A 140,847-nucleotide genomic window follows, 5' to 3' on the forward strand; every position below is an offset into this window, starting at 1 on the left:
GGACTTGATGAAACATGGATTTGATGTCTCCACTTATAGCTACTTGATGTTCTCTAAACCGAAGTAAAACTCCAATCAAGGAAGGGCCCAGTACCGGTCCAGGTAACAAATAGGCATTCAAACTCTCACCTCGATACTGATGGGAACAATTAAATACCACACGATGTTTGCCATTATGTTCCACAAGATGGTGAGGAATGTACCAAGATTCATCTCTGAGGTCAATCTCATTTGGTTTCAGTTTCTTAACACATCCAGCTTCAATGAGTTTCTGAATCTCATGCTCATAGATAGCTGCATGATCAGGATCCTTGGCTAGTTGTCTCTCCATTCTACGCAAAGCTGGCATCACTGCCTCCTGAGATGCTTTAAGGAGAGGTGCATTCTTGACACGAAGTAAAGGAGTCGCATATCTTTTGATACCATTGATTTCTTCACGCTTTGTTTTCTGGTCTAGACACTCGATAGCATCCTTATCTTGCTTAGAACGCAGAGCATGCCTAGGATTCTGAGAAAAAGGAAGTACGTCAACTTGCCATAACTTCTCCACATCGTTATGCAATTGGTCCATTGTGCGAGAAGCTTGGAAGAAACACTGAGTCGGGGAATTTGTCTTTTCACCCAAAGAAGTAGGTCCTTGTAATGCCCACCCCATTCGAGTATGCAAAGCTGCTGGACTTCCAGGTGGTCCAAAACGTACTCGCTCTTTGGGGCTAAGAAGGTGAGGATGATCAGCTCCCACTAGTAGCAAAGGTTTAACTTTCTGAAACTCCTCCAGAGGGAGGCCTCTTAGATGTTGGTAGCGTCGCTGTAAGATTTGCACAGGATAAGTCTGTTCGGGTAAATCAATCATTTGAGCAGTAAAGGCATCTTGTATCTGGTATTTACTTTGCTTATGAGAAGCTGGAGATATGGGAAAGGAAACTGTTGCACCTTCAATTTTCTCTGTGTCTTGCCGAATGGTTAGAAGAACCAATGATTCTGCCGCCCCATGAAGACCTAAACTCTCTGCTGCAGAAGACATTAGCATGGATCTTTCTGAACCATCATCTAGGATGGCATATGTCTCCAGAGTATTTCCTTTGTGGCTCAGAACTACCTTCACAATTTTCAGAAGAACAGAGTTAAGGCCACTTGCTCGGCTCAAATAGAATATCCTAGAGTCTGGTTTGCGAGCATTTACTTCATGCAATACTCCTAAGTGACGATCCTGACACAACGGACATTTTCCTCTTAAGTCACACTTGGATGATCTATGGGCCCAACCACATCTCCAACAACGATTGTTGTCAACAATCCATTTCCGTTTGGCTACCATATCAAAGCTCTGAAATTCAGGACAATGACTGAGATGATGATCCTTACTGCCACAGTATGCACATGATGGTTTAAGGCCCTCCTTCTTGCCCTGTCGCTGATTAATTTCATGGTTCGCAGTTTCAGTGTTACTTTGAGTGGGATAAACTTCTTGACTCACACCATGAAGGAAAGTAGCTGTGTGGTATTGGCTCTTGGTAGGCCTTCCTTCTCTTACCTGGAACTTCTTCATACCTTGGTGTTGTTCAAACACTTGGGTTGCTAGATTCTGACAATCTGATTCCTCTTCTAACCAAACTGAGAAATTCACTAAGTCATAGGACTGGTCTGGTCGGGTTGTTTTGGCATATCTTGCAAAACTAGCAACCTGATGTGCTGGAAGTTTACTGAGTAACTGATGGACATGGGATGCACATGATAACTCCTTTGCTCCTTCTTCATGATCCCAGGATTGAAGCATTCCCACAAGAGCTTGAACTCGTACAGCAAATGCGCCAAATCCAGCAGAATCGCCTGAACGTACAGCGGGCAAGTTCTTAATAGTAGCAATCTCTCGGAGCACCAGCTGGGGTTGTTGACCATATCTCTTCTGTAGAGCCTTTAAGGCCATGGTATAAGGCTGCGAATGATGGGCATAAGCTAAGGCAAGAAGTCGAGCTGCATCCAACTTCAAATGATCCAGAAGAATATGGTACTTATATTGCTCAGTTTCCTCTAAGGGTAACAAATTCTTCAGAGCCATATTCAGGATTGGCAAACTCTTGGGGGTCATCACTCTTCAAATTTGGAAATGAAAGTCGCTCAATACGGGCTGACCTGGAAGGAAGTAGAGCTGACATAGCTGGGTGGGGCACATTCACTGCTGAATGAATAGACGTATGCTGATCAGGTACCATCATCTGAATTCCATTTGGGGAGAATGCAGTTATTTGATTCACATCTCTTTGCTGGCCCTGAGGTGCTGATGCCGTAGTAATAACTCTTGGTGTCAAATGATTCTGTGGCAACATAATGGAAGGGTTATCTTGCTGACGTACAGCTGTTCTAGCTGTCTGCTGTTCTAAGGAAGTTTGATGTAAATGTCCAAGAGAAGTATAGGGAAATCCAACTGATAAATCTCTAGGAGGCAACGTGGCAACTCTAGGAGGAACCCAATTAAGTGGAGCATTTTGACTATGAGATGGATATAATACTGGATAAGGGATATCAGGTAGGTACGGTGGGTTTAACAAGCCTCCACTTGGGAAGTAGGTTGGCCAACTTGGAGGCATCCATGGATGACCAGGCATACAAAATGCATTTCCCTGCATTTGACCAGATGGCAATAAGCTTTGATCCCTTCCTACTTGTTGATCACTTGGATAGAAACTGGGATTCATTTGATGACTGACTGAAGATAGCCATGGAGGACCATTACGTTGTGGCTGGATTAAGCTGTCACCCCTTACAATGGGATCCATTAAAGGTTGTGACCTGAGGTTTTCTGGTAAAGGAATTGATGGCCTATTAGGTAGACATGGTTCAGAAAGCTGCTGGTGTTGTCTCTCTGATGGCTCTCTAGTGGTCGCTAATGGGATGGTAGGATGCGCATACTGTGCGGGGGGCAAAGTATTTTGTCCCTGAATCTTTGGTGGTGTAGAAAGCACATTGTCCGGCCTGGTTTGATGTTGTCGCATACATTCACTCAACTCATCCACAATAGAATCTCTAACATTCATCTCTTCTTGCTGCTTTGCTTGCATTGGGATATGAACTGGGGATGCTTGAATAGAACTGCATTCAGAGCTAGTAGAAAATGAAGAATGTCTTTTCCTTTGCAGATCTTTCATAATTTGTCCCACATCCAACAACATTCCTTTCATTTGTTTAATCTCCTCAGATAAAGACTTCACTTCATTTTGAGTTGCGGTAATGGAAGCTCCTTGTGAGGCAACAAAATGGGTCAAATCCTCTGGCTGATTTGACAATTTTCCAATTGGATGAATTGATGGATTTGACTGAGCCATCATATAATCTTGGTGCCATCTTGGAGGTTTTACGATCCTAGATGAACGTTTAGGTCTCACACAGTCATCCTCAGTCTCCATTCCAGCAGCCTCTCCGGCTCGAAGGACCATGTAAAAAACTAGTTGGATATTTAGGCTGATTCAGCTGTTGCTACTGGAACGGTGGGTCCATTAAAACTCATTCAGTCATCAGTTATTGCTCTCAGTTTATTGTACTCAACATGTAGGAGTAGACATTTCTTAGATGGTAATTGTTGGTTTATTGTCAACAACGCAACAATTCCACACAGACCATGTATGAATGGGGGAGACGACTTCTTATATACAAGCAAACTGAGACTGAAGCATGATTAGTTAGTGGCAACAGGTGATCTTATCAGGACTCAATCAGCCAATCAGATCTCAGCAGGATTTTCTACAGTAAGAGTTTGCGATATGTCCTCCCACCAGTGCTCTGTCTGTCTCGATGCACTTCACATACGCGCACTTCAATAATCCCAAAGAACGCGGGTTCTTGTGTTTTAAATGCCGGGGGAAATCAGAGTAAGGGGCAGAAATCTAGCTGAGTCGATCGGTTTATACTTAAACTTATGACTTGACTCCGATAAAGGAAAACAGGTTAATGCGTTTACATGACCACATGCATTGTCAGTTTATTCAGAATAATCGGGTTAAGAACGTGAATGTAGCTAAACGCACTCACTCTCTGAAAGTGAAAGTAGAAACGGACTGAGCTTTCGGCATCTGTCTGTGCATTAACGCCGCATTCTCTCAGAGACGACGATGGATAGGCTAAAACGGTATAGCGACTTAATTTAATCTTAATTTACTGGCTTAATATTTCTCTTGTGGACCTATATGATGACATTGAAAACATTAGAATAATATTTCTTGCACTGTAAAAAAAAATCCTAATTTTACAGAAAATAACTGTGATTTTTTGACGATTATTTTCTTTAATTTTAAATTATACTCAAAACACTGTACAATTACAAATAATATCTGTAAAATAAAAATTCAGCTGTTATTTTAGGTATTGTGACATTAATGACAAATTACAGTAATTCACATTTTTTATACAGAAAATTGATTGTATTTTTCATACAGTATTTTTTCTGTTTTCTTAAATTACATACAAATGTATGTAAAATTACAAATATAATCTGTAATTTAACAGAAACAAAACAGTTAAATGATAAAATGGTCAAATGACTGTCAGCTCCCCAAAAAACTGTAAAACATCCTAAATTAAATAAACTGAAAAACACTGTTATTTTACAGGTATTTCCTGAATAATCAGGATCATATACCTTCATTGTAAAAAAAATCGTAAAAATATGGTCAAATGACTGGCAGCTGCGGCTGCCAAACAAAAAACATAAAATTAAAGTAAAATATGCTAATTTAAATAAAATGACCCTTGAGATTTAACTTATGCTTTTCTCTGGCTGCTTTACCTGTGTATTTGATACACATTTGTCATAAATGCTGGAGAAAATATCAGATTATCTCGATCGTTAATTGATGATGTTATAGTTGTCATATGATGATCTGATTCACTGATGTGACAGTCAAATCTCTGTATGAGATATCTTAGATTACAGGGTATGTAGGTGGAATTTAGCTTTATACAAAAACTTTAATTAATGTCATAATATTTCACATGAACCTTGAATATTGTGGTATCAGTATTATAAAAACCTGCAGTATAGAGACATCAAGAATCAACATGTGAATCTCAACAATGGTGACAACCAAAAAAGTTATGTATATGTATATATATATATGTATATGTATGTATATATATATATATATATATATATATATATATATATATATATATGTATATGTATATATGTATATATATATGTATATATATATATATATATATGTATATGTATATATATATATATATATATATATATATATATATATATATATATATATATATATATATATATATATATATGTATATATCAACAGTATTATAAGTATATACTACTATTTTTAATGTTTTTTAAAGAAGCCTTTTATGCTCACCAAGGCTGCATTTATTTGATCTAAAATACAGAAAAAACAGTAATATTGTGAAATATTACAACAATTTGAAATAATTGTTTTCTATTATAATATACTTTATAGGCTACTATTATAATATACTAACCTTTGATACTTTGTTCAGGATTCTTAGTTCAAAAAGAACAGCATCTTAAAATAGAAATATTTTGTACCGATATACACTACCATTCAATAGCTTGGGGTCAGTCATTTTCTTTCTTTTTTTTATAAAAGAAATTAATACTTTTATTCAGCAAGGATTGCTAAATTTGTATAAAAAAGTGACAATTAAGACTTATAAAAGAATTTATATTTAAATTTTATGTTGTTCTATTTAAAGGCAGGGTAGGTAGAATTTTTTTTTACAAATTTGTTTAAACTGTCTTTATATATCAATGCATAATTAAAATGTAAGTGCTCTGGAAAAGAACTTATACAAATCGAGTGTCTGTAGTCCTCTCAGGACTGCAATAAACACTGCTCATTATTCCATTCGGGACGAAAGAAATGATTGGCTGGGGCGACTGTCACTCTCCCTCACTACCATGGATACCACCTCTGCTGATACAGGAGCAGCCCAAATGCCCGCACCCGTTTGAAGAGGCACGGAAGCTAGTAATAACAATTATGGCAGAGAAAGAACAGTCAAAATTCTCAGTAACGTTACCTGCATATAGAGGCAGCGAAGTCAAACAAGTTAAAAAAAGGAAGACAGTATTTGAAAAGGCTATGAACAAAAAGTCTTTGGATAAATAAAGAAATCATACAAGAGTCAATATCGGCGTGGCTTTCCAGCGGTGGCGACTACTGAGGGATCTCAAGGGGCTGAAAAGTGACTCCATGATGGCGTTATTTCTGCTGCACAGGTAATCTTGCTGATTTCATTTTGATGGCATTTATTTTTTCATGAAGCATGTATCACCAGCACACGCTACCTAATATAGCTACCTAACGTTAAGTAGCATAACAAACGGTACTGGCTTAGCTATGACAGTGTAACTTGGTGTCGACTGGTATAACGTTACTGTTAGTGACCCAGGGTGGAGACGATAAATAAGCAATTTTGTTTAATTTTCGCCAAATTTAGGTTAAAAAGTTTAGGGGATCTATTTTTATACCTAGCTTTACCCTCTACCTAAACTTTGTTCCTATGTTCACCGTGAACTCTACCTGATCCGTTTTTTCACGTTTGGTTTGTTGTTATATGCTCTACATATGTTTACCTATGTCTTTATGTTGTATCTGTATGTGTTATACAATATATGTTGTGTGTGTGTGTTAGATCTTGTGTCTGCAATGCAGTTGTGAGAAGGTGTTTGAGTGTATGTTACTTAGTTCAGTGCTTTAAGTGGCCCAAAAGAGGTGCCGGTACTCTATTATTAAATTTTTTTTTTTTTTTTTTTGCTGACTCCCCTCCTCCCCTGAGGTAACAACAACTATATTGAAGGGGTTTTATATATATATATATATATATATATATATATATATATATATATATATATATATACATCAACAGATGACCTTATAAAAAATAATTTAATTGTGGATGTGCTTGAGCTAGAAAGAGCTAATGAACATAAATAAAATGTGCAAAAGGGTATTGAAAACATTTTGAACAAAATGTAGGCTACATACAATAAATTATAAAACATAATAACCATAGAACAGTAGAACATAAACATGAGTCTTGCTATGGTTCATTCATTTCTTTACCCGTTTCACACACCCTCTGCGGACCATGTTGAGTTGACACCATGATTGACACATGGACACTTATAATCGGATTGACGGCTCGATCGGACTAAAAAACCCTCATGTAAACGCCTTAATCGATTCGATTGAGCTCGATCCGAATGACATATCGATCGGATTGAAAGGGGTGGTTTATCCCTTATGTAATCCGATCGAGAGAACATGTAAACACTTGATTGGAAACCGAAACTGAATGGACTGCACATGTGCAATGACGTTAAATGAACATAATGAGTATAACGCGCGGAACGAGCTGTTTTTCCTGTTGAATAAAGTGTCATATTAATAAGTTTCCCGTCATTCTAAAATTCTCATTTTACTCGCGCGTATGGGAAGTGAAGCAGGACAACGTCCCACCAGTCCTTGTTATGGATTCTCATCCACAGACGCCTGGTTTTGGCGGCGGGGAGGGGCATTTTTACTTCGTGATCAGCACGGCAAAACGGTTAATATGCTCTAAATTATGACCGGAGACGAATTAATATTACGTCTGCTGTTTAAAACAAATAAAGAACCAATAGAGGAGAATATTTATGCGCGAACAGCGAGAAACTCTGTATATTCGTGCAGTTTGTGCATGTCAAAAAATCAGATCCAATTTGAAACTTGTGACATATAAATGCGCACATCAATCCGATTACTTTATTTATCATTCATGTAAACACCTTGTTCAGATTCATCAATCGTATTGATTTCATTCCGATTGTGTCCATGTAAACGTAGCTGCTGACAGCGGCAAAAGCGACGCATGCTCTTTTCACTTGTAAAACTCAAGGGTGTATGGGTAATGTAGTCTCTGCTCTCGGTGGGACGAATTAGGAAGCGTGCATTGTGAAGGGCGCTCTGAAAAGCTACAGCGTAGCCAAAGGATTAAAACAGATGTGCAAATGAGCGTACCGGTACGCTAAAAGTACGTTCTGGGCGCACGGAGAGGTGTCGGTACGCTCAAGCTATATTTGGAAGTGGCGGTACTGAGTACCGGCGCGTACCGGCCCACTTAAAGCACTGGTTTTAGCCTGATTGTTTTCGGTTACAAATAATATAAAAGCAATATATCGAAGAGAAAGAAAGGAAGAGAGAAAGAGAGAGAGAAAGAAAGAGAAAAAAAGAAAGAGAGAAATAAAGAAAGAGTGAGAAAAAGAGAGAGAGAGAGAGAAGAGACAGACAGAGACAGAGAGAGAGACAGAGAGAGAGACAGAGAGAGAGACAGAGGGATAGAGGCAACTCAAGCGAGTATGGGGAGGCTGCAGGCTTTTATTGCTTTAATACTGATGATTTTGGCATACAGCTCATGAAAACCCAAAATTCCTATCTCAAAAAATTATTATATTTCATCCGACCAATAAAATAAGTGTTTTTAATACAAAAAAAAGTCAACCTTCAAATAATTATGTTCAGTTATGCACTCAATACTTGGTCGGGAATCCTTTTGCAGAAATGACTGCTTCAATGCGGCGTGGCATGGAGGCAATCAGCCTGTGGCACTGCTGAGGTGTTATGGAGGCCCAGGATGCTTCGATAGCGGCCTTAAGCTCATCCAGAGTGTTGGGTCTTGCGTCTCTCAACTTTCTCTTCACAATATCCCACAGATTCTCTATGGGGTTCAGGTCAGGAGAGTTGGCAGCCCAATTGAGCACAGTAATACCATGGTCAGTAAACCATTTACCAGTGGTTTTGGCACTGTGAGCAGGTGCCAGGTCGTGCTGAAAAATGAAATCTTCATCTCCATAAAGCTTTTCAGCAGATGGAAGCATGAAGTGCTCCAAAATCTCCTGATAGCTAGCTGCATTGACCCTGCCCTTGATAAAACACAGTGGACCAACACCAGCAGCTGACATGGCACCCCAGACCATCACTGACTGTGGGTACTTGACACTGGACTTCAGGCATTTTGGCATTTCCTTCTCCCCTGTCTTCCTCCAGACTCTGGCACCTTGATTTCCGAATGACATGCAAAACTGAGCAACAGTCCAGTGCTGCTTCTCTGTAGCCCAGGTCAGACGCTTCTGCCGCTGTTTCTGGTTCAAAAGTGGCTTGATCTGGGGAATGCGGCACCTGTAGCCCATTTCCTGCACACGCCTGTGCACGGTGGCTCTGGATGTTTCTACTCCAGACTCAGTCCACTGCTTCCGCTGGTCCCCCAAGGTCTGGAATCGGTCCTTCTCCACAATCTTCCTCAGGGTCCGGTCACCTCTTCTTGTTGTGCAGTGTTTTTTGCCACACTTTTTCCTTCCCACAGACTTCCCACTGAGGTGCCTTGATACAGCACTCTGGGAACAGCCTATTTGTTCAGAAATTTCTTTCTGTGTCTTACCCTCTTGCTTGAGGGTGTCAATGATGGCCTTCTGGACAGTAGTCAGGTCGGCAGTCTTACCCATGATTGCGGTTTTGAGTAATGAAACAGGCTGGGAGTTTTTAAAAGCCTCAGGAATCTTTTGCAGGTGTTTAGAGTTAATTAGTGATTCAGATGATTAGGTTAATAGCTCGTTTAGAGACCCTTTTCATGATATGCTAATTTTTTGAGATAGGAATTTTGGGTTCCCTTTCGTTGTCACTCCGAGTTACGTCGGATGACGACGAATGGGGTTTCGCTTAGAAAGCCTATCAACTTCGAGTATTACAAAACGAGCCAATGGCAAAGAAATGCCATGGGTCTGCGGAATTTGCATGGCGTAACTCCGCCCCACCTCGTGGGTATAAAAGGAGGAAGCCGGCAGCAAGCAGATATGTTTTCGCTTCGGAGCCAAGTGTATTCTTCTCTCCACAAGCCATCTCTGAATTGTCAGCTTTACAAACGAGTACCTCGAGTGTTGGTGTGACGGCGATCTACGGCGAGAGCGTGCTTCCTGCTGATCTGTTGCAGTGGTCTGCCAGTCGGTGCGTTTCTCCCCGGGTGCTTCAACACTTGAGTTTTCTCTCACTAAAAGAGCTTACACGTGGCACGTCTTTTTAAAGATGTCTCGCCCGTGTACTTCTGGTTGCGGCAGATTGGTATCGGACTCTGATGGGCACGAGCGTTGCATAGTATGTTTGGGCATTGATCATGCTAGAGCAGCGCTCGTGGATGACTCATGTTCTCTCTGTGGGAACATGACCATCGCGTCATTACGGTCGAGACTCCGTGAACTCGCAAGAGTGAGAGTCCCCTCATCCACCCCCCGTCCTGCGGCTGGTGGTCAGGGTGATCTGAGGGTTACGGTCTGGAACAAGGCGCCGACTATGTGTCCGCGACCCCAGCCCCCCTCTTCAATGACGGTGCCCGCTAGTGAACTGCTGATTCCCGCGGGTCTACCCTCTGGTGGCCCGCGGGCTTCAGTTGAAGCTACAGAGGAAGATGCCATGTCTGTTGCAGCATCACTAGGCGGGTTTGACTCTTCTGGAAGTGAGGGCTCGTCACAGCTGCCACCTTCCGGTGTGCATACGGCTGTGCTCGAGTCTGATCCGGAGATGACGGCCATGCTTTCCCGGGCAGCCGCGAGCATCGGACTTGAGTGGAGGCCTCCACCCTGTCCTGAGCGCTCGCGGCTGGACGATTGGTTTTTGGGTAAGGCCGCCGACCCTCGTCCTCGGCAAACCCCAATACCTTTCTTCCCGGATGTGCATGATGAGATCTCGAAGTCCTGGAAGACCCCCCTGTCTTCTCGGGACCGCTCGCTGGTCTCATCCGCCTTTCCTCCCCTCGATGAGGCAGCTGCCCGTGGGTACACTGGGCTTCCCCCGGTTGAACGCTCTGTTGCCATGCAACTATGTCCGCAGAGTGCTTCTTCTCGGGGCGAGCCTAAGCACCCATCCAAAGCCTGTAGATTTTCGTCGACCCTGGTGGCGAAGTCTTACAGAGCGGCGGGACAGGCGGCTGCTTCACTGCATGCTATGGCCACTCTGCAGGTCTACCAGGCCCAGATGCTCAGAGACATGCACGAGGGTAGGACAAACCCAGGGCTCTTTGATGAGCTGCGCGCCGCGACCGACCTTGCTCTCCGGGCGACGAAGGTTACCGCGCGCTCCCTGGGTTTGGTGATGTCCACAGCTGTGGTCCAGGAGCGACATCTGTGGCTGAACCTGGCTGACATGCGGGACGCTGAGCGGACCCGTCTGCTTAACGCCCCCTTGTCCCAGGCCGGCCTCTTCGGCGGTGCAGTTGAAGACTTTGCCCAACAGTTTTCAACTGCCCAGAAACAGACCGAGGCCATCAAACACATTCTGCCCCGCCGGCCCGCTGCTGCCTCCACCTTGCCGGCCGGGCAGACGCCTCGACCTGTTTCCCGCCGAGGGCGCCCTCCTGCGGCTCCCGCCCCTCCCGCCCGGACCACGCAGCAGCCTCCACCCAGGGCCGGTCGCGGAGGAAGCCGTAAGAAGGCGCCACAGCCCTCTCCTGCCCCGCCCCCCGCTAAACGCCGGGCCAAGCGGCGCTCCTGAGACGGGCTGCTCAGGGATGATGATTGTTTCTCAGGAGGTGGTAGCAGGACCACTCCTTCCCCCGGTGGAGGGCCGGGGGAGAATCTTTTGTTCTCCACTCCCCGCTGCTCACCCACGGGTGGGCAGCACCCTAATGTGGTTAAAGACAGAAACAATCCCCTCTTCCCTGAGCTCACAGAGTTCTCGGGCGACACAGAGCGCCGCCCACAAGCCGTGCTCTCCTCGCCCCCCTCTGTCCCAGAGGCGGTTGACACGGCGTGCCGTCCACGGACCGCTTCGCCCTTGTCCCCCTCTGTCGCCAGACCCCTGGCAGAGCAGGCCCCCGCGGGACGACCAGCCTGGTCCTCCCCTGGCCCCCTCTGCCAGGGTGCGGTTGCTAACTGTGCCCCCTCTCCGGGCCGCTATGCCGTCCACATCTGGGCCAGTTACTCCGCCTCGCTGCCCCTCCGGGGGGACGCCTGTGGCCCGCATGATCCCGTTGGTTCAGTTCCTGGGAGCCTGGCTAGAGCTTCCCCGTCTGTCCCACTGGATCGCGCGTACCGTCAGGCTCGGCTATGCGATTCAGTTCGCACGGTCTCCTCCCCGCTTCAGGGGAGTCCGCTCCACTTTGGTCGGTGGCAATGCCCCTATCATGAGAGCAGAGATTGCCACCCTGCTGGCGAAGGGTGCAATCGAGACTGTCCCTCCAGCCGAGATGAGGTCCGGCTTCTACAGCCCCTACTTCATTGTCCCCAAGAAAACCGGTGGGTTACGGCCAATCCTGGACTTGCGCGTGCTGAACCGCTCCCTTCATCGGATGCCGTTCAAGATGCTCACCGCCAAACGCGTTTTCGAATGCATACGGCCCCAGGATTGGTTTGCAGCGATCGACCTGAAGGACGCCTACTTTCATGTCTCCATTCTTCCTCGACACAGACCGTTCCTCCGGTTTGCTTTCGAGGGGCAGGCATACCAGTACGCGGTTCTCCCTTTCGGGCTAGCCCTGTCTCCTCGCATCTTCACGAAGGTCGTCGAGGCGGCCCTTGTTCCCCTTCGAGAGCAAGGGGTTCGCATCCTGAGTTATATCGACGACTGGCTGATCCTAGCTCACTCTCGAGATCAGGTTTGCGAACACAGGGACCTAGTGCTCCGGCACCTAGCCCGTCTGGGCCTTCGGGTCAACTGGGAGAAGAGCAAACTTTGCCCCGTGCAGAGGATCTCTTTTCTCGGTATGGACATCGACTCGGTCGCCATGTCCGCGCAGCTTACGAGCGAGCGCGCGCAGTCACTGCTGACTTGCCTAAGACAATTCGAGGGCAAGAGTGCGGTTCCACTGAAACTTTTTCAGAGGCTCCTGGGGCATATGGCATCTGCAGCCGCGGTCACGCCGCTCGGATTGCTTCATATGAGACCGCTTCAGCTTTGGCTTCGCGACCGAGTCCCGAGGTGGGCATGGCAACACGGCACGTTCCGAGTACCAGTTACTCCGACCTGCCGTCAGTTCTTCACCCCGTGGTCGAACCTCGATTTTCTCAGGGCCGGTGTCCCCCTGGCTCGAGCTTCCCGGCATGTTGTTGTCTCAACAGATGCCTCCACCACGGGCTGGGGCGCCATGTGCAATGGACATGCTGCTGCGGGCTCCTGGACAGGACCCCAGCGGCTGTGGCATGTCAATTGCCTCGAGTTGTTGGCAGTACGCCTTGCCCTGCACCGCTTCCGGGCGTTGCTCAGGGGTCAACACGTACTAGTCCGCTCAGACAATACCGCCACTGTAGCGTACATCAACCATCAAGGTGGTCTACGCTCCCGCCGTATGTCACAACTCGCTCGCCACCTCCTCCTATGGAGTCAGAAGCATCTGAGGTCGCTTCGAGCCATCTTCATTCCCGGAGCGCTGAACTGTGCAGCCGACGAGCTCTCACGGCTTCAGCCCCTCCCTGGAGAATGGCGACTCCATCCCCAGTCGGTTCAGCTGATTTGGGACCAGTTCGGGGACGCGCAGATAGATCTGTTTGCCTCTCACGACTCGACCCACTGCGCCCAGTTCTATTCCCTGACCGAGGGCACGCTCGGCACAGATGCTCTGGCGCACAGCTGGCCGCAGGGCCGCAAGTATGCGTTTCCCCCAGTGAGCCTTCTTGCGCACACTTTGCGCAAGGTCAGGGAGGACGAGGAGCAGGTCATTCTGGTTGCCCCTTACTGGCCCAACCGGACCTGGTTCCCCGAACTAGTACTCCTCGCGACAGCACCTCCCTGGCCGATCCCTCTGAGGAAGAACCTTCTTTCTCAGGGACGGGGCACCCTATGGCACCCTCGTCCCGATCTTTGGAACCTCCACGTGTGGCTCCTGGATGGGACGAGGCAGGTTTGAGTACCCTACCACCAGCGGTGGTGGCTACCATCACTTCCGCTAGAGCGTCGTCCACGAGACACGTCTATGCGTTGAAGTGGAACCTCTTCGTCAACTGGTGCTCTTCTCTCCGAGAAGACCCCCGGAGATGCTCGATCAGTGTTTTGCTTTCCTTCCTTCAACAGGGGCTGGAGCGAAGGCTGTCTCCCTCCACCCTGAAGGTCTATGTTGCCGCCATTGCCGCACATCATGACCTCATCGAAGGTAAGTCGGTGGGGAAGCACGACCTGATCATCAGGTTCCTGAGAGGAGCGAGGAGACTGAATCCTCCTCGTCCTCCTCTCGTTCCCTCTTGGGACCTCTCAGTGGTTCTAACTGCCCTGAAGAGTGCTCCCTTTGAGCCCCTGCAATCAGTTGAGCTTAAGTTCCTGTCTATGAAGACAGCGCTCCTGGTTGCACTGGCCTCCATCAAGAGGGTTGGGGACCTGCACGCTTTCTCCGTTGACGAAGCGTGCCTGGAATTTGGGCCGGCTTACTCTCACGTGATCCTGAGACCCCGGCCTGGATATGTGCCCAAGGTTCCTACCACTCCCTTCCGGGACCAGGTGGTGAACCTGCAAGCGCTGCCCTCGGAGGAGGCAGACCCAGCCTTGGCACTGCTCTGTCCAGTACGCGCTCTCCGCGCCTATGTAGACAGAACGCAGTGTTTCAGGACCTCAGACCAGCTCTTTGTCTGTTATGGTGGGAAGCTGAAGGGAAAGGCTCTCTCCAAGCAAAGGTTGTCTCACTGGATAGTGGACACCATTGCCTTGGCTTACCAGCAGCAAGGTCGACCGTGCCCCCTTGGTGTGACTGCCCACTCCACCCGGAGTGTGGCGTCCTCTTGGGCTCTAGCGCATGGCGCCTCGCTAACAGACATCTGCAGAGCTGCAGGCTGGGCGACACCTAACACATTCGCCAGATTCTATAATCTCCGAGTGGAGCCTGTGTCCTCTCGTGTACTCGCTTCAACCAGCTAGTACCGGACCCGCTCAGGTGTCTTCGCTTGCTCGCCATTCCACTCCACGGACTGGATACGTGCGATATTTTCTCAGGTGAGCTTCTCCGAAAGCCCTGAGCTCCTCCAGCACTCCTGACGTCGGCGCCAGTGTCTATTGCCTGTGCGTCGGCTAGGTGCCTCCCGTGTGCATGGTCCCTCCTCTGAGCGACCCCCACATGTGTATTTCCACTGTAAGCCTCTCTGAGCGTGTGTCTTTCCCTTGGCAAGCCACCTTGCCACCCCTGGGGTTGAAATATTCCACCTGCGGCTGGACACCCCAGTGTTTCCCATATGCTTCCTTCGGGTCATATGTGTATTCTCTAAGTCCCCCCCCTCCGGGCTGGCATTAATTGCATACTTCCCCTAGCTTGGGATATGCTTCCCAGTGTACCTTGGTATTCCTGTGTTATATGGAGTCCTTTGTCCAGGCTGACAGGGATCTCGATTACGCAGGGCACTGGAAGACAGCTGAGAAGGTGGCGTGATTAGACTGGTAACCCCATTCGTCGTCATCCGACGTAACTCGGAGTGACAACGAAAGGGAACGTCTACGGTTACGTATGTAACCCTCGTTCCCTGAGTAGGGAACGGAGACGTTACGTCTGCCTGCCACTTTCCGCTGTACCGCGGGGATCGCCTGAGCTCAGTCTTGGCTCCTCAGCGAAGAAACATATCTGCTTGCTGCCGGCTTCCTCCTTTTATACCCACGAGGTGGGGCGGAGTTACGCCATGCAAATTCCGCAGACCCATGGCATTTCTTTGCCATTGGCTCGTTTTGTAATACTCGAAGTTGATAGGCTTTCTAAGCGAAACCCCATTCGTCGTCATCCGACGTAACGTCTCCGTTCCCTACTCAGGGAACGAGGGTTACATACGTAACCGTAGACGTTTTCCCAGCTGTATCCCAAAATCATCAGTATTAAAACAATAAAAGACCTGAAATATTTCAGTTGGTGTGCAATGAATCTAAAATATATGAAAGTTTAATTTGTATCATTACATTATGGAAAATAATGAACTTTATCACTATATGCTAATTTTTTGAGAAGGACTGTACACCCCTGGCAGTTTTACGCCCCTGTTGTTCCTGATGCGTCCAGTAGGTGGAGGCTGTACATTATTAGTAGGCCTATATGAGCCTAGTCCTATATCAACAGACCTCCTAGACACGAATTGAGGTATTTTAAATAATCTGTTAAAATTATTGTTGTTGATTGTATTGTAATGATGCAACATTTATTATTTATAAATGATTAGCTAAGATTCGATATCAATTCAAAAGATGGGTCTATAATTTATTTTGAGAGACAATAAAAGTAGGCTACTTGACGTCAGGTTGATGTTCTGGCTGGCTTAAACTTAGCTAACCACATATAGGTTTAAAAGCTGCCCCTAGTCTTCTCTTTGCCCGCTCTGTCTCACTCCGTTTTAAAATTCATTTAATTTTTATTTTTATCTTGTTGTCTGTCTTTAGCTTGCGTGACATCATGGCATCTTCTTGTAAGACCCTGTTTACTCCTTGCATTTAAACATAGCCTACTCCACGTGGTTTCTGGAGCAACATTAGAGTGGAGAAATGTTTTATTTTTTATTTTATTTATTTTTTTACAGTTTATTATGTTTTCACAAAATACACATTTATAATAGGCATGTATGTATGTATTTGTATGTATGCAAATCTCTCTAAGTAAAGAGTTGAACTGCACATGTAAAAGCCATGAAAAGGGGAATAATTGAGCGAAAGATGCACGGACACAAACTTCATGTGTATAATGACTGAATATCAAAAACCATATGCAACTTCAGTACAGTTTACATATACAAAATAATATTACATGCGTTATACATACAATTCTATCTCTAGTCAGCAGTTATACCTGTAGAAGCATTTCCCACTTTTAACTACATAGTAAATACGGCAATACACAAGAGATACAAAACACAAGTATACTGATAACATACATACATAACTCTTTCCACTATAAATGGTCCTAACTTCACAATGTTCGACTAACTGTGCTACAAACACTCTTCTCCACACATGTACACATTCACATAATACTCTGATAACCCAAAACACATATTATACAAGATTCATACCTGAAAAGGGGAATAATTTAGCGAAAGATGTACGGACACAAACTTTCCTCAGATCATGTGTAACGTGACTGAAGGGATTAAAACGCGAGGTGCACCGTAACATAGCTCAAACGTTCAATAATGTCAAACCGTAACATAGCTCACCGTAACATAGCTGGAGCCCTCTTGTAACTACAACACTCTTGTTCACACTTACTGCTGCTGTCATTAGAATGACATTTGCACATGAAAAATAAAAAAAAAGTACTGTATTGTAACTGCTGCAACTAACAATAACAACTTAACCATAAAATATGATATTCTATGATAATTGCAAAATTACCTTACTATGACCTCAACGGTAGGCTACTGTATGTCTAATGGGATAAATATGGTTAATACCTAAATGTAACTTCACAACAACATATATCATTTAATCTCCTGTATATAAAAACAGTTTAAAAACAATTAATTCTACAGTAGGTCATATATCATTACTTTGTCAATCTGATCCAACTATGTGTATTAATATTTTTTTAATTTACAAAAACAAATAGTCCTCTGTTGAGTGAAGAGTGAAGCCCAACTGAACATCTGGATGTTTAATCCGTAGTGCAGATAATTCCACTGTCTATAACGTTCATTTAAATGAACAAATACATAAAAATTAGTAAAAGTCTATAGACGGGACGGTTATTAATGTGTTCATTTCGAGCATCGATTTAATTGTTATTTCGCCGTATCCTTCTTCCCCTACTGGACGCATCAGGAACAACAGGGGCGTAAAACTGCCAGGGGCGTATATCTACCGGCTCCAGGTCTGCAGCCTCCCTATATAGGAGGGATCTCTTAAGAACACTCTTATAGGACTTTAATAACTCTACGGATCATCTAAATTCACACGACTCTACATGATGAAGAGCGCACTTAAACTTGTTATTTTCCTATTATTCGCGATTGGTAAGTCGTTTTTTTTCTTCAACATAGTTACAGCACTTTTCGGTTTCTTAGCTATTTCTATACTTATTTTTCCTGCCGAGTTTATACATAAAATAACCGTGATCACTTTTATCAAGGTGTACCGCATCTAATATTTATTCAACAACAATGATTAGGCTATATCTTTATGTGGCCTAAGTCACGGTCATATTTACTTTGACCTAGGCCTACTGCATAGGTCACAGTTGTCGAAGCCAGATTTAGACTTAATTTATTTAAGATTTGGGACCATTTATTTGCAACCCTGTTGTTTGCGGTTATTTTTTAATTGTATCATAAACCATTCATTCATTTTAATGAAGTCTACAGCAAATCACAAGAGATTTCCACTCATCAATAAACAAGACTCGTGATTCTCGAGTGTTGTATAAGTTTCACTAACAGTTTCTGTGTATTCTTCTATGTGTGTATGGTGCAGAAGCAGTGAAGTCAGTGTCAGTGAAGGAGGGAAAATCTGTCACTTTAAACTCTGATGTTGCTGAAATACAGCGTAGTGATGAGATGGAGTGGAGGTTAAATGGAAATCTTATATTCAGAATCAGTAGTGACAGCAACAATGAGATCACAGTGTCTAAAACTAAAGGGGCATACGGAGAAAGACTGCAGCTGAACAACCAGACTGGAGATCTCAAGATCACAAACATCAAAACCACAGACTCTGGAGAATATAAACTAAAGATCACCAGTACCAGAGGGTCCTCAGAGAAGATATTCAATGTCAGTGGTGAGTGTTTTTAATAATATTATTTACATAGTTATCACTCTATGAACAATTTAAATTCTCTGAAATTTGCATTTTACAGATGCAAAATCTGTACGGTCAAACTGTGTCATTTCTAGTTTGTCAGCTACATTTACAAAGTATTTCAGTTAAAAATTTGACATTTATCATTAGACATCTGTTTGTCAAGAAAATTGACAAATCGATCAACTGCTTCATTATTGCAGGACAAATCAACAGATTTTAGATTTAAATTCTGTGGAAAAAAAAGATACATGATTTTAGTTTTTTTTGGTAAATGATTCATCAATCAGTGAATGGTGTCCTTCAAAACAACTGTGAGACGTTTGTATTTTGGTGTTGTTGTAATGAATTTAGACATGTGTAGCAGGTCATCCTATATTGAATTTTACCAACATAGACAACTAAGATGATCTGTATTTCATTGGCTCTGTGCTGCACTCTGTATAATACAGTTGAATCTGACTTAAGATGGGGAAAAATCAGGTTTCCTAATAATAGTCATTCAGTTGTTTTTATATATTGAACATGTTAAAGTTCATTTATGAGACCAGCGGCCCAGACAAAGCAGCTTGAATGTAAAAATTGTATAAGACATCTCAGGTGCAGTTTATTTATTAATGAACATCTTAATAATAATCAGTAAACAAAAAAGATTATGTGCATAGTACCAGACTGTTAACTGTAAATAAGCCCCAAAAACCCCAGGGACTCACAAACAGATAAGGTTGACAAAACATGGCCGATTCGTTTAATTTTACATTACATTTTATTTTAAATCTGAAGCAGATTTGTTACGTGACAGCAATAATTAAAGTTTGACAGCACAGCTGCCACAAAATCATTATTGTCCCTGGTTCATTAGCCTACTCTTGTAAGAAAGTAATAATGTCTAGGACAGATTTTAATGTTACATGACCCACCGTTAACTAAACAAAACACAACTCAGGTTCATTAAATAGAAAAAAATCATCAAGGTTTATTTTTGGCTTACACAAAAAGTATATCACACACACAAGGATGCTTTCATCACAAACTACCCGAACAGAAGGAGCCTCTAAACCACCCAGCAAAATAAGAATCAACGCAATCAGAAAAAAAACATAAGTTAAATTCATCAAACAAAACCTTGTGAATCACTCAGTTAATCCAAAATAAATTACATGCAAAAGTAGCTCCTCTGTTCAAACACTAAGCCAGTAGCATCCTCGTGCTGCAGTAATAAATAGTGGAGGAACAAACAATATAAAAAAAACAAAAAAAGAAAGAAAACTAGTCCGCCCCAAAGGCCTTTCCCATTTCTTTTGGGCCCGATTACCAGCTCAATCGCCCGGGCGGACTAGTCAATATACCCAAACCAAATAAACAAACAAAAAACCTACTAACGCACCTACTATCCTCGTTCCTACCACTGAGCTTTATACTAGGCTAACCACACCCCCTTGATTCACAACTTTACTCCCTTGATGTCACCCGCTACATTCAGTACCTCCTCTTAAAAAGATGAAATCTAATCCTGTTTCTGTGAATTAAGCTGCTCCAGAGCAGGTTTGAGTTTACAGACCTGTTTCTATATGACAGCAAATCCAGGATGAGCTTGGAAGAACCCAACAATCCTGGATCATGTCAAATGAAATCTAGTTTATTTAATTATCCAGTTACGAAGAAAGGGCTCCGGGTGATGATAGCCAATGAGAACGCAGAACGTGATCCGTCACCTGACCACATTTGGAAAAACATTTTTCACTCAGAAATTCCTAGTAATTTCAGAACTTAAATGGTGAAATTTTGTGTGTAGAAAATCTGAAATTGTATTTGCTTGTAAAACGCACTCCAGTAATCTTTATTTTATGAAAAAAAAAATGTTTTTTTTTACAGTGTAGAAGCGTCTGATAGAAACCAACAGCTCTGTGATCTCCTTCACTGTGGCTTTACAGTAATGACTCTGTCTTTAGTTAATTCAGGTCTGTCTCCAGGAGCGAAAGCAGGGATAGTTATTACTGTTATTGCGGCGGCGGCTGCAGCTGTTGGTGTTATTGTCTATTGCTACTGGAATAAGGAACAAAAGTGTAAGTATTACAGCTGATGCAGCGTGAGATAAATACTGGGCTGAAGATTGTAAAGCTGTAGCAGGTTTAAACCTTTCTGTGCCTTTGTGATTGTATGTGGTTTTTGATCAGATTGTTCTTTATCCAGCAGCATTATAAATAACTATCATTAATACTCAACTCAAATATTAAAGATGAGATTGATAATGACAGATCACAAAGATTTAATGAACAGAAAACAGGAGGAAGATGTGGAGCAATTTTTTTTTTTATCATTTAAGTTTTTTTTATTGTTCTTGTTATAATTTATCTGTTTCTTACTGTTCTTACTTCATACAGTATGAGCTTTTATGACAGATGTTGACTGTCGGTGGTCACTCAAATATTTTACTTAAAGGGATAGTTCACCCAAAAATGCAAATTAGCCCATGATTTACTCACCCTGAAGCCATCCTAGGTGTATATGACATTCTTCATTCAGATGAATACAATCAGAGTTATATTAAAAAAATGTCCTTGCTCTTCCACGGCTCCGAGGGGTTAATAAAGGCCTTCGGAAGGGAAGCGATGCGTTTGTGTAAGAAAAATATCCATATTTAAACTTTATCGACTAATATAACTAGCTTCCGGCAAATGGAGGTATGCATTAATTTACGCCAAAAGAGTAACACTTGAACTTGACGCACAACGTAATGGAGAACGTGGTTGCCCAGCCCTGTTTGTTTGAATCATGAGAGCCGTCAAAGCTTACGCTCCTCCTACATCCTACGTCACACATCGTCAAGGGTTACTCTTTTGGCGCAAGTCGACTTGCGTAAAAGGTCCGCCGGAAGCTAGTTAGGTTAGTCGATTAAGTTTTAAATATGGATATTTTTCTTACACCAATGCATCGCTTCGCTTCAGAAGGCCTTTATTAACCCCTTGGTGCCTGTGGAGCACTTTTATGATGGATAGATGCACTTTGATGGAGTTCCAAAAAATATACCCATTGCCTCCTATTATAAAGCTTGGAAGAGCAAGGACCTTTTTTTTTTTTATATATAGCTCCGATTCTATTCGTCTGAAAGAAGAATGTCATATACACCAAGGATGACTTGAGGGTCAGTAAATCATGGGCTAATTTAAAATTTTGGGTGAACTATCCCTTTAATACATGCACTTATCATTATTAACACATATTCTTATTTTAGCAATGTGTAAATTGTTTTGATGGATTGTGTGTTATATAAATAAACATGTTTTACTGTAATGAGCTGTTTATGAACATGAGAAAGTGTCTTGAGTGACAGAAATATGATCTTTTATCGTTTCAATCTCAATCCTCATTATGCTGTGAAATCGGTGAATTCTTCATTTGAAGAGATCTGATGTATATTAAATCATCTGCTCATTTAAAATTGTTTTAAATAATCTAAATTAAATTATTTGATCATGAAGATCAAAATCTGTTTCCTAAAAAATACACTAACTTGAGATATTTAGAAAGTGTTCTTAACATAAGTAATATTAAATTGATATGGTATTTATATCTAATATATCCACTGATCTTCCCATTTGAGTGGATTTGTTACTGCTATGAACAAACACTTTTGTGTGACACAAAACAAAACACTGCCCTTTTGTGTCATATATGCATTTGCTTATTGTGTCTGTCTCTTCATATCTTGTTTTTGTCAGGTCCCAAGAAACTCAGAAGACACATACCAGACGAAGCAGAGCCTTTGATAAAGAAAAACTCTCCCAACAGCTTCAGGACGAAACCAATGTGACATTTTCATTATTCAAAATGAATCATATTTCTCTTCATGTGAGCCTCTGACTTCCTCTGTGTGCCGATGCATCTTATCTAAACCTCACATTTCATTCCTGTCACCTGTCACTTAGTGCATATAATGAATACTGGATAAAGCACGGTTTCTGCAATTATTAGACAAAATATCTGATGAGAAATGTCATATACGGACTATATAGGAATGAAGTGTGACGCTTTAGTTGTAACACTTTTTAAAAGTTTCTAGAAACATGTGTTTGTACCACACTGACAGTTCTGCTCTGTGTACGAAATTTGATGTGACGCTTTTATTGCAGGAATAATCTCCACATTTATTTCTATTTGCTCATAATACACTGTGCCTTATTTTTATGCTATACAACACTTTATTTCCCTCAATTTCATCTCTGTTTTGTGTTATCTGAAGTAAATCTGCCCATCTTACTCTCTGATTGTGAATGCAAATTTAAAGTGATTTATCATTGTTGTGTGAGCTTTATTGATTTTATTTTTTTAATTTGATTGGTAATAAAAAAAAATAATGAAGTTTCAGCTTTGGATTTTTTGTATTGCTGCTTTAAGCTTAATACAAAACCTTTGCTTCACTTCACTGAATAAAATAATAATAAATTAACCAAAACTATATTCGTTCTCTTACGAGAGGTTCTCTCGCATTGCGTAAGTTTAGCTTACGCTACGGGAAAGATTCATCTTTTCGAGATATTGAAGCCAAAAAATTATCCTTAATTTTGTATCCACTGTCAACGCAGTGCAGCAGCTAGCAGACCTAGAGCAGGCTGTCTAGCTTGCTCATAGGCTACCCTGCGGGAACTGCAGCAACCTACCACTGAGCCCGACGTGACGTCACGTCCAATGAAGGGCGCTCGCGCCTTCACAGCATCATAGCCCGCCAATATGGGCGTGGCTTAGCGTTTATAAGCAGGGCTTGTAGGCGGTTTCCTCTGATTTTCATCTCTTCAGCGAGCTCTCCGCCTCGCTGGATCTAGAGAGAAGCCGCCGCTGTCGAAAGAGCAATTAGCCAGATTAGGACAGCGCCTGAAGAAGCCGGCCGTCTTCGCCACCTTCAGCCGTCCGTGCGAGCTACGCTATCCAGCGACGTATCCTTTTTTACATATATATTCACTCTAAAAGAGCAGCAAGCGTCTTTTTCAAGATGCCTCGCACTTCCTGCGGCTCGTGTGGAGCCCCGCTCAGCGACGGAGACCGCCACGTTATCTGCGCTCTCTGCCTGGACCAGGATCATGCAGCTCTCGCCCTCTAGTCAGGGGGATGCGAGCTCTGCGAAGCACTTCCGATGTCGACCCTGCGGGCTCGACTCGAAGTGTTCAACCCTCACACTCCGCCCCTTACAGGACCGCGCAAGAAGAAGCGCCGTTCTCTAAGACTGCCGGAGCCTGTGGCCACCGCGACGCGCTCGCCGGAACCTCTCCCTCGAGCCTCGCTCTTTCCTTCTCCGCCTCTCCTCACTGACGCGCAGCTGCCGCCCACGAGCCGTACTGCCGTCATTTCTGATGTCGAGGCCGAGGTACAGGCCACGAAAGACTGCTGTTCCATCATGGCTTCGGACAGCGAGGAGAGATCGGGTTCGCTTCGCTCATTCCCCATCCTCGCTTACACCGCCGCCGGACAGGCCGCTTCCGCCCTGCATTCTATGGCTGTGCTGCAGATTCTACAGGCCAACCTCCTCCGTGAATGGGACGAGAAGGGCCGGGATCCAGCTGCCGTCACTGACCTGAGAAGCGTGACGGACCTTTCTCTCCACGCTACCAGGAATGCAGCCCAAGCCATCGTTAACCGTCACAGAGAGACACTTCTGGTTGACGGTTACTGACATGAGGGAATCTGAGCACGCCACCTTCCTCAACGCGCCTCTTTCCCCTAATGGTCTCTTCGGCCCAGCGGTGAGTGGGATTGTTAACCGCTTCTCCGAGGTTCAAAAGACCACTCAGGCCATGAACCTTTTTCTGCCTCGACGCTCGAGTTCCTCTACAGGCCGGTTACGTGACCAGCCGCCTGCACGAGCCACCACTCAGCGCACATCACAGCCTAACCAGCCTTCGCAGCGACGTCAGGGCAGCCGCCCTAGGTCGCGCTCGGACAGCCGTCACAGACTGCCTGCCGCCCCCCAGAGGGCCTCGGCAAAGGATCGCGCTGAATCCCGAGCACGCGAAGCCTTACTAGCGTCAATAAAAGGAAGGAAGAGACGGTCGAGTCCCGCTGCGGCCGGACCACCGTCAAAGCTCATTTCCCTGTCAGTCCCCTTCAAACAGGCTACTGCAGTGGTTCATTTACCAGCCAACGAGCCGGTAACACTACCCTCTTGCCTGCACACAAACGCTGTTTTCACGGCGACCCAGAGAAATCTAAAAAAGAGTATAATATCTGTTTATCCGGCCCACGCCGATGGTGTTTCAAGTGTAGAGAAAGTGCCCACACCCCAGTGTTCACCCCTACACACAAGCACAACACGTCCCATGTCATTCACAGAGCCCACTCTCATAAAGCGGGCAAAAGCCGCTCGAGTGTTGAATGTAAGAAATGTGTCCACAGGTTTGTGCCCACTATCTGCCCGCTCTGTTACACGGCCCCTAAAGACTCATGTCAGTCAGGTTATGAACGTAAGTCACGTGCCCGCCTACGAGTGCTCACGCTTACTAAAACATGCCTCTCATCTCTTGCCGCGCCCACGCCTCCGGTTCAGTTTCTTGAGCCCGCAGAGCGCAGCGATCAGGACCCGGAGACCATTCGCCCCCTAGGTACACATATAAAAGCATGGGAGGCCATTCCAGGGGTTTCGGAATGGGTGCTGAGCACAATAAGGCAGGGCTATTCGCTAAAGTTCACTCGCCGTCCTCCGCGCTTTCAAGCACGAACCACGACAACTGTGAATGTGGAAGTGGCACATCAACTCCGCGCAGAAATAGCTAAGCTGCTGTGCAAAGGGGCCATAGAATTGGTACCGCCTTCTCTGAGCGAGTCGGGCTTTTACAGCCGCTATTTTCTCGTACCCAAGAAGGACGGAGCCCTCAGACCCATCTTAGATCTGAGACATTTGAACAAAGTGCTTATGAAAAGATTGTTCAAAATGCTTACGACCAGGTCAATCCTCGCGCACGTTCGCCCGAGGGACTGGTTTATCTCTCTCGATCTGAGAGATACCTATTTCCAGATTCAGATAATACCCCATCACAGGCCATTCTTGAGATTCGCCTTCGATGGTCAGGTTTATCAGTACACCGTCCCGACGTTCGGCCTGTCTCTAGCACCCCGTAAATTTATGAAGTGCATGGATGCGGCTCTCGTCCCCTTGAGAAATCAGGGTTTGCGAATCATGAACTATCTGGACGACTGGCTGATTTTGGCGCAATCAGAGATAGAACTGCTATCTCACAGAACTGTGCTCGTCAGTCACCTGGAAAGCTTGGGTCTCACGTCAACTGGACCAAGAGCTCGTTACTGCCCAGTCAGTCAATTTCCTTTCTAGGAATAGAACTGGACTCTGTGGCCATGACAGCTCGTTTATCGACACAGCGCGCCGCCGTGTTAGACACCTAGCCGCGTCTTTTCAGAAGGGCAGCTTCGTTCCTCTGAAGACATTCCAGAGGATCCTGGGCTGTATGGCCTCAGCTGCAGCAGTGCTTCAGCTGGGCTTACTGCAGATGCGCCCGCTTCAACGCTGGCTGAACGCTCACCGAGCTTGGGCCCCTGGCTGTGAACGAATCAGTGTGACTCAGACCTGCATCGCGGCTCTACAGCCCTGGTTAGCAGCCGACTGGTATCAGTGGGGTGTGGTGATGGGAGCTGTCTCATATCGAAAGGTCATCTCGACAGATGCGTCCAACTCGGGTTGGGGCGCTCTCTTCGAGGGCAGACCGGTCTTTGGCCAGTGGTCAGACCACGAGAAGCTCCTTCACATAAACTGTCTGGAAATGTTAGCGGTCGAGAACGTGCTGAAGTGCTTCCTCCCGTTCATACAGAACCAGCATGTTCTTGTCCGCTCGGACAACACATCTGTGGTATCCTATGTAAACCGTCAGGGCGGTGTCAGATCCAGGAAACTCTGCGATCTGACAGAGCGCCTCCTCACTTGATCTCAGCATCACCTGCGCTCGCTGAGAGCTGCACATGTGCCAGGCCACCTGAACGACGGCCCAGACAAACTATCCAGGAACAACGTTCCCCCAGGGGAATGGTCCCTGTACCCCCAAACAGTCCAGGAATTATGGCGCCTATTCGGCAAAGCGGAAGTCGACCTTTTTGCGTCGACAGACAACGCTCACTGCCCGATGTTCTTTTCAAAGAGCGAGGACGCGCTGGCCCAAATTTGGCCCAGCCGCCCGCTGTATGCTTTCCCTCCTATCTCTCTGTTACCACCGGTAATCAAGAGGATCATGGAAACGCGCCACTCGGTGCTCCTCATAGCCCCGCGCTGGGAAAACCAGATTTGGTTCCCGGATCTGACGCGGCGGTCACAAACGGGCTCAGTGGTAGGCCGCTGCAGTTCCCGCAGGGCAGCCTATGAGCACGCTAGACAGCCTGCTCTTGTCTGCTAGCTGTTGCTGCACTGCTTTGACAATGGATACAAAATTAAGGATAATTTTTTGGCTTCAATATCTCGAAAAGATGAATCTTTCCCGTAGCGTAAGCTAAACTTACGCAATACTCGTTCCCTCTTCTAGAGAGAACCGAGGTTACGTTAGGTAACCGATACGTTTGTTGCTATTGTCTGGTTTGTTCAGTCTGTAAAAATGAGACGAGCAGAATCGTCCGAGAGCTTCAGTAATATGAAGTAATGGATGTGGACTTCTGACAAACAGATCAATGTCCAATGCACTGCTATTCAACTCTTGCTTTTTAGAGACACATTTACTAAACAGGACAGATTATCATGAGAGTTCAGTTTCATTAAAGCGCTGATGGAAGTGAAAAGCTCTAGTAATGCTAAAATTAAAGAATACTGCTAATTTTCCACAATGACCAACACATTTTACCAAGAGTTGAGATGTTATTAACGAAACATTAGTAGGTGTGGAGCTCACACTGCTATAATGCTGTTTTAGCTGCTGTTTAAAAAAACAAAACAAAAAACACCAGATGGAGTCATTTATCGGTTAAATCAATATCACACCACTGACGATCAGAGTAGATGTAAATATCAGTACATCAGTAAAATCAATTGTTAGTTTGTCTCTAGTATTAATCTCATGTTTAGTAGTTTGTGTAGGCCTAATTGTATCATCAATCCTGTTCATTTCTTTTTTACCTTTTGTGAATCATAGTGTCTCCTTACATTCAACAATCAACACTGATGCACTAAACTTTCACCTTTATCATGTTATTCAACATTTGAGCTTTACTCGCCTTGACCAGCTGTTACAGTGTGGCCAAAGTACTATTTAGTGTTCTTGTGAGCATTACAACACAGTACACATAGACCACACAATGCAAATAAAAGAAACGCACAACCATAAAACTTAATAAACAGTTATTTAAAAATACTGCAAACAATGTAACAATACTGTTATATTTGTTAGAGGCTGCAGTTGCTGTGGAATTTATATTTCTTATACATTTCTGTCTTGTTATATTAAATGATGCTGTGTTGTGGTGTTTGAAAGGCAGGCACTTAATAATTTTTTTTGTGTGTAAATAAATGTAGTAAGTCAGACAAAACACACTACAGTTACTTTCTGTACTGATGAAAGGGTTTGTTGTTCCGATGTTGTCCTACTATTGTTGTTGTATTTACATGCAATGCAATTATTCTATAAAATGTGTTCTGTAAAATAGTAGTAATTTCAAATATGTATTGCGGTAATATACACTTTAAGAAATTAGCTACTCTCTCTAAGGCATTTATCTCAGTGCATTTCACGCAAGAAATTTCACTTCAAGTCCTCAGCATCACTTTTGGATTTAGTCACATCCAATGCATTCCCTGTTATCTGTAGCCAAGACTGCAGGTTTTTAAAAAGTTTTTCAACATTGGCCCCACAGGATGGACTTGAGAAGACAACTACAGCACTTTAAACCACATGTCATGTAGTTCTTTAAAAGTGCTTGCAGTTGTGAGGGAACCAAAGACATGCATGGCCAGATGGTAATGGTTTGGCGCACTGTGAATGTAATATAATAATTATGTTCAAGAATAAAATGATGTACTGCAAGGTAATATGTAACAGTAACATGATGACATTAAATACAATTTTACAACTTGTGGATTTTATATCCTAATCTACCCTTTATTAAGACTTGCTGCTTTATTAGAAATGTATTGAATGCATCCGTATCCTCAGCTTTTCACAGACAGAGCCGATGTAGGAATTCTGGGGCCGCACTGCTGAGACTTTTTAAGTGTTGCATTTTGGAAAGACCAGTTCACATTTGTCAGTTTGTAACAATAGGTTACATGTATAGGTTGGCAGTGCGTTCTAATGTTTTGGTATAAGGAAAACAGATGTTGTTGTGGTGTTTTTTGTGCTAGCACATTAATAAAAGGTAATTCATCTGTATACAAGTCTGTATGAAGTTCTTCAGACGATTAGCAACTGTCACTAAAAAAGGAATGTCACGAACACTATTTTGTTAATGTACAGTACTCACAACTTTGTGCACATTGGCATTCTTCATCACATGGCTGAGGCAACGATGAAGAATAGCCACCTCAAAATCTTCTTTTGTTCCTTTTCCACTGGCTATGTTGTAGTAGTGGTTAATGGTGTCTTCGATTTTCTTGGCGAATGATAGGCATAAAGCCTGCATTAACACCATCGACCCATCGCAGAGGATCATGGGAGACTGCATACCTTTCCTTCCAAAGCACCTTGCCACATCAGTTTGAAATGCCTCTAGAAAACTAGTAACTGAGGCTGTGGTGTGGTCACAGGTCAGAGACGTGGCAACAGGTAAAGGTGGATGAGTTTTTGTGGGGATTCCTGACCACCAACTCGTAAACATAGAAAGGAGGAGAGCTCTTCTCTTCCCGCATGATGCTGCCATTCGCATCAAGATATACAATGTCCTTCCGGCATTTATAAGTAAGGCTACTTTGTGGCCAAAGTAGAACCCCTATTGGTTGAAGCATGATTTCATGGAAGACCTCATCAGGACTTTTTTCTTTTTGAGTATTATCTAAATACTTATTATTTCATTGCTGTGCTGCCGGCTTCTCTGATGTGCTTCCCACGATCTCGTTTTGAGGACATCGCGACCTTGGAGCCTCATCCCTAGAGCCAGACTCCATTACATCTTCAGGGATTTTGTATAGCTTGATTAGCATCAAACCCAAACCCTTCAGCCTGTGTCTTTTAAAAGCGATGGAACAGATGTATGGTCCTAAGTCCTTTTGCAATTACATTGGTCCATTGTAGTCCTTTAAAGCTTATTTTTCTTTCCCTATGTTGCTTTAGTTTTCCTACTCATTCCTTTCAATAAAAAAGAGTGATGGGTTCTTTGTTAAGCGGATTTTGATAAATCCATCTTCATCAGAGGGATAACTATTGGACCCCTATTGGAAAATTACAATGTTGCAACATCTGTCCTGTAAAGATGTTTTTTACACTAAACTAATTCCATGTTATGTGTGAAATTACACTATACTTGTCAGGGAAACTGACATGTAGACAGATGATTATTTCAAAACAAACAATTCATTTATAGCATTAGTAGCCTAGTAAAATACTTTTTTAATTCTAACATAAAAAAATAACAAGGAATATTTTAAAAATCAATGTATTATTATTGTTTTTCAAATCATTATTATTATTATTAAATGAAACATTTGTGAATACAAACAGTGGTGACTAACTTGCTCTGGAGATTTTTGGTACTTAATTTTGCATTATTGCTTTATTTCAAAGTTTTCTTCGCAAAAAGTGACAGTAGGCCTACAATTTTTTATTTTTTACAAGTTAATGTACTGAACCAAGTCGTGAAACAATTCGTTATACTGTGACTCCATCTGGTGGACAACAGCAACCATCTGTCCAACTTTGCATACAAATATGTAACAGTGTTTTGATTATTAAGCTTAGGTTATAAGCTTAGGCTTTAGGCCTACATTATGCAGTTTAGACAATATTATCCAACACAAAACTGACAGGGAGAAACACGAGAAGCAGAATCACCGTGGACAGCGTCGGTGATTTGTGCAGAGAAGTTTTGAGGCTTCAATGTCATGAGGCATGATCAAGGATAATATGTGCTAATTTGTGAGTAAAAGTAAGATACGTTCTTATAGGGACATGAATAACTAAATGAGGACACATTTGTCAAGGAACAGAGGGGTCCAGAGAGGATTGCAGGAAAATATTTTAATGAAAAATAAGACAAAGCCTCACAGGCTGAATAAACAGAAAAAGTCTCTTTCACAAAAGGTAACTGAGAAGCGTTCCGCTGATAGTTCAAACGAAGACAGATGATCTCAGCCGGAGAACCTGATGGTTCGGGTGCATTGAAGTCGGGACAGCAGGCTAGACGACGGACCCTCTGCTACACTCAACGGAGAAGGCTGGGTACGGCACAGAAGTGGTAAAACACAGCAGTAGATAACTGTAGCGTTCTGACACCAATGACAAGACAGGACAGGACAGGGCAGGACTAGGGAAACAACTACTGACTAGAAGCATTAACAGCGATCTAACGTGCATGAAGGTCAAACAATAATCCGACAAACCAGACGAGAAAGAGAGGGCTAGATGTAGCGTGGAAATAAGGGGAAAATAGAGAACAGGTGTGTAGGAGAGAAGAACATGAGAGTCAGCTGATGGTAATGAGAGGAGAGATAATGGGTGTATACGTGAGAAAAGGGAAAGAGAAGAAATGACGTAGAATGACCAGTAGAGGGAGGCAGAGGAAAGAAAACAGAAGAAACGAACCAGGATCATGACAACATTTTAGAGCAGTGTTACACTGACCATTGACAGAGGCAACATAGGAAATGACAGTACTTTTTATAGTTTAAATAACATAATTTTATATGAATCATAAAGACGTAAATGTATTTACATGTCAGTGTTACATACCACAATAACATTTATATTGCACCAATTAATGTCCACCACAGAGAGATTTGTGTCCAAAAACTTAGAATCGAAAGACACAAGCACAAAGGGAATAGGCATAAAAGTCTCTTCAGGGAATTGTTCACGACTGAGTGGATATAATTGTCCAACTTGTGATCATGACAGATACTTTGACATGGTGCAACATCTGCCATTTCCACTGCCTTGGGCATTGTTGTGGCTAATAAAAAAAATAAAAAAAACAGGGAAATTATTTTTACTATTCATCAATGACAGAAAACATGTGTTGCAACTGAAGTCTTTAAAGGCTGTTTATTTTGTAATACAAACATCAGAATATCCTGAAACGGTGCAGGTGACACTGTAAGAAGGTGTACTCTCCACCTGAGGTGAATCTGGCCTGGTGGGTGATTGATTGATTGATTGATTGATTGATTGATTGATTGATTGATTGATAAGATTTATTTGACAGCGGTTTAAAACGCCGTCAAATACGGCGTTTTAAACCGCATTTGCGGCAGCAGAATATGCCGTTGTAATTACAAAAGCCATAAAAACCGCGCAAAATGCGTCAATGAAGCCGTATTCTATGGCGTTTTAGTGTGCATGAAATGCCAGCTTTTTACGCCATTCATCGAGCTATATGATGGCGTAAAAAAGGCCATTTTGGTTGCACGCAGCGCGCGTTATTTTAAGGCGTTTTGTAAGGCGTTCAATAAAATTATATAAAATCATGTGAAAACTATAAAATATACAAAAAATATTAATGTGAAATATTGCGGCAATTGAACTTCATACAAGTTGAACTTCGCGTAGCTTTGATATCAGGACATGAGGACTTCCATCAGAGATCTCTACAGCCTGCAACTGTGGAAACCACTCAGATGCTCCCTCCAGTGTACCAGAGAATGCAAATTTACCCATATTAGCTGATAATTCTGATTATGTTCAAGATGGACACATATCTAACATAGCTTTGCGATCTGATTATTAAGCTTAAACACCAGCGATCTGATCACCTAGCGATCTGGTGTTTTCAATCTCATCTGAAATGAGTAGTGTTGGGGGTGTTAGATTTTGCTGTATTTGGTTGAGCAGATTTCTCCAATACATAAAATAAGTAAGCTTGACCAGAGTTCTTGTGGGGAGAAGAATTTATTGAAGGAAGTAGTGTAGCACAGTTCTTCAGCGGCGATGTTAGCATGTCACCCTTCAACAATCTTAACCCAAAGTTCTGTCTGTGAGACAGAACTTTATACATGAAGACAAATGGGCTACAAACAATAGAAAACTGTTAGGGCCTCCCACAGGAGATCGATCTACCTTGCAGTCTACTCTGAGCAATGCTGTTTCTTTAGCCCCTTTCACACAGCGCGTTGATCCCGGGAAATTGCCGGGAAATTACCAGAACGCCTTCTGTGTGAACGCAAACACGACCCGGGATTGATGCTGGGATCGATGCCGGGTTGGGGACCTAGTAACATTGCCGGGATCAGTCGCGGAACGCGCGCTTTGTGAACAAAAGCCGTAACCAATGCCGTGTTGTAATGATGATGCTGAAGTCAAGTGAAAGCAGGCTAGTGAAACGGTACGTAATGCGCTAGTTTATGATCAGGGAAAAAAATGCACAAGCGTGGTTTCTCGAGAGAGAAATCGCAGCTCATAAGCAAACTATAGACGCTGCTGAAACATTACATGTCACATCGATGTCACGTGTCTTCACGGGATTTTTACGGCTTGTGTGTGAACGCACTCTCTGATTCCGGAAAATCACTGTCAGTGTGAATGAACCAAAATCAAACGAACCCGGGTCAAATCCCGGGTCACTTTATCCGTGTATTTTCCGGAATCTCTGTGTGAAAGGGGCTTTTGTCATTCAATCCAATCAGTTTCTGTGGCCATAGGCCATACTATTCTAGGCCATACATCTGTATGGGCCATTTGGTTCCCACCTTTACAGACACAGATAGAGTTGGTTACATCTGAGCCACAGTAACTGTAAGTGTAAATGCATCTGACTATAGTTAACTAAAAAAATGCACATAATAGGCATTACAAGTAACATGCATGCATAACACAATCAGATTACTTTTTTGATGTTACAAGTAAAGTAATGCATTACAAGTAACGTGCATAACGTAATCAGATATTTCTTTTAATGTTACGAGAGAAGTAATATATTACAAGTAACATGCATTACGTAATCAGATTACTTTTTGATCTAACAAGTAATTCATTACAAGTAATGTGCATTACGTAATTGTGGTGAGCAGGACGAGGCCGAGTGGTTGAGAGAACGGCACGAGTCCGGTGGCGTGAGTGATAATGAATGAGACCTGTGAAACGCACCGTCTCGCATCTCTCACGGAGGAGTGGAAGCATAAAGGAGGAGCGACGACGCTGAAGATCGAGAGAGGAACAGGCCTGATTTTATGTTGTGTTTTATTTCTGTTTTGGTAGTAGTCGTCCGTGCGGGGCTGCTGGCAGTTCCTTTTGTTTTTGTATTTATTTTATTTTGAAAATTAAAATGTTTGAATGAATAATGTTCGCTGGTTCCCGCCTCCTTCCCGGGTTTCGGCACCAGTGTCACGAGGTTCAATTGTTATGGGAAGAAGGAGGTGGGAACAAGCGAAAGTTTGGTCGTGATCGATGTCATGTCGAACCCATGGGGAGGAGGGCCACAACATCATGGCCACCAACAAAACTAAGAAAAGATTGTTCTTGCTCCGGCTTTAACTTCTTGATATTCGGCAGCGTTGCCACAAAGGACCGAATGGCTTCGCTCGCAACTTTCTCTGCTGCCATTACTGAACTACAACTCAAAATAACGCACAACATCAACGTCATCGCTCTCAGCCACTCCCTCTGTTCGCTGATTGGCCCGGTAAAAAATTGACCGGAGAAAACCAAAGACTACTGCACAATCCCAGACGTAGTACTGAAGGAAAATGAAAATTGAGCGGAAGAACGTAGGAGGGCGGAGCAATCCTACTTTGAAGGACTCTGGAAAGATGTCTAAAACACTGCTGAACAATGCAACACTGAAACAGAGCCAGCTCCAAAAAGAAAGACTAAACAGAGCTCAAAGCTCCATGATTATGTTACAATGTCCCAATTATAGCTGGCCGTTCTGAAAGCACTAAAGACACTTTTCGGACCAGTATATTCTACCCCGTGCTTGACAATATACAGAGTGAGTTAAACAGACGATTCTCAAAACCAAACTTTACTTGTGCAAAATATCCAAGCTCTGAACCCCACAAGTGTGACAGTTTGCCACAAGGAAGAACTTTTTCCATTTGCCTTTATCTATTCATGCAACACAGATGACCTAAGACATGAACTTCACCAAATGAAAATAATTCTGGAGAGAAAAGTGCAAGCTGGCATACAGAAGCCCACTAGTGTTGTAGATTTGACTGTGCTCATTGAGCCATTTAAAGTGGTATTCCACAAGCTCTTTAGATTGTGCAAAATTGCTGTTGCCATTCCTGTGAGTATCTGCATGTGAACGCAGCTTCTCTACTCTCAGTTTTTTTAAATGGATATGATTGCTATCTGTTATATTTGAGTCTGATACTGTCTTGCCACGTCTGTTTATTTTTCATTCTATATTTGAGTCTGATACTGCTTTGCAACCTCTGTTTTACCATTTCATATTTTAGTCTGATACTGTTTTGCTACTCCGGTTTTAAGGTTGCTCTTAGCTTTGCAGCTTTTATTTGTGTTGTATGTGTTGTTATGCAGGTATTATTTTCATATTATTTATCAGGTTGTTCTGTAAAGCACTTTGGTCAGCCTAGTGGCGGTTGTAAATGTGCTATATAAATAAAGTGAACTTGAACATGATTTTCTGGTCCTTTTTAAACTGTTTTTTTTTTTCAGAATAGGGAGATATGTATTCTGTTTTCAAAGTGAATTTCCTAAGTTTTATTTGATTAAATAACTTGAGGGTGAGTAGGCTACAATTATGACGCTGTTATTTGGTTAACTTTAATAAAAATGTAATTGTAGGCTGGCTGTTGTAGCCTACATTATACATCACTGTGATTTGGGCACCTATACTTTAAAAATTACTTTAAAAGTATTTCAAGGTTGGATGAGTGCCATGTTTGTTTGCAAAATAATGTTTTTTGTGCCACCCCAGAGTACCTGCTGGCCCCTGCCCGGGCACCCCTATATTTCACATATCATTCCTGGCTCCGCCGCTGCTGTCTTCCCTCGTTACCCTCATTTGTTTGTTTCCTATTTAGTCTCACTGTGTTTGCAATATGCTAGTTCGTTGTCTATGTTCCCTCGTGTTTCCTGTTTCATGCCATAGTTCTGTTGATCTTTGATGCCTGCCTTGTTCTCTTACAAGGGAACTCTAGCTGCGTTGAGACTTTATGGGAACGCCCCTGCGTGATTGCGTCATGAAGCACCTATGAAATATGTCCAATGGCGTGACGGAACGTTATGTGACGTCATAGACCAGGAAGCTATAAAGCACCCCTGAAAACAGACCGGATTAGCTTCTGTTCCTTCAGCAAGCGTTCTGTGTAAATTTGTCTCTGTCTATTTATTGTTGTTTGTCCACAAGCATATATATATATATAGGCTATTGACAGGAGTACAATGGCGAGCAAACCGCTTTGGATCGTGAGTTCGACCCTGCTCTCGCTTCGTTACGAGTGGGGACACACGCGATTCATGTGTAGTTTGTTTGGGAGTGGAGCATGCACTGTCAGCTCTAGTAAATGGGGGCTGACAGTGTTCATTCATAAATTCCCGACGTGTAACATATGCACCATCGAGAGGAAAGTCAATAAATGTAGATTACGGGTCTGCAAAAAAGATTCTGTGACTGATCTCGGATCTCGCGTGTGATGAGGCAGCGCGTATTACGGGTCTGCATCTCTACAATAAGAATCTAATGGCTCAGATCACGCGTTTGCCGAGGCAACGTTGCCCTTTCTCTTATGATTGTGAAAACTAATTATGTATTCTTATTGTTTGAGATTATAATATGAAAGCTCAGCCTGTCATTAATTTCAGACCATATATTCTTTACTGCTTGTTCTGGCTGCATTTAATTTTGATGAAATTAAATGTTAAATAGTCTTCTTATTTGAAGTAGCCTATATATTAATACACTATAGGCCTATTCAGTCTTTCGCCTAGACCGTTTCTACTTGTCTGGTTGATATTTGGCTGCATTTAATTTGTGAGAAAATTAAATACGTAGCATACTCAACTCATCTGATTTCTTTGAGGAGTAAATGTATGTATTAATATATGACGCAGCATAAGTAAAGTTTGTCTTGTCTTGAGTGAATATTTCATTTTACTCATCTTAAATCGAAGCATGATCTTACTTTTTCTACGGTATAGCTATGATCTATTGCAGGTGTAAGGTGTTTACTTTTCTTGTATCTCCTGACCTATCCTTAATCATTGTGGAAACACACATGGTGAGACCCTTTACTGAGAATATACTATCGGTTATCTACTCAAAAGAAATGTAGAATTTTAAAATGTTAGCGTTTGTTGCTGCGACAGTGTCTTAATTTCAGATGTGTAAATTACAAAACAGCATTTTTCAACCGAGTGAATCTACACATGAGAGATCTTCAGAAGTCATAACTTCAGGGGTCAATGGGTCTCCTGAGAATATTTAATTTCCTTTAAACAAAGATTAAGCTAAATAACACTAGTTTCCAGCGTCAAAAACATATCAAATATTCTATACGATTTATATTACACTTTTTCAAAGGATAATCTTGCTTTAAAAATTGCATTTTCTTAATGTTTGCTGTGTTCTGACAATGCCATGAATTGGTAATTTCCTAGCAATTACAAAGTAAAAAATATGATATGTCTGATGCAATGTTTTTAAGAAATAGGTGTTGCGAAACTCCAAACAGTTGCTCACACAATGACAGCATTAGGTCAACGGCTCAGGGTCATTGGTGAAAACACTGCATGTGAAAGGTAATTTTTCAAATTACCCCAAAATCAAAAACTGTATTAAACTTTTCAAAGGACAATCTAGCTTTAAAGTTAGAATAAAGTTAAAACCAAATATATCTTCAAACCTGATGTGTTCTGACACAATGCCATTAACTGGTATTTTCTTATCAACTTTTCTTATTTCTAAAAGTTCATGCTACTTTTATCAGCCTGATAAATATGGAGTTATTACACGATGAAACAGAGTATCATGCCACCAAATACGTCTGAGACAATGTTTTTAAGAAAAAGCAGTGTTTTAAAATAGAACTAAACCAGATGATTATTCTTTTGACAAACCTACAGAAATGCATGTTCATTACTAAGTGTCAGGCATAGTGCAAACATGCAATGTTCAAGAAAGCTAATATCGGTCTAATCTTTTGTGAGGTCTCACCCACAACCCAAGACTTAGTGTTGGGTAATCCTGACATAGCTTTACTTATGCAAGTCATTTTCAAACTGTAATTTATACCCAACGCATTCGATGAGAACGGGCTGTTATACCATATTTTATTTATTAATATTATGGTTTCACATTGATTTGAAGGTTTGGTTTGTTATTAACTAATATCTTTATTTTTTAACTAACACTTCAACATCCAGCACAAAATTAAAGAGATGAATGAGCTAAGGACGTTCTCTGACCCCAAATAAACAGATAATGAAGTTAGATTTTCTCCTATTACTATGTGTGTAAATAGTTGTGCTTAAATCTTTGGGTGTATTTTTACACGCCAACATATTGTGGTACAAAGTACCACACGCTTGTAAGCCTATGGACTAACTTTAAACATAATCTTTATACAGGAATCACACGTGTCCAAAACATCCATGTAAGATGCAAAAGATCAAATCACCAAGAAAAGAGGATTGAAAAGCAGCATTTATAATAAATACACAAGTTTGCAAATTATGGTTTTATTACTCGACTAGATTTAGTCATTTTGTTCAGATAGCAGATGTCAATGTTTCACATTATATGTGATAGTCTTTCTGTTTGACTAAAATGTTACTTTGTTTAGTGCAACTTTCCCTCTACCTATGATGTGGGATCACACAAAGTATTAACACAAAAAGTTCATTCTGTTTTACACTTAAACTATTACAACATAATCACATCTGACTATTATACTGAGAGAGGCATATTCATTAAAGCTTGAGGCTGTTAAACAAAGTTCCACACTACGGTGAAACCTGCAGATAAATTGCACAAGTAAATTCTAGAGGTCAACTTGAGAAAAAGTAAATACAGCCTGAGACATTTAAAACAAATATAGAAAAGCCACTTGTGGCTTCAGTTTTGAAGGTTTGTAATTGATATTTTAGATAGTCGATAAAGCTGTTTACATATTGTTTCTTTTTGTTTTTTTACAGTTTGCAAAAACTATAGTCTCTGACCGTGGCAAAAATGTTCATGTAGGAATTTATGAAAAACAATATATGAACAAATATAGCATAAAGAGAATTAAATGACAGTCCTTCTACATGAGTGTTTAAGACTAAAAAATATTTCTTTAAGAACATCTTTCTGAGTATTGCTGTTTTTCTATTGCCTATAAAACTATTACACTTAAAGATGTGCATTTCACAGCACATTCATAGAGTTGTGGCTCTGTGTTTGTCTCATTCTGCTTTGTTTTGACAATTCTTTCAGTCTGATCACATATGACAGTCATGAACTATTATGTATTCGGAACACTTCGCAAAACTTCACGGCTTCCGACCACTTTAGAAATGTTACTGAAAACACGAGCAGTATTGGCAATCGAGCCAACGCTTACAGGCACAAGCGGCCTCCAAGGAAGAGAGGCAAACGGGCTGGCGTTTTGGTTCGGCTGAGGCAGAGGGTTCACCGCTCTCGCTCCCCAGCATGTCCCTTTCGAATGTCCGCTCCCTGACTAACAAACAAGATGAGCTGGTTATGCTTATCCATTCAGAGCGGGACGCCGCTGACTGCTCTGTGATTTCCCTGACCGAGACGAGGCTGGATGGCAGCACCCCGGATGAGGGTCGTCTTCTGCTGGGTTCGCAGTAGGACCCACAGAAGTAGTCAGGTGAGGGTGTCTGTTTTTATATCAACCAAAGCTGGTCCACCAACTCTGCTGTCCTCACGCGACACTGTTCACCGGAGCTGGAATGTTTAAATGTTAAATGCAGATCCTTCTATCTCCCGTGAGAGTTTTCCTCCATAATTTTCGCTGCTGTTTACATTCCACCTAAGGCTGGAGCCAAGGAGGCTTGGAGCCAGCGGGCGGCTCATATAACAGTGGTGCTCAATTAACAACTTGTCCCTCAACATCTCCAAAACCAAGGAGATTGTTGTTGATTTCAGGAGCAAGTCGCTCCAGCCCCTGGCCATCAAGGACAAAACTGTAGATTTGCTGGAAAGTTTTAAATTCCTTGGGACCATCAGTGTCCAAGGCAGGAATGCTCCACTTCTACATGGCTGTGATGGAGAGTACACTTACTTTCTCCATCATTGTATGCTGGGGTAACTGCTCAGCGGATGATAAGTCTGCACTGAATAGGGTAGTTTGGACAGCGTAGAGAATAGTTGGGCTGGACCTCCCTAAGAACTGTGACATTTATAACACCCGTCTATTTAAAACTGGACCGAAAATACTCAGATTCATTGCACCCCGCTAATTTCCTTTTTATTAAATTTTATTTAAATAGCACTTACCCGCAAGCTGTGAGGGCCCTCAATTCACACAAACAATCCTTATCTGCCTGCTTACACAACTACGTCCTCTTCCTCAGGGTTACTAAATGCACTTTGTTTGATCTACTTGATTATCAATTATATTTACGCATTGGTAGCAACCCAAGTATCTGTTTTCTTATTTTAGATTTTCTGTTTTTATTGTCTAAGCTATGTTTTATGTGTTTTCATTTTTCAGAGACCCCAATGGGGCTGGTAAGGGTTAGCTACCCTTGTCGGCAGTATCCAGCTCTGTGTTTACAGGATGCTGGAGACACCCGCCCAAGGCTTCTGAAAAATTAAAGAGGAAAATACCCCTAGAGTCTGCGAGAGCAGGCGAAGAAGATGACTCAATGGTGGACAACATGGTTAACGACTTTGGAATGGAAACGGATATGAGTATAGAGAGTACTTCACAAAAGACTAGTTCAGGTTCTGCAGTTAGCAAAGCCATTGAACTCCAAGCTTGTGTCTGTGGCTGGAGCAAGGCGACAACGGTCAGGGGTTTGAAGATTCATCAAGGGAAAATGAAATGCTTGAGGGAGAAGGGACAAGGGCCTCGCATTGATCAGTACTTCTTACGAAGTCAGTCAAGTCAGTCGAATGAAATCCAGCGACAGGAAGCAAACCACAGTTCGCAGGATATCAGCACCCCTGTCATAGAGGAGAGGAGGGTTTGCACAGTTAGTGATGAACACATTGATTCTTGTGAACCCGGTCAGACTAACCAGCATAAGAGAGAAAAGAACCTCAACGGGCATAGGCCTGGAGTTAGATGGCCAAGAGCTTGTGAGAAAACTGTATGGGACACGGTAAACACAGATCTATGCTTTGCATTAGAAAGATTAACTGGTACAGTTGAAAAGAAGCTGGATAAATTTGGGGACATCATTTACGCATATGGAAGTGAGAGGTTTGGTGTGGAAAAAAGGAAGGAAAAAGTACAAACTACTCCTGGATTGTCTAGACGGCAGCAGAAAATTGAAGGGTTAGTTAGAGAAAGGAGACAGCTGAGGAAGCAATGGAAAAGAGCGGAACAAAGTCAGAAGGAGGGACTCAATCTCTTACAAAGGGCCATAAAAGATAAGCTTGCAACATTACGCAGAGCTGAGCGCCTACGGAAACGCTACAAAAAGGAGCGTGCGAGGGCTAATTTCTATAAAGATCCATTCAAATTCGCAAAGAAGTTATTCACCAGTGAGAAGAATGGCACTTTAAAAGCATCTAGGGTTGAGCTAGAGAGATATTTGGAGGAAACACATACAGATGCAAAAAGGCATAAGCCTATGTCTATTCCGTCAGACATCCCACCTGTCAATCCACCAGAATACCAAATGGAGGTCTGTGCACCTAAGTGGAAAGAGATAGAGCAGGTTGTGAGAAAGGCAAGGGCTTCATCATCTCCAGGGCCTAATGGAGTTCCGTACAGAGTGTACAAGAGTGCTTCAGGAGTTCTACGAATTCTGTGGAAATTGATAAAAGTTGCTTGGGAAAAGCAGGTTGTACCTAGAGCATGGCGCAGAGCAGGGGGAGTCTTTATACCCAAAGAAAAAGATGCTACAAGCATCAGTCAGTTTCGCCCTATTTCACTATTAAACGTCGAAGGCAAGATTTTCTTCAGCATTATTGCTCAGAGATTGTCAACCTACCTATTAAAGAATGGCTTCATTGACACTTCAGTTCAAAAAGCGGGCATTCGTGGATTCTCAGGATGCTTAGAACACATCAGTGTTATCTGGCAACGAATTCAATCAGCTAAAAAGGAGAGGAAGGAGCTCCACGTGACTTTCCTGGATTTGGCTAATGCATATGGTTCAGTGCCAAATGAGCTTCTTTGGGCATCATTTGATTTTTTCAGGGTACCGATGTCGATAACAAATTTAGTGAAAGCCTATTTTGGAGATTTGCAATTTAGTTTCTCAACTCCAGAATTCAGCAGTACATGGCAATGCTTAGAGGTTGGAATAATGGCAGGATGCACCATTTCTCCACTGGCTTTTACCATGGCAATGGAAGTAATCATTAGGGCATCAAAATGGGTAGTAGGAGGAGAGCGCTTGGCTTCTGGGATGCGACTACCACCAATCAGAGCATACATGGATGACATGACAACCATGACTACAACGGTAGCCTGCACTAATCGGTTATTGGGGAAGTTAACAGATAATATTGAATGGGCACGAATGCAATTTAAGCCCTCTAAATCAAGGAGCATCTCCATAATTAAAGGCAAGGTAGTAGATAAAACATTCTTCATTAATGGTGAGGCAATACCAACAGTTTCTCAGAAGCCAGTGAAGAGTCTAGGGAGATGGTACGATGGGGATCTAAAGGACACAGTTCGAGTGGGAGAAGTTAGACGACAAGCAGTGGAAGGGTTGAAGAGCATAAACAGCTGTGCTCTACCAGGCAAACTGAAACTCTGGTGCTTTCAGTTTGGTCTACTGCCAAGGTTGCTGTGGCCACTGACTGTGTATGAGGTTTCTTTGACAACAGTGGATAAGCTGGAAGCGTTAATAAGTTCATACATCAGGAAATGGTTGGGAGTTCCACGCTGCCTCAGCAGAGTGGGACTTTATAGTAAAGGAGTATTGCAGCTGCCAGTCTCTGCTTTAACCGAGGAGTTTAAGTGTGCCAAGGTCAGACTGGAAATGACTTTAGCAGAGTCACGCGACAAATGTGTAAGGGAGACAGCCCCTGTGGTAAAAACTGGTAGAAAGTGGTCAGCAAAGAAATCTGTAGTAGAGGCAAAGGCTGACCTTCAAATTGGGGATATCGTGGGACAGGTACAGCATGGAAGAGGGGGTTTTGGGCTCAGTTTAGCTCCTCCTAAATGGCACAAGGCAGGCCCAGCCCAAAGGAGGAAGCTGGTAGTCAACGAGGTGCGAAAGCAGGAGGAGAGGATGCGATGTATAAAGGCCATTTCCCAGGCCAAGCAGGGAGAGTGGATGAGATGGGAGAGTGTGGAACAACGCAAAATGGGCTGGCAAGACCTTTGGTCAATGGAAGAGAGTAGGATCAGTTTCCTTATTAGGTCAACATATGATGTTCTCCCATCACCGCAGAACCTAAACCTCTGGGTAGGAAAGGATCCATCTTGTCCTTTGTGTTCATCACCTGCCACATTAAGGCACATTTTGACAGGATGTAAGGTGGCTCTTAGCCAGGGTCGGTTTACTTGGCGCCATGACCAAGTATTGCGATGTTTGGCTTTAGCATTGGAAGGCAAGCGTAGTATGACCAATAAATTGCCGCCTGTTCTAGCAAAACATTACACGCAGAAGACAATATTCCTCCGCCCAGGCGAGCAACCACCAAGAAAAGGTGCTAACACCAATTCTCGCCCAGGACAACTGGAAGCTGCTAGGGACTGGAAGATGCTGGTTGATCTTGATCAACGGCTTATTTTTCCACCTGAGATTGCCACCACTAACCTACGACCAGATATTGTTTTGTGGTCTGGATCAGCACGCATTGTTCAACTGATAGAGTTAACAGTGCCATGGGAGGATGCGGTAGATGAGGCATATGAGAGGAAGAAACTGCGGTATGCTCATCTGGCCACTGAAGCAGAACAGCGAGGATGGAGAGTCCAGGTTTATCCAGTGGAAGTGGGTTGTCGTGGTTTTGTGGCATACTCTACAAGCCGGTTCCTCAGAGACGTCGGATTCAGTGGCCAAGAGTTGCATCGTACAGTAAAGAACTTATCTGAAGCAGCAGAAAGGAGCAGCAACTGGCTGTGGTTGAGACGGAAAGATTCTAGCTGGCTGTGTACAGGCCGCCATGCTACGGTTTCGTAGAATTCTTGAAAACTTGAAAGGTCTGTTGGTTTATTTGTATAGGTTGTATAGTATTTACAGTCATTACGTTCCTGTGTATATTGCGTGAATGACGGGTGGTTGGGCAGATATTGTGTTTTGCGGTAGGTGGTATGCCATACGGAACCGTTGCCACTGAAACTGCATATTAACGCACCAGTGGGGCTCGACAGCCTTAGTCAAACGGGTTGGCGCGTATGGTTGGGTTGCGGAGAGATTGTGAGATTGTGGTTAGGTCTCAGCAGCAAGAGGGAAGTAGAGGTCAGTAAGCTGGGCTGAGTTGAGTGGGGGACGGAGGGGGGTGACTCTGGGACGCCAGAGTCACTGTCGAGCCCTCTTGAGGTGTCGTGGGCTAGTCGACGAAACACTGAGGACGGAAGGTGCCCACTTGAAGACCCTAGAGATGTTCCCTACTCCGCTCAATCCAGAGGGTTGTTATGGGGGCACCGCACTGTGGTTGCAGCCGTTGTGTGTGCTGACGCGCAATACACTGTATTAACACCAGACAGAAGATTCACGTCACCAGATGGAAAGAAGCGTAAATGGATGGAGAAGCATAGGTTACTGTAAAGCTACGTCTTAGTTGGTGATTATCTTGGCGAAAGCCGAGTACAAATCAGCATGAAGTTTTAACATCTACTCTCGTGTAATGGAAATCATTTGTCCAATACTGTCTTGTATTGTCTTGAGTGAGCCAAATCACTAAAATGAATGATTTGCGTCGTTTTGGCAAAATAAAGACTTCAACTTGACTTCAGACCAGTTGCCTTAGCATCTGTGGTAATGAAAGCATTTGAAAGCATTCTTTGCTGATGGACTCATATCAATTCACCTACCAAGCCAACCGGTCTGTTGAGGATGACATCAGCATAACACTACACCATGCCTTGCAACATCTGGAATCACCAAACACCTACATACGCATCCTGTTCAAAGACTTTAGTTCCGCCTTTAACACTATTAACCCTTAAAATCTTTACCACACACTTGGACATGAACATTGATCCAGCCATATGCCACTGGATAAGGAGCTTCCTGTGGAATAGATCACAGAAGGTGAAGGTTAATAACATAACCTCACACCCTCTCACCCTCAGTAAATGAGCTCCTCAGGGCTATGTTCTCCCCCCTTGGCTTTTTTCCCTTTACACAGTAGTGTTGTCACGATACTAGAATTTCTAACTTCGATACGATACCTTGAAAAATATCGATATTCGATACCATTTTCGATACCACAGAGAAAAAAACTGCCACAATATTAAGGGGGTCTTTTTTTTATTTAAAGCTAAATATTACAAGTCTAGAACATGACAATGAGGTATATTTTACATGAACAAAAATGTCCTGAGTTTTATCTGTTAATATTTTTTCATTGGACCAGAGCTAACATGATCCGTTGTGTTTTTATTACCTACTGTTATCAAAGATTAAAATATACTGTAACAAATGCATTGGTCATCGGTCATAAATGCTGGTTAATACATTAACTTAATTTGATGAACAGATTTAAACGCAAACGTGTGTGCATCACACGCGGAAACAATGCTCACTGGATCAGCATCTAGTCAAGTTACCTTTATTTATATATTGCTTTTAATAATACAGATTGTGTCGAAGCACTTAACTGTATCAAATTGGAGGATAGAGTGTCAGTAATGTATAATAATAAGGTTAAACATTCAATTTTCAGTTAAAGGCATTTCATTATTGAATTCAGAGATGCCATTGTCTAGCTCAGTTTAGTTTAATTAGTATATGTGTAATCAAATTGATGATAATCGCTAATGAAGGCAAATTGCAGAATTAAATAATAATTTTTGAATAAAGTTAAACAGACACAAGTTAATTTACATCTGACCACAGTTACAATATTTACTTGTCTACGATTCCTCAGTCAGATTATGTTAACTTTAAGAATTACAGTGAAAAACGAAACACAGACTCATATCAACAACAATACTAGGCCATCTTGGTTAATGTTTCAGAAAAGTTAAAATGAGAAGAGTTACAGTGTTTTAGGATGTATTTAGCAGTGGTGCAGGTCTGTCCAAAAAACAAACACCCCTGATGCTGAGCATATGCTGCTAAATGGTACCCCTGGAGCCAATTCCTTAAGTCTGTTTTCATCTATAAAATAATTTTACAAAATGAGTGATGAGAGGGATATTGATAGTCAAACAATCTTTTGGGTGCCCGCAGCCCGCTCGCAGTGTGAAGCGCGTGTCCGCGCTATTCTCCGACATGCCCGCTCGCGGTGTGTAGCGCGTGTCCTGTCCACGCCATTCTCCGACTCCGACATGCCCGCTCGCGGTCATGGGCGTAGGTTTGGTCTCAGCTTTGGTGGGGACATGTGTCTAGCAAGGAGGCTACACTCACAAATACATTACATAAACAGAATGTAGAAACGAAAAATGTCTCAGATGATCCATTGTTTATGACTGCAAGATTCTAAGTTAAGGTAGGCTAATTAACATTCAGTGACTTCGTAGCATTCTATCATGATAGCGCAACTTCTATGAGTCTATCCGTGCTGCACACCCCTAATTAATGCTCCTAATCTTGAAAGATTGCAGAAGCTAGGTTTAACTGTAACAATATCCTGGGTAACCAGGATCACCAGTTAATACTATTTTCCACAGTTGAATCTGCATTTGAAAGCCTGGTCAGTCACTGCTACTGCTAGTTATTTGTGTGGCTAGTTATTTTTGCCTACTTACACTCTGCTTTATGAAAAAGCTTCGTATGTCCCCTTTCTTCTTCTTGGGTGACATAGCTGATCTACAAAGTACAAAATGGGGCAAAAAACGTAATATTAAAATGTTTTACTCTGGCCTTTGTATATGGCAGGCAGAGAGACAACCCTGGTAACTTACCATCGGCGTCGTCACGCGCGCACACACGCACACACCACCCGCTCGCTGCCAGTGAGTGCAAGCACAAAAAGTAGTCCCGGCCCGCGCGTGTAGCCTGCCCGTCAGATAACCCGCCGCCAATCAAATTACGGCGTATCTTGTACTGTCGTCGTCCTGGCCGTTGGAATCGATCCAAATAGCAGCGCAAATATCAAACTACCAGTTCAAAGGAGCTTGCTAAATATTGGTGGGGACAAATTTGTCATCTCAAAATATTGATTGGGACTAGTACCCAGCGTCCCCCCCTAAACCTACGCCCTTGCTCGCGGTGTTCTTTATCAATCAACCAAAGCCGGTCGCGGGGACGCCGCACTCGCCATCTTTCCATTGACTTTTGCTATTTAACCAGAGCGAATGAGACGAGTGCGTCACGTGTGGTGTTTGTCAACGCGCCTTTGGAGAGAAGTGAAAGTGACTGCTCGGCTAGTATTGGTGTATCGATACTTCGGGAAATTAGTATTGGTACCGTTCAGATATTTCAGTATCGATATTTATCGAAATATCGATATTTTTGACAACACTATTACACAGCATACTTTGCATCCATGGACACTTCAGTAAAAACAATAAAGTATGCAGACGACAACCATTGTAGGCCTCATCTCAGACAAAGATGAAACCCAGTACCGCATTGTGGTGGACAAAGCTGTAATTTGGTGTTCGAACAATGACCTCCAGCTCAACAAAGCCCAAACCCAGGAACTCATTATGACGTTTAGACGTAGACCATTTCCCAAAACACCCATACAAATAAATGGCAACCCAATCACCATCACTGAATCCTTTAAATTCCTAGGAACGCACATTAGTAATAACCTAAAGTCGACAACTAACACTAAACACTCTATCTCACTAGTCACTCTATCGTCTTTGGGTGGCAGGTCTTTCTCTGTTATAGCCCCTAAGCTAAGGAACTCTCTTCCGTTGGCTCTCAGGACAACAACCACGTTGCACGAATTTAAGTATAAACTCAAAACACATTTGTTTAACCACTATTTCAGTCATGAAAATGTTAATTTGACATAACACAGTCACAATGTTAACTTAGGCTCCAATAATTTTGCATCTTTACTCCAACTGTAATGCGACTTGCAACTGCAATCGCTCATTACTTGGACTGGGCAAATGTCCATTGTCCGTTTATGTGTAAACTGTTTATTTACTGTGATTGTGAAGCGTCCTTGAGCTTGGGAAAGGCGCTATATAAATTAAACTTATTATTATTATTATTATTATTATTAATAATAATAATAAACACATTGCAAAAGCTCAACAAAGACTTTACTTCCTCTTGGCAGCTTAAAAAATACCGGATCAAACATCAGCTCATTGATCTGTTCTACTCTGCTTTTATCAAATCCATCATTACATCACTCACAGTATGGTATGGGAGCACAGACAGCCAAATAAAGAAAAAGCTAAAACAGACTGTCAGCAAAGCATCCAAGATCATAGGAAAACCACTGCCCTCAGTCGATTCCCTCTATACACATCAGACTGTAAAGCGTGCAAAGAAAATGATCTCCGACTCAGATCCTGCTTAGCACCTCTTCCAGCTCCTTCCCTCAGCGAGGCGCTACAGGTCACTCTCTACCAAGACCAGACGCTTCACAAACAGCTTTTTCCCCATAGAAATCAGGACTCTGAACTCCTCTCTTTAGTTTAGTAGTCTTCTCATACACTATGGCCATTTACCCACCGTATCTTGCATTGTTACATGTTGTGAAGTGTATTGTCTATTTGTTGTTTGTAATGTATGATGTGCTTAAACATACTGTGCTTAAACAAACATACAGTGCTTAAACATACTGTACCGGCTAAATAAACAATCTAATCTATTCTAATATCTACATCGATTATGCGGCTGACATGGTCTACGTCTAAAGTCCATAAGGAGTTCCTGGGTTTGGGCTGTGTTGAGCTGGAGGACCCTGAAGTTAGGCACGCCGTGACCTTCTAGTTCTCAGATTTGAGTTGCTGGGCGCCAGCATGTCCAGAAGAACAACTCAGTCAATCTCCAATAATGCCAGTAGTCCCTTAACCTGTAACCAAGAAGACTAAAACACACACACGACACAGCTTTTCCAAGGTTGGATTTGGCCAGGCTCTCACTATAAACAGGATAGTATTCTCAAAACATCAAGATCAGTGGCGTCATGCTCATTCAAAGTGCACGTGCCCCCTCAGATTTTTCCTCCCTGATAATTTTTTTGTCACAACTTTATTCCCATTATGCTCCACAATTACCAGAGCCTATAACGACTCAAATGTATTATCCTGGATGTGTAATAAATCGGTCCGCATCAGCCCGCCCCTTTTTCCTAATGTGGTGTCTGTGTATATCAAATCTAGAGCGCTACGCGCGTAGAATCTTTGCTGTGTATGTTCAAGCAACTCACACTCACTCGTCTCGCACGTTGAGCTGGCAATGTTTTACAGATGGTCTTGAAGTGGTAAGTGGGCAAAGCAACAAATCGGCATTGAATTAGTTATCGGATGATATTAAAAGGTATAGTGGGATTATTTGTGGTTAACCTGGAAATTTTAACTTGATCAAAAAGTTATGGATTTGATATTAGCTGTGAATTCAGAGCATTAACTTAAGTTGTGTCAGTGTAACGTTATCGATAGCTAGCCTAGTCTTACCGTAAACTAGTTGGCTAACGTTACTGCCTGCCATACAAAGCCAATAAACCATAGTAGGTTAAATGTACAAGTAACAAGTTACTAGCTTTTTTGTTGGCTCATAAATTACTCTTTACAAGTTCCTTAAAATATATTAATGAGCAGTGTAACTACAGTATTTCAATGATTTTACTAAATTAATGTTACATATTACATTTGATTTGATTACTTTTTTACGTTTCTGTCAAATACTAACCATTTTCAAATAAACGGGGTAGTCAGACCTCTTTCAAAGTCCTTCATCACATATTAATATTAAAATAACTTAATTTCAGAGCACCACAAAGTCAGACCTCAGCACCCTTATGTACCTTTAATGTAAGATCGTTCTTAGGTCAAATACCAATTTAAAATCATAACATAAAAACTGCAATGGTACTGTTTTTAAAATCATGTGTAGACTTCAAAAGCTTTTGAATTTGAGCTTACACTTCTTTCATCAACCTGTCTTTTACTTAAACTTACAAAATAGATACTTTAACTTAGTCCTCAGATAGAGGAGGGTTGCTGCTAGCTCCATTAAGTTATTTCTGTCCCTCCCAAACTGCATTGAAATGGTATGTTTAGCAACCAGAATTTAAATTTTTTTAGGGGGAGAAACCCCCTGACCCCACCTAACATGATCCATATCACCTGTTACGACCTCTAGGGGTCAGCCGCAACAGAAAAAGGAAGAGAGTCACACTACCAAAGAGATAAAGAGTAATATGATTTTTATTGACCATAAGGGGTTATCGTCAGGGGCAGACAAGGCCAAAATAACAAACAAAACAATTTACTTTTTAGAATCTAAATAACCTTTAACAAAAGAAAGAAGAAATGAAAATACAGTTTAACTTACCTAACTCCCTTACACATAAACAAAGTGAAAAATAGATATAAATAAATTGGCGTCAAACCCCCTACATCCCTTGGTATGGTAATAATTACAAGAATGCTTGCACACATTTAAAATAGTATCAGGTTGACAAGTTAGAATTAGAATCCAAAGAGGTAATCAATCAGGCAATAATCAGATAGAAGAAAACCCGAAATAGTATTACATTCAACAAACACTTACTCAATTTCACTAAACACTAATAATCTCTCTGGCACGACACTCTTACTCAATCAAACAATGGTGACACAAACAAAGCTAACGAGAAGTACCTAAACAGTACAACCACAAAACACAGAAGCACAAAGTCAGCGAGGCTCAAAGGCCTTGATAGAGTGTCAGAGGCGGTCCTTATATCCAGGTCAGGTGCATAGCTGGTCCAATCACAGTCTTCCACAGATTAACAGAGGTAACGCCCATCTGAAACAAGCTTGTTAACATACAGAGAGAAAAAGAGAACAAGACAAACCTTCACACAAGGACAGTTGATACCAACACACAAAATATCTCAAAATCCTAACACCCCCACCCATAAAATAAAACATAATGTTTTACTAGTTGACACGGGACAGTGAGTCAGCAAGTACATTTTCGATACCTCTCTTATGACAGATCTTCATATTGTAGCTTTGACAAATCAGAGACCATCGCATTAACCGATGATTGCTATTAGACATTAGCTGGAGAAACGTAAGAGGATTATGATCAGTGAAAATGGTAATAGGTGATACACTCGAACCAATATACACTTCAAAGTGTTGCAAGGCAAGAATCAAGGCAAGAGCCTCTTTCTCTATCGTACTATAGTTCATTTGATGTTTGAGAAATTTCTTTGAAAAGAAACTGATCGGATGATTCAAATCATCTTCACCGGTCTGCAACAAAACCGCTCCGATACCAGTGCCACTGGCATCAACTTCTAGCAAGAATGGTTTTTCAAACTGAGGGGCAACAAGTACAGGAGCACTACAGAGCAGAGTCTTTAATGCTTCAAAAGCGGACTGACATTCAGAAGTCCACTTGAATGAGACTGCTTTACGCAGTAATTCTGTAAGAGGACTAGCTACAGATGAGAAGTTCTTACAAAAGCATCGATAATAACCCGTCATTCCGAGAAATCGACGGAGATCTCTTCTATTGTTCGGAATGGAAAAATCAAGAACAGCTTGAATTTTTGAATTCAAAGGGCAAATCTGACCGCTACCAACCTCCTTACCCAAATAGGTGACTGTAGCACAACCGAATTCGCACTTTGCTAGATTCAAGGTAAGATTAGCATTTTTAAGGCGTCCAAAGACTTCCTCTAAAACCTTAATATGTACTTCCCAAGTGCTAGCATAACACACAACATCATCTAAATAAACTTCACAATTAGATATGTTGGATAACACAATAGACATTAACCGCTGAAAGGTAGCTCCAGCATTTCGAAGACCGAACGGCATAACCCGGTATTGTAGAAATACCTCAGGGGTGGCGAATGCAGAAATTTCAGCCGCTCGCTCCGTGAGCGGCACCTGCCAATAACCTTTTAGTAGGTCGAGTTTAGTCACAAATTTGGCATTACCCACACGATCTATGCAATCTTCCATTCGCGGAAGTGGAAAGGAATCAGCCTTAGTTAACGCATTAACTTTCCTGTAATCTGTACAGAACCTTGAAGTACCATCGGGCTTAGGGACGAGAAGACATGGTGAACACCATGGACTAGAACTAGGGGCTGCCAAATTGTGTTTAAGTAAATACTGAGTTTCTTGTTTCATCAGTTCCTTCTTAAGTGGATTTACTCGGTAAGCACTTTGCTTAACGGGCGCATGTGAACCAACATCAATGTCGTGTTTTAACACGTGTGTAGTTGTAGGCGAGTCACTGAACAAAGTCGGATACCTCTTTATCAAATTTAAAATGTCAGCCTGGGCCGATGAAGACAAGTGCGACAATCTTGCTGAAAAGTTTAACAAAGTTTCTGAATTAGGCAACCGAGCGGTTGTGAACGCGGCACTGTTCATCTTCAAACCATCGATTTCTGGTGAATATTCTGAGGGTGATACATCTACTGGAGCAACAGTGACAACAGGGATCTTAGTCTCAGAATTAGACCGCGTAACATATGCCTTCAGCATATTGATATGACAGACGCGTGACTTTTTCTTATGATTTGGGGTGTTAACAACATAATCAGTGACACTTAATTTCTCTTTAATATCATAGGGTCCAGTAAATCTAGCCTTAAGCGCTGAACCAGGCATAGGAAGTAAAACGAGAACTTTCTCTCCAATTTGGAATGATCGCTGCACAGCTTTTTGATCATATCGAGTTTTCATTTGGTCTTGAGCAGAATCAAGAGAACGTCTTGCCAACTTCCACACTTTATGAAGTCGCTCACGAAACGAGCTAACGTAATCTAAGACGTTCGTTGCAGGAGTAGGACGATCAGATGAAAGGATCTGCTCCTGCAAAATTTTCAAAGGTCCACGCACAGTATGCCCAAAAATCAATTCAGCAGGGCTGAATCCGAGAGATGCTTGAGTCGTGGTACGAATTGCGAATAACAATAGTGGGATTTCCTCGTCCCATTCTTTCTGTTGATCAACACAAAAAGTTCGAAGCATGGACTTGAGAGTTTGATGAAATCTTTCGATTGCCCCCTGTGACTGAGGGTGATAAGCGCTAGATACTTGATGTTTAATATTTAATTTTTTTATTACTTTGGCGAACACCCTAGACATAAAATTGGTTCCTTGATCGGACTGAATGTATTTCGGTACTCCAAAAGTGGTGCAGAATTTAATGATTGCTTTAACAACTGCATGAGCTTTAAGAGAGCGTAGTGGTATTGCTTCAGGATACCTAGTCGACGTACACATTAATGTCAACAAGTAGGAATTTCCAGATTTTGTTTTGGGTAGTGGCCCAACACAATCAATCAAAATACGCTCGAACGGTTCGCCAAGCACAGGTATCGGCCTCAGCGGTGCTGGAGGAATAACTTGATTGGGTTTACCGGATAACTGACACGCATGACAAGATTTACAGAATTTTGAAACATCTGATTTCATGGAAGGCCAAAAAAAGTGTTTCAACAGATTATCATACGTTTTTCGAACTCCTACATGACCCGACAGTTCATGGTCATGTGCTACACTCAACACTTGTTCTCGATAAGGTTTTGGAACGACAACTTGAATAACAGTGCCCCAGTCCTCCTTGATATGACCTGGAGACCACTTACGCATAAGAACATCGTCTTCAAAGAAGTAAGCCACTGGACACTCTGGCAAAACACTCGGCTCAACAACAGCTTCAGCACAATGACACAGAGTTTGATCGGCACGTTGTGCCTCAATTAACATAGTTCTTCCAAATGGAAAATCAACATTGGGAAGTGCACACATTTTTAACTCAGCTGCATCAACTTTTTCCTCTGTCTCACGAGAATTATCAGCACACAGAAAAGTTTTAGATAAATCCACAGTTTCTTTTAGCTTATGAGCTTGAGCTCGAGTTACTACACACGTACTAAATACTTGGGGAAATTCTTTCTGCAGTGCATCTTCATTATGTACATCAGGAACATCTATCACTTCAGGCAAACAGAAAACTTTATCACCTGCCAAATCATTTCCTAGAATGAGTGATACACCTTTCACAGGTAATTCAGCCCGAACTGCCAGTTTAACGTTCCCTGAAATAATCCCGGAGCGTAAATAAACATTGTGCAAAGGAACTCTAACTACAGTAAGATCAATGCCTTGCACTAGCACACTGGAACCACAGTTTGAAAGTTCTGAAAATGGTAACACACTCTCTAAAATGAAGGATTGCGCAGCACCAGTATCACGGAGTATACAAATAGGTTTCGTTTCCAAATCTGCTTCATTAAATGACACAACACCATCAAAGATAAACGGCTTAAAAGCGGATTCAGCGGTCGTATAATCCAGAGACTCTGGCTCGATGGAAAAGATAGGCCGCTCTACTAACGCAACGCTTTTGAAAGTGTTTACTTTCTTGCCAGTTTTACGTTTCAGAACCGGGCATACAGAAATTAGATGTCCGACGTCATGACAGTAAAAACATTCACGGTTTTCCGTAAAGTCTGCTCTCAAAACGTTCTTAGGTACCACTAAGGAATCCTTAGAACTACGAACACGATCAGGAAGATTACGTTTCGTGGGTGAAAACACTACTCTGTGCGTAAGTACGAACTCATCAGAAAAAACTGCAGCAGCGGAAAGAGCTGAAACCTTCTGCTCATTTAAGTAAACCACAATTTTCTCTGGTAAACAATTCTTGAACTCCTCCAATAATATTAATTCTTTAAGCTGCTCAAACGTGACTATTTTGTTTGCGGCGCACCATTTCTCAAATAAACTTGCTTTGTCTCTAGCGAACTCAACATATGTTTGACTAGGGGTTTTCACATGATTCCGGAACTTCTGCCGATAGGCTTCAGGGACTAATTCATACGCACGCAAAACGGCATTTTTCATTACTTCATAATCCAAACTTTGCTCAAGCGATAACGCTGAACAGACTTCTTGGGCTTTACCCACAAGTTTACATTGTAACAACAGCGGCCAAACATTCCGCGGCCATTTCAACGTGCCAGCGATTCGTTCAAACACGTTGAAATAAGTGTCAACCTCGGTCTCTCGAAAAAGTGGCACTAGTGATATCTGACGACTAATATCAAATTCAGGTTGACTTACTTGTGAGTTGCGTCGAGGTGCAGGAATAGGACTCGGAGTGGAAACAATCATAGGTGACGATACATTCACGTTCATGTCAGGCGCATCAACAGCTGAGGGGAAAACAGATGATTTAATTTTGAGCTCCAGCTCCAGCTCCTTGAGCTTGATATCTCGCTTGGTTTCAAGCTCAACTGTGCGTACATGCAACAGCTGACTCTCATAATGCTGTCTGCTCAGTTCCACCTCTAACTCTTTCAGTCTGATCGCCAGAAAAGGATCTCGCGGAGAAGCTAAATCGACGGGATCTATGCTGGCCAGCTCATTAGGTTTGGGTTGCTCACCCTCACTCGTAGAAACCGGCAACTGAAATGCAACACCCGCCGACTCACTCCGCTCTGGCAAAACTCCACGCTCCATCAAGTGTTTATAAATTACCTCCTTAATCTCCTGTTTAACTGCACCACGAGGAACTGTGATTTGATAAAAATCCGCAATCGTGACCAAATCATCTTTACGACAAATATCTAACTGTTCAGACGTAGGTTGAATCGCAAATTTATCTAGTGCAAACTTTAAAGACATACCAAATTCCCTCCCCCTCAAAGTGAAAACCACTAGCCAAACAACAATATACAAAGCAAATTTCATGAGTTCCTAATTCTCCTTTTTTCTTAACACACAGTGGCGAAACTCCAATTGTTTTTTTTTTTTTGTGTTTTTTTTTTTTCAATAAAACTTATTTTTAAGACGAGCCCCCAATTTCTGGTGTCAGAAGTGGGATACGAACCCACGCCTCCAGGTGAGGTCAAATACCAATTTAAAATCATAACATAAAAACTGCAATGGTACTGTTTTTAAAATCATGTGTAGACTTCAAAAGCTTTTGAATTTGAGCTTACACTTCTTTCATCAACCTGTCTTTTACTTAAACTTACAAAATAGATACTTTAACTTAGTCCTCAGATAGAGGAGGGTTGCTGCTAGCTCCATTAAGTTATTTCTGTCCCTCCCAAACTGCATTGAAATGGTATGTTTAGCAACCAGAATTTAAATTTTTTTAGGGGGAGAAACCCCCTGACCCCTCCTAACATGATCCATATCACCCGTCAGAAAACAATTGCAACGTCTCAGATTGTTTGCTCAGATTTGGCTTGCATGACGCCCCTGATCAAGATAATGTGTTCTTTCTCTCAAGGAGAGCTACACTTTAGTCTTACTGAAAAGTAAGGCTTTAACAAAGAAAAGGTCTCTTAAACTATTGGCTTCAATGACCCCCTATATGTTTTAACACGTTCAATACCTTTCTCAAACACAAAACAAGTCCATATTTCATTTCTGGAAGCCGGAATAAATGAGGAAGCACTGTTACTGCATTCAGATATCAAATACAGACATTAAAGAATACATGAAAAGAACATTTCAGTAATCACACTGGTAACTTCTATAACAGAATAAAATCTCCAGAGAAGTCATTCAACTCATTAAATATTTAGAAGGGAAAATATTATTACCTTGATTATAATCACTCATTACATATAGACCTTATGCACCAGAGAAACGAGTGTGCCGCCATCTTTAGAATATTGTCTTTGAACTTCCGTTTTTGCGTTGGCTCTGTATAGTTCTATGGCATCGCTGTCCAGCAGTAATTACCTGGTGAAGTTGATTTACTTATTGTAGAGTTAACGAAAGTTATCATGAGTATTGTAATGTTTATCATAAGCATTGTAAAGCATATGTCTTAACAAATGGAACTTGGATTTTTTTTTTTAACGAGCCGTTCATTCATAACTACACAAGATCGCTGTGAAAATACAGACCGGAAGTCAAAAGACAACGAGCTCAGCGCTGAAGAGAGGCGTGGCTACATAAGGTCCATACATTGAAGCAGAAGTGGATTCCAATCCTCCCTTCAGTATAAGAATAAGAAAAAAATTTACAATTTGATAAATATTTTGGCCATATTGCCTAGCCCTAAGTCGTTTTTAGTAAACGTTTTTAGTCACAGTAAAAGCAAACCATCCAGGGATGAGAACGGACTGAACACCCCAAAACAGGCAAGAAGAAAACACAGCCAGGTGAACATCGGGGGGAAATGTATAGGATCATATGACAAACGAAACATCCTAAAGTCATGAACATGACCAAGTGTGACTGAAGATGAAGAGGCGGGCAACAGATTAATTTTATATTTAGGGAGAAATGCAAACTCTCAAACAATAAAACTTGTTTAATCAATAATCATGTGCACTCAAATCTGTGAATTTCAGTTATTCAGTCTGGTTTTTTAATTCAGTCCAAGATTATTTTTGTTTGCGCAATAGCACAGCACTTTTTTTTAATGAAAAAAAAAAGATCACGGTTGTGAAACTGAACTGCAGCGTCAACACACTTCACGCATGCACATTTAGTCGAGACACAGAGACAGAAGCAGACTTTACTACAGTTTACTAACAGCTAACTCAAACGCCAGAGCTGACGGAAGAAAATGGTTAAAGAAAAAACATTTGTTTTTTTCTGTCTGTGCTTCTGTCATCTGGTTGGTAAGTCACAAAAGTTTGTTTATGCACTAGTTAGTAAAGATCAATTAAAATCAGATCAGATGTGATCTTGCTTGTATTCCCAGATATTACTATGAAATGTAGTCTGAATTCATGTTTGTGTTTCACATCACATTCACAGATTTAGTGCATTAGTCTCATGAACATACTCATTTATCTAACAATTATATTTGGGTCGTTTTCCTGTTAAATTAGGATACAATACAGAATGTCTGTACTTTCAGGCAGTTATACTCATTTTAAGGAACAAATTGTTTATATTTTCCAGTAAGATGTTATTTTTGTGGAGCTTATTGTTCCACTGTCCTATATACTAGCTCTTAATATTAAACCATAACGTAAAATATATGAAGATAAATTCAGATATCTGTATTTTGCACCCGACCATATATTTTCCACACTGTTGTTTTAAAGTTTGTTATCATTTCAAAACTACTTCAAACTTCAGTTAAATCATTATTAAACCTAACATTCATACGTGTGTCTGAGAGACTGTTTCTGTGTGTTCTTCAGGAGTGTTTGCTGATGAACTGAAGTCAGTGTCAGTGATGGAGAGAGATTCAGTCACTCTAAAGATTAATGTTACTGAAATACAGAGAGGTGAAAAGATACTGTGGAGATTTGGAACTTACAGGAGTCTTATAGCTAAAAGCAATGGAGTGAACAATACGATCCTTGATGTTGCTGATGGGAGATTCAGAGACAGACTGAAGCTGGACAAGAAGACTGGATGTCTGATCATCATGAACATCAGAACTGAAGATGCTGGAGTTTATGAAGTTGAGATCAGCCGCATCAGATCAGAGACTAAACACAGATTCACTGTTACTGTCTATGGTGAGTAAATAATTACAGCTCACTCTTATATATTACAGATTTTGCATATTTATTGACAAAAAAAGTTCTGGTGATTTGTTTCAACCAATTTCACACATTCCTGACACTGTCATTTCATGTCAAAATGCCTGACAATGAGAAAAATCTCTTACTTCTAGAAGTGTCATTAATAATTCCTCACAATTCCTCTTACTTTTTTCATACTGTCATAATTTTTTTTATATCAAACTATTTTTTATATTAAGCTCACTCTAAATTAACACGCAATGCAAGCATGGTGAGGTGCATTTATGATAAACCATCTCCACACAGAGTTTTTGCATACTGAAGCATCTCTTCCATTGACTTCCATTCAAACAGAAAAACTTCTGGTCAGTCTGGAAGATCACCTGACGGGGGGTTATGGTCAGTATTGATCCTTAAAGGGACAATGTGTAGTTTTTTAGGTATTTTATTATCTAAAAATCAATATTTTTATTCATAAATATGTCCTCAATGGTGTACAAAAACCTCTGCCTGACTTATCCTCGTAAACGAAGAATTTATTATCATTATATACATGTGACGGGTAGGTCCACGGAGGCTTCCATGTCATTCTGCCATCTTGAAAAACTATAATAGCAGAGAGGGTCAAAGTACTAGGCCAACGCGTTTCCACAACGTGTTTTCGTTCAGAGCCAGGGTCACGTGACTGAAAGCAGCAGTGAGAGGCGCTTGTCACTGCCCAGGCAAGTCAGTCAGTAATTCACACTGTAGCATTCGTTTGTTCGTTGAGTCAAGTTGCCGTTTGTTTGAAATAACAAACCTGTTCACCCAAAGGAAAACTCAACGAAGTGCTATTAGAACATAATAGCTTTTTGGTACATAACAGGTACTATAGATGCAACACGCATTTGAAAAAGCGAGGTGCTGGAGAGCACAATTCGTTTGAATGCAAAAAAAAAAAAAATTCTCCACTATATGGGAGAAATTCCTACACAATGTCCCTTTAAGGGGGTCATGACAAATCAGATTGTGCTTGATTAAGCAGAAAAAAAGGAAAAGAGAGAAAGAAAGAAATGTTTTCTCACATTCAATTGCTTTTATTTGAAGCAAATTTCTTAACGGATAAATATTTGGATCAACATAACTTAAACAATTGAGACATAAGCTGAATGAATTTCATAATGAGTCCCTGAACAGAGCGGGGGTCAAGATCAAAAGTAGCAGTCAGTATCTTGTGTTTTCATCAGCAGTCCATAACTTTTTTTGTGTATACATTTTATATAATGAGCGAGTACATAATAATAATATTATATTATATTTATAGTCAGACTATTTGAGACCGATCGGGTCTCCACGGCTGCAGAGGAGTGGTTATTTCTGAGAAAAGATTGTGCAGCACATGTTTCTAACAGTTAAACAGGAAGTCCACCCAAACTCAGTGTGAAAATAAAAAAATGAGTGTGAAGCAAATGTTTATCTCTCAATCTTCACCTGATCTGCTGAGATCATCACAACCTTCACCAAGCAGCTGAAGACAAACCTCTTCCACAAACACTTGAGAACAGTTTCTTGTGTGTATACCTTTACTGAGCTCAGGATCTAGTCAATACAATCACAGAAAACCTTTATGATGTCACCTCAAAGTTAACTAAATCAAAAAGCCTAGTTAGAATTCATTTTGCTGCATGTAATATGCAGTTGAGGCAAGTGTAACGCAGGCAAGCTACAGTATAAGAGCTGAGCTTGTAAATCTCAAGATCAGCACTAGCGTCTAATACTAGAGGCTTTAGCATTCTTTTTAGCACGCCCGCTTCCCATGCTGGAAACACCAGTTTGAATCCTGCACTGTAAAAATAAAAGGTGCCTGGAGGAACCTTTTGGGGTTCTTCACTTTGCCACACCGGTAGAACGATCCCTAGATCCGCTAGAAACCGTTTGGGCTGTGCGGTTCTCTGAGGAACTCTTATATTAGGCACTGTGTGGAACCGCTTTGGTTAACCACTTCTATTATAATAAACAAACTTGAACCAAATACAAAATAAGAATTGTTTATTACATATTTTAGATCCATTTTAATACACACACTTCCATGCACTTGGGGAAAAAAGCTAGTAATCTAGACTAGATTAATATCAATGAATACACAAAAACCAACAACAACAGTATAATACATAAGCAACATGAATAATCAACCATGTATATACGGTAAAATAGGCTACACAAGAAAAGACATTTCAACAAAATGCATGGAAACGCATATGTTCCATGTAATAAATCCATGAAAAAAAGAAAATTGACTAATCAAAAATGTCCATCTTCACTTAACTTTAAAACATTTGTGATTTAGTCCGCTTGTTAAGTCTGAAGTCACTGTTTCCAAGTCCAAAAGCTCTATCAGATGCCAAAAACAAACAACAAACGGTGCTAATATACACTCATTGTGCTGTAATATTCCTGAAAATTATGATCCTAACCTTTATCTCTATACTAAAATCTCAGATGGTTAGTTATTCAGCTATGTTGAATTATAAAACGTTGAAGTCTGGGATGCCGGGAGACAGGAGAGTACACTTTGGCTTTAATGTAATATATGTAATGTAAAATAAAAGCTTAAAAGTGTGACTTGAATCAACAGTGCTCATAAATGGTTGAGTATTCTCACTAGAAACAAGACAGAGGAAGTAGAAGTAGAGGCTTCGACCCAGAAACAGTATTCCTTATGTCACAACAAGCAGAAAACAATTTCCGTGGTTCAGTGAATTTTCACTGGTAAATTCCAGTCATTTCCTTAAAGGGGTGGTTTACTGCTTTTTTTCTTTGCATGATTGTGTTTATGGGGTGTGCAATATAACATGTGCAATATAACATGTCTGTGTGTTTTTTAAAAAAAAGCCTTATTTTTCATAAATTTCACCTTTATTGTAAGACGCTTTATCTGTCATTTGAACGACCGGTTGACTTCCTGATTCTATGAAACACTCCCTCAGAAATAGTCAATGGGCTCAGATTGGTTAGTTGGGCCGGTGTGTTGTAATTGGCTAAACTGTTGTTCCGAATGTAGTCGGAAACTTCACGCCCATTACCTTTACAGGCGAAAACTGCATGTGCTCCGGTCAAATGTAAATAGTGTCAATAGCCTACTGCCGTATTAGTTTGAGCCAGAATCAGACCCAGAAAGAGGCAATGAAGAGAGTCAAGCAGAACCTCCCCACGGCTCTTACAAAACGTTTCTGAATGGTACATTTTATTATTATTATTCTATTCTATTCTTTTCTATTCTACTATTATTATAAGAATTTCGATACGCTGTTACTTGAAAATTCTACTGCTGCTTATAGCTTTTGAGATACGTTTTTCCTCCAGATTAAACATTTAATATAACTGAATAAATGACAGAGTAATACTGTTTTTTAAAGTTATTGTTTTATCGATATAATGAACAACCGTTTATCTATTCAAAAAACCTACTTTACTCAGTGTAACCTATTTTCTTTGGTGTACACGTTTGTCTTACACACACAAAATAGCATCGAACTAACTGGCTACTATAAACAAACAGCGTTGGCATTGGTTTACGTTCTTGATCAAATCGAAAAATTACATCATAAAGTATACATGGAAAATGCATTTACAAAATTAGTACATATTTACAAATTCAGGTCCAAAATGTTTGTACGCATTTGTCATAGACACACGAAATAGCATAACTAAGTGGCTACTAAAGCCAGCACTGGCATTTGTTTACGTCCTTGATAAAACTAAAAAATTACGTCTAAAATTATACATTATTATACAAAATTATTAAGTCTTACTTGCAGGTTGTGGCCCAACAACTGCTGCCTCTGGTTTTAAAGTTGGAACTGCTTCATGTTTTAGTAACAGTTGAATCCGGTGTTGCACCGGCATTGAATTCGTGGAGTTTCTGGAAGCTGTCTTCCGTAAAATGCGCAGCACAGAGTGCTAAATTACGATTGTAATTTTCTGGAACATAATCAAACATAAATTGTAGCCATTGTTGACGAACTACAGCGTCCGTAGGAAGCCCGAACACAGAAGACCTGACAGCTGGGTGAAAATAACACACTTTCGACGGCATGGCTACTGCTCTCTACTAGCTATAACTCTTCCTCTTCGACAAAGCACAGAAATATGGCCATGCCCCCTTTTTTGCATATTCCGGAGGGAGGGTTGATTATGGGTTAGTTATGTATAAAACCCGGGAGTATCTCGTTGTTGTCCCATTCGAGTCGTTTTTGTAGGCATTAAACTTCCTGATTTTTAAAAGATGATATCTCTGCTTACGTTTAACTTTCAGCGCAGCAACTTTGCAGAGACTGTTCATGCACCAACAACAACATTACACACTATTTAAATTGAAAAAAGTGAAATCGCAAATCAACCACCCCTTTAAGAATCCACACGATCAGCAATTTCGTGTGTGGTCAAAAATGTCACTATGGGACCAAGTTGGTCATCTGGAATTGGCTGGATTTGACCACCAGAAAGCTGCTTGAAAGTGACTCCAGCGTGAGCTGTGCTTCATACATTTCGTCTCTACACTTTCTTACCAGTGTAATTTCACGAAATTCACAAATGTGACCTCACCTTTACACGCTGCAACATAAAATACAATCAAATATAAAATCTTCACAAGGGACATGTGAGGTACTTAACGAGTTATAAAAGTGTAAAGGTGCAGCAGCTTCGTTTTCAGTTTGTTCTTTCTCTTTTCTGGTGGATGGTCCAGGCACTCTACAGGAGGATTTTTATTCTAGTTCAAACTTGTATTTCAGCCTACCGAGGTCCCTGCAAAGAACAAAAAATACTGTTAGTACTGTTATTAAAGTGATACTTGTGAACTTAAAATAATTTCCTCAGCCTTGTGACATTCCAAACCATTTTGACTTTGTCTGTGGATCGACCCAAAAGCAGATCTCAGGCATAATGCAACCCCAGTCACCGTTCACTTTCAAGCAGAAAAAAATTGTGTAAATCATTCATGAAACCATTCTTATGTACACTTGTCTAGTTCAATTCAATGGATAAATATTCTGTTACGCTCCAAAAAATGTCCCAGAAAAGATGTGTTATGAGTTGTGTTGTAAGTCTTCTGAAGCCATAATAGCTTTTTTGTCTAAAAAGACTAAACTTGAAGTTATAATTCAGAGTTCAAATGTCCTATATTCAAACAAACACTGGGTAACAGGATTGTGTGTCAGAGAAAGGAGAGAGAGTTAGGGAGAGTGAGGGAAGAAAAGACAAAAAGGTGGGAATAGAGAGGGTTGCTGGTGTCTCACTCCTTCCCTTGCAGCCGGCACCTGCATAGTATGGGCTCTGTCCACTATCTACAAAAGATAAGAAAGACAAAAAGTTTAAGTTACTCTGTGGTGGACTGTCTCCCTGTAAAACTTATCCTAAAATGTCTACAATTTAAGTAATTTCAACTATAAAAAAAATCATGTGAATAGAACTATATAAATTAATATTAAATCAACAAACCAGAGGACTCTACTCACTCCTGTCACTTTTATTCAGTCCTGTTATTTTTCATATTAGTAACAGGACTGAAAGTAACATGATTGAGGTTAAGCAAAAATTACAGGACAAATTGCCACATGGCGTACATAGTAATGCAACTCAGTAGCCAGTAATGTGATTAAATTTACACTTAAAAATATTGTAAAGTACTGTAAATTTGACATTTTTATTGTAACTCATCAATAACCTATAACCTTGAAATGTTAAATTCAAATAAACGTAAGAATAATGAATTTTGCAGTCTGTCTAAACTCTCCATTGAACCAGGAGACAATAGAACACATTAAAGGGATAGTTCACCCAAAAACTCACCCTCATCCCAAACCCGTAAGGCCTTCGTTCATCTTTGGAACACAAATTAAGATATTTTAAGAAATCCGAGAGCTTTCTGACTCCTCCATGGACAGCAATTTTATTTCCACTTTCAAGGCCCGGAAAGGTAGTAAAGATTGTTAAAATAGTACATGTGACTACAGTGGTTCAAACTTAAAGCTACACTGATTGTTGTTAGATGTTTTATTAGATTATTCAAAGGTACATCAGCTGGCAAACCATTAAAGCTACACTGTGTAATTTAAGTTGATTCTTAGCAAAAAAAAACACTTTCAAAATGATATGTGCTCATTCATGTGTAATTACTTCCACCAATTAATCAAGTATTCTCGTAAGCGTAGAATCTGCCATTCAGAATACATACGAGCGAGTCGCTAGAATGCCGGCAGATTTGAGAGCCTGTTGAAGATGGAGCATCAAGCCTATTCTCGAGGACATGTAACAGAGTCGCCAAGGAAGCGAAAGAGGGAATTAAAACGACAACGCGGTCACCGTGGGAGTTAAAACGTTCTCGGAATAGGAGGGGGGTAGAAAGTAATATTCAGTTGGTAGTAGGGGTTGAACCGACTAGTCGACCTTAATGCAATGCCGTGATGCTTTAAGCTTGACGTCGGCTAGTTGCGTTGATCCTGTGACACTATGATTGCGCTAATTTTTATTCTAACATGGCCGCGTTGCAGACGACAACAGATGAAGAGCCCAGAGGGTCATTGCAGCAAGAAAGCAGCATTGGTACATCAAGTGTGTGGAAATACTTTACTAATTTAACACTAGATATTGCTGAAAACGAAAGATGCGTGACGCACACTCACTGTTTTACCGGGAAATGTGAGTTCAGTCTCTTTATTAAAATCATTAAAACATCATTTTTTTCATATATTTATTTAAACATATTAATGATGTGTCTCTAATTCACCCGCAATTAATTGGAATATTATTTTGTATTACTTGGATCTGCACATCACTAACGCGCAGATGTCAATTTATAGCTTTTTTTCTTTTCTTTTTTCTTTTCATCCTAAATGATTATGTAAACAGCGGGCTGTTTACACCTGGCCACTTCATGTGTTTCTGTGATCTGATAGCTATCCGATCGTGAAAAGACCATATGTAAATGCCCTCCGAAACGCATTCGAGACAGATTTAAATCTGATCACTCGAACCACTTCAGGAGGAGGTCTGGGCTGCATTGCTGACGAAACTGGACAAGTGTAAAAGCATCTGGTTGTTGAAACTGCATATGTAAATTGGACTCCTCCCAACAATGCTAAAAATAAATGTGTGAGCATGTTAGCCTATATGCTATGTTATATTCATTATATGACGAAGCTATGGCAACACGCATCACCGCAGTTGAGAATCATCAAGCCAACGTGCAACTATCGCAAATCTAAGTGAAAGTAAGTCGCAGACGCTTAACACACAATCATCTTCGTTAAAAGTAAAGAAACAAACTGATCTTACCAGTGCTGTTGCCACTCTCTCTTATTGCGGTCTTTGATTTTGAAATTAGCTGATGATCAATAAAATGCAGCTTATTACTGTTGCTTTCGGTGACGTGAACTTCATTAAATCTGTATATAGCGCGTTGTTTGAAGATCGGATTTATATCAGTTTTGTGAAAACATATTTATGTGACCAGGTCTAAATGGAATCGTTTTGATAAATCAGATCAGTAAAAACGCATGAAGTGACCAGGTGTAAACGGCCCTATTATGAGCTGTCTGTCAGCATCTGTATAATTTGCTGTTAATAAATTGCAAATTGTGGCATGTTGCAAAGCAGTCCCATCTCTTGTGTTTTTATGAATGACGTCAGCGACTAGTCGACGTCGACTCGACTTTGATGTCATAACAGTCAACTTCAAAAAATCTGAAGACGTTCAACCCCTAGTTGGTAGTCATACAATTTCACCGCTAGATGGGAGAAAATCTTACACAGTATGCCAACCAAAGATGACGTTCAAGCACCGTCAAGTTCGCCATGCACCTACGAATCGCCTGGGCGGTTGACTTGGTGGCTCGCAGAGCCAGGTCTGTCGAGGGGGGGAATCGCTTCATACCCTTTTTCCATAGCGCCATCGATGGTCGAGAGCATTGAGGAGAAGGAAGGGTTTAGATGAGCTGAATGCGGCGCTTTCCATGACTTTGTTAGCTCGCCGTGCACTTCTGGAAAGAAGGGGCCTGAGGGGCCTGTCGGCATCCCTGCAGGAACCATTCGTCCAGCCTGCAGCGTGTGAGGTAACAGGAGGCACGCGGGGACTGGGCCGGTGTTTGCTCGCCCGTGTTCATCCGCCCTGGCATCCTCTGTGCGCGGTGCTTTTTCTTGCGCGGCTCGATCAGAGGAAAAGGTGTAGCGGGAGGCACGGGGTCGTCGTGGGCGAAGATAGCCAGACAAGGCCGCAGGGTGGAGAGCGCCATTTCATCACACTCCGGGCAGCCGCCCTTAGCGAGTCCAGCTTCCATGTGTGGTCTCGGCCCAGACAGGAAGCGCAGAAGATTTGACGATCTCTGCCAAAGAGGGGGCCTCTGCATGAGGCGCAGGAGACCTGAGTCATTTGAAACAATGCCTAGAAAAGGCTCTTTTAGAAAGTGAAACTTGCTGAAGGAGAATAAATCTGAATTCTATGGCGAAATGGGGACTTGTATAGCTATAAGCCACGCCCATTCTGGCGGGTTCTGAGCATCCTAGCCAACTCGCCATAGGTTCGTGCAGTTGCCGCAGCACAAGCCAATGGGCAAGCTAAGGCGCTCAGCTGTGTGTTTGTCCTTATTCAATGTGTTTGTCCTTATGTAATACTATCTCTAAAGGAATTTCACAAAATGCCTAATTCTGTTTACTTATAATGAATTCTGTTTAGACTGAGATGCAATATAATAAATTTCTCCACCGATACTGATAGCCGATGCCGATAGTTTTATTTTTTATAAGGAAATACATATCTCCAAATAATGCTGCAAATTGTAATATAAGAGGTTTAAATTAACAAAAGAGCTATATTCAACTGATATTTATTTCCAGCTATAATAGCCTATTTACACTCAAATAAAAGCTAAAATGTTTGAACTCATGTAGTTTATAAACACTTCTTCATGACAAATTAATTCAAACATATCATTAATAGTAAATAAGCTCTTAGTGTTTTTATAGCTAACTAATGAACTGTAAACTTCATGAGATAAATTAAACATTAAGTGATATTGTTCACAAGCTGTTTTATTGATGTAAAAGTGATTACATGAGTCATGATACGGATTTTGGTAAGTTGTACTGTATCTTTCAACATACCTTCTGATATTTGCTCATGTTTTTCGAGATATAACGATACTCGGTTACTAACGTAACCTCGGTTCTCTCTAGAGAGGGAACGAGTATTGCGTAAGTTTAGCTTACGCTACGGGAAAGATTCATCTTCTCGAGATACTGAAGCCAAAAAATTATCCTTCATTTTGTATTCCTTGTCAACGCAGTGCAGCAGCTAGCAGACCTTGAGCAGGCCATCTCGCGTGCTCATTGGCTGCCCTGCGGGCAACTGCTGCAGCCTACCAGTGTGCCCGGCGTGACGTCGCGCCCAATGAAAGGCGCCCGCGCTTTCATAGCGTCACAGCCCGCCAGAATGGGCGTGGCCTAGCGTATAAAAATAGGGGCTGTAGGCTGACTTCCCTGGTTTTTCGTCGACTGAAGCGAAGTCGCTCGTGGCGCGAGCACTGCCGGTTACGCAATACTCGTTCCCTCTCTAGAGAGAACCGAGGTTACGTTAGTAACCGAGTATCGTTCTCTTACGAGAGGTTCTCTCGTATTGCGTAAGTTTAGCTTACGCTACGGGAACACTTTGTCAACGCCGTGCACGCCAAGCATCCACATGAGACCCCGACCTTTAAGGGGAAACCCCATAAATGGAAAAAATAAGGTGGCCAGCCATGCGGGCCATCACTTGTACATAAGCACACGTAGGGAATACAGAGCAGCGCGCCGGTCTGTATAGGCACATGGCACATACCCTACTTAGTGCAGCTCAACCAGGAGAGCTGAGTCATGTGAGAGTGATCTGAGCAGGAGACCTGGGCAGAATACACTTCTCCTTCAGACTGACAACAGTTTAGCCTGCAAGGCAGGAACTTCTAGGTTATAAAACCTGACAAAGGTAGACGGGGAGCTCCAGCCCGCCGCTACACATATGTCATGGATAGAAATTCCACTGGACCATGCCCACGAAGAGGCCACGCCTCTCGTGGAATGAGCCCTGATGCCCAAAGGGCATTGCAGACCTTTTGACGCGTAAGCTGCCGCTATAGCGGCTACTATCCATCTGGACAGGCTCTGTTTCGAGGAGGTGAGAACCTTGGAGCGCCCACCAAACGAAACAAAAAGCTGTTCCGAACGCCTGAAGGAGGCGGAGCGCGTAATGTAAAACCTCAGCGCTCTGACAGGGCAGAGGAGATTCACATCACTTTCGCTGTCAGATGCTGGGAGAGCTGACAACGAAATAACTTGCGCTCTGAATGGAGTGCCCATCACTTTAAGGACATAGCCATGTCTAGGTCTGAGGATGAATTTAGAGTCATTTGCTCCGAACTCAAGACACGACGCGCTGTCTGACAGACAGCGCATGCAGATCCCCTACACGTTTTACTGACGACAGTGCAGTCAGAAGGACGGTTTTCAGTGATAGATATTTCAACCCCGCGGAGTCTAGTGGTTCAAATGGAAAAGCTTTCAGGGCCTCGAGGACCAATGAAAGATCCCACATGACAACCGACGGGGGGCGCAGCGGATTCATCCTTCTAGCTCCTCTAAGGAAGCAGATGACCAACTCATGTCTTCCCAGTGACTGGCCGTGCGTTGATTCTGCGAACGCTGCCACGGCCGCCACGTATACTTTGAGAGTGGATGGGGACCTTCCCTTATCCAACAGCTCTTGTAGGAAGGTGAGCAGATGCGCCACCCCGCATGTCCGCGGGTCCAGACCTCTGTCGGTGCACCATCCAGAGAACACCGACCATTTAGACGCGTAGAGCCTTGTCGTGGAAGGGGCTCTAGACTGCGTGATCGTGTTCATCACTCCTTCTGGCAGGGCAACGAGTACCCGTTGATCAACCATGCATGCAGAGACCAGCGCTCTGGATGGGGATGCCAGATCGTGCCGTGAGCCTGAGAGAGGAGATCTGCCCTCACCGGATTCGGCCACGGAGCTGTATGTGACAGCCGTACTAGTTCCGGGAACCAAATCTGATTCTCCCAACGCGGGGCTATGAGGAGCACCGAGTGGCGCGTTTCACTGATTCTCTTGATCACCTGTGGCAACAGAGAGACCGGAGGGAAAGCATATAGCGGGAGGCTGGGCCAAACCTGGGCCAGCGCGTCCTCGTCCTTCGAGAAGAACGTTGGGCATTGAGCGTTGTCTTTTGACGCAAAAAGGTCGACTTCCGCTCTGCCGAATAGGCGCCACAGTTTCTGGACCGTTTGGGGGTGCAGGGATCATTCCCCTGGGGGAACATTGTCCCTGGACAGTTTGTCTGGGCCGTCGTTCAAATGGCCAGGCACATGCGCCGCCCTCAGCGAGTGCAGGTGCATCTGAGACCAAATAAGGAGGCGTTCCGTCAGATTGCAGAGATTTCTGGATCTGACACCACCCTGACGGTTTACATAGGATACCACAGATGTGTTGTCCGAGCGGACAAGAACATGCTGGTTCTGTATGAACGGGAGGAAGCACTTCAGCGCGTTCTCGACCGCTATCATTTCCAGACAGTTTATGTGAAAACCCTTCTCCTGGTCTGACCACTTGCCAAAGGCCGGTCTGCCCTCGAACAGCGCGCCCCAACCCGAGTTGGACGCGTCTGTCGAGATGACTTTCCGATAAGAGATGGTTCCCATCATTACTCCCTGCTGGTACCAGTCGGCCACTAACCAGGGCTGCAGAGCTGCTATGCAGGTCTGAGTCACTCTGATTTTCTGGCCGCCAGACACCCAGGCTCGGCGGGACACGCGAGCGTTCAACCAGCGTTGGAGCGGGCGCATGCGCAGTAGGCCCGGCTGGAGCACCGCTGCAGCTGATGCCATACAGCCCAACATCCTTTGAAATGTTTTCAAAGGGAGAAAGCTGCCCTTCTGGAAAGATGCGGCTAGGTGGCGAACACGGCGCGTGCGCCGTGTTGATAAACGAGCCGTCATGGTCACCGAGTCCAGTTCTATTCCCTAAAAAGGAAATTGACTGGCTGGGCAGTAATGAGCTCTTGGTCCAGTTGACCGTGAGACCCAAGCTTTCCAGATGACTGAGAAGCACTGTTCTGTGAGATAGTAGTTCTGTCTCTGACTGTGCCAATATCAGCCAATCGTCCAGATAGTTCATTATGCGCAGCCCCTGACTTCTCAGGGGGGGGGAGCGCCACGTCCATGCACTTTGTAAATGTACGGGGTGCCAGGGACAGGCCGAACGGCAGGACGGTGTATTGATATGCCTGACCGTCGAAGGCGAATCTCAAAAATTGCCTGTGACGGGGTACTATCTGAATCTGAAAATAGGCATCCTTCAGATCTAGAGAAATAAACCAGTCCCTCGGGCGAACGTGCGCAAGGATTTTCCTGGTCGTAAGTATTTTGAACGGTCTTTTCGCAAGCACTTTGTTCAAATATCTCAGATCTAGGATAGGTCTGAAGGCTCCGTCCTTCTTGGGTACGAGAAAATATCGTCTGTAAAAGCCTGACTCGCTCAGAGAAGGCGGTACCTTTTCTATAGCCCCTTTGCACAGCAGCTTTGCTATTTCTGCGTGAAGTAGGTGTGCTACTTCCGCATTCACTATCGACGCCGTCCGGGCTTGAAAGCGCGGGGGACGGCGAATGAATTGAAGTGTATAGCCCTGCTTTATTGTGCTCAAAACCCATTCTGAAATCCCTGGGATAGTTTCCCACGCAGCTATGTGAGCCGCTAGGGGGCAAATGGCCTCCGGGTTCAGACCGCCGCCATTTGCGGGCTTGTGAAACTGAACCGGAGCCGAAAGCGCGGCGCGCGCGCTCTCGGTTCTGGGCAACGGCCGCTCGCTGACAGCCGAAACCGGCTGACTTATGTGAGATGTCCCAATCATAAGGGATGGGGAACATACTTTTACCACACTTTGACGCGCGAGCAGCGCTCCGGGCGGAAGAGCTCTCTGTAAGCGTGAGCGGGCACGAGAATTACAACTGTATCTGACGCCCGATCATAATAGATGGGGAGCGTTTTATTAACGCCCTGCGTTTTGTGATAACACTTAAACGCGCAGGCGGGGCCCAGGGGGAGGTTTGTGTTAGCAAGCGTGAGCGCTCTCTGGCGGGCACGAGACTTGCGTTCATTACCTGCTTCTTTGATCGTGTAACAGAGCGGGCAGATAGTGGGCACAGACCTGTGGACACATTTCTTACATTCAACACTCGAGCGGCTTTTCTGCGCTTTATGAGAGTGTGCTCTGTGAGTGACATGGGATTTGGAGTGCTTATGTGTAGGGGTGAACACTGGGGCGTGGGCACTTTCACTACACTGAAAACACTGACGGCGTGAGCCGGACCAGACATTATACTCTTTTTGAGATTTCTCTGGGTTGCCGTGAAAACGGCGTTTGTGTGCAGGCGAGAGGGTGAATAAACCGGCTCGTTGGCTGCTAGTTGAACCACTGCAGTAGCCTGTTCGAAGGGGACTGACAGGGAAATGAACTTTGACGGCGGTCCGGCCGCAGCGGGACACGCGCGTCTTTTCTCTCTCGCTGTTAGGAGGGCTTCGCGTGCTCAGACTTCAGCGTGATTTTTGCCGACGCCCTCTGGGGGGCGGCGGTCTGTGACAGCTGTCTGAGCGCGATCTAGGGCGGCCCCCCTGACGTCGCTGCGAAGGTTGAGGCTGTGCTGGACGCTGGGTGCTGGTTCGCACAGGAGGCTAACTTTGTCTCTCGCGAGAGCGGCCTGTGGCGGAACTCGAGCATCGCGGCAGGAAGAGGTTCATGGCCTGCGTGGCCTTTTGCACCACAGAGAAGCGGTCAACGATCCCGTTCACTGCTGGGCCGAAGAGACCAGTGGGGGAGAGCGGCGCGTTCAGAAAGGTGGCTCGCTCAGTTTCCCTCATATCCCCAAGCGTTAACCAGAGGTGCCTCTCCGTCACGGTTAACGCGGCCATGGCTCGTCCGATGGCTTGGGCTGCGGCTGTGGTGGCGCGGAGAGAGAGATCCGTCGCACTTCTCAAATCCGTAACCGCAGCTGGGTCCCGGCCCTTCTCATCCCATTCGCGGAGGAGGTCGGCTTGCAGGATCTGAAGCACAGCCATCGAGTGTAGAGCAGACGCGGCCTGGCCGGAGGCAGCATAAGCGCGGCCGACCAAGACGGACGTGGCTCTGCAGGCTTTAGACGGGAGGGCTGACCGTGACCGCCATCTCGCAGAGGGCGGGCAAAGGTGCGCTGCGACCGCCTCTTCCACAGGGGGAATAGCTGTGTACCCTTTCTCGGCGGCGCCGTCCACTCGGGAGAGCGACGCGGAGGCCTGTGACTGAAGTCTAGCAGAAAACGGTGTATTCCATGACTTCGTCAGCTCCGCATGAAGTTCCGGCAGGAATGGAGCGGGCCTAGTTTCTGAAGCTGAGCGGCGGCGACTTTGAAGGAAACAGCCGTCGAGCCTGTTCGGCGCGGGTTCCTTCGGCAGCGACCACTCGAGCCCGAGACGGTCAACAGCTTGAGTCAGCAGGCGCCTAAGTTCCGCGTCAGCTCCAGCGCGGGTACAGGTGGATTCCTGGATTGACGAGGTGGCGGAGTGAAGTGACGATTTCTCGCTGTCTGATGCCAGGATAGAGCAGCAGTCTCTCGTGGCGTGTCCCTCGGCCTCATCCTCCGAACAACGGCAGTGAGGCTCGCAAGCGGCAGTTGCGCGTCAGTGAGGAGAGGTGGGGTAGGCGAGAGCGAGGCTCTAGGGAGGTTCTCTGGCGAGCGCTTCGTTGTGGCCACAGGTTTCGGCTGTCTCAGGGAACGGCGCTTCTTCCTGCGCGGTCCCACAGGGGGCGGAGTGACTGCTGTGGTGTTGAAGGCTTCGAGTCGAGCCCGCAGGGTCGACAGCGGAAGCTCCTCACAGAGCTCGCAGCCCCCAGACGCGAGGGCGAGCTCTGCGTGTTCCAGGCAGAGAGCGCAGATTAGGTGGCGGTCTCCGGCGCTGAGCGGGGCTGTACACGAGCCGCAGGAAGTGCGAGGCATCTTTAAAAAGACGCTCGCTGCTCTTTTAGAATAATAGCAAGGCAAAAAAGGATACGTCGCCGGATAGCGTAGCTCGCACGGATGGCTGAAGGTGGCGAAGATGGCCGGCTTTCTCAGCGCTGTCCTAGGCTGGCTGTTCGCTGTTCGACGGCGGCGGTGGCTTCTCTCAGATCTAGCGATGCCAAGAGCTCGCTGAAGAGTCGAAAAATCAGGGAAGTCAGCCCCTATTTTTATACGCTAAGCCACACCCATTCTGGCGGGCTGTGACGCTATGAAGGCGCGGGCGCCCTTCATTGGGCGTGACGTCACGCCAGGCTCACTGGTAGGCTGCAGCAGCTAGCTATTTAGGTGCCCTAAGCACAAATGATTGGTGGTGCCCCCCGCCCCCACTCCCCCCACCCCCAACCACCCACCCACTCACCCAAGGAATAACAACCATTCCGAATTTCTTAGTTAGGTTCTCTTTACTTCCAAAATAACTGCTGAAAATAAATAACTTTACATTAACAATGGCACCAAATATGAAAAGAAATAATATAAAGGTTAAAATTATAAATACCAAGAACCACCACAATTACTAAAAACACAGATTTGGAACTGAACAATGTACAAGAAAGTTAAAAGTGCAAAAAAAGTTTATAACTGTACAAGTATGAATTTTAAAGTGCACATTTTAAACTGCAAATAACCATACATAACTGCACAATAGAATTTACTCAACAGAGGGACTGTCTACATCTCTATAAAGAGACCATTCTGCTATTCTATTGGGCTGGGAAAAGATTAATCGTGATTAATCGCATCCAAAATAAAAGTTTGTGTCTACATGAATGATATATAGTATGTGTGTGTACTGTGTATAATTATTTTGTGTATATATATAAATACACATTTGCATGTATGTATTTAAGAAATATTTGTTATTTATATATAAAATATTTAAATGTTCATATAATATAAATTATATATAAATATATACAGTATATACATGCAAATATTTCTTAAATATATACGTGTATATGTGTGTGTATTTATATATACACAAAATGATTATACACAGTACACACACATATATCATGTAGACACAAACTTTTATTTTGGATGCGATTAATCTTTTCCCAGCCCTAATAATTTGACAACTCTGTGAATATGAAAATATACAAACACTGAGATTGTGGGGAATTTTTTCTAATTGCAGTTTCACCAACAGATGTCGCCCTTGGGCCTGGGCCTATGAACTTCTTGAAAATGACCGCATTAACCGCATAGAACATCAACGAAAAAACGTATCTAAGCGGTCTTGCTTTTCTTCTCAAACAAACTTACTCCATCTTAAACAGCCCAAGTTTTGGACAGCCTCAAAATTTCACGGGGGAGAAACCGGACCCTGGTTAAAATAAAATATTCAAAATGCAGGGCTAAAAAAGCCTGCCCCGGATCATTTGCACTACTAGCGACGCCCCCCTGGACATGCATACACGACGCAAGGGCGCACGCGCTACAAAACTAACATTTTTATTTAAAACATTGTCTTACCTGCAAGCGACGCGAGTATCATCCAGCTGTCTCTTCTTTTTCCTTTTTTCTGCCCCGACTCTTGGTGCCTTTTCGAGGCCATGTCTGAGGTCGGTGTCTGCCACATTTGACATTGATTGAGGCATAATCGAACAGACCACTGGGAGGTGGGGAAGGGGTGGCACCAGAGGGAGACTGGCACAGGAGATTCACCTTTTTCTCGACTAATTTGGTCTAGGCCTATATTACTTTTGATTTGCTTTTGTATATTAACATGCTTTAGACATATTTTATTTGTTATTTATACTAGTAGCCTATTGTGATGATTTTTCACGACCCAGATTTTTTGGTGCCCCCCCAAGCACTTGGTGCCCTACGCGCAGTGCGTGATGTGCGTGTGCGGAGCGCCGGCCCTGTTACTGGATGAGAGGCGCCACAAATTATGTTCGATGTAGGGAAAACTGTAGATCTGGCAACCCTGACCCCAACTCTAACTTCCCCTAAATTCAACACAAGAAATAATTTTTCACAATACCCATTGTTTCAAAATAGATTAGAGAAGCATATGAGTGTGTACTATCATGTAATCAATGTTTGCAGTGTCTTGGACACACACTTAAGCAGTCAAATATACATGAGAGATTTAAATATGAATCAGTTTTGTTTAATGTTTAAATCCATTTACTTGACAACCACACCAAACACTGGCAGAGTGAGTTATGCACAGACGCTACTCATATTTCCTTTAAAAAAATATGATTATCTAGCTTCATAATGATTAAATTAGAATTTCCATAAGTTTTAGAATATTTGATATATTATACAATGTATTATGCGTATATAAAGGATTTAAAGAAGTATCATGATTAGTGAGATTTAGCTATACATACAAAATGGTTGATGAGAGACAAATTACTGAACAAAATATCAAGAAGTCAACAGTGTATTGTCAGTTATTGCCTACTGTGGCGAGGGACGGCCGAGGGACGTGAGAGAACGGCGCCAGGCCGTTGGTGCGATTGCTAATGAGCAACACCTGTGTAGCACACCGGTCCGCATCTCTCGCGGAGGAGCGGAAGCATAAAGGGGGAGCGACGACATTAATGATCGAGAGAGGAACAGGCCTGATTTTAGTTGTGTTCTGGTTTTTGTATTTGTGTTTTATTTTAGCCAGCAGTCGTTCGCGAGGGGCTGCTGGCCGTTATGTTTATTTTAGGTAAGCCAGCAGTCGTCCGGGAGGGGCTGCTGGCGGTATTTTAGTTTGGTTTGTTTTATTTTAATAAGGTTTATAAAACACAAATACAAAAACCAGAACACAACTAAAACCCAGGCCTGTTCCTCTCTCGATCATCAACGTTGTCGCTCCTCCTTTATGCTTCCGCTCCTCCGTGAGAGATGCGAGGCCGGTGTGCTACACAGGTGTTGCTCATTAGCAATCGCACCACCGGCCTCGCGCCGTTCTCTCACGTCCCTAGGCCGTCCCTCGCCACACCTACATATTATTAATTCTCTTTATTTCAGCTCGTCTTCCTGTTCCTGTCATCACCAGTGACTCTTCACAATGTTCTTCTTCATCATCATTTTTATTGGTGTGTATAGTGTTGAATGTGAGTGATGTGACTCTCTCCTGGTACAAAGGAATCGGTGTATTGTCCAGCATCAGTGCATCTAATCTCAGGATCAGTCTCTCTCTACCTCTGGAGGTGGAATATCAGGATAAAAACACCTACAGCTGTGTGCTGAACAATCCCATCAGCAACCAGACCACACATCTGGACATTAACACACTCTGTCACACATTTGCAGGTATGACGAGAAGCGTCTCGCTGCAGCCTGCGGTGGACATCCAACCCAGCCCACATCCAAGTGTGATGTCAGAAGCCACACCCATGTCCATAGCTCATGTCAATCACAGTACTGATTGCCTACTCCACACACTGATCCCTAAACCAACCCATCACTGTAACCTAACGCCTAAAAAAACCTTTTAATCTATAACCTACATACTGAAACCCACCTAAAACCTACCCTACCTATTGGACATGGGAGTGGCTTCTGACATCACACTTGGATGTGGGCGGGGTTGGATGTCCACCGCAGGATGCAGCGAGCCCTACTTGGGTACGACAGCACTAATGATATTATTCACATTCATTCACTAATTTGTGGATTTTATCGAGATTTATAATTTAGATGCCAGCCATGATGAATGGCTACTGTCATCTCATGTTTTTAAGCAGAACATTTGATCTTTTTAAATTCATGAAAGACTAAAGTCAGCTTGTTAAAAATCTAAATTTAATTTATCATTTGTTTCATTACTTTCTCCAGAAGGCCACGCCCCCTGTTGTAAGTCAGTTGAAGCTGTGCTGCGATTGGTCGTCACTGCGCTGATGGGCGTGGCTTCTGCGGCTGCTGTTGTTCTTCTGGTCAATGATGTCAGAGCTGCAAGTAGGAAAATGAAGAAAACAGAAGAGATGTCGTAAATATTGTGGCATATATTGGATTTTTAATTGTAAAGATGAAAATATGTCTGGTCTAATTGTTTAGTGATGGCAAAATTAAGCTTGCTTTCGTATTCTCTCCACCTGAGGCTAACTACGAATATTCTTTAATATTTGATTTTATTCTTTAATGCAATCCATGCATTTTGTTAATTACACTGTTTTTAATTTTTTCTTAATGCTATTTTAATTTCCTTTCATAAATGTATGCAGAAACTCCACAAATACAATTGTAAAAATATTTCAGTGATATATACAATAAAGAGTTTAACCCTTGTGCATCAATTAAAAAAAGTTACACATTGGTTCATTATGGACAAAAATGTCCTTGTCCAAAAACTGTCATAAAAATGAACACTTAAAAGTTAACACTTTAAACGCCGGTTTCTTTACATAATGCCACTGTTGTTTTTTATAAAAATTATAATAATAATAATTTTCTATATACTAAATTCAAAGCAGAATTTTTTTCTTTAATGCCCCGTTTACACGAAGGGAAAACGCAGATATTTCTCTGCGGTTTGGCCTTTCATTTACACGAAAACCCCGTTTTTATCACAGAAAACGATAATTTCTAAAAACTCCGGCCAAAGTGGAGATTTCTGATAACGCCGGTTATGTGTTGCCGTGTCAACTGGGAGAAACGGGGTTTTAGGTTCTCAAACGAACAGGAAGTCGCTCCTGTTATTAGTTGTTGTCGATTCTGATTGGCTTGCATTGCTTTATCCTTCTCCCTACACTGCCGCCCGTAGGTTTGGCATAGTTATGATGCTATGCCTTGGATTTTCTCGTGGTGAAAACAAAGACAAGGTGTTGAAGGGCTTCTGAACTTCTACATCAAATCAAGCTCACCTTTTATCTTTGTACAAAAACAACAACGAATGAAAAAGTGCAAACAAGTAATAAGAAATGTGTTTGAATGAAAAAAAACCTTCAAAGCTCAGTAACTTTTTGACCTTATTCAGTTTTCACATGGCAGGGTCTGAGACTCATTTACATGTGGTGGGATTTGTGATTTCTAGTACAATATCATTTCTTTCTTTCAAACTGTTCACACACACACATAACATTTTCAGTACACACATACAAACCACACTCTGACATCCATACCAACCCCCACACAATTTTAGCTTCATAATGTATCTAATTGGCTCTATAATATGCATGAGCTAAAAACAGCAGAAAACAACAATAAAGCGATGATTTGCTTTAATGCTTTAAAAGCCAGGTTTTTGCTTTGTCCAAAAAGCACTGAGAGGAAGTATTTTGTGTACTTAGTGAAAAGTTTTTCACTTTGCTTTGTTTTAATTGTACAGAACAAAACTGCAAATGCTTTATAAACACAAATGTAAAAAATATCTGTCATGCCAATAAAACACCATCAAATTTAAACTGAGATCTGAGTAGCACCTGATATACATCTATGAATCATAAATGAACCTGTTTTTAATTGAAGGGTTTAATAACAATAAAATATTAATTCAGACTGAATGATTCTGCTAAGTTTTTCTGTACCAACTAATGCAATCCATCATGAATGAAGATGTTTAAAATATAGAACAATTATTACATAATAACTTAATTATTTTAATTATTGAATTAAATAGAAACACACTGAACACAATTCAATAATTAAAACATGAGCAACAAAATGCCACAGTAAATCTGAGGAGTCTTTTTATTATATACATAACAGTTTTTTTTCTCATGAATAAATATAATACAGTGTAAACAGTGACAGTGTAATTTCTGTTTTTTGAAGTATTTGTCACATTCATCTTCATATTTCACAGCAGTCGTCTTCATGAATCACAACATTACAAACTTTGATTTGAAGCAAAAGAAACATTATAGACATTACAATTATTTGGACAAAGCTTATAAAATAATTTCAATCTCTGAGGTACAATGAAAGTAACAGTTCTGAACAGTGACTATGTATTTAATCATAACTTTATGATTAATTATCAGTTAATCGGATTAACTTGATGTGGCTAACTTAATACTGCAATCACTTAATCAGTTCATCCAGCAAACACTTTATTGATTATTTATTAATTCTAAGAAAAGGGTATTTTTCATGGCCTCAGAAAAATAATTATTTCTTAGCATGTACAGCGCTTAGAGCGTGTCACAAGATCAGAAATCATTAAATTGACTTTGCCACAAGCAGAGGATCAGAACCAAATATTTATTGTGCACAAGTTTTATGAACTCAATCACAAACTCATAACTAACCTAAATAAAACGTATACACACAATCACACAGTGACTGAAAAATTGAAACAGAACAGAGGAATGAAGCTAAGGGACATTTAAACATGATTAAAAAAAGCTCCATTTCACAATAAGTATTTTAGAAACTTAAATATGTTATACAGTATATTCAATTCAATGATAATAATGTTGAAGCTGCACACTGATCCTGCTGGGATCCTCTCAGATCACACGATCTGTATATTTTGTTTCTGCAAGGAAAGAAAGAGATGAACGGTGCTGTTTAGAGTTACAGAAACCCAAAGACACAATCATTCGAAAAATCCGACACAATCTGTCATCTACAGTTTAGGTCTGTTTAGGTTACATATACTTAGTGTGTGTGTATAGTGCATTTACTTGCCATATCAATAAAAAAATAAAAATAGCATTAAAATTCAGATAACACTTCAAGCCGTTGTATGAGTCGTTTTTACATTTCAATTCCAATTTTTAAAGAAAAAAAGAGTGTTTAAACAAGACAACATATTTGTGTTAGATTTGTGAAATTACTGAGGGGGAAAAAAATACTTTGAACCCCAAGTAAATTTACACAATCTGAGAAAGTCAGAAAGTGTACGGTTGTGCCCCACTCTCCCTTAGTAGCAAAACATCTACTTTTAAACATTTCTTACCAACAAAACATATGTAAACGTCATATGAAATCTATAACAAAAATGTATGTCATCTACACAACAAAAAATAATTTTGTATTTAACTGAATTCTCCCGCCATCTAGCTTTAAATTGATTTGCCAGGACTCGTCACCCCGGTCACATGACCATAAACGATAAAATGACTTCCATGACCATCACATGTTCCCTTCACTAACAGACTTGTGGAAGGCCCCGTAGTGAAAACCCCTACAAGTGGCGCCCCTTCAACAGAATTCTAGTTATGACGTCATTATCAGGCTGTGGAATGTCCCGACTGACCAATCAGAATCAAGTATTCCGGAGAGCCAGGTAATACTTTTGCATGAAATATTTTCCTATAGGTGATGCTTACCCTTTCTAGAGCTCCTGTGGCGATAATAAATCACACCAACAGCTGAAGCTACACACACCAGCAGAACAGCAACGACTATTCCTGCTACAGCACCTGACGGTAGACCTGGTCCTGGATCAGCTAAAGAGAAACAGATATTAGTGTGAGTGAATCTGACTCTGTTTATAACATATTCATTAGATATATTCTCTCTATGGACAATGTACTGTATGTCTAAATTGGAGGTGCGAAAGGCTAATTCCTCTAAGGTGAAATAATCCTCAACAGTTTATAAAATTTGGGTATATTACCATATACTTTTTCCAAAGGAGAATTAGAGATTAACTTCCCCTGTTTACAACTAAACTATCTGTGCTGCAAATCTACGCATATTAGATCAAGTAGATATTACAGATATTATATTAGAAATGCAGAGAGACGTCGAGAGACACGGTCTGTGACCTCAGCATTTTCCCTCATAATCTCTCATCATGAATTTTAAATCGGTTTCTGTTTAATTTCCAGTGTATTCATGGTTTGTTGAATGAAACTTTTGGAAGGAGCATGTTATGAGCTTCCCAAGGCTACAGCGTTATTATATCTGACATCTTTATGATTCAATTATAAATAGCAAGTGTTTAGGAAAAAGTTTGACATTATTTATATATATATATATTTTAAATTAATATTTTATGTTCAAATGAACAACATCAGAATAATTTAGGTGAATTATAAAGTGAAGTTCCCCATAAGAATAGTGCTTTTATTATAAACTGTAATAAATGTTATGCTATCTATTAATAGATCTTTATAAAAAGTAGAGTATAAAACATACTGAAGTCAGCCGCATGCTTCTCCATATAAGGTTCTTTATCGGTTTCGTCTTGATCAGACCGAGAAGCTGGAAAATACAAACCAATAAAAATAAAGAAATATCAAAGAACACAAGAATTGACGTTTTAATGTAATCTTTTGATTGGATATTATAAAGACACATGGATGCAGGATTGTATGTAGGATCACAGGATTTCAGTAGTAGTTGACTATCTCTTAAATGTGACTCACCAATGATGATCACACTGAATATTTTGATGGTGTCATCATGAGAGCTGCTGATTTTTCTGGTGATTTTTGTGCGGTCACACTTGCGGTTTCTGTTCAAGCTTTGCCTTTTGCCTGAACTTTCGCTTCTTATCAGTTCTGCTTCATAACGTCCAGCGTGTTCAGATCTGATGTTTGTGATGGTCAGAGATCCGGTCTCATAGTCCACCTCCAGTCTGTCTCTGAATCTCCCGTCTTCTCCATCATATAAACAGCTCGTATTGGGATGTCCGTTGATCAGAGCTATGCGAGTGTCATTGAAATACCACAGCATCTTATCATGATGTTTTTTAGTAATATTTGTGTTTAGAGAAACAGAATCTCCCTCCATCACTGACACTGTCATCACTTCATCGCCAAACACACCTGAGGACACAAATAAACAATTACGTGTGTGTGTGTGTGTGTGTGTGTGTGTGTGTGTGTGTGTGTGTGTGTGTGTGTGTGTGTGTGTGTGTGTGTGTGTGTGTGTGTGTGTGTGTGTGTGTGTGTGTGTGTGTGTGTGTGTGTGTGTGTGTGTGTGTGTGTGTGTGTGTGTACAGATTTCACATACATAGGCTATAATAGCCTGAAATCAGATATTGTAGCGACCAGCTAACCGTTCAGGAAAACATATACATAAACATAACAAATAATGGCTAATTAATATCTAAATGCAAAAGTTTAAGATTGAAGGTAGGGTTATATAGGCTCTTATCTAACGCTAAAAGTATTGTGCCTCTAAAAACTGATTTTAACCACCTTTTTTATTTTTTTTATTTTTTTTATTGTCTTAATTATTACAAACTCTCGTGGAGACAACGGCAAAAAACAAAAAAAAACAGACAAGGCATCAACAAAAGGCTTTTTGACAATGAAAAAAATTTATAAAAATAAAATAAAATATAATAAGGCATAGTTCTCAACTAAATAATGTGTTACGGGTTGCAATATCTTCTACAGTTTGTTTAGAATTTTTTACAAGGTTCAAAAAGGATAATGCGAAATTCATTTTTAAAACAGTTTACATTTGGCAATTGTTTTTCCATTTATTTTTGTGAATGTGGTATTTACCCATAATGATGATAAGGTTAATCAAAAGTGAAATGTCCCTCGTTATTTTAGAATTCTGAATAAGAATATCTTCGATTGTAAATTGTTCAATTTCACTCATTTTAATATTCAACCAGCTATGGACATCTTGCCAGAACTTCCTGCTAACTGAGCAAAGGAAGAATAAATGTGCTGTTCGTTCTGGGTGTTCATGACAAAAGTCGCAAAGGTCCACTTCAAAACCAAACCTACCCCTCAGTGTCTAAAACGCAGATGGATAGTAGTTGTTAAGGATTTTAAATTGCATTTCTTTTACTTTGGGTGCAATTGGCCATTTTATAAATTTCCAATGTTTTTCTGTAATTGTTGGATTATCTAATATTTTAAGTTTTGTCTTCCTATCATAATCATGATATATATATATATATATATATATATATATATTCTTTGAAAGCTTTATTTAGATATTTGTTGTCACATTTTTTGTTCGTAATGTTTAATTCTCCTACCATTAAGTGCGGAAGCTTGAGTTGGACATTAGAACAACTAATTGTGTTTTTTATCAGCTGAATCACATTCACTGGGATGGATTTACAGATTTTCCTATATTCTTTAAGAGAACATTGAACATTATTAAATTTGATTTTTAAATCTTGTAACTGTAAAAATTCACTGTTTTATATCTAAAATGTCATGCACAAAGATAATGCCTTGGTCAAACCAAAGCTGGTTGAACAAATACTTTTTGTTTGATACAATTATTCTATTATTCCACAAGGTGGCACAGTGAGGGGTAAAGTTATGGGTAAATACCATCTTCCAATGATGCAAAACCTGTTTGTGAAACTCAGATAATTTAAAAGGTATTTTAGTGATTTCAAATTCACACTTCAAAAAAAAAAAAAAAGTTTAACCAACCGAACATCTTGAAAATACTTTTTGGAGATTTTGACCTTCTTATTGATCTGAATGTGGAAAACACCTAGGTTTTACCACAGACTTGTCCTAGAACGCAACGCAACTGAATGCTTTTTCAAGCGCCTCCATACTTACTTGAGAACCCGGAAATGACGGAATATTTACGTAGGCTACATATTACACCTATGCGCAAGGGATTAGGCTATTACCTGAGGTAATTTTTCCGGACATATTTTCCTGAAGGTAAAAGTCGTCGTAATCTTTTCTGACAAATCCCAGAGATTGCACATTGGGCTGGGACTAAAATCACAGAGAAGCTCTCTACATGACACCACACCTCTACATGTTAAACCAGTTTCGTTCCGAATATGGCTTATTCAAGCCTGTGTTTGTTTGTTTTTGCTGTTTTGGAGAAAGAATTATCAACCAATGATGCTTAAGAAATAAAAGAGATTTGTATGTGTAATAAGAATAAATCGATCATTGTGGTTTGTAGTCGTTCATTGACTTTTCCAGAACAGGAAACACTAAAAAATGTACAACAACATTGTGTGACAGCTATTCCCTAAACTACAACATTATATAAACAGTGACCAATACAACAAGATGCGATGTTAGAGTAGGCTATGTTAAATGAAACGTTGGTTGTAACCATACAATCAAAAACATCTTACCATCAAGGAGCAAAAAAAGAGTAAGCAGAAAACAGCGTCCCATTCTTTCATCAGCTGTGTTTGATTTAAATAGACAGTGTTGCTCCATAGATCTGTTAAATCTCTTCCTGCCTGATCCAGATGAAGTATGTTTAATGTCTTAGCCGGACAAATAAAAAAACGAATGCCTATACCGGGGTTGGTTGCGAATGAAAAAAAAAAACTGAAACCGAAAGTAGCTTAGGGGTAATTCCACGCTTTGAAGTGATATGAAGCGAATTAAAAATCAGGGGCCAGTTGCATAGACATAGCCATTACATTAAGATTGTAGTTTTCGTTATCAAATTAGACCAATCAACGTTTTTTTTTTTTTTTTTTAATTTTTGTTGTTGTAATTGACATAAAAATAAGCTTTCTGGACAAAAAACCCCGCAAACAATTAAGTAAAGCTTCGGGGCTTCAAGGCATTTTGACCCGAGAGGGAAAAAACGTGTTACAAAGTGCGAGGGAAGGATGAGGGTTGAGCAGACCTAAAATACCACCGGGTTTTTCCTTAGCAGAAAATTAATAAGAGTCACTGTGACACAGTTAGATATTGAAACTGTTATAGTCTTAGGCAGGCTTATAGAACTGTACTAACATGAATACAGTAACATTGCAATCTGATTCACTCCACACAAAGCACCTTTTCAAATGAAATAAGGTGAACATTTTGTGGAAAAGATCAAATAAGTCTCAGGCTGGATTCTTACCTTTCATGCATTCACCTATTCATGAACTCTTACGTTTATGGATGTTTCTTTTAAACATTAAACACAAAACAATTCAGTGTAAAATTGTAAATACAGGTAAGACCTTTGAAAAATCTATACAGAAAATTCCTTATATTGTGCCCTATTTTTACAGACTTTTCTTGGAGTGATAATGTTCATAGTTATAGAGAAATATTTCCATTTGCATAAGATTGTTTTCCACCTATAAGAACAGTAAGAACATATTTTGAATATTATGTAATGTGATCACAGCTGTAATGTGCTTGTGTCAGATTGTGTTTGTGGGGGGATATGAGTACACACACACACACACACACACACACACACACACACACACACACACACACACACACACACACACACACATACACACTAGATTAATATCTCACTTCTGCAGTGTCGAAGCAGTCTGTGTTCAGACGTTTCCAGCGTTCACATCTTATAGTGCTCAAAGACAATGTTTCATGTTGTCTTTTTGTTCTGCTTGTGCTTATGCAAACTGGCTGGTAAGTAATAAATGTGGTTTATATGTTTTGTATACTGATTTAGTTCATGCTTTAGTTTTTATACAGAGTAATAACATGGAGATGCATTTGCTATTATTTTGAAATGTTTTTTAAACTGAACTGAATTATTACTTAATTCTGGTTTGGATTCAGGACTATCATCAGAATAAATTCCGAGGACAGATTCAGATTCCCTCGACTTTTCTCATTTTTAGCTTTTTTCATGTGTTCCTTCATTTAGCTTATTTTCTGTCTGTGCTGCTGTCTTGTGTATTCTTCATTTTACTTTTACATAGTACTGATCCTAAGTAAACCAACAAAGTTATTTGGGACACTTAATCTGTGATAAACTCTATAATCTCCAGGACTGTTTGCTGGTACAGATGTGAAGTCAGTGTCAGTGATGGAGAGAGATTCAGTCTCTCTAAACTCTGATACTGAGATAATGGATGAAGATCTGATTCTGTGGAGGTTTGGAACTGAAAACACTTTAATAGCTGAAATCAATGTAATGGACGACAGCATCACTGTATATGATGATGTTCCTGATGGGAGATTCAGAGACAGACTGAAGCTGGATAATCAAACTGGATCTCTGACCATCACAAACACCACAACTGAACATACTGGAGTTTATACAGTAGAGATCAAAGATCGTGTGAGCGAGAGTTTCATTCTCACAGTCTATGGTGAGCTACATCATTTTTACACACTAATTTTTGACTTTCCTTTTCACCCTATTGAAAACTTTCGTTTTGAGCAGTGTATTGTTTGTGAATGACATCACAAACTCTCACTCAACACATTATAACACTGTAAAAAAAAAAAGCTGCCCTTTTATTTACTGATATGATTTATTCTAATCTTTTTCAGCTCGTCTGCCTGTTCCTGTCATCATCAGTGACTCTTCACACTGTTCTTCATCATTATCACACCAGAATTGTTCATTGGTGTGTTCATCAGTGTTGAATGTGTGTGATGCGACTCTCTCCTGGTACGCAGGAATCAGTGTATTGTCCAGCATCAGTGTGTGTGATCTCAGCATCAGTCTCTCTCTACCTCTGGAGGTGGACTATCAAGATATAAACACCTACAGCTGTGTGCTGAACAATCCCATCAGCAACCAGACCATACATCTGGACATCAACACACTCTGTCACACATGTGCAGGTACAGCAGCACTGATGATAAATGTGTGTATTTACTGACCTGATCTCTGTCTTCTTGGGCCTGTTTCAGAAAGGAGGTTAAGTGAAAACCCTGAGTATGTTAACCCTAAAATGAGGGAAACTCTGGGTTTTCTGTTTCAGAATGGGAGGTAAGTCAAACCTGAGAAAGCAGAGTAAGTCAAGCCTGTTTCTGAAAGAGGGGTAACTTATACTCAGAGTCAGTAACCATGGTAACTTACTCTGTGAACCTAACCTGGTCGGGAGCAGGTTTTCTTTTGTAAACCCAGAGTTTTTTGCGCTCTCCTCCCCTTTTTTAAAGAGGAAGCGGTGTTTAAACACCTCATTCATTCTTTCTGTACATTTATTCATTGCTGTTTTTACTGCTGTTTTTTCAATTTTTTTTATAAGATGAAGTCTATATAACTCCTTAACTGGCAACTGAAAAAACAGTAGATTAGAGTTACATCATGTAATCTCCAGGATTATTTGTCATAATTTCTGGTGTATTGAGTAGGCTACTTACAACTGCCTGGGGTTCTGTTGGGACAGGAGGCTCCAAAAGACAGTTATTACCATCAGAATCTGTTGGGACCAACAAAAAACCCAACCCAAAGTAAAATAAATGGAAATATCAAAAATACCCCATATAAAAAATAACACATACAGTATGTAGACCTTTAACATTTTATGAAGGCCCTTGGATCTTCGGCAGTGACTGGCTCTGAAGTCCCTCCAGGAATTCCCTCAGCCAAAAATGCTGCTGCACTGCTAGACACTGGATGCTATTTAGTTATTTAATATGTCAAATGTAAAGTCAGGTAGCCTACACCCATGACATGCTCAAGCCTTACCTGATTGAATTATGTTTTTATATTTCATTTTCAGCTGCTGCCATGTTCTTTTAATGACCTAGCCTACATGAAAATTCAAAACTAGGTTTAATGACATACTGTTCTTCCAGTTTCACCTCTGATATTATAACAGTTGGGTAAGTTACTCTAAAATAGTTATTAATTACTAACTACAAATTACATCTTCAACAGTGTAATTAGATTAATAACTACTATCTCTAGAAAGTGTTTGTCTACTTATTACTAATCACTAAATCCCATATAAACCTCAACCACTTGAACAATACAAGGAGAGACAAGAAACTGCACTTTTAATGATTTCAAATTAACAATATACAATTGCATGAATTATTCTTGAATTGACCAAAGTGTGTAGAGGGAGAAGGTGCCTTTAAAAATACAACTTTTAAAAATTGATGTTAAATCCACTATTGTTTTATACAGAATTGTTCTATAGTCTATGCAGTAGCTTAATGTAATTACATCAGAATTTATTTTAAATTACAGATGAATTAAGATTACAATATTTAGATTACTTGGTAATTAATTACACCCAACACTGTATAACTATAATTACTCTTTTTGTTTGGCACTGTTGCCATGGTTACTCCATATCTGCGCTCCATTGATAATGGCTTTTTATATTTGAGGTGCACGCGCTTAACTCCGAGTCAGACTACTTAGAGTTGATTGAACTAACTAATTTTGTAACCGAAAACTCAGAGTTTCCCATCTCAGGGTAAGTCAACTCAGAGTTGGTTGAACCTCCTTGTTGAAACAGGCCCCTGGTGTAGATCAGACTGATGAGCTCACTTCTTTCTTTATCATTACAGCACTGGACACACTCTCTTCTTCACACTCTCCAGTGTTTCTGATAGTGTTGATCTCTGCTGGATCTCTGATGTTTGTATCTGCAGTCGTGATATTTTGTATTCGCAGGAAATGTAGAAAAACTGCTCAAGAAGGCAAGTGTTTGGCATTTATCTATAACATGACACTGAGCAGCGCTCTTTACTCGTCTCACTCAGAAAAACACTTTCTGCATTTCTCAAACTGCATCAGAACAGTGGAATTACAAACACGAGAATTTCACTTACCGTGACACATGTTAGTGGTGTGACAATGAAACTGATTTGAAGACAGAAATGCAAATCTGCATTAATGTAATGATACATTAACACAATCCTACATGTGTAAAAGATGCAGCACTCAGCTGGTGTTTAAATTAGTTTCTAGAATAGCAGTGACTATAGATAGCCCATGTAACCATCACATCCTTTTCATTTTCCCGCCAAAAAGGATTTTGAGTTCTTCACATACAGGCTTTTATAAAAGGCAATAAAAAAGTTATAAATAGGCCTATATTAAAATTATTTTATATAGCCCCTTTAATGCTGTAATTTTGACAGCCATGATAAATACACACAGTATGTTGTGAAAAAAACATATATAGTTGTTAATGCATATTTTATTATTGTTGAAACAGATCAGACTCTTGAAAAAGAGATCATATACTCTGAGCCAACGTTCATCAAAAGAAATGCACATAAAACGGTAAGATAATTTATTCCTAAGTTATGTTGTACATCTCTGTATAAATTAACCGACAGTCAAATTATGTATGCTTGTACAGTATCATGGTACAAAAGAACACACAATAGCACAAATACATAAATAAATAAATAAATAAAAGATATATGTGTGTGTGTATTTTAGTATTATTATTGTTATTATTATTATTATTATTATTATTATTATTATTATTATTATTATTATTATTTTAACAGAATACAGAAGAGGGAGATCAAGTAGAGTATGCACCAATTACCATGAGAAGATAATTTTTTATTATTTTTACCAAACTGGACCCGGAACCTCCTGCAACCTTTACAACAAATGCTGACAAGTTCTTTAAAACTTGTAGATGAGTTTTGGGATTGTTGACAATCACTACATGTACCTAAAGCCCCATTCACACCAGCAGAGACGCACAGTGACTAAAGCCACCCGCTATCTCCAACAAACAAAACATTTCGGATCTGTTTTGAGCTTCGGGTGCATTGAAACATGTCATTTTATAACTTCAGGCGAGAATAGTGCGAGGCGAGAATTACCAGTATAAATTTTTATTCTTTAAACACTATTTCTGTAAAACGGATGGCTAAAAATGGTTAAATAATTATTTAGAGCCTTATCATGTTTAACTCTTAAAGTCACAAGATCGAGAGATGCGTTTTTTAAAAGTTTAACTTATTTTGTTTTTAGATCCCTGTCTCGTGCGTGAGACCCTGCAGAGACAGGAGCGCAACGGTAAAACACATCCGTCTACAGTGCATTTACATAAAACATGGAAAAGTAGCTCAGTGGAATGGAAAAACGCATTCTGTGTGAACGGCCTCATAAAGAGTAAATATGTATTCGCCCTCACGGGGAGCTGACCGATCGCAGTCTGACTTACAGCAGCGCATGCCGTTCGAATTTTGAGATTTGAGATGCAAGAGCAATTCGTGATTACGGTCTTGTGCACACTGCAAGTGCACATGAAGTGTGCCATTTGGGACAAGGCCACAGTTGTTTCACGATTGGTCGAATTCACCGAAGACAATGATCACATGTGTTTGGTGTTTATTCTGACACATAGGCTGGGTCTGAAATCGCATACTCTCTTTAGTAGCTATACATATTTTGAAGAAGTACTTTGCAACCACTGAAAAAGTACATTTTATAGCCTATAGTTTGAATGTAATCCGGACTTACTACATCCGCAATGTTGTCATTATCATGTGATCTACCAGTGTCAGTTGCGTCGCTTCACTGCCATTCATAAATCCTCTCCCGTGGCCTCATGGGATATTAAAGTGTCCTTCATATGCACACTTCACATTCTCACCGGAACAAGCAAGTCATCCGGGTCCTTTGTGCCTTCTCTTATATGAGTACTGTGAATTCAGACTTACCACTTTTGTCATATACTCATTTTTTGCCTACTATAAAATTGTGAAATATGCGATTTCGGACGCAGACAATATTATATAACAGCAAAAAATCTTTTCATGTAGCCTAATTTAAATGTAATATTGAGTCATGTTTATCAAAATAAAACTCATAAAATATATAGTACCACTTTTTTTTTTTTGTTATTCAAATAGTGTTGAACTTTATTCTTAAGCGCTGTATTAACCAATAAACAAAGTACTGAATGAAAAGTGTCATGAAAAACATCTGAGATGTCTGTGTATTTGACAAACAGGCTTTTGCATCTAATCAAATCCATCTGTGATAAAGTAGCCTACGCAAAACATATCTACAGGAAACAGAAGGTGTTTGACTTCAAATCTCTGTTTTCAATTCCTCCCCAACTCGTGGTTGAATCCAGTTAAAGTTGAACACAACTAATATTGATTTGGCTTAAACAATGAGGAAACTTGTGATTTAGTAGTGTTTAGGTGACACATGGAGTTGACTTTTCTTTGGAAACCCCTGTGAGTTTGAGGCTCTGGCCCACTAACAGCTCAGTTTGAATCACATTGACATTTATTTACTGCTGAGCTGCATACAAATTGTGGTTTGATTTGTTGGGTGGATAAACAGCATGTTCATGAGAATGCGTCTACTGGATTTGTGTGTGTGTGTGTGTGTGTGTGTGTGTATGTGTATGTGTGTGTGTCGGAAGTGTGAACAGCGTGTGGTTGAAGGGCTTTTCCATTCCTGCTCGTATGAAACTCAGTCGACATAAAACAGCTTCACTACAAAATAGTGAACCCATCAGTAAAGTCTGACAGATAAACGATTCTCTTAGACATATGTGACCCTGGATGACAAAACCAGTCTTATGGGTCATTATTTTTTTAAATTGATAAATTGAGATTTATATATCACATGAAAGCTGAATAAATAAGCTTTCCATTGATGTATGGTTTGTTAGGATAGGACAATATTTGGCCGAGATACAACTATTTGAAAATCTGGAATCTGAGGGTGCAGAAAAATCTAAACATTGAGAAAATCGCCTTTAAAGTTGTCCATTTATGTTCGCGATTGTGCTGCATTCACTCACAAAAATAAAAGTTTTATACATTTACGGTAGGAAATTTACAAAATATCTTCATGGAACATGATCTTTACTTAATATCCTAATGATTTTTGGCATAAAAGAAAGTTTGATCATTTTGACCCATACAATGTATTGTTGGCTATTCCCACAAATATACCCGTGTTACTTAAGACTGGTTTTGTGATCCAGGGTCACATATACCCTCCCCTCCATGACCTCACATATAGTCATGGCAGACAAGTAGTGCTAGTTTCAGTGGTTATTTCCCACTCCAGTATATGAGAAACCAAAGTTATTTCAAAGCAGATCTGTTCTTGATATCACACCTTTTTTATAAAGGTCATATCCTGTTTTTTTTCCTGTCAATGTCTGGGGACTTTTCTAAGAATAAACACAATTTATAATTTACTCCTGCAATGTTTAGATTATAATTCTAATGTCAGAGTATTAAATAATTTATTTAGTTTTCATCAGTCTTGGGAGTAACTAATTCGGATAGCAATTCGGCAAACAATTTTCAGTGCTACTGTCCAAAGCCAAAAAACAGTGCAGCTTGAGTCATAAAACTATGTGACTGATCACTCTATTAAAACCTACAGGGAATAAACTAGTCTATTTTAAGAGCCTCCGGGGGGGGGAAATCTGTCACTGCAACATCTTCTAACTTCCATGTGAACAGATGATTCTGCCCACATATTGGTGTATAATAGTTAACAAAAGCGTTAATTGATCATGTTAACCAGACAAACCATGACACCTTTTTTTAAATTATTATTCATTAGAAAGACAGGCTTTCACTGTTAGAGCGCCATCTAAAGTCCAAAATTAGACTTCACATCTGGAACAATAACACCTCCGAATTAACAGAGCTATAAATGCATCTCACAGTTGAGAAGCCAAAGCCCCAATAATACACATGAACGCGTTGTTGTTTTTCATATACTTTATGACTGTGATTTCCAAACACTTAGGAACACTAACAGACAGGACCTCTCTCATGAAACAGGAGCAAAACGGATGTCTTTGTAATTGTCCAAATCATTCAATAATGTTCTCAAAGGGTTCACTCAAAAACGTTATTTATAGATTGTTTGTAGAAGTTTTTTTGTTTTTTTTAAATGATCATCCTTGGAAAGTGTGAAATTTTTGTAGCCTGTCCCATACCGTTCTTAACTTTTCTCTTAAATATATGTAAAGGTTGTGCAAGCGTTATAATTAAACGCTGCCAAAACAATGTTCATGAAATCACTACATATTGTCAGTAGTATTTGATGAACGTTGTATTCGTTTCATAATGTTGGCAAAAACATTCTTCGAACAAGATTCTTCACAATCAAGAATTTCCTTTAAATATTAAAAATCACTAACTTTCTGTCTTAAAGTCAGTTCTTTCATGACAGCTCTCGGACTGATTGGCACGGTAATGGGTATGACAATGTTGTATGTTTGGTCTTGATGAAAAGATCTGCTACGCTGCTGCTGCAGAGCAAGTACGGGACTTGAGACTGCCAATACATGTATACATGACAAGACATGCTGTTGCTGTACAATATAGTGTACATGAATTACCTGTAGCGGATCTATACAGGTGGAGCTGGGGAAGGTGGAGGGTTTCTGAAGCGTGCTGTGCTGCTAAGGCAAATGCTACCCAAGTATTTGAAGGTGAGCAGAGAGCTCATTGGCTGCTGATACGGCAGGAACCAATCAGCTGCACCCTATAGATGTGATTATGAACAGGTGAGTTAAAGGACCTATTAGCCTGCATCATTTAGAGTTTCATGCCAGAACTTTGTATGTTACACAGCAAAATCCCATGTGTCACGTTACGCAGGAATCAGTGTATTGTCCAGCATCAGTGTGTGTGATCTCAGCATCAGTCTCTCTCTACCTCTGGAGGTGGAATATCAGGATAAAAACACCTACAGCTGTGTGCTGAACAATCCCATCAGCAACCAGACCACACATCTGGACATCAACACACTCTATCACACATGTGCAGGTACCACAGCACTGATGATAGAAGTTATTTTGTTTCCATACAATGAAAGTTCATGGTGATTTATTATCAAACTCCCAAATAAGTCCCTCATATTTTTCTGTTTAAAAAAAGGGCCTTAAAAAAAAAAAAAAAAAATTCCAGCCCATATCTGGGTACGTGTGGAATCCACGTGTACCAGATGTGGGCCAGATCTGGGCCAACACTACAGGTATGTTGCTGTCTGGGATTTTTCTGACAATGACACTATCTGTATTTTTTCAATTTTGAGTTCCTGGCTGAGAATAAAGTCAGCTTGTTGAAAATCACTATTTTGTCATTGCCAATTAGTTATTTCAGAAGTCCACATCCACTGTTGTAATACTACGGCAGCTGTGATCTGATTGGTTGTCTCTGCTCTGGTGGGTGTGTCTACAATGTCTCTTCTGGTTTATGAGTCACATCTACACAAAGTTGGAAGAAGAGAGAACAGATAATGCAAATATTGCGGATATTTGTTGAATATTTAAATTCAACAATTTAAAGTATGTTGAAGTTTTAAATTCAAGATATCAATAAAATCAACAAAAGGTTTGATGTGTGGGTGCAAATGTATTAAAAAAATGCTTTTTCATATATGGAAAAGTAAACCACACTCTATGAGGAAAGAAACTTGGCATTCAAAATATAATGTGGTCTGAAGGTAAATGTTAGTAATGCAAAACAAACATTTGCTTACAAATGCTTTCCTCAATACTGTATACGCTGGGGCCATCTGGTGGCCAAAGTATTATTTAATATTAAAACATTTAATATGGTCTTAAATGCATTTTATATTTATTTGTTATAAATATATGTTTTTTTATTTATTTTATGTCACTTTGCACTTATTTCCTTGAGCACCGTTTTAACTGTACGCAGCAAAACTGCATTTGCTTTGGCAACAACAACAAAAACATTTCCCATGATAATAAAACACCTTATAATTCAAACTGAAAATTAAAGCAACTGCTTAACTGATATAAATCTATGAATCATTCGCCCATAATATACGTAGGCCTATATTTATAATTGAAGGGGTGTCACAATAACAAGCTACAAATTCAAATTGAATGATTAATTTGACCTGATGTTACCAGCTGTTTAAAAATTGTTATTATTATTTAACTCAATGAATTATAATAATTATTGAACGATTTCTGTTTTAATTGTGTGTACATCTGTACATCTTACCCCAATGGTCTATTTTAAACTTTCATTACAGAAAAAAAATAATTGTGTGAATTAAAACACATTTACAGCATTTACCATAACAGGCAGTGTAAATAATGTACACATCATAACACAAAAATTTGTTCTAAATATTATTAGATTATTCGTTCTTTATAGTAACCTAAAGAGTGCATCTGTCAAAGAACAATTTTCCAGTGGCTTTTGTAAATATTTTTCCCATTTATTTTGACAATAGAGATTTCACAGAATTAGTTTTAAGCCTGAATCAAATCATCAATCTCAAATATGAATTACACAGCATACATTTTTCTATGGCGAAAATGAATGGGATTGTATCTCCCAGAAAACTGATTTGTTTTTAACAGTAAAAGTGCTGCAATACCAGTTTCAAAGTTATATATCGAGTACAGTCTACAGACATGATAACCCACAACCATTAACAAAAGCATTTACTATTGTTTTTGTGTAATACCATAAACATGTCTAAAATAGAGTTGAAATAATGCCTGACACTCTGAAATACCAGAACATTTGGCACAAAACATGTAGGCCTCCATTAAAAACCTGAGGATGAAGAAGTCAATAAAAGAATGGTTTCAGATTGGGAAGAAGAATGATTTGGAAAGCTAGACCTAAATCCAAGAAAAAAACGTAAAGAGTGTTTTGAAGAGGGCTGTAGACAGACTGAATTAAAAGCAAAAGGTGATTCAACCAAGTTGAGTTAAAGAGTGTGCACACTTCTGCGGTGGCGGAGCCAGGATTTTTTCATAGGGGTGGCCAGGCAAGGGCCAGCAAACAGTCTGGGGTGGCATATAAATCGTAATTATTTTAACATAAAAATTAGTTTAAATAATGTATTGGACTGTTTTAGTGCCTTCCTACACAACTGAATACAGTTCATTTGTACTTAATTGTAATTGAGATAGTAGTGAATTAGGAATCATGGAATACTGAGTGAATTTGATCTTTTTTTATTATTATTAGCTACTTACTACCTCCAGGCATATTATTAAAGAGTACACACACTATAGCTAAAGTTCAACTTGCTCAGTTAGCTTGGTTCTTCTGGTTCTCAAAACCCCCAACATTGTTGCACCTTCATGGATGAGACATGCAGATAACTACTGTAGTTCGAAGATTATTTAACCTTCATTGAATAATTATATTTTATATAATCAATTAACTCTTCAACTTTCTATATTAGTTGTCAAAATAAAGAATCTAAACCGTTCTATCATACCTTAATTAAAAAGGGGGGGAAACATCTCTTTTGAATCCCTATGTGCAAGAATGTGAACAAGGCGGAAGTAAACGGCACATAAATACCAGAATGTAAAATTTGTTATTTTATGGATTTAAAAATGATAGATTTGTGTTTTTCCTTTACAAATTAACGCAAAATTACCGCCTATCTTAGCCTAAAAATGCACAGTGCTCACATTTAATTGAACATTTAAAAAAAATCACATAGCCTATCAGTTTGTGCCTTAAATTGTGATTTCACATGGCAGAATATTTTAGTCGAGACATATGTGACGCATATATAACAAATACATGCATGCATGCAGTTTTGACACAGATTTTATCGCCCTTTTGATTATTTCATGAGTTAGCTAATGCGCGTGATGTGCAAGTACAGCAGGCAACAACGGCTGTCAGGACAGGAAAGTTAGTTTTACTGACATTTGTTGACCTTAGCTATAACATCTTACCGCAGATAGCCTAAGGCCGTGTGTCCACCAAAGCGTTTTTTCACGCAGCTGGCGTAAAATTTTAAGGCCGTGTGTCCACCAAAGCGTTTTTTCACGCAGCTGGCGTAAAATTCCAATTGTTTTCAATGGGAGCACCGCGTTTTTTAAATGCCATGAGCGTAACGAGGCGCTGAGCGTGTATTTAACGCTCAAGCGCTGAGCGCGCGGCGTTTTTTACTGGTCGCCGAGAGTTGAAAAATGTTCAACTTTGGGTAAAACGCTGCGCTCATCACTGTCACTTTTTACACAGCCGTCCAATCACAGTGGAGGAGGGGCGGGACAAATACCACACGATTACTGTCACAACATTCTTTCTGTACAACGACGTCAACCAGCAGAGCTAACCGAACAAAATGGATGAAAAATACATTTTTAGTATGAAACAAAATTATCTGCGAAATCAGTTACAAGTAAACTGTGCTGCGGATATTCTGTATCATAGCAACGAATTGTCTCAACTGAAAAAACGCAGCGCTGCCAAAACGCTCTCAAGCGCCCACAGCTAGGCGTTTTCAGCAGAGCGTCCAGTGTTTTCAGCCGGCTAAAAACGCTTTGGTGGACACACGGCCTAACGTTACTGATTCAGGACAACGCGCTTTTCTCCGCATCTGACAGAAGTGTCACAAGCTTTCACACAGATCTTTCAAAATAAAAGTAGAATCAGAAAAAAAAAGAGAATTACGTTGTTGTTTCTTTGACTGGACATATGTCTCACTCAAAACGGTCTCGCAACCCACCAGTTGAGGTACATCGAATCTATATTTACAATGCTCCGATCACTGCTCAAGCTCATTCGGTACCCGTACATTTCCGCACTCGTTTTGACTTGCGCCTGGCGCTGAGGTGAAGTTGGAGTGCGCGTCTGAAAAATCACACGTTTTTTGTGGTCTTAAAGCGACGGTTCTGTGTTTTAAAAACAAAATTCTTGTAAAAATAAGAGCGAGACAGAAACAGCAGTTATGAGAGGGGTGGCCAAGCTCAAGCCAAGGGTGGCCATGGCCACCCCTGGCCACCCCCTGGCTCCGCCACTGCACTTCTGCAACCAGGCTACTGTGTCTTTTATTTGTAATTTTTTCTTAAAAGTTTCTATTTGTTTGTTACATGAATTTTGTTGGTTTTAATACCACATTAAAGGAGGAAAAAGTTCTGACGTGATTTTACTTGGATTAATTTTTCACATTTTTTTATTAGACTCTAAAATACTGATGTGTATTGTCATCTTCTAAGGATCCGTTCAGTCTATTGTCTCTATTGTTTTGTGGTGCAAACAAGCCACATTCAGTCTCAGTCTCCCCTGCACACATTCACATCTCTCCGGCCTGGTTATGGCTCTAAATATGTTTTCTTTTGTCCGCATTATAATTACTAACGACTGGCTATTCACACAGTTTCAATCCCTAATTTCTTTTTTCAAAGTTCTCACTTCACATTTGCAACTATCAAATGCCCTTCTTGAAAAAAAGAAACATTTCATTAAGCATTCCTATTTCAAATTTTTCCTAAAAATAACAGCTAGGTGGCAGGCGCATCTTAGCTAGCATGTTAGCTGAGCACACCATCAATACATAAGAATTTGTGAAATTAAAACCATGTTTTTGCTCCAAACTCACTTTATAACGCAAGTCAAGTATTTTAAATAACCTTCTGTGATTTGATTTGGCTTCGGATAAAAAAATCAGACAGAAAATATGTTATAGTATTCTGCACAATGATAAAGTCTACATCGATTAGCATTACATTATAAATACAATTTATTATTAAGAAAATATCTGACATGGCTCGAAGAACACATCAATTCTCCGTTCAACTCACCATAGGATACTTACACCATAGGATGCAGCAGTGTCATCTACTCCGCTCTCGCAGGAGCTCCGTCACTCCGTCACTCCGTCCAAACTTGCACCACTACCGCAGCAGCGTTATCTTTTTTGCTCCAGCAGGAGCCCAGTTCTTAGTCCAACTTACTTTGGACAGTTGAGTTCAGGAAACTAGTTTGGTCCTCTGCCGCAGCAGTGTCATCTACTCCGCTCCCGCAGGAGCTCCGTTTCTCCGTCCAAAGGATAGTTGGAAAGCAATTCGAAAGCAAGTATGGTCCTCTGCCGCAGCAGTGTCATCTACCCCGCTCCCGCAGGAGCTCCGTTTCTTCATCCAACTCGCCTTCACTGCCGCAGCTGTGTTTCCTCTTCCATACCCACGACTTTACAATTCTCTATCGATAGTTGGAAAGCAAGTCGAAAAAACACCTTGGTCCACTGCCGCAGCAGTGTCATCTCCTCCAGCAGAAGCTAGTTTCTCCATCAACTTGCTTCCACTGCAGCAGTTATGCTATCCTCTTCCGTTTCCGCAGAAGCTCACCCGTACGACCATCCCCAGCCAACCACTTGCGAGGCCACCCATCTGATGCCACGACAATCAACTCCCTTTTGATGATGCAAGAAGCCCTCCCCATCCAGCGACTAAAATTCCCTCCCTACGATTGGCACCATAATGGCGGCTGTCCCGCATTTATTTCAACTTTTGGGGAAGTACTCTGGGTTTGGGCCAAATATCCGAGCTCAGAGACCTCTCCCCATACAACATGCCAAGTATGCATACTATTTATTCTATCTAACTTATTTGTAAGTGTCAACTAGTGAAAAGTTGTTAGAATTAAAGGGGTCTATTGTGTTCGGTATTTATTTCTTTTTTGTGTTATGTGATTGCTATAGGGTGACCAGACACCCCGAAAAATTTGGGACAGTCCCGAAATCTAAGCTGTTGTCCCGTATCCAGCCCTAATTGTTCCGGAAATTATACTAAAGAAAAATCTTGATTAGTTATTGTTTGATAACCTCCATGGACACTTTTTTTTTATGTTTTGAGTCGTCCTGCATTCAGCCCTCGCCGGCTGGTCATTGGCTGCAGCATCTTTTTTGTAGTTCTACAAAGACACCGTAGGCGGGAATTTAGATATGCATTAATAAGCTAATTTTCATTAATTTGTTGCGTTGACATGGCTGGTGCACCGGAACCCCAACATGCCGCTAAAAAGCAAAAACGTCTCTGCAGGCACCGGGAGGAGTGGGTGGTGAAGTATCCATGTATCCAATAATTGCACTTAACTTATAGCCTACACACAAAAATATATCAGAGATTTAAAATCAAACATTTTAAAAGAGAATACGTCACGGTTGTATAATTGAGCATTTAGCTGTGTTGTCAGCAAGTCGTTTCTCATCGTGCTTTTGATAAGCGAGTCAGTAGAGAGAAACTGCAGAACCAGTATGGGAGACGTGCGCCGTGCCGCCGCGAGTGTTTTGACACGTCAGCATGACATCAGAGCAAGGCGGACCGCACTCGGACACTTCTCTAACCGGCATGCATCTCGCGGTGATCAGTTTTGCGCAGATTTTGCTCATCTCAAACTTGCCATGTTGACGCCAATTATTTGGTTCGTGAACGAACATGTTTTTGAATCCAAGAATCGATTCACTTGCATGTACTAACTCATGTTTGCTCACTGAAATCACCCACATTTCAAAGACAAATTGGCAAAATTATGCAAGTGTAAAATTCTGATGTCCATGTTCAAGTAAAATGATGTTATTAAAACTAGTTGAATCTAAATAGGCCTAAACCAAAGTGCTGCCTCGAAAATACTTTGATGTGGATCTATGAATTAAAATGATTTAACTTTTTAATTGTGATACCATAAAGATCTGTCACTAGAGCCTTTTTGAAATTCACACTGCCCCAGTAAAATATTACTGAAATCCCTCTGATATTGGAGATTACTTCCAACCCTAGAATGTTTTTTTCTGCTCCTGTCCTTTGTCTTTTCTATCAGCCGTTTAGAATCAGAACTAGCAGAATGGTTTTAATTCGCTCAATAGTGATTAATTCACTATTTCGAAAATGATCTGAAATTGTTCGCGATTCAGTTTGATTTGTTCAAACGGTTCACTAAAATCTGATTTGTTTGCAGAAGTTTCTCACTCCAAAATGTTGGGATATTTTTATGTCCTAGAATATTCAGAAAACAAGGGCCTTGGATGACTTCCATATTTGCTTAAAATCCAGGAAACAAACATGCAAAGGTCTTTGCCAATGACGAAAAAAAAATATTTGCCAATAATTAAGCGTGTGCAGTTTAAACCCCACCCCTGATGACATCATTTAATGCCATTCTAATAACTATATCCTCAAACCCTTGCAACACAATATACTTCTATTTTTACATACAGAAATTTGACTGAGAACGCACAATTTGGTTTTCCAATGCTTTATTAATTTGAGTGTTTCAGAGAAGACATTGAAAAGAGATTTGATTTCAGAATAACTTTGTAAATCAAAGTAACTGGAGCAGAATGACGGTCTCACAGGTCCTTGACACAGATATAGGATAATGAGGTTGAACAGCACTCATCGTTCCAGCAACGGTTAGCTGTAAGGTAGAATGAAATAAGCTATTCTGATCATTATAGTGTTTTTAGAAACAAACAAAAAAAACATTCAACTTAAGGCACTTTGTGAAATCCAAATGTGTCCTTCATTTTACTGAGTGTAAAATTGGATTGCAAATCATAACTGAAAGCATAAAAATAAAAAATAAAACTATTCTTACAGGAAAAGTTGATCTCCAAACAGTGCTCGGCGCCCTTGTAATTGTCAGGTTGCCAAGAGCACCAGTTGGTATACGAAAACACAGTTCCATCACTCCACAACCACTCTCCTTCCTAAGAGTGAAGAGAGTGAATACACTTCTGTTAGACATCAGGAAGAAGCAAATTAAGTTCAGATTTGAAGTCAAAACATCTTCATTAGAAACTTTGCCTTTACTGTTTATAGCAGAAATTTTAGTTTAGACAAACAGATAGGTCTCTTTAGGGCACACAATTGAACTTACTTCTACAGCATCATGACCACCAATCCAAGCACGTGTGGAAGGAGAAGGCAATAGACTCCGCAGGAAATCATTTACCGGTTTATTACTCACAGATGCGAGATTCGCACCAAGACTTTGACAGTTTCTCTAAAGAGACAGATGTTTTTATGGTCAATACAAAATCTTTTTTTTTTTGCATAAAACAAAGGTGACAACATTTTAGACATTTGCAAACAAAGTTTGCTCGGTACCAGTTTTCTGTTGGCTACCATTTGCAGAAAAGAAAGTCTTACTATACAAAATAACATTCCCACTTTATAGTAAGTGTCTTTAATATCACAAAAAAAAAAAAAATGACTTGTAGGATTTACCTGTTATCATCAAGTAAAATCTACTTACTATTGGACTTAGTTTGACATTTAATTGAAGTGAAGTATATATTACTTAATTTCACATATAGAATTAAGTAACATCTACTTAATTAACTTTTTCCTAAGACAAAATAACACTGAATTAAACCACACATTTTCAGTGCATGCTTTACTTAGATTACATACTGTATATTAGATGTTTCTATTCAATATCTATAGAACACAAGTAACATGGCATCTGAACACCTCAATACTTGGTACACAATGACTTTAACATTCAATAGATCATTGGAGTGATTGTGTTATTTTGAGTAGAAGATTAATCCAGATGTCACAAAATGGCAGTTACTAAACAAAAGCGATAAAACTAAATACAGCTGGAAAACTGCGAGAAAAAAAAAACCCAATTCTTCATGCCCCAGTGCATGATGGGGACTCCAGTATTATAAAAGTTGAATAGGTTTAACTTAATTTTATATCATTGATACTTAAGAGTATAACTACTACATGATTGAATTAAGTACTAATATATAACTTTTTTAAATTCTTGCCTTAACTAACTTTTCCTTGTAGAAGTTACATTTGTTTCCTTCTGTAGCATTTACTTAACCACAGAACCGTTTTTATCAGTTTAAACGAATCGTTTGACAATTGTGTACATGCATGTCTCTACAGCGGTCTTTTAGATGTAGTTAAAGACACCTAATATAAAGTGTGACCAAATCATCTTGTAACACATTACCTCTGCTGCGATCCAGGTAGTCTGATGACAAACGTGCTTGTAGCATTGAAGTCCAAATTTCCTCCATGTAGCGGGGCATCTTCTGGCAATATTCATGGGACTATGTGCTGAAGACACGGCAAACTTCTTATTAATCGTGCAAATACTAGTCAAATGGAATATTGTACATTTCCAAAATGTTTTAAAGCAAGGGTTTTTACAAATAAATGTATTGTTACCTTCTGTATTCCCCATGAAGAAGATAATGAGAAGCAGAAAACTTTTCAGCATTGCCATGATGAACCTGAAATTAATAAAGCAGGAAAAGTTAAATGTCTGCATGCACTCATATGCTGCACACTTGATTCTCAATGCACTTAAAGACAAAGCACAAAAATACTTCAGGTACAACATTTATTCAGAACTCACTTTGGTTTTTAAATTCTTGCCTTCAGAGTCTCAGAAGAAGATTTTGTGAAGAGCCAGAGCCTGTGTAACACCATAACACTGTCATATCTATTGAATGAAGATGGGTCATATTTATACACATAATATCAGGCAAGAACTGTCAGGAGTCATCAGTAACACCTGCACACCATCAGCTCCCGATCACCCGACTCCACCCATCCACTCGTTATCAGCAGAGTACTGACTCACCACACCTGCACCCGCTCATCACCAGCACCACCACATATAAACCCACACATCCCTTCACTCATGGGCTGCGTTCCAAACCGCATACTTCCCTACTATTTAGTATGGGAAAAAGAGTAGGCGAGCGAAAAAGTATGTACGAATCCAAAAGAGTAGGCGAGAATTACCTGGGTGACGTACTAATTATCGCGAGATTCGGACTTAAGTGCGTTCGAATATGCCTACTTTCCTACTATATAGTAGGCGAAAACAGTACGTGAAGGAAGCAGTACGTTCGAAACATCACTATTGATAAAAGAGTAGGCGAGAAGTTCCCGGATGGCTTACTGCTTCCGGTGTGGTGAAGAGATGAGTCCCACCAAAGAGATGGGTCCCACCTTAGGACCCAAGCAATACGATTGGTTCAAAGCACGTTTTATGGGTAATCGTTTTAGTGCCTGGTTACAAATCAGACACAATCACTTTATTATAGAAGTCGGATGAATTACGTTATAACGAGTCATTAATGTTTTTAACTTATATGTTTCATATACTAGTATATAACCTAAGCTATTGATTGTAAATTTCAACATTTCTCTTTCTTAGTGTTTTTTAGTTAGCTTACATAGTAGCATAGCATACAGCTATCCGATGATCGTGCTAGCTGAGGTTTACCTGAGCTTATACTGCCTTACCGTATTCACAGCGATTCGAAATGCAATTATAATTATGTCACTATTTTTATCGTAATAATCAGCGCAATATGTAGTACAAATTGTGTTATTAATAGAACCATGTAAGTTAATAATGTTAAGTTTGTGTTTATTACAATTTTTCTTATTGACTGTTTATCCATTTAAACAAATGACAGAATGTTAACTTAGGTATGTTTTGTGTGTACTTAGTATAAATATTAATTGGATGTCTAGCCTTGATTACAGAACAGTGTGATAAAATTACGGAATCACAAATCTTAATGTAATCATTATCAAACCCCTTAATTCATATAATAATCTTGTATTTTTATCCTGATTAATGAAAGAAATTGCATTTTCAGGTTTTGCGACGTTAGCATTAAGGCATAATATACTTTTTTTTAATTACATGCATGTCATTTTGTGTACTAATTCATATGATTTATGTCATAATTATTTCTTAAAACAGAACATCATACAATAGAATAACATTCAATGCAATAAAATTAGTGAACCAAAACTTACAGGCTATAAAATATAATATTTTGACTAAATTACACAATACAGTACAAAATGAACAACGGAATTATGAGATATAATGGATTTAATTTTTATTAACACAAAACTACGATTTCCAATACACGAGAGTAGATGTTAAAACTTCATGCTGATTTGTACTCGGCTTTCGCCAAGATAAGCACCAACTAAGACGTAGCTTTACAGTAACATATGCTTCTCCATCCATTTACGCTTCTTTCCATCTGGTGACGTGAATCTCCTTTTGTCTGGTGTTACTAGTGTATTTGCGCGTCAGCACACACAACGGCTGCAACCACAGTGCGGGCCCCCATAACAACCCTCTGGATTGAGCGGAGTAGGGAACATCTCTAGGGTCTTCAAGTGGGCACCTTCCGTCCTCAGTGTTTCGTCGACTAGCCCACGACACCTCAAGAGGGCTCGACAGTGACTCTGGCGTCCCAGAGTCACCCCCCTCCGTCCCCCACTCAACTCAGCCCAGCTTACTGACCTCTACTTCCCTCTTGCTGCTGAGACCTAACCACAATCTCACAATCTCTCCGCAACCCAACCATACGCGCCAACCCGTTTGACTAAGGCTGTCGAGCCCCACTGGTGCGTTAATATGCAGTTTCAGTGGCAACGGTTCCGTATGGCATACCACCTACCGCAAAACACAATATCTGCCCAACCACCCGTCATTCACGCAATATACACAGGAACGTAATGACTGTAAATACTATACAACCTATACAAATAAACCAACAGTGCTGCTGAGACCTAACCACAATCTCACAATCTCTCCGCAACCCAACCATACGCGCCAACCCGTTTGACTAAGGCTGTCGAGCCCCACTGGTGCGTTAATATGCAGTTTCAGTGGCAACGGTTCCGTATGGCATACCACCTACCGCAAAACACAATATCTGCCCAACATCCCGTCATTCACGCAATATACACAGGAACGTAATGACTGTAAATACTATACAACCTATACAAATAAACCAACACCCTTCAAGTTTTCAAGAATTCTACGAAACCGTAGCATGGCGGCCTGTACACAGCCAGCTAGAATCTTTCCGTCTCAACCACAGCCAGTTGCTGCTCCTTTCTGCTGCTTCAGATAAGTTCTTTACTGTGCGGCGCAACTCTTGACCACTGAATCCGACGTCTCTGAGGAACCGGGTTGTAGAGTGTGCCACAAAACCTCGACAACCCACTTCCACTGGATAAACCTGGACTCTCCATCCTCGCTGTCCTGCTTCAGTGGCCAGATGAGCATACCGCAATTTCTTCCTCTCATATGCCTCATCTACCGCATCCTCCCATGGCACTGTTAACTCTATCAGTTGAACAATGCGTGCTGATCCAGACCACAAAACAATATCTGGTCGTAGGTTAGTGGTGGCAATCTCAGGTGGAAAAATAAGCCGTTGATCAAGATCAGCCAGCATCTTCCAGTCCCTAGCAGCTTCCAGTTGTCCTGGGCGAGAATTGGTGTTAGCACCTTTTCTTGGTGGTTGCTCGCCTGGGCGGAGGAATATTGTCTTCTGCGTGTAATGTTTTGCTAGAACAGGCGGCAACTTATTGGTCATACTACGCTTGCCTTCCAATGCAATACTTGGTCATGGCGCCAAGTAAACCGACCTTGGCTAAGAGCCACCTTACATCCTGTCAAAATGTGCCTTAATGTGGCAGGTGATGAACACAAAGGACAAGAGGGATCCTCTCCTACCCAGAGGTTTAGGTTCTGCGGTGATGGGAGAACATCATATGTTGACCTAATAAGGAAACTGATCCTACTCTCTTCCATTGACCAAAGGTCTTGCCAGCCCATTTTTCGTTGTTCCACACTCTCCCATCTCATCCACTCTCCCTGCTTGGCCTGGGAAATTTATACATCTCATCCTCTCCTCCTGCTTTCGCACCTCGTTGACTACCAGCTTCCTCCTTTGAGCTGGGCCTGCCTTGTGCCATTTAGGAGGAGCTAAACTGAGCCCAAAACCCCCTCTTCCATGCTGTACCTGTCCCACGATATCCCCAATTTGAAGGTCAGCCTTTGCCTCTACTACAGATTTCTTTGCTGACCACTTTCTACCAGTTTTTACCAAAGGGGCTGCCTCCCTTACACATTTGTCGCGTGACTCTCCTAAAGTCATTTCCAGTCTGACCTTGGCACACTTAAACTCCTCGGTTAAAGCAGAGACTGGCAGCTGCAATACTCCTTTACTATAAAGTCCCACTCTGCTGAGGCAGCGTGGAACTCCCAACCATTTCCTGATGTATGAACTAATTAACGCTTCCAGCTTATCCACTGTTGTCAAAGAAGTCAAGTCAAGTCAAGTCAAGTCAAATATATTTATATAGCGCTTTTCACAATACAGATTGTATCAAAGCTGCTTCACAGTAAGGAACCGAAAAACTCCATCCAGTGACTTAATGGTGTCCTAACACCCCATCAAATGACTCAATGGAGAAAAAAAACCTTGGGAGAACCCAGGCTCAGTCGGGGGCCAGTTATCCTCTGGCGTTTATGAACTAGAGGCCGAATTTACAGTAACTGTAAGATAAAAATTTATATGAATGCCTGGCTAAATAGATGCGTCTTCAGTCTAGTTTTAAACTGGGAGAGAGAGTCTGAGTTACGAAAAATATCAGGAAGGCTATTCCAGAGCTTCGGAGCTAAATGTGAAAATGCTCTGCCTCCTTTGGTGGATCTGGATATCCTAGGAATGACCAGAAGCCTCGAATCTAGTGATCTTAAAGAGCGCGATGGATTGTAAGGCGATAGAAGATCCGTTAAATAGACTGGAGCTAAACCATTTAGAGCTTTATAAGTCAAAAGCAATATCTTGTATTTAATACGGAACTTTATAGGTAACCAATGAAGTGATGATAAAATCGGTGTTATATGATCATATTTTCTTGATCTAGTAAGAACTCTAGCGGCTGCATTTTGGACTAACTGTAGCTTGTTTATTGAAGATGCAGGACAACCAGCTAATAAAGCATTACAGTAATCTAGTCTCGAGGTCATGAATGCATGAACTAACTTTTCTGCATCAGAGACTGATAGCATATTACGTAGCTTAGCAATGTTTCTAAGGTGGAAAAAGGCTGTTTTTGTAACATATGAAATATGCTTTTCAAAAGACAGGTTGCGGTCTAGTATAACACCCAGGTCTTTTACTGTAGCGGATAAAGTAACAGGGCATCCTACTATGTTAAAGTCGTGCTGTGAAGGGTTTTGTGGACGGTTTTTAGAACCGATAAGTATTACCTCTGTCTTGTCTGGATTTAATAAAAGAAAATTACGCGTCATCCAATCTTTTATATCATTAACACAATCTGTCAATTTGGATAATTTAGCGTATTCATCTGGCCGTGATTAAATATATATTTGAGTGTCATCAGCATAACAATGGAAACTAATTCCATGTTTCCTTAGAATATTACCAAGTGGCAGCATATATATTGAGAACAATAAAGGGCCTAACACAGATCCCTGCGGCACTCCATAGTTTGCCGAAGTTATAATCGATTTTTCTCCATTTAAGTAGACGAAATGGTAGCGGTCAGATAAGTATGACCTGAACCAGCTTAATGCTTGTCCTTGAACACCAGTGTAATTTTGTAGTCGATCTAAGAGTATTGTGTGATCTATAGTATCGAACGCAGCACTAAGATCAAGTAAAACTAGTACTGAGATACAGCCTTGGTCCGAGGCTAAAAGTAAATCATTTGTGATTGTAACATGGGCAGTTTCAGTGCTATGATGTGGCCTGAATCCAGACTGAAACTTTTCATAGATGTCGTTCTCTTGCAAGAAAGAGCCGAGTTGAGCAGCCACAACTTTTTCTAATATTTTTGACATAAATGGAAGATTCGAAATGGGTCTGTAATTTGCTAGGTTATTTGGATCTAATTGTGGTTTCTTAATAAGAGGTTTTATAACTGCCAGCTTGAACGTTCTTGGAACATGACCTAAAGATAAAGATGAGTTAATAATATTGAGAAGAGGCTCTTCCACTATAGGTAACACTTCTTTCAGTAGTTCAGTTGGTATAGGATCTAATAAACATGTTGTTGTTTTAGATGAAGTGATAAGTTTATTTAACTCTTTTTGTTCTATGGTTGTAAAGCATTGTAATTGTTCTTGCGGGGTGATAATTGCGGCTGAATTATAAGGCGCGAGCAGAGATCGAACGTTTACGATTTTGATTCTGATGCTTTCAATTTTCTCAGTGAAGAAGTTCATGAAATCATTACTACTAAACTGTAACGAGGTATTTTGTTCAGACGACGTCTGTTTATTTGTTAGTCTAGCCACGGTATTAAATAAAAACCTTGGATTATTTCGGTTGTTTTCTATTAATTTGCTGAGGTTCTCCGCCCTGGCCGTTTTAAGGGCCTTTTTATAACGTGACATACTGTCTTTCCACGCGATTCTAAAGACCTCTAAATTAGTTTTTTTCCATTTACGCTCTAAATTACGGGTTTCTCTCTTTAAAACATACGTAGTATTATTGTACCATGGTGCTATACTTTTTTCTCTGACCTTTTTTAATCTAATGGGTGCAACAATATCCAATGTTCTAGAGAGAATGGAGCTCATAGTGCTAGTTAGTTCGTCTAGTTCATCTGTTTGTTTGGGTTCAGGCAGCAGCTGGGACAGATCAGATAAGCTATTTGAGAAATGATCTATGGTGGATGGACGAATTGTTCTACCTGGTCGATAACGTGGCGCAGCATGACATATTATAGCAGTGCGTAGTATGCAAGTTACCAAGTAGTGGTCAGTGACATCATCACTTTGCGGTACAATATCTATATCGGTTGGATCGGTTCCATATGATATAATTAAATCGAGTGTATGATTAAGACGATGAGTTTGTCCGGTGACGTTTTGCTTGACCCCGAAGGAGTTTAATAAATCTGTAAACGCAACCCCTAACGCATCATTTAAATTATCTACGTGTATGTTAAAATCTCCAACAATTAATGCTTTATCGACGTTGACCAAAAGATCTGATAGAAAGTCAGCAAACTCTTTTAGGAAATTGGCGTAAGGCCCTGGAGGTCTATATACGGTAGCCAATGCTAGAGATAATGTGTTTTTTTTTATTACATCTAAGAGCGTAACATTTAGCACAAGCTCTTCAAACGAATTAAACCTATGACGAGTTTTATGAGTAACATTAAGGGTATCTCTGTAAATTGTTGCAACACCGCCGCCACGACCGATCAGGCGGGGCTCATGCTTATAACAGTATCCTGGCGGAGTAGACTCATTTAGACCGAAATAATCATTTGGTTTAAGCCAGGTTTCAGTAAGGCACAGAACATCGAAATTATTATCTGTGACCATTTCATTTACAATAACCGCCTTAGGTGTGAGCGATCTAATGTTTAGGAGACCTAGCTTTAAAAATTGTTTTTGTTCACTACTAGCGAGATTTTTTGTTTTAATAACAATTAGATTTTTTCTAGATCCCGCAGTAGATTTATTATTTGATCTTAGTAAACGAGGAATAGACACAGTTTCTATGCAATGTTCTACACTAGTATTAATATCAATTAAATTGGTGCAGTAGAGACTGTGATTTGGATTTTTGGTTACTAGTCAAACGGTATTTAACATCTTGGAGATGTTATCCGACAGAAGATCTGCCCCGATTCTACTTGGGTGTAAGCCATCAGCGCGGAAGAGCCTTGGTCGCTCCCAAAACAGATTCCAATTATTTACAAAAATCAATTTCTGCTCATTGCACCATGACAATAACCATTCATTTAGCACGAATAATCTACTGAACTTTTCATGCCCTCGTCGGTACGTAGGAAGCGGTCCAGACACAATAATCGATGTTTCAGACGATGTGCTGCGTACCGTATCGATAAGGCTCCTGAAGTCTTTCTTCAGAACCTCCGTCTGTCGCAGCCTAATGTCGTTAGCTCCCACGTGCAGCACAACAGCTCCGACGCGCTCGTCACCGTTCAAGATCTCAGTTACCCGCGCAGTGATATCGAGAACACGAGCACCAGGAAAGCAGTGACTGTGCACCTTACTTTTACCTAACGTAGCGTGGACATGTCGGACGGTGGAATCGCCGATGATCACAGCATCGCGTTCCGTTTCACGAAGAGGGGAGAATCGGTTCTGAGTGGAGATCTCGAAAACCGGGAGGGGCGAAAAGATTCTTGTCCTGGCTCGCGGCTTCCGCGGAACCACCCAGGCTTCGTGGTGGTGTGTTGGAGCCGGAGTGAATGAAACCATGGCTGATCGTGACCTGGACGCTCGGGACCAATGCTGAGAAACGCACGGAGTAGACGAGGTCAGCGGGTTACTAACGTTAATCACTGATCCGTGTGCATCAGCGCGTGATGTTTCAAGAGCTAAACGCCGGTCTCTCAGCTCAGCTTGTCTCTCTAGAAGGTCACGGATCTGCTTTTCTACAGCTTCTAATTCAGACTGCACCGCGAGCAATTCAGATTTATTCTCATCTGCACCAAAAGGTAAATAACATACACCTGATATGTTCGCCATTTTAACAGATGGACAGTAAGTTAGCAATGATGCAACCAGTGATGCTATTAATATTTATACTAATTTATGACTCAAGTCTTGGGTAAAAACCGTCTTTTTAGTGGTATGGGTGTAATGTAGACGCACGATAGACGGGAAAACAAACAAACTCACAGCAGGCAACGAGGCTGACAAAAGCAGTCGATCGCAGGGCGAGCAGCAGTGAAGCAGTGTCTTGCTCTACGACCAACAATCAATGTTCAAACCGTATTTGCGGTTCCAGCCGTATAATGGCCAACAGTCGGAGTTGTAACAGTGACGCACGATAGACGGGAAAACAAACAAACTCACAGCAGGCAACGAGGCTGACAAAAGCAGTCGATCGCAGGGCGAGCAGCAGTGAAGCAGTGTCTCGCTCTACGACCAACAATCAATGTTCAAACCGTATTTGCGGTTCCAACCGTATAATGGCCAACAGTCCGATTTGTAACAGTGACGCACGATAGACGGGAAAACAAACAAACTCACAGCAGGCAACGAGGCTGACAAAAGCAGTCGATCGCAGGGCGAGCAGCAGTGAAGCAGTGTCTCGCTCTACGACCAACAATCAATGTTCAAACCGTATTTGCGGTTCCAGCCGTATAATGGCCAACAGTCCGAGTTGTAACAGTGACGCACGATAGACGGGAAAACAAACAAACTCACAGCAGGCAACAAGGCTGACAAAAGCAGTCGATCGCAGGGCGAGCAGCAGTGAAGCAGTGTCTCGCTCTACGACCAACAATCAATGTTCAAACCGTATTTGCGGTTCCAACCGTATAATAGCCAACAGTCTGAGTTGTAATTATGAGTTAAATGATGGTTCAGAACAGAATAAATAGAGAAATACGGAAAAACAGAAGGAAATACGAAGCTAATACGAGGCTTAGACAGCCAAGACGCAAACAAACTCACAGCTCACAGCAGGCAGCGAGGCGGACAAAAGCAATCGAGCAATCGAGCAATCGTGTTCGAGCAATGAAGAAACCTCGTACACAGTCAGTGGCCACAGCAACCTTGGCAGTAGACCAAACTGAAAGCACCAGAGTTTTAGTTTGCCTGGTAGAGCACAGCTGTTTATGCTCTTCAACCCTTCCACTGCTTGTCGTCTAACTTCTCCCACTCGAACTGTGTCCTTTAGATCCCCATCGTACCCCTAGATCTCCCTAGACTCTTCACTGGCTTCTCAGAAACTGTTGGTATTGCCTCACCATTAATGAAGAATATTTTATCTACTACCTTGCCTTTAACTATTGAGATGCTCCTTGATTTAGAGGGCTTAAATTGCATTCGTGCCCATTCAATGTTATCGGTTAACTTACCCAATAACCGATTAGTGCAGGCTACCGTTGTAGTCATGGTTGTCATGTCATCCATGTATGCTCTGATTGGTGGTAGTCGCATCCCAGAAGCCAAGCGCTCTCCTCCTACTACCCATTTTGATGCCCTAATGACTACTTCCATTGCCATGGTAAAAGCCAGTGGAGAAATGGTGCATCCTGCCATTATTCCAACCTCTAAGCATTGCCATGTAGTGCTGAATTCTGGAGTTGAGAAACTAAATTGCAAATCTCCAAAATAGGCTTTAACTAAATTTGTTATCGACATCGGTACCCTGAAAAAATCAAATGATGCCCAAAGAAGCTCATGTGGCACTGAACCATATGCATTAGCCAAATCCAGGAATGTCACGTGGAGCTCCTTCCTCTCCTTTTTAGCTGATTGTATTCGTTGCCAGATAACACTGATATGTTCTAAGCATCCTGAGAATCCTGGAATGCCCGCTTTTTGAACTGAAGTGTCAATGAAGCCATTCTTTAATAGGTAGGTTGACAATCTCTGAGCAATAATGCTGAAGAAAATTTTGCCTTCGACGTTTAATAGTGAAATAGGGCGAAACTGACTGATGCTTGTAGCATCTTTTTCTTTGGGCATAAAGACCCCCCCTGCTCGGCGCCATGATCTAGGTACAACCTGCTTTTCCCAAGCCACTTTTATCAATTTCCACAGAATTTGTAGAACTCCTGAAGCACTCTTGTACACTCTGTACGGAACTCCATTAGGCCCTGGAGATGATGAAGCCCTTGCCTTTCTCACAACCTGCTCTATCTCTTTCCACTTAGGTGCACAGACCTCCACAAGCAGAATGCACATCATTTTTGGACATTTATATAGCTTTTTAAAATACACAATACAAAGCTGCTTTAAACAGACATAATGTAGTGTGTCTTAATTTTTTTTATACTTTTGTGATAGTCCTATGGCTATACATGTGTGAAGATTAAAAAAATAATAATGTTGAGTTAGCTGTGTTAAAAATGTTTAATGAACTGTATGGTTAAAGTTTTTTTTTAGGTCCATCCTGGATTAACTAATGAGACCCAAATAGATACAGTGTCTTTTGCTGTATTTAAAGTCAAATCTGTAGTTTGAAGTCATTCATATTGTATGTGCAGTCAATTCTTTGTGGAACCATCCTGAGGCCTAGATGATGCAGTCTGGTGAGATGTGGCGAGGCACCTGAGACCATGAGGCGACACCATGAGACGAGGAGACTGTGGTACTCTGAAAAAGAGCAGCTTTTTTTTTTGCAAAACACAATAAAATGCTGTAGCACGCGCATTTGTACACACGCAAAGTCTGTTGTGCTTTGTTTTTACTTAGATGGGCAAACTGGGAGGCACAACGCAGCAGACGTAGTTAGCTCGCTAAACCTTGTCGTCATTTCCCCTTGGCATGATTGGGTCGTGACTTGGTGGACGAGGAGGCTGGACCAGCTGAGGAAATCTGAAAAACACACAAACATGCTGTAACGTGCATTTGTACACACGCAAAGTCTGTTGTGCTTTGTAACATCACTCACTGTTTCTACTTAGATGGGCAAACTCCCCGCTCCATGTACTGCCTCACCTCCGCATACAATAAAAACTGTAACATAACTTTAATTCAAAACAAAAGTAATGATATTAGGTTAATTAATTAATATTAGGTCACTTATTAATAGTGCAGTCAGTGGTCCAAAAAATTAACTAGATTAATCACATATTTTTCTGTGATTAATTGCGATTGATCACAATTAAAAACGCTCAAGTTTGTACGCGTTAATATATTTAATCATTTAATAATTTCACATTTAATCTCAAGATTAATGTAAAAACAACATAAAATGACTAAATACAGACAATATATTTTAAGTACTTGTTTAATGACATCTTTTTATGAATGAAGGCCAGTATCACTGATAGTAATACAGCTAGGGATGTCTTGATAAATATGACCCCCCCCCCCCCCACCATAACCCTACCTGTCTAACATGTAGGAAATATACAGAAATTGAATAAAGCGATCAAACACTACACTGCATAATTTATCAATTAAAAATAAATTACTCCTTATTAAAGCTACAAAAGTTATTTAGTTAAGAACAGTGAGTAATTTTATCTGTTCCTTTTGTTCTTTGTTTGACCCTGAGTGTCAGACAGCTTAATTGGGTGCTGTGCCTTTAAGACCTGCCGTTGCCGACTGCCAATTACTGCTGCGCAGTGCGCATCTGTCTCTGCATCGTGTGTGTCAGGACATTGACAGACAGCGCGTTCTCTTCTGTTTTGTCAGACTTGAATGGTCTAAAACCATTTGAAGGAAGAACATGATCAATGTAACACTAGGATGACAGAAAAAAAATACTGCGTTATCTGCGTAAAATATTTTTAACGCGTTAAACTGGACAAAAAGTAATCGCATGCGTTAACTTTGACAGCACTAGTTATAAATATATTTAATTAAGTAAGTTTCATGCAACTGTGCCCAGGTGCTCAAACTCCCAATTTGTGCAAGGTGCCTTAAAAAATATGATATCAGAGTTTTAAAATCAAACATTTTAAAAGAGAACAATACATCACGGTTGTATAAACCAATGAGCATTAAGCTGTGTCGTCAGCAAGTCTTTTCTCATCGTGCTTTTGATCAGCGAGTCGGTGGAGAGAAACAGAATCAGACACGTGCGCCTCACCGTCGCGAGTGTTTTGACACGTCAGCATGACATCAGAGCAAGGCGGACCGCACTCAGAAGCCGTTTCTCAATGTCAAGGATACCTAGGCAGGATTGATCCTTCCAAGTAATTTCCTTCAGAGGCTAGGCGAGGCTCCTCTTTAGCATTCAGAGAACACCTAAATGGAACAGACTAGCAAGTGCACGTCATTACGTCAGTGAAAAGGTCCGCTTTTGGCGCTGCAAAAATTCAAAAAGATCAAAAAGTTGTGATGTACACTACCGTTCAAAAGTTTGGGGCCAGTACGATTTTAAATGTTTTTAAAAGAATTTTCTTCTGCTAATCATTTTAAATTACTTTGTACAACTTAACTAGTTATCTATAAAAGAAATGCCGGTGACGGCAACCCAGCTAAATGACAGGTCCGGTTCAGTTAGCCATCAATAACTTAATTTGTATATATTTGTATAATTTGTAATATCAATACAGTAGTAATTTGTACTGGCATTTAAACGTTAAACTTTACTTATATGTACAACGGTTATAACAAATGTATGGTAACTTACATGTACAAGCATAGTGCCCCGTTATTGCTCCGCTAACGTCTGACATTTTTATTTTTTGAACAAGATAGCGAAGCTGGCGCATAGGATTGTGGGTGATTTGAGAGCGCGAAGGCTACACATATGCATCCTTACCTGTGTATGGGATATTTTTCGAACGAAGGACTCAGTCCTTGGTTAAAATTCTGAGGATCCTCGACACTGGAACAGTCCTTCGACGGATGTCGATGACGTAGCATCCTCGAAATAACGGCTTCCGAGGATCCTTCCTTGACGTGGAGAAACACCTAGTAACTCAGACACTTCTCTAACCGGCATGCATCTCGCGGTGATCACCGGTGATCGGTTCTGCGCAGATTTTGCTCATCTCAAACTTGCCCTGTTGACGCCAATTATTTGGTTCATGAACGAACATGTTTTTGAATCCAAGAATCGATTCACTTGCACTAACTTATATATTTGCTTACTGAAAGATAATTGGCAAAATAATTATACAAGTATAAAATTATCTGATGACCATGTACAAGTAAAATGAAGTATGTTATTAAAACTAGTAGAATCAAATAAAAATAGGCCTAAACCAAAACCAATTTGCGGCCTTGAAAATACTATTTTGATGCGGATCGCTGAATTAAAGGATTTATTTATAAATTGTGATGCCATATAGAGCTGTCACTGGAGCCTTTTTTAGATTCACACTGTGCCGATAAATCCCTCTGATATTGGGGATTACTTTGTTTTCTGCTCATGTCCTTTGTTTTCTATCAGCTGTTTAGAATCAGAAATAGCAATGCCAGAATAATGAAATCACTATTGATCAAATTAAACCAGTTTAGAAAATGGTCTGAAATTGTTCATGATTCAGTTAGAGTTGTTTAAACCGTTCACTCAATCCGATTTGTTTGCAGAGTTCAACAAAAAGGGCCCTGTATGACTTCCATATTTGCTTACAATCCAGGAAACATGCAAATATCTTTGCCAATGATGAAGCATGTGTGCACTTTAAACACGGCCCCTGATGACATCATTTAATGCCACTCTAACATCCTCAAACCCTTGCAACACAATATACTTCCATTTTTACATACAGAAATTTGACTGACAACGCACAATTTGGTTTTTCAATGCTTTTATTAATTTGAGCGTTTCAGAAAAGACATTGAAAAGGGATTTAAAGTTTAGAAGAGATTTGATTTCAGAATAACTTTGTAAATCAAATTAACTGGAGCAGAATGACGGTCTCACAGGTCCTTGACACAGATAAAGGATAATGAGGTTGAACAGCACTCATCGTTCCAGCAACGGTTAGCTGTAGGTGGTAGAAATTCTGATCATTATAGTGTTATTAGAAACAAACCAACAAAAAAAAAAACAGCATTCAACTTAAGGCACTTTGTGAAATCCAAATGGGTCATTTCATTTTACTGTTTGTAAATTGGATTGCAAATCATAACTGAAAGCACTTAAAAAAAGAAAAAGCTGTATTCTTACAGGAAAAGTTGATCTCCAAACAGTGCTCGGCACCCTTGTAATTGTCAGGTTGCCAAGAGCACCAGTTGGTATACGAAAACACAGTTCCATCACTCCACAACCACTCTCCTTCCTAAGAGTGAAGAGAGTGAATACACTTCTGTTAGACATCAGGAAGAAGCATATTAAGTTCAGATTTGAAGTCAAAACATCTTCATTAGAAACTTTACAGCAGAAATTTTAGTTTAGACAAACAAATAGGTCTCTTTAGGACACACAATTGAACTTACTTCTACAGCATCATGACCACCAATCCAAGCACGTGTGGAAGGAGAAGGCAATAGACTCCGCAGGAAATCATTTACCGGTTTATTACTCACAGATGCGAGATTCGCACCAAGACTTTGACAATTTCTCTAAAGAGACAGATGTTTGTCAATACAAAATCTTTTTTTTTTTAGCTAAAACAAAAGGGACAACATTTTAGACATTTGCAAACAGTTTGCTCAGTACCAGTTTTCTGTAGGCTACCATTTGCAGAAAAGAAAGTCTTACTATACAAAATAACATTCCCACTTTATAGTAAGTGTTTTTAATATCACTAAAAAAAATGACTTGTAGGATTTACCTGTTATCAAGTAAAATCTACTTACTATTGGACTTAGTTTGACATTTAATTGAAGTGAAGTATATATTATATAATTTCACATATAGAATTAAGTAACACCTACTTAATTAAAATTTTCCTAAGACAACATAACACTGAATTAAACCACACATTTTCAGTGCATGCTTTACTTAGATTACATACTGCATTTTAGATGTTTGTATTCAATATCTATAGAATACAAGTAACATGGCATCTGAACACCTCAATACTTGGTACACAATGACTTTAACATTCAATAGATCATTTGAGTGATTGTGTTATTTTGAGTAGAAGATTAATCCAGATGTCACAAAATGGCAGTTACTAATCAAAAGCGATAAAACTAAATACAGCTGGAAAACTAAGAAAAAAAAAATCAACCCAATTCTTCATGCCCCAGTGCATGATGGGGACTCCAGTATTATAAAAGTTGAATAGGTTACTTAATTTTATATCATTGATACTTCCGAGTATAACTTCTACATGATTGAATTAAGTACTAATATATAACTTACTTTTTTTTTAAATTCTTGCCTTAACTAACTTTTCCTTGTAGAAGTTACATTTGTTTCTTTCTGTAGCATTTACTTAACCACAGAACCGTTTTTATCAGTTTAAACGAATCGTTTGACAATTGTGTAAATGCATGTCTCTACAGCGGTCTTTTAGATGTAGTTAAAGACACCTAATATAAAGTGACCAAATCATCTTGTTGTAACACATTACCTCTGCTGCGATCCAGGTAGTCTGATGACAAAAGTGCTTGTAGCATTGAAGTCCAAATTTCCTCCATGTAGCGGGGCATCTTCTGGCAATATTCATGGGTCTATGTGCTGAAGACACGGCAAACTTCTTATTAATCGTGCAAATACTAGTCAAATGGAATATTGTACATTTCCAAAATGTTTTTTAAAAAAAACAAGGGTTTTTACAAATAAATGTATTGTTACCTTCTGTATTCCCCATGAAAAAGATAATGAGAAGCAGAAAACTTTTCAGCATTGCCATGATGAACCTGAAATTAATAAGCAGGAAAAGTTAAATGTCTGCATGCACTCATATGCTGCACACTCGATTCTCAATGCACTTAAAGACAAAGCACAAAAATACTTCAGGTACAACATTTATTCAGAACTCACTTTGGTTTTTAAATTCTTGCCTTCAGAGTCTCAGAAGAAGATTTTGTGAAGAGCCAGAGCCTGTGTAACACCATAACACTGTCATATCTATTGAATGAAGATGGGTCATATTTATACACATAATATCAGGCAAGAACTGTCAGGAGTCATCAGTAACACCTGCACACCATCAGCGCCCGGTCACCCGACTCCACCCATCCACTCGTTATCAGCAGAGTACTGACTCACCACACCTGCACCCGCTCATCACCAGCACCACCACATATAAACCCACACATCCCTTCACTCATGGGCTGCGTTCCAAACCGCATACTTCCCTACTATTTAGTATGGGAAAAAGAGTAGGCGAGCGAAAAAGTATGTACGAATCCAAAAGAGTAGGCGAGAATTACCTGGGTGACGTACTAATTATCGCGAGATTCGGACTTAAGTGCGTTCGAATATGCCTACTTTCCTACTATATAGTAGGCGAAAACAGTACGTGAAAGAAGCAGTACGTTCGAAACATCACTATTGATAAAAGAGTAGGCGAGAAGTTCCCGGATGGCTTACTGCTTCCGGTGTGGTGAAGAGATGAGTCCCACCGAAGAGATGGGTCCCACCTTAGGACCCAAGCAATACGATTGGTTCAAAGCACGTTTTATGGGTAATCGTTTTAGTGCCTGGTTACAAATCAGACACAATCACTTTATTATAGAAGTCGGTTGAATTACGTTATAACGAGTCATTAATGTTTTTTTAACTTATGTTTCATATACTAGTATATAACCGAAGCTATTGATTGTAAATTTCAACATTTCTCGTTCTTAGTGTTTTTTAGTTAGCTTACATAGTAGCATAGCATACAGCTATCCGATGATCGTGCTAGCTGAGGTTTACCGGAGCTTATACTGCCTTACCGTATTCACAGCGATTCGAAATGCAATTATAATTATGTCACTATTTTCATCGTAATAATCAGCGCAATATGTAATACAAATTGTGTTATTAATAGAACCATGTAAGTTAATAATGTTAAGTTGTGTTTATTATTTTTCTTATTGACTGTTTATCCATTTAAACAAATGACAGAATGTTAACCTAGCTATGTTTTGTGTGTACTTAGTATAAATATTAATTGGATGTCTAGCCTTGATTACAGAACAGTGTGATAAAATTACGGAATCACAAATCTTAATGTAATCATTATCAAACCCCTGAAAATTTATATAATAATCTTGTATTTTTATCCTGATTAATGAAATAAATTGCATTTTCAGGTTTTGCGACGTTAATTTATTTGTTAGTAAGCATTAAGGCATAATATACATTTTTTTTTAATTATATGCATGTCATTTTGTGTAATAATTCATATGATTTATGTCATAATTATTCAATTATTAACATTCAATGCAATAAAATTAGTGAACCAAAACTTACAGGCTATAAAATATAACATTTTGACTAAATTACACAATACAGTACAACATGAACAACTGAATCATGAGATATAATGGATTTAAATTTTTTTTAACACAAAACTACAAGCAAAATGCACAAAATGCACAAAATACACAACAATACAAAGCAGCTTTAAACAGACATAATGTAGTGTGTCTTAATTCTTTTAATACTTTTGTGATAGTCCTATGGCTATACATGTGTGAAGATTAAAAAAATAATAATGTTGAGTTAGCTGTGTTAAAAATGTTTAATGAACTGTATGGTTAAAGTTTTTTTTTAGGTCCATCCTGGATTAACTAATGAGACCCAAATAGATACAGTGTCTTTTGCTGTATGTAAAGTCAAATCTGTAGTTTGAAGTCATTCATATTGTATGTTCAGTCAATTCTTTGTGGAACCATCCTGAGGCCTAGATGATGCAGTCTGGTGAGATGTGGCGAGGCACCTGAGACCATGAGGCGACACCATGAGACGAGGAGACTGTGGTACTCTGAAAAAGAGCAGCTTTTTTTTTTTGCAAAACACAATATAATGCTGTAGCACGTGCATTTGTACACACGCAAAGTCTGTTGTGCTTTGTAACATCACTCAATGTTTTTACTTAGATGGGCAAACTGGGAGGCACAACGCAGCAGAGGTTGCGTTGTGAACTCGCTGAACTTTGTCGTCATTTCCCCTTGGCATGATTGGGTCGTGACTTGGTGGACGAGGAGGCTGGACCAGCTGAGGAAATCTGAAAAACACACAAACATGCTGTAACGTGCATTTGTACACACGCAAAGTCTGTTGTGCTTTGTAACATCACTCACTGTTTCTACTTAGATGGGCAAACTCCACGCTCCATGTACTGCCTCACCTCCGCAAACAATGAAAACTGTAACATAACTTTAATTCAAAACAAATATAATGATATTAGGTTAATTAATTAATATTAGGTTACTTATTAATAGTGCAGTCAGTGGTCCAAAAAATTAACTAGATTAATCACATATTTTTCTGTTATTAATTGCGATTGATCGCAATTAAAAACGCTCAAGTTTGTATTCGTTAATATATTTAATCATTTAATAATTTCACATTTAATCTCAAGATTAATGTAAAAACAACATAAAATGACTAAATAAAGACAGTATATTTTAAGTACTTGTTTAATGACATCTTTTTATGAATGAAGGCCAGTATCACTGATAGTAATACAGCTAGGGATGTCTTGATAAATATACCCCCCCCCCCCCCCCCCAACCCTACCTGTCTAACATGTAGGAAATATACAGAAATTGAATAAAGCGATCAAACACTGCACTGCATAATTTATCAATTAAAAATAAATTACTCCTTATTAAAGCTACAACAGTTATTTAGTTAAGAACAGTGAGTAATTTTATCTGTTCCTTTTGTTCTTTGTTTGACCCTGAGTGACAGACAGCTTAATTGGGTGCTGTGCCTTTAAGACCTGCCGTTGCCGACTGCCAATTACTGCTGCGCAGTGCGCATCTGTCTCTGCATCGTGTGTGTCAGGACATTGACAGACAGCGCGTTCTCTTCTGTTTTGTCGGACTTGAATGGTATAAAACCATTTGAAGGAATAAGAACATGATCAATGTAACACTAGCTAAAGGATGACAGAAAAAAAAAGTACAAAAAGTAATCGCATGCGTTAACTTTGACAGCACTAGTTATAAATAGAATTAATTAAGTTGTTAGGGCGTTTCATGCAACTGTGCCAGGTGCTCAAACTCCCAATTTGTGCAAGGTGCCTTAAGAAGGCCTTAAATTTTTAATTCTTCATTCAGCCACAACGGCAGAGATTTCAAAGACTTTCGTCCAATATGTATTATAACATTGCAAATAGTTTATTCGGAAAAAAAAAAATATATATATATATATATGGGCTCATGCAAGAATTGTGAACTTTGTCTTAAGCATCTATAAAGGTAACTATTATTACAGGCCAATCATTTCGTTTATTGAAATGTAATTACAATTAAACATTATTAAAATACACAGTGTGATGTATACTTATTGAGATGTTGGATGAAAAGAAGGAACAATAATTAATGTTAATTTAAATTTATAATTAAATTGTATTTTTGAATTCAGTAAGGTAAATGTATTGGTCGAAGTGATGATATTGTCCAGAGATGGTTGGTCACAGAGATGAAACTGTCCAGAGAGATGCACAGATGTCCAGAGATTACATTGTCGCCGAGATACTTTGGAAAATTTCGTAGAATTTCTGACGAAAGGGACCTGTAAAACATGACAAGCGTATATATAGCCCCGCATTTAAAAAAAAAAAATGATGAGAGACATTCTCATTGGCCATTTTCAAGTGTTTTTAAAATTGATATATAGCCTATATATTGCCCTTGACTGTATGCAAAAATTAGAATTACAGAATAGAATGCATAACAATATACAGAACAGGTGCATAAAAGAAATACGATACAACAATAAAAAAATAGGGCTAGGTTTTTGTGTTTTTTGTTTTCTAAATCATATTCTTCTTTAATACAAAAACATATTTATTGAATTCTTCTTTTTCATCACTTTAAGGGCTTTTATAAAATACATAAGCTCATTAAGAAATGTACAAAACCTTGGTTTCACCTTCAAGCACAAATTCTTGTGTATAAAATGTACCCAGTGTAAATCATTTCTAAGCGTGAAGAGATGAGTCCCACCAAGACAGGACCTGAAAAGATGGCCACCACGATGCCCGTTCGCAAAACGCCACTAAGACAGAGTTGTCACGAATCAATCAAAGTATCAGTTTAAAGAGTACCGAAATGGAAATGGCCCTTATATATATATTATATATGTATATATCAAACAGTTAGAAATATCATTAAATATTGGAAGTTGATTACAAAATTGTGTGGATTCATTATAATTTAGTTACATTTGTTTTAATTCCAATACTTCAAATGGTGGAGAATGGAATAAAGATGTGATTAAAATTATACCTAATCATACACTGTAAATGTTAGAAGCACTTTACCCCTGCTGAAGATACTCCTTTGCAGAGATTCCAACCCTACCCTAAGCATTTTGTGCACACAATGAACTACAAATATCAGCGCCATGTTTTCCCATTACTTTCATAGAATGACAGAGATATATGGGTAATGTAGTTGAAAGCATTTAGTAACGAAACCTTTTAGTACCATTTAGTACCTGTCTTTAATGGACAGGTTGATATCTAAATATGTTTATTGTGCAAACATTTATGACATATATGAGGGACAGCCTGAATGTTTTTTTTGTTTTTTTTTTGTGAGAACTTTTAAAAAACCTTTATGCCACCTTTCCATAAATGTCTGAAAACTGTGTCCAACATTATTTAGTAAACATAGCAAGAGCAGATGTCCTGCCAATTTTGTCCTAACCATACTTTGAGTTATAGCCATTTGAAATGTGCATTTGTGTGCTCTTCCAGGGCTGTTACTGGACCCCTGTAGCCTGGCTAACGCCAGACCCAATCTCGTTGAGAATTGGGTCTGGGAACCACATGCGCAATTTCTCGTATTTGAGGCGTGGTTTCAGAATGCCCGTCGCAGTTTATTGGGTGCTAAGAATGTCTATCAAATATGCCTGTACGTAGCTCATAGCCAATCGTTTCGATTATACCAGATGACGTATGTAGAGCGACAGATATTAGACAAGGAAGAAGACGATGGGAAAGATCTTTTTTGTAAACAATGAACTTGCATTCTAAACTACTTAGACATTGTTCTAAGGCTGCATCAAAGAGTAGCTTCGCGTCTTCAGCCATGTTAAATCGATATAAACAAACTGTTTCCGTGTGTCGCATAGATGTCGTCATCGTCTAGCTGCTCCCTCCCCGTTCTGTGATTGGTTCCCTAAATGAGGCGAAAAATCTGGCCATGGTATCCAGACTGCCTTTCAGCGTGAATTGAATCGCGCTGCGGTAAGGCAGTATGGGGAAACCCAGGCTAGGACCCCTGTGGAAGGGCAGTACAATCTAATTGTCATCATGGACAACAAACTTTGTTCATTTTTTGCCAAAATTTCATCTCCACCCCCTCTTCTTGTGCCTTACATTTCTGACATCAATAATGTGCATGCTTCCATTTTTAATAGATGTAGGATTTTTTTTGTTTGTTTATTATGAAATAAACTCGTATGAGCCTAGTAAAATGTTGTATTCTGTTGTACAGAACACCACGTTCACACCATATTCACCATACTTTATTGCACAACACTTTATTGGAGGATACAGCATAAAGTTGATAAAATAGCATATATTAAATAAAAAAGATGAAAAACAATGGATCATCAAAATACACTTACATCCATTCACCGCTGCTGAAACCACACAAATGAGTGCCACAGAATCCCATACAGTCAACTATGATACAGAAAACAGATTTGATATTGGGTTGGAAAATAATTATTATATTATTAATGATTATTATAATTGTCTTGCTCTTCCCTGTACATGTCTCTATCATGTTCATGTTCTATCATGTTCTTATTCGTCTAAACAGTTTGTTCAGTTGTACCCTAACTGATTAAAAGAAGATGTGATCATTGATGTGGTGTTGCTTTTTCTCAACAAACAGAAAAAGAAGTCGTGACATCCCATTGCCAGATGTTCTTCAGTCCTAAAAGTAAAAAAAAAACACACACAAACAATTCAAATGAAGTTGTTTTAAAGGAGAGTCAGGTCAGCTTATGTTCTGCATGATTTAAAGCAGTGGTGGGCTACTCTGGCATCCTCAGCATCCACTGTCCTGCAGATTTAGCTCCAACCTCAAACCCACCGGCCAATAATTGTCTATAAGTAAACCTGAAGACTTTGGTTAAAAAATGTATGTCTACTTGATTAAGGTTGGAGGTAAACTCCACCTCAAAAGGAGACCTAAAAAAGGGACTGAGTTGCCCGTTCCTGATTTAAATTTACAAAGAAGCACAGTGCATTATATTATATACACATTGAAGTATTATATAATTAATATTGCAGTAGGTTACATCATATTAGCTAAGTACAGAACAAAAACTTTTTTTTAAACCTATATTATCAACAGCAACCTGTTTTTAAAAAGCTCTTTTAGAAAGGCATGGTCTCTTTTGAGCCTTTGTCAGTAATGCTTGATTTCTTTCAAGATAACTCTGAAATTCTTCCCTTCCCATACATGAAAAAATACATGACGTGTTGGTGATATCATATTTTATATATTATAGGCTATATGAAATAAAATGACACAACCCTGTCTCTTTTTTTGTTAAATTTCAGTTTTATTGATCAACAATAGCCATTAGTAAAGTATAAGTAGACTAAAAGAGAAGCTATACAAGTCAAGAAATAAAGCAAGTTAAAAGATTCAGTCAAACTAAGTCAGCAGGCTACAACGTTAAAGTTAAATAGCCTAAATATATAAAGTTATGAAACTTCACTTTGCCCTCAGCCTAAACGATTTGCCAGGGAACAAATCATAGATTAATGAGACCAAAGATCGCCCGTTAGATATACACAAGCCGAATTATATCTCATGTTTAACCACTATACTAGAGACAGCCAGCGGCAAAAGTCAGAAGGACAAGCCGAGTTAAGGCTGTTCCAGGCGGGTTACATGAGCGCTGAGCGCCCGGTGATCGCCTGGATCTCACAACTCCGAAAACGTCAGATCAAATTTTTAAATAGGCGCTATCTTTATAAATAAACCACAGATTTGAGATGTAAACAACTACATTCCTGACTGAAAAACTATTAAAACTACATTTCGTGACAAAACAAAAGTAGTATTTTTTAATTTTCGCGGCCTTTCTCCTCTTCTATTAACGCAACCTACTATGAAAATTTTGTGAATTGATGAGTTTCGTTAGGTTTGGAAGAAATATAGAGCTGAGTATCATCAGCATAACAGTGAAAGCTAATTCCATGTTTCCTAATGATATCTCCTAAAGGTAGCATGTACAGAGTGAACAGCAGCGGTCCTAGAACTGAGCCTTGTGGTACGCCATACTGAACTTGTGATCGATAAGACATCTCTTCATTTACTGCTACAAACTGATAGCGGTCAGATAAATATGATTTAAACCATGCTAATGCAATTCCACTAATGCCAACATAGTTTTCTAGTCTTTTTAAGAGAATGTTGTGGTCAATGGTGTCAAATGCAGCACTAAGATCAAGTAACACTAATAGAGAGATACAACCACGATCGGATGATAAGAGCAAATCATTTGTGACTCTAATGAGAGCTGTCTCAGTGCTATGGTGCGGTCTAAATCCTGACTGGAAATCCTCGCAGATACCATTTCTTTCAAGAAAGGAACATAGTTGTGAGGATACTGCCTTTTCTAGTATCTTCGACAGAAAAGGTAGATTTGAGATCGGCCTGTAATTGACTAATTCTGTAGGATCAAGTTGCGTTTTTTTAACAAACGGTTTAATCATAGCCAGCTTAAAGGTTTTTGGTACGTATCCTAGAGACAAAGAAGAATTAATGAAGTTAAGAAGCGGATCTATGACTTCTGGAAACATCTCTTTCAGTAGTTTAGTCGGTATAGGGTCTAACATACATTTTGTCGATTTAGATGAATTAACGAGTTTGCAAAATTCTTCCTCTCCTATGGCAACAAATGAATCAAATTTTACCTCAGGGAGACTATAATAGACTCCCTGATGTGATGCTGTAGTAGACGGTTGCATAGTTATAATTTTGTCCCTAATATTATCAATCTTATAAGTGAAGTTCATAAAGTCATTACTGCTGTGTTTCTTGGAAACTTCTGGGCTTGAAGCTTTCTTTTTCGTTAGTGTAGCCAGTTTTTTCAAATAAATACCTTGGATTATGTTTATTTTCTTTTAATAGGGTTGAAAAATAAGCAGATCTAGCAGCTTTTAAAGCCTCTCTGTAAGCAATCGAGCTCTCCTTCCATGAAATCTGAAATACCTCTAGTTTTGTTTTCTTCCAGTTGCGCTCCATTTTTCTGGCTGCTCTCTTAAGGGCCCGGGTTTGCTCGTTGTACCACGGCGTTGGACTATTTTCTTTAATCTTCTTTAAGCGCAACGGAGCAACTGTGTCTAAAGTGCTGGAAAGGAGAGAGTTAAAAGTTTCTGTTGCAATATCAAGTTCTTCTAAGCTATCTGGGATGCTGAGACGATGAAACTGATTAGGAAGATTATTGATAAAGCAATCTTTAGTGGCAGAAGTGATAGGTCTAACATACTTGTAACACGGAGTTGGCTTTGCAGCCTTGGCTAAATGTAATTTACATGAGACTAGATAATGATCTGAGATGTCGTCGCTGACATTTCTGCAGAATTTCAACAGCATCAACATTGATTCCATGTGATAATATTAGATCTAGAGTATGATTATGACAATGAGTAGGTCCTGACACGTGTTATCTAACTCCAATAGAGTTAAGAATGTCTTTAAATGCCAATCCCATTGCATCTTTTCCATTATCTACATGTTATTAAAATCACCAACAATTAGGACTTTATCTGCAGTCAATACTAATTCTGATAGAAAGTCAGCAAATTCTTTGATTAAATCTTTATGGTGCCCTGGTGGCCTGTATACAGTTGCCAGCAGAATTCTCAAACTTGATTTATCGTTTATACTATATATTTTTACATTAAGCACCAACACTTCAAAAGAAGTATATTTAAAACTAGATTTTTTAGTGGTTTTGAAAATATTACTATAAATTACAGCAACACCTCCTCCTTTGCCTTTCAGGCGAGGTTCATGTTTATAACAGTAATCATGGGGGGTGGACTCATTTAAAGTAATGTAATCGTCTGGTTTTAGCCAGGTTTCTGTCATACACAGCACATCTAGGTTATAATCTGAAATCATATCATTAACTATGAGCGCTTTGAAGTAAGGGATCGAATATTCAGCAACCCAAGCTTTATCGTTTGCTCATTTGTATTATATCTTTTTTTTATTTGTTGAATATCAATTACATTTTTAACCTTAGATCGGTATGGACGTTTTTTGGATTTCCAAATTCGGGGAACAGACACAGTCTCTATATGATGATATCTAGGTGAAAGAGGCTCTATGTGATGGGATTTATCTGACCTTGTTGACGCGAGGCCGCTAGCAGACGGTCGGTTTAGCCAGTTTGTCTGCTTCCTGACCTGAGCCCCAGATTGTCATGTTTTGTCTCTAAGACTATGAGCCAAATTACTAGAGAGAAGAGCAGCACCATCCCAGGAGGGATGAATACCATCTCTTTTCAACAGGTCAGGTTTGCCCCAAAAACTTCTCCAATTGTCTATGAATTCTATATTATTTTGCGGACACCACTTAGACAGCGCGCCATTGAGCGATGACAATCTGCTAACTATCTCATCACTCCTTCGAACAGGAAGGGGGCCAGAGCAAATTACAGTGCCTGACATCGTACTTGCGAGTTCAAACACCTCTTTATTATTAATTTTGGTGATCTCCGACTGGCGGAGTCGAACATCATTAGTGCCGACGTGAATAACAATCTTAGAGAATTTACGATTAGCATTAGCCAGCACTTTTAAATTTGCTTTGATGTCAGGAGCTCTGGCTCCCGGCAAACATGTGACTACGTTGGCTGGTGTCCCTATTTTCACGTTCCGTGTGATCGAATAACCAATTACCAGGGCACAATCAACAGAATTCTCAGTGGGTGTTTCACTGAGTGGGGCACATCGATTTGTTATGGTAATCGGAACGGAAGAGTGTTTTTTTGATCCGTGACTAGAGCGATCCCTCACTGTCACCCATCTGCCTGGCTGCACAGGCAATAATTCAGCCGGAACCGAATCATGTAAAGAGTTCACTATGCTAGGCGCATCCAAAGTAGAATCTAAAGCTCTAGCACACTTACTATCCTCAATTAAAGTTTGGATGCGTGTTTCTAATTCTGAAATCTTCTCCGTCAGCCTGACTGTTTCCTTGCATTTATCACATATAAACCCTATATTGCCGACGGGGAAGGCTATGCTAAACATGTAACATGAAGTGCAGGTGACAATAACAGGACAAGACATTACTCACGTGTTTGTTGACTGATTCTTACTCATCTGGGCTTTTTATGAACTCAGAGGCGCGGGCGCGCGAGAGAAAAATAAATAAATAACTGAGCGCACGGGTGGTGCGTTAACAGGCTAGCCAGTTACTAGCGTGTTGTGCTAACAATAACGGAAGCTAGCAATTTCAGGTTAATCTGAGATGTTGTCTAAGCTGTATTTAGTAGTATAAACAACTAGAAATGGTAGTAAATGATGGTTCAAAACAGAAAGAAATCCAAAGCTAATACGAGGCTTAGACGGAGCTTACAGCCTCGAAGCAAACAAAACACAGCAGGCAGCTAGGCAGACAGGAGCAATCGATCAGGATCAGGAACAGCAATAGAGTATCTTCAGCAGGGGTAAAGTGCTTCTAACATTTACAGTGTATGATAAGGTATAATTTTAATCACATCTTTATTCCATTCTCCACCATTTGAAGTATTGGAATTAAAATAAATGTAACTAAAGTATAATGAATCCACACAATTTTGTAATAAACTTCCAATATTTAATGATATTCCAAACTGTTTGATATATACATATATAAGATATATATAAGGGCCATTTCCACTGCATCTGGATGTTCCTGTTTTTCAGAATTCAAGCCATAGATTCAAGCACATATTGTTACTCTCCCATCCCCCACCCGAGATGTAGACATTACACTGCCTGTGCGCAAATTTTTTTAAAGCGTTTTTTTAAAGCGTACACACCATCATATTTACGACATACATGTAAAAACAAAATCACACGATTATTTCAGTACTCTTTAAACTGATACTTTGATTGATTCGTGACAACTCTGTCTTAGTGGCGTTTTGCGAACAGGCATCGTGGTGGCCATCTTTTCAGGTCCTGTCTAGGTGGGACTCATCTCTTCACGCATAGAAATTATTTACACTGGGTACATTTTAAACACAACAATTTGTACTTGAAGGTGAAACCAAGGTTTTGTACATTTCTTAATGAGCTTATGTATTTTATAAAAGCCCTTAAAGTGATGAAAAAGAAGAATTCAATAAATATTTTTTTGTATTAAAGAAGAATATGATTTAGAAAGAAAAACAAAACAAAAACCTAGCCCTATTTTATTCTTGTTGTATTGTATTTCTTTTATGCACCTGTTCTGTATATTCTTATGCATTCTATTCTGTAATTCTAATTTTTGCACACTGTCGATCGAAAGGGCAATATATATATATGTCACATGTTTTTAGAAACAATTTTTATTATTTATATTAAAACATATATTACAATCAATAAAACATTGTAATTTTTAAAGACACTTGAAAATGGCCAATGAGAATGTCTCTCATCAATTTTTTTTTTTTTTAATGCGGGGCTATATATACGCTTGTCATGTTTTACAGGTCCTTTTCGTCAGAAATTCTACGATATTTTGCAAAGTATCTCGGCGACAATTTAATTTCTGGACATCTGTGCATCTCTCTGGACAGTTTCATCTCTGTGACCAACCATCTCTGGACAATATCATCACTTCGACCAATACATTTACCTTACTGAATTCAAAAATACAATTTAATTATAAATTTTAATTAACATTAATTATTGTTCCTTCTTTTCATCCAACATCTCAGTAAGTATACATCACACTGTGTATTTTAATAATGTTTAATTGTAATTACATTTCAATAAACGAAATGATCGGCCTGTAATAATTTTTACCTTTATAGATGCTTAAGACAAAGTTCATAATTCTTCCATGAGCCCATATATATATATATATATATATTCGAATAAACTATTTGCAATGTTATAATACATTTTTAAGGCCTCCTTAAGGCACCTTGCACAAATTGGGAGTTTGAGCACCTGGGCACAGTTGCATGAAACGCCTTAACAACTTAATTAATTATATTTATAACTAGTGCTGTCAAAGTTAACGCATGTGATTACTTTTTGTGCAGTTTAACGCGTTAAAAATATTTTACGCAAATAACGCAGTATATTTTTTCTGTCATCCTTTAGCTAGTGTTACATTGATCATGTTCTTATTCCTTCAAATGGTTTTAGACCATTCAAGTCTGACAAAACAGAAGAGAACGCGCTGTCTGTCAATGTCCTGACACACACTATGCAGAGACAGATGCGCACTGCGCAGCAGTAATTGGCAGTCGGCAACGGCATGTCTTAAAGGCACAGCACCCAATTAAGCTGTCTGTCACTCAGGGTCAAACAAAGAACAAAAGGAAAATATAAATTTACTCACTGTTCTTAACTAAATAACTTTTGTAGCTTTAATAAGGAGTAAATTATTTTTAATTTATAAATTATGCAGTGCAGTGTTTGATCGCTTTATTCAATTTCTGTATATTTCCTACATGTTAGACAGGTAGGGTTGGGGGGGGGGGGGGGGGGGGGTCATATTTATCAAGACATCCCTAGCTGTATTACTATCAGTGATACTGGCCTTCATTCATAAAAAGATGTCATTAAACAAGTACTTAAAATATACTGTCTTTATTTAGTCATTTTATATTGTTTCTACATTAATCTTGAGATTAAATGTGAAATTATTAAATGATTAAATATATTAACGCATACAAACTTGAGGGTTTTTAATTGTGATCAATCGCAATTAATCACAGAAAAATATGTGATTAATCTAGTAAATTTTTTGGACCACTGACTGCACTATTAATAAGTAACCTAATATTAATTAATTAACCTAATATCATTATATTTGTTTTGAATTAACGTTATGTTACAGTTTTCGTTGTATGCGGAGGTGAGGCAGTACATGGAGCGTGGAGTTTACCAAGAGAACGCTGACAGGGACCGCAAGAGAATTGTCAGGCGTTCTTCTAAGTTCATTGTGCAGGGGAAGTAGAAAAAATATCATTGCCTTTTAATGTATTATCTTTTCTGTAATTTACAGTATCCACTACGTTTACTTATGATAAAACAATTCATTTTACATATTTTTTTCTTCAATAAATAACATGATTTAAATATTGTTTGTTGCATTCACTCACATTGGCCCTCATTTATCATTCTTGCGTAGAAACGGGCGTATATGTTGGCGTAAGATTATGCTTACACTCCTCTCACCGCCTGATTTATGAAGCTGTGCGTACATTTGAAATCCAGGTGTACGCAATACCTGCCCTTGATAAATGCCGCGGCTGAAAACGATCGTCATTAGAATAACACGCCCATATATTCAAGTATCCGCTTCCCCCACGTCCTCATTTTACGCCATGGACACACGGAAGACGGCAAACATGAGACACTTCTCTGGAGATCGAGACCATCACCATCATGAAAAATTATTATTAAATCAAACAACAATATTGTTGATGATAAATTCAAAGTTAATTGTATTTTTTTTTCAAAACGCTATAAATCCATCCATTTTTTGTCTAAAAAAACAACAACAAAAACAACAAGAAGAGAACGTGCAACATATAATCAGGGACTCATACTATAAATTAATATAAATTAAATAAGTGCAACTGCATGAAATACATAAAAGCCAAACAAAATAAATAGTAAAATATTATTAAATATTATTAAATATTATTAAATAGTAAAAATAAAATAAATATTTCCAATGTCACGTTCCAATATTGTCCACCACATAAAACAAATAATTTAAAAATAACACACAAATACAGTCCTTAAATACAACAATGTTAAAAATACATTCAAATCATTTAGTAACACATTTAGGCTAATAGTAATTCGTGCCGAACTTGAAAAAAGTAATGATAACAATATTCAGGCCTACTATTAGGCTACGTGTTGTAGCCATTAACTAAGTGCATTTAGTTTCATATTTGTTAAAAAATAATAATGTTATCTTTTCCCCATCTATGTTGATTATGAAAAGTGAACATAGGCTAAGATAGGATGCGCAATATATCGGGAGACATGCTCAGACATGATTTTGGCCACTTAATTAAGTTTTGTTTTGTAGAAAGCCTTTCTTTAAAGTGAATTTCGTTTTGTATAAATTGTATCTTAATTTTAATATTTTTTCATCAACCAATTGCCTGGATTTAATAAATAAGAAGCAAATAGCAGACAATATAATCATGAGTCATGACATGGAGGCGCTGGCGCGGTCCCTTGCATTGCACGTGAACTGGAGCGCATCTCATCACAAATTAACCAAAAGTCAGTATATGCCTCACAAACATGAGAAATATATCTATAAAGAAAGCTTGAATTCTTGTTGAGTTTGAGACCCCTGATGTAGTTGTAGAAAATAATGTGTTTCTTTTGTTTGCAATGTTACAAACACCAAATGTTTTATATTTTAGATTGCCCACTGTCCACTGTGTCAGCTTAATGATACTATTAAAACAGTGGCTCCAGTGTTGCACTCTATCAAGGTCACTAAACCCTGGAGTGTCGTAGGAATGGATTTGATGGGACCATTTCCAACCAGTCCTCAGGGGAACATTTATGTCCTTACAATGACTGACCTCTTCACCAAATGGGTTTTCGCCAAATCCCTGAAGTGTAAGACCGCAGTTGAGGTGGCTAAAGGGGTCTTACAAGCATTGAATGCATATGGACTGGTTGAAAGAATAATCACAGACCAGGGGAGGCAGTTTGTGAAACAGGTTATTATTATTTAGTTAAAGCAGCAGTAGGGAGTTTTGAGAAAATGTTGACTTAGCCTGAAAATTTGAACAAGCACAACTTACAGGTCCCACCCCCTTGCTCTCTGCTGCGCTACAGCCCTCCCTCCACAGCTCCTCCCCCACAGCTCCTCCCCCACAGCTCCTCCCCCACAGCTCCTCCCTCCACAGCTCCTCCCCCACAACTCCTCCCCCACAACTCCTCCCCCACAGCTCCTCCCTCCACAGCTCCTCCCTGCACAGCTCCTCCCTGCACAGCTCCTCCCCCACAACTCCTCCCCCACAGCTCCTCCCCCACAGCTCCTCCCCCACAGCTCCTCCCCCACAGCTCCTCCCCCACAGCTCCTCCCCCACAACTCCTCCCCCACAACTCCTCCCCCACAGCTCCTCCCCCACAGCTCCTCCCTCCACAGCTCCTCCCCCACAGCTCCTCCCTCCACAGCTCCTCCCCCACAGCTCCTCCCCCACAACTCCTCCCCCACAGCTCCTCCCCCACAGCTCCTCCCCCACAGCTCCTCCCTCCTCAGCTCCTCCCCCACAGCGGAGCCTGCCGTGAACGTGCAGGCTAGTAAGCAGGACCACCGATGACAGCGGATTATAAACAGTTATGGAACATTCACTAATAGGGACGAAACATCAACAATATGCTTTACACTGACTATGGCCTGCCCATACTTTGACTACAAACTTGGTTCTCAAATCATAATGTAATTTGCAATACATGTAACTTTATAAGGTTGCACTCTTTCTATAAGTTATAGCTAAGATAACGTTAAAGGATTAGTTCACTTTAAAAAAAAACTTTTGCTGATAATTTACTCACCCCCATGTCATCCAAGATGTCCATGTCTTTCTTTCTTCAGTCGAAAAGAAATTAAGTTTTTTGATGAAAACATTCCAGGCTTTTTCTCCATATAATGGACTTCAATAGGACACAAACGTTTCGAGCACCAAATGACAGTTTCAGCGCAGCTTCAAAGGGTTTTAAAAGATACCAGACGATGAATAAGGGTCTTATCTAGTGAAACGATCGGTCATTTCAAAAATAAATAAAAAACTTTAAGCTTTATAAGCACAAATGCTCCCTTGCTCTGTTCTGTGATGCACGTTCGTGATCCTGTTCGAACTCGTTCATCCAAATGAACAAATCTTTTTTCGAGTCATTCTTTCGTTGAATGACCGAAATGACTCCGAAAAAGACTCGTTCAAAATGAACAAATCTTTTTTCGAGTCATTTCGTTCGTTGAATGAACGAAATGACTCGAAAAAAGATTCGTTCATTTGGATGAACGAGTTTGAACAGGAGAGTCACGAACGACGGTACGCGCTCGCGCTGTGCAAGAGAGGGATGATCAGCGCGTGAACGAGCGTGATTGACACTGCTAAGACATTCCTCCTGGCTCTGATTGGTTGTTTCTGACCGGGAGCGGTGTATTTCTGCAAATGGCAGTAGGACCACAGGGAGGAGCCAGAGGAGCTTGATTTTTCTCACAGATTATCTGTCTCATATTCTACATTCAGGACATAATGACAGTTTTAACAAATATTTGTTTACAAAAGCTACCTACTGGAGCTTTAAGAAGATTTTATTATTAAAATGTTTGTCTATATGTTATAAAAATCTACCATGACTTGCATACCTTTTTGATAACAGCTAAATGAGGACATATTTAAGGTCTTGGGTGTGAAGCAGTGTGTCACGTCAGCTTATCACCCTCAGTCAAATGGACAGGATGAGAGGACTAATCAGACTATAAAGAGGGCATTGTCAAAGTACTGCAATGACATGCAGAATGACTGGGACGAAAACCTGGAGGATGTGGTGCATGCCATCAACACCTCAAAGCAGGTGATTGGAACTATTTAAAAAAATAAATGATTATATGCAATTGATTATGTAAATGTAATTTGTTGAAACACTTTTTTTAGGGCTCTACAAAGTATACACCATTCTTTTTGATGTTTAACCGGCACCCAATCACGCCAGAGGTTATCAACTCAAAGGTAGTATCTGAGACAGATTGCTTTGTAGCAGAGAATCCAGAGGTTGGCATGGACACACGGATTGCAGAGGTGACTGCACTAAGTTCAAAGGTGATTGTTTGTAGTATAAACTATAATTAAGTAATAATTAAAAGTTTTTCAGGTATTCTATTGAGTCTTTTTATTATACGTTATTTTCATAAGGTGCGGGATTACATTGAAAAAGCACAGGGGAGGCAAAAGGTGGAGTACGAGTCCCGGAAAAGAAAAAATGTGAAATCATTTCACATCCACGAAGGAGAGGAGGTACTCAAAACAAACAAAAGAAAAGAGGGACGCAAAGGTGGACGTTTAGAGGGGAACTGGACCAGCCCTTTTCTAGTCAAAGACATTACCGGAAAAGGGGTTGCTACACTTGCAGACAAATCAGGCAACATTCTCCGCCAGAAAACCAATGTGTCCCAACTCAAACCATACCTGCGGCGTGACATTAACCTGGATGGTGAGAAAGGCAGTAAATTATAGTAGATGGTCCACTTTTTAGTTTAGAAGTAAATGTTTATGGCAAATTAAAAAATTACATATACAACCTTTTTCAGTGAATATTCATGATGACCATGATTACTGTCTGAAGACAGACATGGCAGGAGGTGATGCATCACGCACTGGTATGCTTTATTTGATTTTGATATTAGAATTAAATTTGTGCCTTCCTTATTTAGATGTAAAAATAAGTAGGCCTTATAGATTTTTTGGGTCGAAAAATAAAGTTTCTTGGATCTTCTCGAAACCTTGGATTTCTGATAGAGGGTGCTGAGACATAGACATGAGTGCAAGATTGGATGCTCTAGAGCCTTCCAGAGCTCAGATATGGAGATCCCACGTATATTATTCCATGTACAAAATAGTGGCTTCACGGAGAGTGCAATTTTGGGATGAAACTTAGTGCTACGGACTCAGGGGAGCCTGCAAGTAAATAACAGGCATCTGTCATCCCAATTCAGCCTACGATCCCTCTGAGTCATTATGCGTCCAATGGCAGCTTATTTGTATGACCGTTTGTCCACAAACCTCCTATATGTACTTCTTATATTATTCAACAACATTTTACTGTAATCTACTATTTCTTTTAGATTCTTGACACAAGGATTGCACAGCTCTGTAAAGCACATGGTGGAACTGCTTTACAGGTGCACACATTCGTTCTCTGGTGGCGATCCTTCACTAACAAAAAACATGTGAATGACAGTCACATTTCTTGTCTGAAGGTAAATGAAAATCTATTAAATAAATCTCAGGGGCTTGGGACACATTTGCAGCACCAATTATTTACTTAAAACTATTTTAAAGGACCTTGATGAGAATGACATGGTCCTTATTCCAAGAATTGTTGGGGGACAAAGCCCTGAAAAGGGAAACCACTTCATTTTGTGGGTATGTGTGGAGAAAAAAAATACATTTTTGCTCAACAGTTGTTACTCTTTGTGGTTAAAGCGGTTTCTGTTTGTTTTGTAGAGGTCTTGGATGGTTTGTTGAATCATATTCGAGTGTACGACCCCACTGGCAACTACAAATCAATTTCTGAGATGGACCTGGCTATACTATGGTATTTTGTGCATTGTAAATGACACACAATTTATCTTTATTTACTAATGTACACTTCTTAATTTCTTTTTTCTTTTGTACAAAAGCAATGCATTCCGAAATATTTGGGACTTGGGAAAATGGACTGTTGAGTACCCAGAACAGTGGAGGCTGGCTGACTCTAACAACTGTGGGGTTTTGGTTTGTACAGTAAGTTAAATAAATGCTTTTATTTTTTTTTATTTTTTGTGTATTACATCTACATTACTAAGTACATTAGTCAGTGTATTGTGAAATTTAATCAAAATGTTATATTTTATAGCCTGTAAGTTTTGGTTCACTAATTTTATTGCATTGAATGTTATTCTATTGTATGATGTTCTGTTTTAAGAAATAATTATGGCATAAATCATATGAATTAATACACAAAATGACATGCATGTAATTAAAAAATATATATATATTATGCCTTAATGCTTAATAACAAATAAATTAACGTCGCAAAACCTGAAAATGCTATTTCTTTCATTAATCAGGATAAAAATACAAGATTATTATATGAATTAAGGGGTTTGATAATGATTACATTAAGATTTGTGATTCCGTAATTTTATCACACTGTTCTGTAATCAAGGCTAGAAATCCAATTAATATTTATACTAAGTACACACAAAACATAGCTAAGTTAACATTCTGTCATTTGTTTAAATGGATAAACAGTCATTAAGAAAAATAGTAATAAACACAACTTAACATTATTAACTTACATGGTTCTATTAATAACACAATTTGTACTACATATTGCGCTGATTATTACGATACAAAGAGTGACATAATTATAATTGCATTTCGAATTGCTGTGAATACGGTAAGGCAGTATAAGCTCAGGTAAACCTCAGCTAGCACGATCATCGGATAGCTGTATGCTCTGTTACTATGTAAGCTAACTAAAAAACACTAAGAACGAGAAAGGTTGAAATTTACAATCAATAGCTTCGGTTATATACTAGTATATGAAACATATAAGTTAAAAAACATTAATGACTCGTTATAACGTAACTCAACCGACTTCTATAATAAAGTGATTGTGTCTGATTTGTAACCAGGCACTAAAACGATTACCCATAAAACGTGCTTTGAACCAATCGTATTGCTTGGGTCCCATTTCTTCGGTGGGACTCATCTCTTCACCACACCGGCTCCAGGTCTGCAGCCTCCCCATATAGTGTGTTTCTGCTGAGCTGCAGGCGCTGAATTAAAGGGACAGCGCATGGTTCATGGTCAAACTGAACACGGATTGACATGAAAATATAGTAAATAAATGCATTTAATTAAATTAATAAGAAGTAATGCATTGAATAATACGTTTTTAATGCATTGAATAATACGTTTAAACTTGAATAAGTCTGTGAAAGAATGCATTATGCATAAATATTATTTTATAAAAGACGCTGATAATAAAAATAGTGATTTGAAATAAAAAAGAGAATAAATGTTGTTTGTGGTACAGACGTAGATCAGTTGCGCACAAAGCTCTTTTGAAGCTGTCAAATGGGGTCGCTATTGGACACTTAATTGTGATTATTGCTGCTCTGAGGTTCCTTATTGGCTACTGATGAATGTTTTATCGTTTTTTTTTTTTTTTGAAGAAGAAGCATTAGGCCACTCTTGCCTCGGAGAAAACAACACGGAAATAGCGACAATTGCGCATATAAATTACTACTTATGGGCTTAAAATACAACCTGTGGGTGCCGTCGGAGCTACCAATCTCTGTATAAAGGCTGTTGGAGCCCTCTGCTGGTAGGGAATCATAAGATGGCCGCTCGAACACTTCCGGTGGCTTCAATGCCTGGTGGCAGTTTAGAACGTCATGAGCTATCCAGTCATTATATAGATCAGTGGTTATAACAGTGGTTTGTGTGTGCAAACTCTCGGTGCAGTGTTTATTTTGTCTGTGGTGAGTAGAAGTAAATATATTGTTGTTAATGAGCTAACGCTAGCTTAGGGGTGTGCGATATCACGATTTATGATCGTGGACGATTAAAATATCGCCACGATCTGCTTTTGAAGAAATGTCGTAACGTTAGTATCGTGCATATTATATCAGCTGCATTTCTGGCACCTCCGTCTCAGCATAGGCTACAACGCGATGTATATTCACATCAAATGTTAGCGCAGAGGAAGGGACACTGCAGTTCACAAAAGCCTTGTCGGTTAAACAAGTCATTTACGTGTTGATGCGCGGCTCTAACGTGTGCTTTTCTGAGCGCAGACGCCCAAAGCACACATGCACTAAGCCTGTCTTAAAATAGCGCCTGGTTACTGAACCGAGTTATCTTTCTAGTCTTATTGCGCTAATACTGTCAAATACACACAAGGTTTACATAAACAAAGTTTGTTATGTATAAAGTGACACAGAGAAAATTGAGAGAAAATATGCTTGTCAAATGTCAGGCTGGAAGTAGCTACTACACATCAGGTATCGCGTAAGGATCACACCCTTACGATGACATTTTTTGAAAGTAGTGTTTCTTTTCATGGTAATCTAGGTGCGAAATGTTGTCTTTCGTAGCCATTTACTGTATCCATATGAAACTAAATTGTAGCAAGCTAGATAGCTAATGCGTGTCAGGTACTCAAGATGGTGGCAGGCAGTCAACTGGAAAAAGAGCGGACGACGTAAGAGGTCACGTGACTGACATTCATGAATAGGCTATATTGTTCTCGTGTCTATTCTTAACTTTTCATCCTATTTTGCTGTCCTAAAAAAAAAAATCTATTCTTTTTACCATAGTTGTAGTATTTCATCCTGACTGTTAATTGGAATTAACCCCACTTACATTTCAAAATGCGGCGATTGCTGCTGTTTTGCACAATATCTCTTTGCGCCACCTGGCGGTCATTTCGCGAATGACTTTGAAATACGACTGGTTTATTTTTGCCGTGGTGGCTGCCGCGGCGGTAATAGGCATTCTGGTTGTCCACTTACTGTATGAGCATATACAA

At 40.3% G+C, this 140,847-nt stretch overlaps 6 protein-coding genes and 1 long non-coding RNA gene across 10 annotated transcripts; 4 read left to right on the forward strand and 3 right to left on the reverse strand.

Moving 5' to 3' along the window:
- The first annotated feature begins 18,406 nt into the window (after positions 1 to 18,406).
- LOC143735336 (uncharacterized) lies at positions 18,407 to 23,065 on the forward strand. The gene is made up of 3 exons (XM_077225495.1): positions 18,407 to 18,725; positions 20,693 to 20,806; positions 22,463 to 23,065. Exons 1-3 carry the CDS (start codon positions 18,497 to 18,499, stop codon positions 22,552 to 22,554), a joined length of 435 nt encoding a protein of 144 aa, XP_077081610.1. The 5' UTR covers positions 18,407 to 18,496; the 3' UTR covers positions 22,555 to 23,065.
- A 34,612-nt stretch (positions 23,066 to 57,677) lies between these two features.
- Positions 57,678 to 79,147, forward strand: LOC143735288 (CD48 antigen-like). 2 transcript variants are annotated; one of them, XM_077225418.1, is made up of 4 exons: positions 57,678 to 57,821; positions 58,353 to 58,676; positions 76,773 to 77,057; positions 77,583 to 79,147. In XM_077225418.1, the coding sequence occupies exons 1-4, from the start codon at positions 57,767 to 57,769 to the stop codon at positions 77,735 to 77,737; spliced, it is 819 nt and encodes a 272-aa protein (XP_077081533.1). In that variant the 5' UTR covers positions 57,678 to 57,766; the 3' UTR covers positions 77,738 to 79,147. The 2 variants fall into 2 exon arrangements, with proteins under 2 accessions (XP_077081533.1, XP_077081534.1); XM_077225419.1 differs by having other exon boundaries at positions 76,890 to 77,057.
- Positions 79,148 to 79,410: 263 nt separating this feature from the next.
- LOC143735308 (uncharacterized) lies at positions 79,411 to 85,131 on the reverse strand. Its single transcript, XM_077225453.1, has 5 exons — positions 84,724 to 85,131; positions 82,064 to 82,465; positions 81,834 to 81,899; positions 81,020 to 81,139; positions 79,411 to 80,223 (listed from the first exon to the last, which is right to left on the reverse strand). Exons 1-5 carry the CDS (start codon positions 84,809 to 84,811, stop codon positions 80,195 to 80,197), a joined length of 705 nt encoding a protein of 234 aa, XP_077081568.1. The 5' UTR covers positions 84,812 to 85,131; the 3' UTR covers positions 79,411 to 80,194.
- LOC143735247 (uncharacterized) lies at positions 84,189 to 91,116 on the forward strand. Of its 2 annotated transcripts, none has more exons than XM_077225357.1 (6): positions 84,189 to 84,263; positions 86,347 to 86,670; positions 86,855 to 87,151; positions 88,835 to 88,966; positions 89,488 to 89,555; positions 89,789 to 91,116. In XM_077225357.1, the coding sequence occupies exons 2-6, from the start codon at positions 86,385 to 86,387 to the stop codon at positions 89,840 to 89,842; spliced, it is 837 nt and encodes a 278-aa protein (XP_077081472.1). In that variant the 5' UTR covers positions 84,189 to 84,263; positions 86,347 to 86,384; the 3' UTR covers positions 89,843 to 91,116. The 2 variants fall into 2 exon arrangements, with proteins under 2 accessions (XP_077081472.1, XP_077081471.1); XM_077225356.1 differs by lacking the exon at positions 84,189 to 84,263 and adding an exon at positions 85,861 to 85,981.
- A 10,143-nt stretch (positions 91,117 to 101,259) lies between these two features.
- LOC143735326 (galactose-specific lectin nattectin-like) lies at positions 101,260 to 103,519 on the reverse strand. 2 transcript variants are annotated; one of them, XM_077225487.1, is made up of 6 exons: positions 103,420 to 103,519; positions 103,210 to 103,274; positions 102,992 to 103,098; positions 101,900 to 102,025; positions 101,618 to 101,729; positions 101,260 to 101,437 (listed from the first exon to the last, which is right to left on the reverse strand). In XM_077225487.1, the coding sequence occupies exons 2-6, from the start codon at positions 103,265 to 103,267 to the stop codon at positions 101,370 to 101,372; spliced, it is 471 nt and encodes a 156-aa protein (XP_077081602.1). In that variant the 5' UTR covers positions 103,268 to 103,274; positions 103,420 to 103,519; the 3' UTR covers positions 101,260 to 101,369. The 2 variants fall into 2 exon arrangements, with proteins under 2 accessions (XP_077081602.1, XP_077081601.1); XM_077225486.1 differs by having other exon boundaries at positions 103,400 to 103,507.
- Positions 103,520 to 117,047: 13,528 nt separating this feature from the next.
- LOC143735329 (galactose-specific lectin nattectin-like) lies at positions 117,048 to 119,294 on the reverse strand. The gene is made up of 6 exons (XM_077225489.1): positions 119,187 to 119,294; positions 118,998 to 119,062; positions 118,774 to 118,880; positions 117,689 to 117,814; positions 117,420 to 117,531; positions 117,048 to 117,237 (listed from the first exon to the last, which is right to left on the reverse strand). Exons 2-6 carry the CDS (start codon positions 119,053 to 119,055, stop codon positions 117,170 to 117,172), a joined length of 471 nt encoding a protein of 156 aa, XP_077081604.1. The 5' UTR covers positions 119,056 to 119,062; positions 119,187 to 119,294; the 3' UTR covers positions 117,048 to 117,169.
- An 18,356-nt stretch (positions 119,295 to 137,650) lies between these two features.
- On the forward strand, positions 137,651 to 138,050 carry LOC143735553 (uncharacterized). The gene is made up of 3 exons (XR_013203220.1): positions 137,651 to 137,690; positions 137,774 to 137,862; positions 137,948 to 138,050. It is a non-coding gene; the product is annotated as an uncharacterized LOC143735553 (long non-coding RNA).
- Positions 138,051 to 140,847: the final 2,797 nt, after the last annotated feature.

This window comes from Siphateles boraxobius, unplaced genomic scaffold (genome assembly GCF_051911475.1).
Source record: "Siphateles boraxobius isolate OS27281-9 unplaced genomic scaffold, OSU_SipBor_1 13, whole genome shotgun sequence".
NCBI lineage: Eukaryota > Metazoa > Chordata > Actinopteri > Cypriniformes > Leuciscidae > Siphateles > Siphateles boraxobius.

Excerpts from the sequence above, each read along its gene's own strand:
- LOC143735329 (XM_077225489.1), bottom strand. The coding sequence starts at position 119,055 with ATGGCAATGCTGAAAAGTTTTCTGCTTCTCATTATCTTTTTCATGGGG. Across the intron at positions 118,881-118,997 it reads TTTCATGGGGAATACAGAAG|CACATAGACCCATGAATATT; the intron begins GTAACAATACAT and ends CCGTGTCTTCAG. Across the intron at positions 117,238-117,419 it reads TTTGGAGATCAACTTTTCCT|CTAACCGTTGCTGGAACGAT; the intron begins GTAAGAATACAG and ends TACCACCTACAG.
- LOC143735326 (XM_077225487.1), bottom strand. The coding sequence starts at position 103,267 with ATGGCAATGCTGAAAAGTTTTCTGCTTCTCATTATCTTCTTCATGGGG. Across the intron at positions 103,099-103,209 it reads CTTCATGGGGAATACAGAAG|CACATAGTCCCATGAATATT; the intron begins GTAACAATACAT and ends CCGTGTCTTCAG. Across the intron at positions 101,438-101,617 it reads TTTGGAGATCAACTTTTCCT|CTAACCGTTGCTGGAACGAT; the intron begins GTAAGAATAGTT and ends TCTACCTTACAG.
- LOC143735247 (XM_077225356.1), top strand. The coding sequence starts at position 85,933 with ATGTTTCATGTTGTCTTTTTGTTCTGCTTGTGCTTATGCAAACTGGCT. Across the intron at positions 87,152-88,834 it reads ACTCTGTCACACATGTGCAG|CACTGGACACACTCTCTTCT; the intron begins GTACAGCAGCAC and ends TTATCATTACAG. Across the intron at positions 88,967-89,487 it reads TAGAAAAACTGCTCAAGAAG|ATCAGACTCTTGAAAAAGAG; the intron begins GCAAGTGTTTGG and ends TTGTTGAAACAG.
- LOC143735288 (XM_077225418.1), top strand. The coding sequence starts at position 57,767 with ATGGTTAAAGAAAAAACATTTGTTTTTTTCTGTCTGTGCTTCTGTCAT. Across the intron at positions 57,822-58,352 it reads GTGCTTCTGTCATCTGGTTG|GAGTGTTTGCTGATGAACTG; the intron begins GTAAGTCACAAA and ends TGTGTTCTTCAG. Across the intron at positions 58,677-76,772 it reads ATTCACTGTTACTGTCTATG|CTCGTCTTCCTGTTCCTGTC; the intron begins GTGAGTAAATAA and ends TCTTTATTTCAG.
- LOC143735336 (XM_077225495.1), top strand. The coding sequence starts at position 18,497 with ATGGAGTGGAGGTTAAATGGAAATCTTATATTCAGAATCAGTAGTGAC. Across the intron at positions 18,726-20,692 it reads ATTCAATGTCAGTGGTGAGT|TTAATTCAGGTCTGTCTCCA; the intron begins GTTTTTAATAAT and ends CTCTGTCTTTAG. Across the intron at positions 20,807-22,462 it reads CTGGAATAAGGAACAAAAGT|GTCCCAAGAAACTCAGAAGA; the intron begins GTAAGTATTACA and ends TGTTTTTGTCAG.
- LOC143735308 (XM_077225453.1), bottom strand. The coding sequence starts at position 84,811 with ATGGAGCAACACTGTCTATTTAAATCAAACACAGCTGATGAAAGAATG. Across the intron at positions 81,140-81,833 it reads GAAGCATGCGGCTGACTTCA|CTGATCCAGGACCAGGTCTA; the intron begins GTATGTTTTATA and ends GTTTCTCTTTAG. Across the intron at positions 80,224-81,019 it reads CCACAGGAGCTCTAGAAAGG|AAACAAAATATACAGATCGT; the intron begins GTAAGCATCACC and ends CTTTCCTTGCAG.